Consider the following 136,904-nt stretch of genomic DNA (forward strand, 5'->3'; position numbering starts at 1 on the left):
GTGACTACAGGAGTCAGACTGGGTGCTCAAATGGTTCCTTCTGGCCTTCGAAATCATGAAAGACGAAAGTTGTTGTGATACCCAGATATTGCTGTGACCCCAGGGCTCTTGGATGCACAGAATTAGAGAGAGGTGCTGAGATCCAAAGGAACCTTTCTTGAGATGTGTGTGTGTGTGTGTGTGTGTGTGTGCGTGCGTGTGTGTGCACGCAAGACATTTATCTCCAGGGGAGACCACGTCATACCATCAGAGTCTGTTAGAAATAGAAAACCTGCCTTATAGAGACAGACACAAGGATCTCAACCTCAGTCCCTCTTGGCGGGAAGGACCTGCCGCCGAATTGCTGCCAAAGAAGAAAGCGGTGTGGTGGAGCTGCCACACATCGCGATCGTGGGGGAGGGTTGGTTTTTTTTCGTCGTTTGGGGTGGCAAAAACCCTGGAGCTGGTCCTGCTGATTTGATCACATTGATTTCCAGGAGGCCAATGGAAGACTCAACCCAAGAAGCTCTCGCTCCTGCAGACACTCACATTGTCCATAAAAAACCCAATCTGCACTTTAGGCACTTAAATACCTTTTAATGTCTGGCCCCATGTCCGCTACATCTAGAGGAACTATACACAATTGTGTCTGTTTTCTTTTCAACCTATTGTTGCCCTCAGAAGTAGGAATTGTCTTGGACAGGAAGAAAACTGAATTATTGACAGGCAGAAGCACCCTCGTATGTGTGACTTTGAAACTTTAAAAGAAATTGCTTAAAACAAGGGAGGAACCAGGCCAGGTAAATACAGAAATACTATGTTTGAATGACCAATGCATAAAGCGCCTCCTATCAGCAAAGAACGAAAGAAAATGTTGATGCATGAATGCCATCTACTGGATAGTGATTGATGCAGCAGAGAAAGTAATAGATGGGAAATCTCAGAGCTTGTTGAAAGACTCTGCAAGAAAAGAAGAGGATTTGGGTCCTCCAATGAACCCCGAAACAGGGAATATAAGCTGGGGCCAGCATGGTGGACTTCACAGTTAACCAAAGCCACCTATGAAGCTGGAGAACCCAGGAGTGCAGCCAGACGCACAGACAAGCCATGTGTCCTGGTCTCCCCTTTCACAGGGTTAGGTGAGAAGAAGTGATGAGCATGCATTTTGGGAGACTGCTCTGAGGGAAAATTGGATTTTCTTTTGGCAAAAGGAAAATATTCACAGAAAGTGTTGGCTTCCCTCAACAACGGTCACTGTTTTCTCACAAAATCAGAAAATTTTGGCTAAAAATAAAACATTATTCACTTTTCAGCTAATATATATTTGTTTTGGGTGGCTTTTTACCAAGATTTTTCAGTTTCTGACACGTTTTTGGCCAACATTTTTCAGTTTGCAGCCGTTTTTAGCCCAATTTTGGGATATTTTGGCTATTTGTAGCCATTTGTTTTGGTTTTTCAATAGAAAGTAAATTTTCCATGGAAAAATAAAACACCATTTTCCAATCAGCTGTAATAATAGCAAGGACAGGCCAGCTAATTAAATCATCTACGTTGCCAACAAGGTTTGGGTGAACCTGGGAACAGGAAACAAAAAAGCAGGGGAAGCAGCTGGGATGAGGTGGGATTTGGGGCCAAACCAGACCAGAGAAGCTCACACACATCAACAATGGCATCATGGTGCAGGCGATCTCCATCCCCACAGGTGCTTAGGGGACTGGAGGTAGCAGGATGTGCTCTGGTGGGTATTTTTTCTTTGGTGAACTGCATGTCCCTGAAGAACAAGATGGGCTTGGAGTGACTCCTCTTCTTACTGGGCTTCCTTCCAGTCCTGCTCCATGCAGACGCTTCTCCCACCATACTTGGCCTTGAGGAAGAACTGGAACTGGGTGATGAGCTTGGTGAGCTCTCCGGCCCCAGTGGACATCTCAGTGGAAATGCTCCAGTTGTGCGCGATGCTGGACATCTGCTGCTTGGCATAGCCCACTTTGCGGGTGACCTGGTCAGACCAGCTGATGCGGGAGTTGGAGTCACTATGCAGGGTCTTGATGCACTCCCAGCTGCTCTTGATGAGGGAAGAAGGTCAGCACGTTGGGGTGGATGGAGAAGGAGCGTGGATGGTGGGAGAAAAGCTCATTCTACAGAGAGCACTGAGCCCCCCATTTCTCGTCCAGCATGATCAGGGGTAGGGAAGTTGTTGATGGTGAAGTAATAGAGCCTCTTGGAGCATCCAGGCTGCTGAGGAGTGCGGCCCCCATTGCTAGGTGTGCACAGGGCGCACACATAGCTCAGACCACCCTTCTCTGGAGAGATGATGTGGAACCAGGAACCACAGCTCAGGTACTGGTCCCGGCCACGGCAGTAGGGATGCAGCTCACAGACCTCGGCCTCGGCATCGGTGCTCAAGTCCTTTACCACCTGTTAGGAGTCACCCTTGATGATGAGATGTTGGGGGGGTTCTTGTTGTCTAGTGATCCCTGCCCTGGCACCCAGGGTGCAGTCTCCAGATCTTGATACCATCCCCCTCTTTAGATCCTCTGTCTGCAGGTAGCAGCCCAGGTCGGAGTGGACGATGAAAAATCCCCTTTGATTATGGAAGAGGATGGTACCTGGGGCGTCCTTGTGAGGGACCAATGGTCCATTGTCAGGAGTCCAGTCATGGGGTAGGGACACAAGAGTGCAGAAGGGAGCGGAGGAGCTGGCTAAGGCAGCTGGGGGAAGCATTGATTTCATTCCTGTTCATCTAGAAAGGAAAGGCCCATGTCCCATTCCCACCTCCCTGAGCCACCAATCCTCCCGCCCTGAGGCTGGATGGGAGGCAGCACCCTTGGGTTGGGAAAGGCCCCCTGACACATTCACCGACCATCCCACAAACTGAAGAATCTTCAGCCCCAGTCGGTTACATCCTGCTCCATCTGAACTGGCCCTTGGCAGGTGTGACTGGCCCTTTTTATCCCACCTGCTGGGCCCTGATTGGCTCCTGCTCACTCCAGGCCCTTCTAGCCAATCCAGGACCAATTCTTGGTTCTGCCACGTTGGATCCCAATGGAGGCCACTATAGGGGGTCTGTATTCGCTGCTCTTTCCCTGCAGACAAGAGAGCTTCTCGGGGCCTGGTGTCCCCACATGGCAGAGGCCCCAGCAAATCACTGGTAAACCCTATAGTGGTGGGTGGGGGAGGGGACACACAAACCACGGGTAAGGGGGAGGGGCACAGGCAGGGAACCCACCTAGTCCCCGGTGAACTTCCCCATCCCCCTCTCCCCATATCTGTCCTGACCTCCTGAGCACCCAGCATGTAGCTATAAGGGTGTCATGTCACCCCTGGACAGAGCTGAGGGTGTGTGCTGAAATGGGACCCTGAGAGCCATGGGGAAAGGAACAGCCTGTGGAACTCACGACCACATGAATTTAACAGAGGCTCAAGAGCCAATCAGAGGTTCTTGGATCACTCCCAGCAAGGCAGAGGAGCCACGTGCTGAGGTGGGGAGGCAGGAGGAAAGCCTGCAATTGAGGGCATGGCCCAGCAATAAGTGGGGCAGGAGGGAGTGGCTACCCCATGGCAGGGTATTCCGCAATTGTTCACAAGGGGGCGCCACCCTCAGAGGCCAGGCTAGATGGGCTCCCTGGGCTGATGGATACTAGGGATCCTTCAGCAACAGTGCAGATGTAGGGCATGAATGGCAGAATCTGGACCGGTTACCTCCCAGCTCCGGACGACTCACCAAGGGGGCGGGATCCATATAGAGATGGGCAGAGCTGGGAATGAAACCCCAAAAGCCTTAACTCCCACCCCCCACCCCCGCTCTCACCATTAGACCCCACTCCCCTCCCAGAGCTGCAGAGAACCCAGGAGTCCTGGCTCCCAGCCCCTGCTCTAACCACCACACACACACCCTGGCCCAACTCCAATCAGGGGAAAGATTCCAGGATTCCTGGTCCCAAAGCCCACCCCCCCCTAGACACACACATACTACAACCACAAGACCCCACCCCCGTCCCAGAGCTGGGGAGAGAGAACCCAGGTGTCCTGCCCCCCCTTTAACTACTAAACCCTCCCTCCCGTCTCCGAGCCGCGAAAAGAACCCAAGAATCCTACCACCCGCCTCGTCTGCGAGCAAGAGAGAGAACCCAGGCGTCCTGCCCCGCCCCGACAGAAACCCGGCCCCGCCCTGTGCAGTTGGGAGGAGCCGGCGGCCGATTCCCCTCCCCGTTAGCTACGACATCCCGTTCGGGGGCGGGCCGAGCGGATCTCCGGCCCGGGCAAGGCTCCGGGCTCCCCGCCGGGTGAGGCGCAGCGCCTTGGCGAGGGGCGCAGGGGCCGGGAGCGCAGCGCCTTGGCGAGGGGCGCACGGCCGCGTCCCTACTCCCAGCGCCGGTGAGATCCGCGGACCATCCCCGCCCCCTTGCGGGTTGCCCCATCGCCCCTTGCCGGGGGGCTCTGCAAGTGGGGCCTCTCTCGGGGGGGGTCCCCCCTTCTGGGGTGGGGGGAGCAGAGGCCGCGCTGGGCTGCTGGGTACCCGCGGGGCCCGGTGCAGAGCCAGCTTCCACACCCCCACCCGGGGCCCAGGGCCCCCTCCACCGCACACACACCCAGGGCCTGCCCCCCCTTGGTGTGACTCGCCCACACGCATCCTCCCCCAACCCCCCCTTCTGGGGCCTGGCCGGTCTTGGCATCAGCCCACCCGATTCTCCCCCCACCCTCTGCCCTGGCCAGTGGTGCCCTTCCCCCCGCACAGGATCTGGCTGGACTCGCCTGGCAGGGGCTTCCCCAGGATCCCCCCTTCTCACTCTCCCCCTCTGCTGTCCCGCAGGCTCTCAGCCCCCCATGGCCGGGATCGTCCCACGGGCACATTCCCCTGGCACCGATGTCTTCGCCACCCCTCACAGCTTCTTCGTCGTCCGCTCCGACGTGGGCTGCTTCCTCCAGGCGTCCGAGTGCCACTCCCCTGAGGCCGTGGAGATCCGGGGCCTGCACCCTGCCTGCCGGGGCGGGGAACACTACGTGGGCGACGCTGCCGGCTCCTCCATCTGCATCCTCCGGGGGGACACGTTCCACCGAACCACGGACCTGGGCGCCGCCCCCAGCCCCGATGCCCTCCCCCTGCACCCCACGTGCCGCGGCGGAGACCACTATGCCTCGTGGGGGGGCCGCTTCTCCGTCATCTTCCTGGCCCGCGGCGTGGTTCTGTCTGTGGCTGACCTGACCACGGGGGCCGAAGCAGAGGAGATGCCCCTGGAGCCTGCGTCCTGCCATGGACTCTACTACTACGCTCGTGATGCTACCCACCTGGCTTTCCTGGGTGTGGACGAGCAGCGGGGGCTATACAGCCAGGTCTTCTCTAGCTCGGGCCACCAGGAGGTCCTCCCCGTCCACACGGACGTGGCCAGCTTCCTCCCCGGCGGCCTCTCCCTGGTCCACAGGGGCACCTTTGGGGCATGGGAATGCATCAAGCTGATCCAGAACGAGACGGACGGGCCGCTCCCCGGCAGCCACGAGATAACCCGGAAGGTGGGACGCGTGGAAGAGAAATTGGCCAACTGGACCTTCTCCACGACTGGTTCCCCGGCACCTGCAGACCTTTCAGTGGCCTTGCTCCAGGCCCAGTTCTCCCTGCCCCCCGCCTATGGCGGGCTGGGGCTCAGGACGGAGCAGGAGGAGTGGGAGGCCGTGGCCGAAGAGGGAGAGGAGCTGCGGATCATTCTTCAGCCCCGGCAGAAGCTCTACTGGTGGCAGTATCACCTGGGCTTGGGGAACCAGCCTATACTCTTCTGCCGCTGCCTCAAGGTGACCCGTAGCCCCGCGTCACCTGACAACCTCCCGCTGCCCTGGTCAGACTCAGGGGACGCTGGCGTCTGACTGGGGAAGGGAGGCTGGCAGTAGGGGAAAGGTTAATGTTGTCGCTGAATAAATGATGTTCTATTGCACTAGCGACGGCTGTCTGGGGATGGCTTTGGGATCCCACCCCGCTCCCTCCCAGGGTGGGGAAATTGAGGCATAGAATGTGTCTGGAGAGGACACAGAGTTGTGGCTGCCGGCCCTTTGATCTAACCACTAGACCCCACTCCCATCCCAGATCTGGGGATAGAATCCCAGAGTCCTGACTCCCAGCCCCACCCCCATAACCACTAGACTCGACTCCCCATCCAGAGCCAGGGAGAGAACGCAGGAGTCCTGAAGGCAGCAACACGTTTTTCTTTCTCCGAGCTTCCCTAGTGTCCCAGGCAGGTATTGCACCCACGGGACAGGTTCTACCACTGCGCTATCCAGGTCACAGGGGGTCTGGGAGTACAGGGGAGAAATGGGGTTTGGCCCAACAGGGACCCCCAGGTGACAACTGAGCTGCAGGACCCCATGGAAGGTGTGTGTGTGGGCGGGGATGGCAGCCTGGAGGAGACCAGGGATCAGTTTGGGGGAGGTCATGGCAGTGGGAGCTCAGGGAACTCGGGACGTATGGGATCTGGGGAAGGCCAGGGAAGGGTCTCTAGGGGAAGTAGTGCTGCAGTTCCTGTGACTTTGTTCAGCACCAGAGCCAATCGCAAACCTTCAACACAATTTGGAATGTTCTTCTCTGTGACTCGGTTTCCTTGGACATAAAATGGGGTGAGGATCCCACCTATTGTTTGGTGAGACTAAGATCATTGGGGCAGGGACTGATTCTCCCAAAGGGTCTGTGCAGCACCTGGCACAATGGGGGCCCTGATCTTGGGCGGGGTCTGTGCAGCACCCAGCACGACGGGGCCCTGATCTCACTCTGGGTATTCTAGGAGCTACCCCAACACAAATAATTTGCCTCTCCCTCCCTCTCCATTCTTACCCCTCCATCCATCCCATCACCCGGCCATTTAGCGTCCTTACACCCCACCCTGTGTTCAGGAATCTCCATCTCATCTAAGCAGGGTCCATCCGGAGGGTGTGGGGTGAGTGTGACACTCTGTACCTCGGGGGAACACCCTACACCCCCTCGTTCATATTTATAAAATGATTGTCTGGATCTCTGGAATGACCCTTTCCCCTCCAACCAACCTTCCCAGGTTTGCTCTGCTGGCCTCCTGGGCCTTTCTTCCTCTGCTCGGCTGGATCTCTTCTAAGGTACCCAAAGCAGGAAGTTACTCTGGGCAAACCCAGAGGCAGAACTTCAGAGCCTGGTAAAGTCAAGGTGCGTTTATGCAAATCCTGTAGAGCAATCAGTTTACACCGCGGGTTTCTCTGTCCCCCTGCCCCAGCTCACCTCCGCCTCCTCCCTGGGCTCGCCGCCGTGTCCTGCTTCTCCCCCCTTCCTCCCAGCGTTTGCGCTGCAAAACAGCGGTTTTGCGCGGCAAGCCTGGAAGGGAGGGGGGAGGAGGAGGAATGTGGCGCACTTGGGGAAGAGGCAGGGCCAGGGCAGGGATTTGGGGAAGGGGTTGGAATGGGGGCAGGGAAAGGGTGGAGTCAGGGCGGGGCCAGGGGCGGAGGGCAAAGTTGGCACCTATGTCTTGGAGTCATTGTGGTCTAGTTCTCTGAAAACATCCACTCAATGTGCAGCGGCTGTCAAAAAAGCTAACGGAATGTTGGGAATCGTTAAGAAAAGGATAGATAATGACAGAAAATATCATGTTGCCTCTATATAAATCCATGGCACGTCCACATCTTGAAGACTGCGTGCAGATGTGGTCACCCCGTCTCGAAAAAGATCTATTGGAATTGGAAAAGGTTGAGAAAAGTGCAACAAAAATGATGAGGGGTATGGAAGGGCTTCTGTTCTGTATGAGAGATTAATAAGACTGGGACTTTTCAGCTTGGAAAAGAGATGACTAAGGGGAGATATGATAGAGGTCTATAAAATCATGACTGGTGTGGAGAAAGTAAATAAGGACATGTTATTCACTCCTTCTCCTAACAGAAGAGCTAGGGACCATCACATAAAATTAACAGGCAGCAGGTTTAAAACAAATAAAAGGAAGTATTTCTTCAGACAATGCACAGTCGACCTGGGGAACTCTTTGCCAGAGGATGTTGAGAAGGCCAAGACTATAACAGAGTTAAAAAAAGAACTAGATAAGTTCATGGAGGATAAATCCATCAGTGGCTATTAGCCAGAATGGGCTGGAATAGTGCCCCTAGCCTCTGTTTGCCAGAAGCTGGGAATGAATGACAGGGAATGGATCATTTGATGATTACCTGTTCTGTTCATAAATTCTAGGACCGGAAGGGACCTCGAGAGCTCATCGAGTCCAGTCCCCTGCCCTCATGGCAGGACCAAATACAGTCTAGACCATCCCGGATAGACATTTATCTAACCTACTCGAATATCTCCAGAAATGGAGATTCCACAACCTCCCTAGGCAATTTATGACAGTGTTTAACCACCCTGACAGTTAGGAACTTTTTCCTAATGTCCAACCTAAATCTCCCTTGCTGCAGTTTAAGCCCATTGCTTCTTGTTCTATCCTCAGAGGCTAAGGTGAACAAGTTTTCTCCCTCCTCCTTATGACACCCTTTTAGATACCTGAAAACTGCTATCATGTCCCCTCTCAGTCTTCTCTTTTCCAAACTAAACAAACCCAATTCTTTCAGATTTCATTCCCTCTGGGGCACCTGGCACTGGCCCCTGTCAGAAGACAGGATACAGGGCTAGATGGACCTTTGTTCTGACCCAGAATGGCTGTACTTATGTTCTTACAACATCTCACACTTTTTGTTAATAAGCTGCAATCCTATCCACAAGGGATACTGAGAAAAAGAAAGCCACTTTGGTATGCTGACAGTAGCTGAATTCACCGAGATACCAATGAGTCAAATTTAACACCACAGGAATATGCATAAACCTAACTTGATTAATCAATTCCCCTAGTATGAGCATTGTGGTGAGACCACTAGCAGGTGCTGGGTCCATCATTGGACAAGTTACATCATCGGGTATTGGATTGTCATAGTCATAGTCAATGACTGGATCATAAACCTTAACTTCAAAGGTCACATTTATATGTACATTTTGTTTCCTAATTTCGTCGGAAAGGTACATATAACGCACACTCCATATCATCCTTCATCCTTATATTCAAGTTCATAATAAGATCAAACTCCCCCAAGTCATCAAGTTATCACAAATGGCTTTATTTTTCCAAGTCCCATAAGGTATTCTGTTCATAAGAAATGTTGAATTTGTTAGTGAGGAGGTATAGCTCTTACATCTCCCTCCTTTGAGTCATCATCTAGCGGCCAAATCTTTTTCCAGCCACCGGATGGCAGTGAAACGACTCCATCCAATTTCTATTCAGAGGTGACATCTTCCCCTCTAATTCCCTTAACCTGACAAATAGGACTGTGCATAAGTTCTGGACGGAGTATAATTGGTGCTTTCTGCTTCAGATGGTCAAACAATCGAGTGTGTACGTGTCATCAGGTTTCATGGGTCTGCGTGTTTTGTAACAGTCTAGTCCAGTATTTTTGGTTTTGGCTCAGTCTTACCCTTAGAGCAACAATAAGGGTGTAGTAAATCAGAAATACCAGTGTCCATTTCATGGCAGCGATCTGCTGGAATCCAGCTGTCGTGATTCCACTGGGGGTTGTTCACCTAGCTCCTGAGGAGGAAGTTGCTCCTATGACCTGGATGATCAATACAGCTTTAACTGATTAGCTTGGTAGATTCTACCTCTATTATGCTTGCCTCCTGTTATCATAATTTTACACACTGCTGAATTAAGTTTATCAATGATTCGGAAGGGTCCGATCCATTGATTACACAGCCCACGCTCTGGTTCTTTGTAAGGTAACAGTATTACTTGGTCTCCAACCTCCCAAGTATTCTCCCTCTGGTTTTTGTCAAAGTAGGCCTTTGCCTTGCATCTAGATTTCCCCAATTTAGCAGCTACCTGCAAGTGGACGTGATTTAAATGTTCTTGCAGATTCTGCAAGTAGGTATCATTTTTATTCCTTCTAGTTCAGTGCCACTGGTGTTCCAGATTAAATGTTCTGGTAGTTGCATGGTTCGGCCTGTCATCACCTCGAAGGGTGTTTTATCAGTAGACACAGCTGGTGTTGCTCTAAATGCCATTAGAATCAAAAGCATGAGAGTATCCCAGTTACACCCATTCGCATTAACCACTTTCCTCAACATCACTTTTATAGTCCAATTGGTTCGTTCCACGATCCCAGATGACTGTGGTCTGTATGGGATGTGTAGTCTTCACTGGACTCCCAATAATTTAAGGCAGTCCGTAAAGAACTGTCTGGTAAAATGTGATCCCTGGTCCAAATCCACCTTTGCAGAGATCCCCCATCAAGAGAAGACTGGCTATGGCCTCTGCAGTATTGGCCTTTAGAGGAAATGCCTCTACCCCCTTTGAAAAGGGATCAACAACCACCACCAAGTATTGATTACCTCTCTGAGATCTTGGCAAGGGACCTATGAAGTCAATCTACAAAGCCATCCATGGACCTTCATACACCTGATATTTTAATGGCTCATTTCTTTTGGATGGAGTTGGGTTGGCTTAAGCAAATGCCACACAGTTGTTACACTATTGTTGCACATCCATCCGAAGAAGTGGTCACCATCACACAGATGCAGGAGTCTTGACAGTTTTGTCCACTCCCTGCTGTCCTGTAGGAATGTCATGAACCATGTACATCATTTCCCTCTGTAGGTGAGTTGGAATTCCCTACACAGGAAAAGGACCTCCTGTATACATGAGAACTCCGTCCACCACCTGCAAATGCTGTTCTGTACAGGGGATCTAATGTTTGTGACCATTTTCCTTCTGTCCTGGAAAGCTCTTGGATTACCGTCACTATGTCCTTATCCAATTTCTGCATCTCTTTTAAGTCAGGCCTATCAGTCTGTACAATCTTAGTTGCAGAAATTGATCACCAGGGATTAATGGTAGTAATGGAATATACCTGGTCCCTTTCTTTCCAGGATTCCCCTGATCAAGCTCCTTCTTGGGTCAATTTATCAGCCTTCTCATTTTCTGTAGCATAGCGATCTAACTTGCAATGGGCCTTTATTTATTTTTTTCACTTTGATCAGCCACCCTGGAACAGTGATTTTTACTGCTAACCAATGGATGTATTTCACCAGCGACGCATATTTAATAGGTGAACCTTCAGAAGACGTGAGCCCATTTGTTTCCCAACATGGTAGAAACCCTGTGAAAGAATTGCACACCCATGCTGAGTCTGAAAATAGATAGATGCTTTAGTTTATGGTGGTAGTGGAGACCTGCACACAAGTGCTCCAACACACAGGCTACTGCTGCAAATTCAGCATATTCGGCCAAATGTGGAGTGCATGAAGATGCCTTCTCCCAAGGCTCTCCTTTCCCCTTGGGAGGAGCTGCATAGATTCCAAACCTACTGTATATGGTTTTCCTTGATGGTAAAAACAAGAACTGTCAAAAAAGAAATGGTATCTCTGAAAGGAATCTGTTTCCTGGATCAGTGATTGGAAAAGCTTCTTTTTCACCTCCTCCCTTAGATCGAATTGATCAGGATTGGGACACCACCAACATGACACCATCTTTGTTGCCAACTGCCTTACCGTACCACCAGGTTTTACTGCAATATCTTTTCCTTTCAGTAGCAATGCCCAGCGAGCTAGGCATGCGTTTGAGACTTGCCCATCTTTTACCCTATTGGAGTAAGAACTGAAGAGAGGTGTGCAGTGAGTGTCACATGATTGGGCTGTGGCCAATTAGAAAAGAAAAGTGCTGTAGGGTCCAACTGGTGGCCAGTAAATACTTTTCACAATTGTCGTACTTGAGCTCAATTGATGACATTAAACGGGAGGTATAGGCCACAGGTCTGATTTTCCCATGTCGCTCTTGAGAAGCCACAGCTGCCAATGCATTAACACTCACTGGTTCCTCCCGATGATGATCGGGTATCTCGGGATTTGGGGTGATCAACATTAAAGCCTTGACAATGTCTGGTTTCAGCTGGGATACAGCGCCCGTGTGTTGCTCAGTCCATTCCCACTGGACACTCTTCTTTAACACTTGGTACGAGGGATCTGCAATGGAAGCAGAATTGGGAATGAAATCCCTGTGGTCCACAGTCACACCCAAAAAGGATCTTAAAGCTGTTGGGTCCTGTGGCAGAGGCAACGTTTGGATTGCATCTCCAACTACCTTCTGTTGCGCTGGGGTTCTACCCCATTTTGTCAAGGTGAGACCTAAGAAAGAGACACGGTTGGCCATTAGCTGTGCCTTGGCCAGGTTACATTTCAAGCCTGCTTCCTTTAGGGTCTGCAGGAGCTTGTCAAGCCTTTCCAAATGCTCTTTCTTGGTCTGGGTTGCTAGACAAAGGTCATTTATGTATTGGAACAAAACAGTTGGGTTAGAAAATTGCAACAGTACCTGCCTCATTTGCACATGGAATAAAGCTGGAGAATTTTTATACTCCTGGAGTAAATGAGTCCAGGATTATTGGACCCCCTGGAATCTAAACACAAAATCGTACTGGGAGATTCAGGCCAATGGTAACATCTACAAGCTGTTACTGATGTCAAGGACAGTAAACCACGCAGCCTCTGGATCAAAGGACATGAAGAGATCTGGCATCTTGGCCACTATATGGGCACAAGTGGGTGTAACCTGATTTAGATGCCTGTAATTAATTGTGAGACACCAGGAACCATCTGGTTTCTTCACAGGCTAAATAGGGGAATTGGTGGTGGAAGTACATCTGCGTAGGACTCCCTGTGTCAGTAAAGACTTGATAGTCTTTTCTATGTATGGCTTGGCTTGGTCTGGGTAAGGATATTGTCTTTGGGCTGGTACATCTCCTCCTTCCTCAACAAGAGTGACTGCTATACAACCACAATCCCGTTTGTGTTTAGCAAAGGCATCCGTATGCTTGCAAAGTAAAGCCTGTAACTCAGGTTGGTCTGCATGATTAGCTACAATTTTTTTCAAGTTATACCCTGTGATGGGTTGGATCACAGAAATCTCCTTGAGGCTGCCAACTGATGTGCCAAGACTATTTCTGCCCCTGCTTTCCTGCCTTGGCAGCTTGGGACTTCAGTGCCCTGCCTGGTTCAAGCCAGACCCACTAGCCTGCTGCAAACCCAGACCCAGGTCTGAACCACGGCCCTTAACAGCTGTAGGCTTAATTGAAAGTAGCTTAAGAAGTGTTCCTGTCTTTAACACTCAGATTTAACAAAGCAGGGACAGAAATAGTCTTGGCACATCAGTTGGCAGCCTCCAGGAGATTTCTGTGATCCAACCCATCACAGGGTATAACTTGAAAAAAATTGTAGCTAATCATGCAGACCAACCTGAGTTACAGGCTTTACTTTGCAAGCATACGGATGCCTTTGCTAAACACAAACGGGATTGTGGTTGTATAGCAGTCACTCTTGTTGAGGAAGGAGGAGATGTACCAGCCCAAAGACAATATCCTCAGATGCCCAGCTCCCAGTGGGGTCCAAACCCCAAATAAACCTGTTTTACCCTGTATAAAACTTATGCAGGATAAACTCACAAATTGTTCGCCCTCTATAACACTGATAGAGAGATATGCACAGCTGTCGTTCCCCCCCCCACCCCCGCCAGGATTTAAAACATACTCTGGGTTAATTAATATGTAAAAAGTGATTTTATTAAATACAGAAAGTAGGATTTAAGTGGTTCCAAGTAATAACAGACAGAACAAAGTGAATGACCAAGCAAAATAAAATAAAACACGCAAGTCTAAGCCTAGTACAATAATAAAACTGAATACAGATAAAATCTCACCCTCAGCTGTTTCAAGACGTTTCTATCACAGACTGGAGACTCCTTCCTAGTCTGGGCACAATCCTTTCCCCCGGTACAGCCCTTGTTCCAGCTCAGGGGGTAGCCAGGGGATTTCTCATGATGGCTGCGCCGTTTGTTCTGTTCCACCCACTTATCTATCTTTTGCATAAGGCGGGAATCCTTTGTCCCTCCGGGTCCCCACCCCCCCTTCTCACTGGAAAAGCACCAGCTTAAAGCTGGATTCCAGTTCAGGTGACACGATCACATGTCACTGTAAGACTTCATTGCCCACTTGCCAGCACACACGTATACATGGAGACTTACAGGTAAAACAGAGCCCTCTGCGGACAATTGTCCTGGTTAATAGGAGTCATCAAGATTCCAAACCACCAATAATGGCCCAGACTTTGCATAACTACAATAGGCCCTCAGAGTTGTATTTCATAGATCTAGTTTCAGATACAAGAATGGTACATTCATACAAATAGGATGACCACACTCCGTAGATTATAAGCTTTGTAATGATACCTTACAAGAGACCTTTTGCATGAAGCATATTCCAGTTATATCATATTCACACTCATTAGCATATTTTTATAGCGTGCAATGTCCCATATCACTCCTCAGTTCAGATTCCTCCACTGGAGACACCATGCCACACTCAGGTACGATCACTGGTGGGTCATCCCTTGCCTGCTCTATAGTAAAACACAACAACTGATTAAAACAAGTCATGAGCACATCCCTGCTTGTATAGGAAATCGGGTCCTAGTAGGTTATTTCTTGGGTCTGCCAATTTCATCAGTACAAAAGTATGAACCTTTCTCAGGGGACCTACCTGTACTTCAGTGGGTTTAGACCAGAGGTGGGCAAACTACAGCCCGTGGGCCACATCTGGTCCATGGGACCGTCCCGCCTGAACCCTGAGCTCCTGCCCCGGGAGGCTACCCCCCGACCCCTCCCCTGCTGTCCGCCCTCCCCTGCAGCCTCAGCTCGCTCCGCCGCCAGCGCAATGCTCTGGGTGGTGGGGCTGTGAGCTCCTGGGGCAGCGCAGCTGTAGAGCCGGCCTGACCCTGTCTCTGTGCTGCGCAGTGGTGGTGGCAGCGGCGGGGTGGCCCGGCTGTAGTGCCGCCAGCCACCGGTGCTCCAGGCAGCGCGGTAAGGGAGCAGGAAGCAGGGGGGTTGGATAGAGGGCAGGGGAATTCAGAGTGGTGGTCAAGGGGCAGGGGTGTGGATAGTGGTCAGGTTGGTTGGGGAAGGACAGAGGGTTGAATGGAGGCAGGGGTCCCGGGGGGGCAGTCAGGAGTGGGGGGTTGGATGGGGCACCAGGGGCAGTCAGGGCAGGGGTCCCGGGGGGCCCATCAGGAATGAGAGGAGGGGTTGGATGGGGCGGCAGGGGTCCAGGAGACAGGAAGACAGGTCAGGAAACAGGAAGTGGGGGGTGTGGATGGGGCAGGAGTCACAGAAGGGCCGTCAGGGAACAGGGGAGGTTGGATGGCGCAGGAGTCCAAGGGGGGGGGCAAATAGGAGGTGGGGACCGGGCCACAACCCCCTCCCCTAAACAGCCCTCCATACAATTTATGAAACCCGATGCGGCCCTCACTCCACCCCTGACTGCCCCCCACCACTCCATCCAATCCCTCCTCTAATTCCTGCCAGCCCCCCGGAACCCCTGCCCCATCCAACCACCCCTTCTCCCTGTCCCCTGACTGCCCCTCTGGGACCCCTGGCCCCATTCAAACCCCCCATTCCCGACCTTCTGACCACCCCGATCCCTATCCACACCCCCACCCCCTGACCACCACCCAAACTCTACTGCCCTCTATTCAGCCCCACCTGCTCCCTGCCCCCTAACTGCGCTGCCTGGAGCCGCACCGCCTGGCTGGAGCCAGGCCAGGCTGCCACCACCGCCACCGCGCAGCACAGAGACTGGATCAGGCCCCAGCTCCACAGCTGCACTGCCCCAGGAGCTCCCAGCCCCACTGCCCAGAGCATTGCGCCGGCGTCGGGACGAGCTGAGGCTGCAGGGGAGGGGAAATAGCAGGGGTGGGGCCGGGGGGTAGCCTCCAAGGCCAGGAGCTCAGGGGCCAGGCAGGATGGTCCCACGGGCCAGATATGGCCCACGGGCTGTAGTTTGCCCACCTCTATCGTAGACAGAGCTACTTGTGTCACCTATGACACCGCATCTGCTAGTCCTTGAATGATCACAGTCTCTAGAGGCACTTCCTCGTCACTGTACGGGGCAGACACCAAGAGAGGAGAGGATTTCTCCTCCCCCTTTGCTCCATCCACTTGTCGCATCCTTTGCGTCACCAGTCACCTCCTCTAATGACATTTGACTCCACCAGCAGCTGTACCAGACTGAGAAGTCCCTTTTCTGCAGCACCGCTAACTGCTGACTTCCTCTTCTGACTCTCCCCTGGCTCCTGACACTCAATCTCCGGCTCCGCTCCTGAAGGTACCGTGCCAGCCCGAGCTAACGCTCTCGCCCTGTTTCTAGTAACTGGCCCCTCAGGTTGCTCCGTCTCCATCGGTTCCACCATCCTAATGGGGATGGGGACCGTTACTTCATCCTCTTCTAACTCATCTCCTCGCTCTCTCTCACAATCTGTGCCTCCATGTGCACCTTTGTGCTCGCTCTTTATCTCCAGCAGCTTTCAACAGGGGGCACTCAGTGCTGCTACACGTCTTCTCTCTCTAACCCAGAGGTGGGCAAACTACGGCCCACGGGCCACATCCGGCCCGCGGGACCGTCCTGCCCGGCACCTGAGCTCCCTGCCAGGAAGGCTCACCCCCGGCCCCTCCCCTGCCGTTCCCCCTCCCCTGCAGCCAGGCCACCGCACAGCAGCGCTCTGAGCGGCATGGTAAGGGGGGCCGGGGGGTGGATATAGGGCAGGGGGTCCCGGGGGGCAGTCAGGGGACAGGGAGCAAGGGGCAGTTGGCTAGACCCAAGAAATAACCTACTGGGACCAGACTTCCTATACAAGCAGGGATGTGCTCATGACTTGGTTAATCAGTTGTTGTGTTTTACTATAGAGCAGGTAAGGGATGAACAGGGGGGATTGGATGGGGGGTGGGGTTCCGGGGGCGGTTAGGGGCAGGGGGTCCTGGAAGGGGGCGGTCAGAGGACAAGGAATCCTTGGGTCGGGGGTTCTGAGGGGGGCAGTCTGGGCGGGAAGTCGGAAGGGTCAGATAGGGGGCGGGGGCCAGGCTGTTTGGGGAGACACAGCCTTCCCTACCCAGCCCTCCATACAGTTTTGCACCCCAATGTGGCCCTTGGGCCAAAAAGTTTGCCCAACCCTGCTCTAAGGCGGCACACGAGCTGATTTTCAGTGGCACTCACACTGCCCGGGTCCTGGCCACCGGTCCAGGGGGCTCTTCATTTTAATTTAATTTTAAATGAAGCTTTTAAACATTTTAAAACCCTTATTTACTTTACATACAACAGTAGTTTAGTTCTATATTTTAGACTTATAGAAAGAGACCTTCTAAAAACGTTAAAATGTATGACTGGCACGCGAAGCCTTAAATCAGAGTGACTAAATGAAGACTCGGCACAGCACTTCTGAAAGGTGGCCGACCCCTGGCCTAGCCTATATAATAAACTGTATGATGAACACGCTGCTGCTCTTAACTCTGAAACTGACCCATCCCTTCAGAGAGACAAATAGGAAATAACACCCCAAACAGGTTTTCACACTTATTTCAACAAATCCCAGGGAAACGATACGGGGTGGGGGTGAGTTCCCCTCTCTTCCCTTGATGGCGAATGTGCTCCTAGCTGATTGAGAGGTCTCTTTCCCCTGTCAGGACCTGCCAAACAGCTGGGAGAAACTGAGGCAGATGGATGGGTGTGCAGCCTGGGAGAACTGAGGGGACTAAAGAATTGCAGCAGGCAGCACTTTAAATAATGCTATTACTCTTTATTACTTTTTATCCTGCATGATTAGACTGCAAAACCTCTGGTTAGGAAAGAATAGGAAAAAAACTCTAAGTCAAACCTGTAAGTCAAACGACAGTACAAAACAGGAAATACTGGGACCACGGCTACAAAGCAGTCTCAGAAAATCAGGTTTCCTGTGCTCTGAGACAGTCAGTTAGTTTACTAAGTCAGACTCTAGCTCTCTGTATTTAACTCTTCACTTCTGCCTCAGGTGAGATTCCCAAGGGTCTAAAGATGCCTGGAATTGCTAAAAATTCCTGTCACATGCTCCTCGAGTCTCCTGGCTGGCTCACAAATTCTGTTCTCTGATTTCGGAAGTTAATACTATTAATTTGGATAGGATGGGTTATAGGCCCACCAGTGAATCTGATCAGGAGACAATAAGGTTCTTGTCCCAGAATCAGGCTACTGTGATGGGGCAAGGCCAGATGGCTATAGAATAGTCCTGTTGGGATCCAGAATATATTAGCCCCAGGCTAAACAAATCCCTGTTACCAGGATAAGTAAATGGCAGCTGCTCCAGGTCAGTTAAGCCACCTGGGACCAGTTAAGATCTTTCCAGTAAGCAGGGAAGATAGCTGGGTTGACTGGGACACCTGAAGCCAATTAGGGGCTGGCTGAAACTAGTTAAAAGCCTCCCAGTTATTCAGTTGGGTGTGTGTGTGCCAGGAGCTGTAGGAGGAAGTTGTGCTGGTGGAGGAACTGAGCCTTACAAACCATTTCAGGTGCAAGGAAGGAGGCCCTGAGGTAATGGTGAAGGAGACATTGAGGAAGTGGGGGCTGCTGTGGAAAAGTGGCCCAGGGAATTGTACGTGTCCTATTTCCAAAAAGTCAGCTACCAGAGCTGCTAATTTTAGGGTCCCTGGGCTGGAGCCCAGAGTAGAGGGTGGGCCTGGGCTCCCCCCCGATTAATCACTGAGACTGGGAGACAACAGAGACATGCGAGGGAGGGTTGCTTCTCCTCCCCTCCCTTACTGGCTTATGATGAAAATGCCTCAGTAGCCTGTGACCCTTCCTCTAGAGAGAGAAGGGCTACGTGGAGGGTCACAGTGAGCCTCTGAGGCTAGCGAAATCCGCCAGGAAGCGCGGGACCCACTGAGACAAGGACAGAGCTTTGTCACACTACACAGAGGATGCCAAGGACCCTCAGGGGGTACGACACGATGCTCACACTGAGACAAATATAATCTTAAAGACTTTTATTATGATAAATGGAATAATAATCAAAGTGTAATCAACTGGGAAAATAATCAGAATTAAAAATGTGGTGCTATTATTTTAAAGATACATATGATGTTATATACTATGAAGCTTTTGATTAATATACTCAGACCCTTCCTTGATAACTTGGTGGTAAGAGACAAAGGACCAGTGTCTGGCATGCCAAGAGAGTTCCAGTCCAGGTTCCCCAGTTCTTGAGTGGGAGGTGCAGAGCTTAGGAGAAGCTAAAGCAAAGAGCTATTGAAACTAACTTAGTTTTACTTACCTAACTGACTTAAAACTTACAATTAAAACTAACAGACTCTTAGACTAATGAACTAAGAATAAAGCTTGGACATTTAGAAACTAGCTCTGAAAACAAACTCCTTTGGCAAGGTGGGTCACCCCTTCTTATAGGGCATGGATGCTTGGGCCCTCCATCATGTCCAAACTTATCTTCCTCACCCACAAGAATTGAAGGGTGCGCTTACCCCATAGGCTGGTATGTTTGTATGTATTGATGACATATACATACATATTAATGATATTAGATCATCCTCACCTCCATTATTTTTGTCCTCGTGGTTATTTCAGTTTTTTCTTTGTGGCGTACATGTTAAGTTTGAGGGTATGAACTTGGAAGCCCCCTCTGCCAGTCTGCTTCAACGCATCTTTTCTCTATCCAAGGGTTCCAGCCATAGATGGTGTGATGGGTTGGGCCACAGAAACCCCCTTAGGAACTGCCACCTGGATGTGCCTGGATTACCTCTGAGCCCCATTCCCTGCCGGCTGGGGACCTCAGTACCCTGCCTTGTTGTAGCAGGCTAGCGCGTCTGGCTCAAACACAGACCCAGGTCTGAACCACCTCCCCCAAAAGCTGCAGGCTTAACTGAAAACAGCTTAAGAAGTGCTCCTGTCTCTAGCACCCAGGTCCCAGTGGGATCCAAACCCCAAATAAATCCGTTTTACTCTGTATAAAGCTTATACAGGATTAACTCATAAATTGTTCGCTCTCTATAACACTCACAGAGAGATATGCACAGCTGTTTGCTCCCCCAGGTATTAATACTTGCTCTGGGTTAATCAATAAGCAAAAACGGATTGTATTAAATATAAAAAGTAGGATTTAAGTGGTTCCAAGTCGTAACAGACAGAACAAAGTAAATTACCAAACAAAATAAAACAAAAACACACAAGTCTAAGCCTAATACAGTAAGAAACTAAATGCAGGTAAATCTCACCCTCAGCGATGTTCCCATAAGCTGCTTTGACAGACTAGACTCCTTCCTAGTCTGGGTCCAGCTATCACTTACTCCCCTGTAGTTACTGTCCTTTGTTCAAGTTTCTTTCAGGCATCTCTTTGGGGTGAAGATGGCTTGGCTATCTCTTGAGCCAGCTGAAGACAAAATGGAGGGGTTTCCAAGGCTTTTTATATTCTCTCTTGTGCAACATCACAGCCACAAGAGGGGGTCTCTAGCCACCTGGGCAAGTCACATGTCTATGAATGATTCAGCTTTTTTCAGGCCAACACCATTGTTTACATGTGAGTTTGAACGTTCCCAGGAAAGCTCAGATGTGGATTGGCGTCTCTTAAAGTCCATTGATAGTTAAGTCCTCCCAATTACTTGAATAACCCCTTCACACTATGTTGACTAAATCTGTCTTCTGTGCTTCCTACAGCAAACACTTTAAATACAAGCGTAGAGCCAACACTCATAACTTCAGATACAAAAATGATACATGCATACAAATAGGATGAATATAGTCAGTAGATCATAACCTTTGCAAAGATATGTAACATGGCATATCTAGCATAAAACCTATTCCAGTTATGTCATATTTACACTCATAATCATATTTCTATAAAGCATTATGGGGTGCAATGTCACATATGGACCTTATGCTTCAGCTCATCAGGGTCCCAGACATCTGTATGCTGACTTTGCCTTAGCTCAAAATACAGGATGTGGCCTGTGTGGCCCTTGCATTACAACCAAACTACTTTAATATAATCCTGTAAACCTACCATAACATGTCATGGAGTCCTCGGGGAGAGGCTCTGGAACTGCTCTGCATGAAGCCAGCCAGGATATCACTGTCTCCAGGACAAGAAGCTTACACAGTTACACGGCTTTGACCTTCCTGGGTCTGACCTCAGAGCATTCAGCTTCCCCTTCCACAGTGTGCGCTTCCTGCAGCGAGTCCGCTGGGGCCCTGAGGAAGCCAGGGGGCCCTGCACCCCACCTCCATAATCAGACGTGACTCTCTGCCAGCGCTGTAAAACAGGAGGTTTATTAGTTGACAGGAGCAGAGCGTAGAACAGAGATTGTTACGACAGAAATCAAGGACTTTCAATCAAGTTCACCTTGGGGGCACTCCAGGCCCCGCACCCAGGGCTCCCCCCGTCTCCAGTCCCAAAACACAGGCTGTCTGGGACCCAGATGCCTGGCCTGCTTGTTCCTCCTCTGGCCTTTGTCCTGCTTTTGGGCAAAAGGTGTCACCTGTTTGCATCCCCTCCTGGGGCTCAGGTTACGTAGGGCATTGGCCATCCTCTACGGGAGACAGCTGGGCAGCCTCACCTGTCCAAGGGCCTCAGTAAAAGTTCAGTAGTACCCTGCTGTCCCGATAAAAGCCTGGACCTGTTTCTTAGTACGGGGAGCTGGCCAGTCTCTGATCGCCACCACCTTAACCTGCTCTGACTTTAGGCAGCCGCTCCCCACCTTGCATTTCCCAGCTTTTATAGTCAGTCCTGCATCCCGGAGCCTGTCCAGCACTTGTTTAACCTGGGACACATGCTCCTCCCAGATCTGGCTAAAGACACAGATATAATCCATGTACACCAGGGCAAAGTCCCCCATCCCCCTGAGTAACTGGTCCACCAGGCGCTGGAAGGTTGCAGGTCCCCCCTTGAGGCCGAACGGAACTTGTATAGCCCCAAAGGGGTGATAAAAGCAGATTTCAGCCTGGCATCTGGATCCAATGGCACTTGCCAGTAGCCCTTGGTGAGATCCATACTAGTGAGGTAACGAGCCCCCCGCCCCCACCCCCAGCCCAGCTTCTCTAGGAGCATGTCAGGCCTAGGCATGGGGGTAGGCATCGGACACAGTGATGGCATTTAGCTTCCAGTACTCCACACAGAACCGGATCGACCTGCCTTTTGGGGGGACCAGCACCACGGGAGACACCCAAGGGCTGGAGGATGGCTGGATCACCCCTGGAGACAACATGTCCTTGACCTCTCTCTCCGGGTCTTGGGCAGTTTTCCCCGTGACTATGAAGAGGAAGCATCTTAGAGGAGAGTGGTCTCCTGTCTCCACTCCTCCACAGCCAGGTTAGTGGGCCCAGGCAGGTTGGAAACCAGCTGCAGATAGGAATGCAGCACCTCTCTGATCTCTGCCTGCTCAGTAGAGGTTAGCTGGTCAGAGAGGGGAACTGATTCCAGCGATGGCCCAGCTCCTGTCTCAGGGAAGAGATCCACCAAGGGATCATCCCTCTGTTCCTCCCACTGACCACACACGGCCAGTACCAAATTCTCCCTGTCAAAATATGGCTTCATCGTGTTGACATGGTTGACCTTGTGGCTGTGAGTCTGGTTAGACAGTTCCACCATAGCTCACTTCATTCAGCTGCTTGATGAACTTAATGGACCCATCCCAGGCAGCTTGTAGTTTGTTCTTTCTCACGGGAATGAGAACCATCACCTGGTCGCCAGTGGCATAGGCGCGGACATGCGCTGAGCAGTCATATCAGATCTTCTGCTTCCTTTGGGCCCTGGCTAGATTCTCCCTCACCAAGCCTGTGAGCTCAGTGAGTTTTCCCCAGAAAGTCAGTACATACTCCATCACTGACTCCCCATCGGGAGAGGCCTTCCCCTCCCATTCAACCCCCATTAAGTCCAGGGGGGCCCTCACTCACCTCCCATACAGCAACTCGAAAGGAGAGAACCCTGTAGATTCCTGGGGCACGTCTCTGAACATGGGGTAAATACTCGTCCCAGTCCTGTGGGTGCTGGTTCATAAAGGTCTTCAGCATCATCTCTAGAGTCCCACTGAACCTCTCCACAAGACCATTGGACTGAGGATGATATGCTGAGACCCAGGTGTGCCAGACCCCACACTTCTCCCACAAGCACCTGAGCAGGGCTGACATGAAGTTGGACCCCTGATCTGTAAGGACCTCCTTGGGGAACCCCACTCTTCTGAAAATAGTCAGCAGCGAGTTTGCCACAGTGTCTGCCTCAACAGAGGACAAGGCCACTGCCTCTGGTACCAGATGACAAAATCTACCACCACCAGAATGTATTTCTTCCCTGACTGGGTTGCCTTGCGGAGGCGTCCCACTATGTCCACAGCCACGTTCTGAAAAGGCTCCTCTATGATGGACAGAGGCCTTAAGGCTGCTTTTCCCTTTTCCTGGGCCTTCTCCACGCTCTGGCAGGGCTCGCAGAACCTGCAGTACTGTGGATGTCAAAGGCTCCGAGCCGGCAAAAGTTCTGTAGCAACCTCGCCTGTCGCGCTGGATCCCCTGATGTCCCGAGAGGAGTATCATGGGCCAGGTACAATAGCCTGCGGCGGTTCTTCTGGAGGACCACCAGCTGCCTCCAGATCTCCCACAACTCCAGTGCTCCTTGGGGAACCCATTCACGGTACAGGGATCCCTTCTCCCACAGGGATCTCTCCCAGGGGCTGTGCTGTGGCCAGCAAGGTCCCTCAGCTTCTCCAAGGAGGGATCCTCCCGTACCTTGGCTTGGAGTTCACCGGCTGGGGAAGGGATGGCGACCTGCTCCCTCTCGCTGGCTGGTTCTGGGCCCTGGCCCTGGTGGCTCCCTTCCCACTGGGGTAGGGACCCACACTCCCTGCTGGCTACGGGTAATGACTTGGGCACTGCGGGGCCCACCTGGCCAATCCTCGGTTGGCAGCTGATGGTGCAGCCCATGTCTTGGGGGCCCTCCTTGGCCCCCCATTTCAGACACACCCTCGCTACGGGAACCTTAATTGGGGGCCTGCACATGCCCGTCAGGGTCAGGTAGGTGTTGGGCACCCTCAATCTGGGGCCATCATCTCAGGCCGGGCCATCTGTGGCCCCTCTGCCCACAGGAATTACACCTCATGTACATTGGTCCCCTGGGGCTGATCAGTCAGCCCTGGTATTGGCTGCACCCTTTGGAAGGGGTTTAGCCAAGTCTCCCTTTTGGGGGGTCCCTGAGTGACTCCCCTCCACACCGACGTGGGCCTGTCCCCTTGGGATTCCTTCCAGAGCCCTTCCTGCTGTCTGCAAACTCATCAGCCAGCTGCCCTGTGCTGCACTGCGCAGTCCTTCGGCTTCTTGTCCATTAGCCACATTCTCAGGTCAGGGAGGCAGCTCTCATTCATCTTCTCCAGCCCCACCAGTTCGATCATGTCCTCCTTGGTCTGGGCCCCAGCCCCGTTCTCCCACTTGCGGGTGTATCCCCTCATCCAGATGGCCAGTTCCGGACAGGTCACCCCCGGGGTGTTCTGCAAACTGCAGAACCTTTTCCTGTCGAGCTCGGGGGTCAGCCCACACTTGCGCAGCAGGGCTTAGATGAACAGTTCATAGTCCCCTGCTTCCACACCATCTATCTGCCTGAATAACCCGATGGCTTTGGGACCCAGTCAGGGTCGGGTCAATCCGGTGCGAACTGCAAGGAAGGCGTCCATATCCTCCCCATTCTTAAACTGGGGCAACAATTTTATATCGAAGTTCCCTGCAGGCTTGGCCCCGCCGGGCCCATCCCCACTCACCATGGTAGGGGTCTCTCTGCTTCTCAGCTCCACCAATGCCACCTCTGCCTTTCCTCATGTTTTCTCTGTCTCTCATGACCCTCCCATTCTTTCACACGGTCCTGCCGTTCCTTCTCACAGTTCTCCAGCTCTTTCAGTTTCCGCTCCATTTCCAGTTCCAGCCATCTCAGCTCCACTGATGGGGAACTCAGCCATGAAGATCCCCTGCCGGTCGGGTAGGTCACGGTGGGTCCAGGGATCACCTGGTTGCTTTCAGCTCCTCCTGCAGCCTCAGTTGGGTCAGGGCCCAGGGTGGCCCCTGGAGCTGCCTGGCTGCTCCCAGCCTCTCTCGTGGCCTTAGAGTGATCATTCTCTTCCAACTGAGCAATCAGCTGCACTTCGGTGAACTTTCCAATGCACAGCCCTCTCTCTGCACAGCTGTACAACATCCTTCTTAAGGAGATGGTGATGGGCCATCTCTTCCCTGTTCTCAAGTTGTCCGGACTCACAGGCCTGTGCTCTCTCACATCCCCATGGTCCCTAGGAAGAACCCTGTCAGTGACAGTCCTTCTCAGGCGTCACAATCTCTCTCCTCCTCCTCCTGGAACTGCACCTCTCTGAGCCTTCAGCCTGCCTGGCTCTCACTAATCCCCCTTCGTTTTCCTGCTCCCCCGTCACTTACTGCAGGATGTTCTGTCTCCGGGCAGCAGTTGACCCAACGGTTGTCACGGAGTTGTTGTGGCAGTTCTCTGGAGCTGCTCTGTATGAAGCCAGTCAGGACTCTGGCGTAGCGTGACTCCTCTCTCGGAGCAGACTGTCACTAGGGCAAGAAGCTTACACAGCTTCGACCTTCCTGGTTCTGACCTCGGAGCATTCAGCATCCCCTGCCCAGGCGGGGCGCCTGGCCTGCACCCCAACTCTGCAGTCAGCAGTGATTCCCAGCCAGCATCATAGAGCAGAAGTATTTATTAGTCAACAGGAACACAGCCTAGAACAGAGCTTCTTAGCACAGAAATCAGTGACTTTCAAGCAAGTTCATCTTGGGGAGACTCCAGGCCCAACACCCACCTCCGAATCCCAAAACTCAGACTGACCTGGGACCCCATTGCCTGGCCTCCAACATTCCCACTGCTCCTCCTCCAGCCTTTGTCCTGCCGCCTCGTGCATCTCGCCCCTGGGGCTCAGGTTAGGAAGGGCATCGGCCATCCTCTACATGGAGACAACTGGGCAGCCTCACCTGCCCCGAGGGCATCAGTAAAAATCACGCCCCCCCCCAACTCCCATCACCATGTAGGCATTGGTGCAGCACACAGGGAAACTGAGGTACACAGTGTTAGTACAGAACAGTAAGACTCACATGCAACATAACAAGGTGAATAAAACCCCACTTCATCCCATAACATAATAAAACAAATAATCAAAACCATAAAGAACTAAGAAATCCATAAGAAAAAAATATAGGCAAACAAGCAGGTTAGCTTTATAGGCTACAGTGACTAAGCTCTTGTGGCCACCAGCAGAGAAAAGGAGGCACCCTGGGGCACCAAGGCCCGAGCCCTCTGCAATGGCAAGGGACTGAGTCGCAGCAGATGACCCCAGTAGGTGACACCTGCCCCACACTGAAGAAAAAGATGACCCTCTACCTCAGATCGCTGCCAATCTGACATGAGGCGGATGGGGATGATTCATTCTCCATGTCAATTCTGATGATCAGTCGGATCATGAGCATGCCTGCCCGAGCCATCACCCAGGCACCTCAGAGCATCATCCCACCCCATCCTGTCTCCAGCTGGGGATGATCCCTGATGCTTCTGAGGAAGATGAAAAAACATTCCAGAATGGGGCATTGGGGTAACTCTTCCTGCCTGACCCCTGCAGGGATGCCCTGAAACATGAGACTGGATTATAATATTTGTCTTCATACAGGGCTGCAAGTGTTATGAGCAGGTTGAGCGGCACTGGTTTAGTTCCTTATCTTCCATCCCCCCAGTTCATCTAGAGGGGAAAGGGCCCCGTGTCCCATTCCCAACTCCCTGAGCCAAGAACCCCCCGCTCTGGGGCTGCATCCCAGCCAGCACCCCCTAGAGGGGAAAGGCCCCGTGATACATGTACCAACCTGCTCACAAAGTGGCAAATCTTCAGCCCCAGTCGGTTACGTCCTGCTCCCCACACTGGAAATGCACAAACTGCTGCGGACGTGGGATGGGCCGAAAGGAGCTGGCTGCAATATGGACCATGCAGATAAAAGTCTGGCAGGGATCCCCACCCTCTGGCGAAGCAGCTGTGACCCTGGCAGAGAGCAGGGGAAGGGGATGGACTGAATTGGAGACTGTTTATCTGGGAGAAGGGGCTCGATTGGCCCACAGAGGCAGGGTTACACAGCAGAAGGCAGAGTGGGAGAGGGGAGGTGGGATGGGGAGGAGACACTTTGGAAGAAAAGGGGGCGCATTGTGTGGGGGAGGAAGAAGGAGCCTGAAGGAGAAGGCGGAGTCAGTGGAAAGGGGAAGGAGCCACTGGAGAGGAGATAAACAGTCCTCGGCCGTGTTTACACACGGAATATTTCAGGGCTGGTTTTGCTTTTCTCTAAGGTCCCGTCCATTTCGGTCCGGCCCAGGAGCTCACTCCGTCCCCAAGGGGGGCTGCCATCAGCCGAGAGCTGGAGCTGCAGCTGTGTGGGGTGAGCCCAGGGCTGGGATAGCTGGGGCTACGGGTTGGGATTGAGGGGCACTGGCAGAGGGGGCGGGAGGGCTAAGCCCAGGGCTAGGATACCAGGGGGCTGCAGCTGGTCAGGACTGAGGGAACTTTGGTCCGTTGTTTTCCTGGGAGCTCGATTCACGGACTCCTGGCTGGGCACAGAGTTACAGGTCAGGACACTGTTAACATTTCCTCCCCTCTTTATCTCAACGCAGGGCAGCCCTTCCTACGTACGGGGGGGAGCCGGGAGACATGGCCCAGTCACACAGATCAACAGTGGTAAGTGGGAGCCCGTGTAAGATGGGATCCTCCCCTCCCTCCCTCAGGACCATGCCACCTTCTGGGGATAGGGGTGCAGGGCACATCTAGGAGACTTCATTGCAGGCACCTCCCAGGGCTGCCCAATTCCTGTCCCAGGTGCCTGGTCGCTGTTGGAATCAGGGGATCTTCAAACATCAAAGAATCATATAAGATCAGATGAGCTAGTGTCAAAGGGCCATAGGTCCATTGCTCCATTGGTGTCATTGGGCCAGCCCCCATCTGGCACGAATGGGCCACAGCTCCACTGGTGTCAATGGTCCAGACTCCAGCTGGTGTATATCGGCCGTAGCTCCACTGGGGTGAGTGACGAGGAGTCATCGTTGCCCTGAGGGATTCACTCCTGGCGTCACTGAAAATTTTTTCCATTGATAGAAACAGAGAAGTCCCCTGCTGTGTCCCATGCCAACCCCACGTGCACATGATCTCCTCCAACTGCCTTGGTCCTTCTGTCAACGGCTCCCCTCTCTCCCCCTCCCCTTTGTCCCCATCCCAGGGCTCCAGTCTAGTTCCTAGATCATTGGTCCCTCGGAAGGACTCCCTGGGCACAGACGTCTTTCGCGATGACAATGGGGACTGCATCGTCCGCTCCGACCTGGGCTGCTACCTGCAGACAAAAGATTTCCTTGAGAGGGGGCACGACATCAAGATCCGGAAACTGCACCCTGCATGCCAGGGTGGGGATCACTATGTGGGCAACAGGCAGGAATCCAATATCTACATCATCAAGGGCAGTTCCTACCGGGTGGTGAAGGACCTGAGCACAGATAAGGGAGCTCAGGTCTTTGAGCTACATCCCAGGTGCTGCGGCGGGGACCACTACGGGAGGGCTGGTTGGACCTTCTTCATCATTTTCCAAAACCAGGGTGAAATCCGCTGGGTGACTAATTTGAGGACAGCTGGAGGTGAAAAAACCTTTGTCCTGCACCCTGAATGCTGCAACGGGCTCTACTACTTTGGCATCGATCAGTACCTAGCCCTGATCAAGATGGATGAGAAGTGGGGAGCTCATTTCTACCTGTTCCCAGACCCGAGCAAAGACAAGCTGGATTCCTTCTTCTCCATCCACCCAGACGTGCTGAACTTCTTCCCTGGGGGCTTGACCCTCACCAAGGGCGTCTCAACCAGCGGCTGGGAGTGCATCAAGACCCTGCACAACAACTCCGACTCCCCCATCACCTGGTCCGACAAGGTCACCCGCAAGGTGGGCTACACCAAGCAGAAGATGTCCTCCATTGAGAACAACTGGAGCATCTCCGCTGAGATGTCCCTCGGGGCCGGAGAGCTCACCAAGCTCATCACCCAGCTCCAGTTCTCCCTCAAGGCCGAGTACGGCGGGAGAAGCATACGCACAGAACAGGAGGACTGGAATGAAGCCCGAGAAGAAGAGGAGTCAATCCAGGTGATCCTGGAGCCCCAAAAGAACCTGTATATCTGGCAGTACCAGCTCGGCATAGGCCAGGAGCCCATCTTGTTCTGCAGAGACATTCAATTCACCAAAGAAAACAACCCACCTGACCGCATCCCACTGCCTCCAATCCCCTAAGCTCCCATGAGCAGGGGCAGCTCTACCTATTTGGCCGCCCCAAGCAGTCATGCGCGGGAGGTGCCCCGGAGCCCCGGGAGCAGTGGACCTCCCGCGGCTGCGGACGGTTCGCAGATCCGGTGGCTCCGGTGGAGCTGCCGCAGGCATGCCTGCGGGAGGTCCAGCCGAGCCGCGCGACCAGCGAACCCTCCGCAGTCATGCCTGCGGGAGGTCCACTGGAGCCGCGCGACCAGCGAACCCTCCGCAGTCATGCCTGCGGCAGGTCCACTCGTCCTGGGGCTCCAGTGGACCTCCCGCAGGCATGACTGCGGCAGGTCCGCCGGCCCAGCCTGCCGCCCCCCCGGGAAAGGGCCGCCCCACGCGCGTGCTTGCCACGCTGGGGTCTGGAGCCGGCCCTGCCCATGAGGATGGAGAATGCAGCACCATGATGCTATTCTGGATGCATGCATGTGAGCTGCTTTGCCGTAATATTACCCTTTCCGGTCTTTCCCTGAGCTGGCCAAATTTCACCCACCTCATCCCAGCTGTTCTCTTCCTGGTTTTCCTCCTGTTCCCAGCTTTACCCAACTCTTGTCTGCAACAAAGATGGTTTAATTAAACTTTCTTCCCTTCCTATTTTAGCCAACTGTTTTAGTTGAGTGTTCATTTATTGTGTGATCTTATGATTAACTAACATGTCATGGCATATATAATCATTGTAAGATGAAGAGAGTTAAATTGTAGGATTATAGAAGGGTAAGATTGATGAGCATCGGGGATCATCCATACCTGGAGATGGGAGACGGTGGGCCAGGTCTCTGAGATGCCAGGTTGGTGGGTCAGGCTGCTTCAGAAGAAGGTGAAAAAAAATCCCAATGAGCCAATGGGGCACCAGGGTAACTCTTCCTGCCTGACCCCTACAGCATGAGACTGGATTACAGTAATTGTCTTCATACAGAGCTGCACGTGTTATGAGCATGTTGAGCTGCACTGGTTTAGTTCCTTAATTTCCATCCCCTCAGTTCATCTAGAGGGGAAAGGCCCCGTGTCCCATTCCCACCTCCATGAGCCACCAACCCCCCTTAACATGGAGAAGGCGCTCGATGGGGCAGGGTTAGGGGGTGGAAGTGGAAGGGGAGGGGACACTTGGGGACGGAAGGGGGGCATTGGATGGGGGAGGAAGAAGGAGCCTGTAGGAGAAGATGGAGTCAATGGAAAGGGGGAGGAGCCACTGGAGCACAGTACCAGCAGAGGTGAAAGTAAGCCGGGCCGGGCCGGGCCGGAGTACCGGTAAAAAAGCTGCAGCAGCGTACAGGCAGATACGTGGAGCATTCAGCACTGGCTTTACTTCCACCTCCTCTGGCTGCATAACAAACAGTTCAAACTGGAAGCTAATGAAAGCTTGGAAAGGGAAAACTCAGTGTCACATTAGTTTCTCTCCTCCTTCCTCCTCCAGCCAGGCTGCCCACAGCTAGGGGCCACGTTCCCCCAACCCCCCCCCTCCGCACACAGCAGGGGCTGCAGCGGCCCCCCTCTAGCTTGCAGCAGGGAGCAGGGGGACTGGCTGAGGGAGACGCCTCCCCAGGACGCCTGCTGCCCGCGTAGGAACCGTTTAAACTTAGCTGTTCACTCCGCGGTTCAGACCGGATTAGGGGCCATTGCTGGCATCCTTGTTAATTGCACTCACAGTTTTTTGTTGTTGTTTTTTTGGGGGGGGGGGGGCTGGGCCCAAGGCAGGGGCGGAATACAACAGGCATTTGGCTGCAGAGCTGAAATCCAGAGCTAATAAAAGCCCGTGGAAGGGGAAAACTCACTGTCACACTGGTTTCTCTTCCTCCTCCTCCAGCCCCAACAGCTGTGAGTGAAATGAACAAGGATGCCAGAAATGGCCCCTAAACCCGCGGGTCGAACCAGGGAGTGAACGTTTAACCGGTTCCTACGCAGGCAGCAGGCGTCCTGGGGAGGCTTCTCCCTCAGCCAGTCCCTCTGCTCCTGGCCACGAGCCAGAGGGGAGCCCCTGCAGCCCCCGCTGAGTGCGGGGGTCGGGGGAACGCGGAGCCAAGCCGTGTCGGCAGCCTGGCTGGAGGACACGGAGAAAAATGTGACAGTGAGTTTTCACTTTTTCAGGCTTATTCCAATATTAAAGTTTTCTGACAGACAGTCCTGGCACTAGTAGCTTTATTTTCTATATCGAAGTCGTGCAATGGGAGGTATGAAGCATGTAGGAGAAGTGGGTCGCTTGTCTCTGGACTGTACCAGTAACAAATGTAACTCACGTTCACCCTGGCCCTGCCCCTTCTGCCCGAGGCCCCGCCCCTTCTGAGGCGGGGGGAGCAGAGTGGGCCCGTACCGGTAAGAGCTGTGGGTGAGTGGGGTGAGGGCAGCGGCTGGCCAGAGCAGGCAGTGGCAGTGTGGGGTGTCCGTCTCCGTCTCCCCCCAGTGGCTCATACCATTGAGTATAGCTGGGGGGCGGGGGGGGTGGCGCTCACTGACCCGGGTCAGGGCTCAGCCCCATTGTCTCATCCCCCCCTCAGCAACCCCCTCCACCCCATCCCCCCACCAGCGCCCCTGAGGGAGACCCCAGCACCTCCTGCCCCATCCCCCCCACCAGCACCCCAGGGGGTGACTTGAGCCCTCTGCCCCTCGGAGCGCCCCTGGGCCACCTGTGCTCCTGGCCCGGTGGAGAGGTGCACCTGGCCAAGCTACAGCCAGGTATGGCCTGGCCCAGGTCAATTCTGTTCCGAGGAAAACAGGTAAATCCACAGCAGGGGGTGGGTCTGGAGTTGGGGGCCTGAGAGTGGTCTGGCTGCACATTGTGGTTTGGGAACAGAGGTTTGGGAGGAGCCCTGTTCTGGGAGGCAGTGGGGAGGTTTGGGGCAAGAGGGGTCAGTTCATAGAGGAGTCTGATCTGGAAGGGGGTCTGGTCCTGTTTGGGGTGGGGAGAGATGTGGGTCTGGTTCCATTTGGAGGGTTGGTCCTGATCCTAGTCTCTGTGCCTCCCTGCCTGGGGGAAGGACTAGCAAGACTAGTAGGAATAATGATGCTTTAAATAAAATGTATTAAAGTTTTCCATATTTTTAAAATGTTTTAAACTGTTTTTTTTTAATTCTCCCCAAATTCATACAAAAATCTCATCCAAGTCCCAGTCGCTGATATGAGAAATGGGAGGGGTGAGCTAGTGCGATGGTTCCCTTTCAGTGGGAGCAGCACATGGCTGGGTTCTGACCAGCTTTGACCTTTGTTAGCTGCTTTTACGCACTGTGTTTCCTGTTCAATTTTTTTTCTTTTAGCATGTAGTTGATATGCACTAGTGCCTGCATTCTTCTCGCCCTAGGGCTGCCACTGCCGGTACCCTGCCTCCATCTGCAATTTAAACGTGTAAATACCGTAAATAAAACCTGTGGCGCTGTGTGCTGTGTCAAAGACAACTCCCGTGTCGATCTCCTGGCTTTTACAATCATGCCCCATGGGGGCCCAGATATGTCTGGAGCCGGGCACACAAAACGTTAATCCAGCCCTGCTGGAAAGGTAATGGCCCCCTGAGGTCTCTTCCAACCCTAATCTTCTAGGATTCTATGTCTAGGTTGGATATTAGGAATCCCTCTTTCACTAGGAGGGTGGTGAAGCACTGGAATGGGTTACCTAGGGAGGTGGTGTAGTTGGGGTTGGTCCTGCTTTGAGCAGGGGGTTGGACTAGATACCTCCTGAGGTCCTTTCCAGCCCTGATATTCTATGACTCTAGGTCTGTAGTTCTATGATTCTGGATTCTAATAAACAGCTCCCTGCAGCTTTTACACCCAGAATATTGCAAGGCTGGTTTTGCTCTTCCCTAGGGTCCCTAGGGTCATCTCGGTACGGCCCGGGAGCTCACTCCTGTCCCCAAGCGGGGCTGTCATTGGCCAAGAGCATCTACCAGGTGGGACTGTCAGCTGGAACATGGGGTGGGGGACCCCCAGGGCTGGGTTGGCAGGGGGCTGCGGGTTCGGACTGAGGGGCACCAGCAGAGCTGGGGGAGGGAGAGCTGAGCCTGGGCTGGGATAGCTGGGGGGTTGCAGGTTGGGACTGAGGATACTTTGGTCCGTTGTTTTCCTGGGAGCTCGATTCACGGACTCCTGGCTGGGCACAAAGTTACAGGTCAGGACACTGTTGATATTCCCTCCCCTCTTTATCTCCACACAGGGCAGCCCTTCGTACTATGGGGTGAGACGGAGGAGACAAGGCCCAGTCACACAGATCAACGGTGCTGAGTGGGAGCCCGTGTGCAGTAGGAACCTCCCGGAGCAGGACCCTGGGCTTTCCCCTCCCTTCCACCCTCCCTCAGGACAACGTCACTCCCTGGAGACAGGCCTGCGGGGCACATCGAGGAGACTTCACTGCAGGCATCTCCCAGATCTGCCCAACTCCTGTCCCAGGTGCCTGGTCGCTGTTGGAACCAGCGCTGTTGGAATCTTTAATGCTTGAAGATTCACAAACGATGAGATGAGCTAATGTCCTGCCCTCCCTTCTCCTCCCTCAAGATTTGACTCCTGTCGATGGACCATTGTTTCCCTCACAAGGACGCCCCAGGCACAGACATCTTCCATGGCCAAGGCAGATTCTTCATCGTCCGTGCCAAGCCGGGCTGCTACCTGCGGAGAGAGGATCCAAAAAGCGGGACTGGTATCACGATCTGGAGACTGCCCTCCGCGTGCCAGGGTGGGGGTCACTACCTGGGTGCCCATGAACAATCCAACATCTACATCATCAAGGGCGACTCTGACCGGGTGGTGAAGGACTCGAGCACAGACACTGAGGCCGAGGTCCATGAGCTGCATCCCAACTGCCATGGTGGGGACCACTACACACACGCTGGTTTCTTTGTTTCATCGTCTCCCTAGAGTGGGGGTTATGTGCCAGGTCCTTGACCTGAGCACAGCTGAAAAAGGGGATGACACTCCCCTGCAGCTGGAATGCCACAGGAGACTCTGTTATTTTAGCATCGCTGTCGCCCCACCCCTGATCCATGTGGATGAGAAATGGGGGGCTCAGTGCTACCTGGACATGACATGTGCAGCTCGGCCCCCGCAGTCTACTTCTCCATCCATCCCAACATGCTCAATTTCTTCCCTGGGGGTTGGGCCCTCACCAAGGGTGCCTCAACCGGCGGCTGGGAGTGCACCAAGACCCTGCACAACGACTCCGATTCCTCCATCACCTGGGCTGACAAGGTCACCTGCAAGGTGGGCTACACCAAGCAGCAGATGTCCAGGATCGAGCACAATTGGAGCATCTCCGCTGAGCTGTCCCTTGGGGCCGGAGCCCTCACCAAGCTCATCATCCAGTTCCAGTTCTCCTGCAGGGCCGAGTACGGTGGGAGAAGTGTCCACATGGAGCAGGAGGACTGGAATGAAGCCTGAGAAGAAGATGAGTCAATTCAGGTGAACCTGGAGTGCAAGCAGAACCTGTACATCTGGCAGTATCTCCTCGGCATAGGCCACAAGCCCATCTTGTTCTGCAGGGATATCCACTTCACCAAAGAAAACAACCCACCCGACCGCATCCCACTGCCTCCGGTCCCCTAAGCATTCATAAGGATGGAGAACACCAGCACCAAGATGCTATTGTTGACCTGGGGGGGGGGGCGTTGGCCTCCTGGAAATCAAAGGGATCAAATCAGCCCCTTCAAATCCATACTTAGCACTTCCTGGCGTGCTCCTCCCAGCTCGCAAACCCAGCTCTCCGCTTCCCCACCCCTAGCTTCTCTGCAAATTGCATCACCTGGGACAGGTGATTTCCTGGCATGTTCTCTCTGTCTTCTCTCGCTATAACCCGCAGCCTGAATTCTGCTTTGGGATCGTTCTGGGGTCGGATCTGCTGGTGAAGCACAAAGAATTTGTCGAGCCTGGATAGATCATTGATTTTTTCAGCATTCCCCAGGTTGCTAGGGTGGAATTTCCTTGAGTTTCTCCTTGGTTCAGGGTCTGTAGAAAGATTAAAAAGCGGGAGAGAGCCGGGACGATCATCATTGTCTTTGTACAGGGCTGCAAGTGCTAGCAGCAGGTTGAGCTGCCTTGATTTAATTCTCTAACTTCTGTCCCCCCAGTTCACCTAGAGGGGAAAGGCCCCGTGTCCCATTCCCGCCTCCCTGAGCCACCAATTCCCTCACCCTGGGGCTCGGTGGGAGTCGGTGCCCCCTAGAGGAGAAAGGCCCCATGACACAGCCACTGGCCCTCACAACCTGGAGAATGCTCAGCCCCAGTCGGTTACATCCTGCTCCACCTGAACTGGCCGCTTGGCCCTGATTGGCTTCTGCCCACTCCCGGCCACGGTAGCCACTGCGGGACCAAGTCTGAACTCGCTGCTCTTCCCCGCCAGTCAGGAGCGCTGCTTGGGGCATGGTGCCCCCACATGGCAGAGCTGCCCTATAATGGCGCTTGGGGCAGGAGACACACAAGGTGCAGGTACGGGGGAGGTACCCAGGCAGTAAACCCATCTCATCCCCAGTGAGCCTTCCCCATCCCCCTCCCGGTGTCTGTCCTATCCTCTCCCTCCTGAGCCCCCGGCATGGAGTTATTCGGGTATCACCACAGGACAGAGCTGGGGTCGGGGGGGGGGAGCAGGCAGCAGGAATAGGACCGAGAGCTATGGGGACAGGAATGACCTGTGGAACCCACTGCCACACGAATGTAACAGGCTCAAGGGCCAATGGGAAGTTCGTGGGGATCACTGCCAGCAAGGCAGAGGAGCCGTGTGCCGGGGTGGGGAGCCGGGGGAACGCGGCAGCTCAGGGCATGGCCCAGCAATAAGGAAAGGGGGCAGGAGGTTATTCCACAGTTCACCACCAGGGGGTGCCACTCTCACAGACCAGGCTCGATGGGCCCGCAGATCCAGGGCAAGCCTGGCAGAATCTGGGCCAGTTGCCTCCCAGCTGCATTCCAGCTCCGCATGACTCACTTCCAGAGCCAGGGAGAGACCCCCCCAGGCAGCCTCCCGCCCCCCCCCCAATCACTGGACCCCCCCCCATCGCATAGCAGGGGAAAAAACCCAGGAGTCCTGGTCCCAAAGCCCCCACACACACACGAGACCCCACTCCCGTCCCAGAGCAAGGGAGAGAACCCAGGTGTCCTGGTCCCCAGCCTCCCCTGCTCTAATCACTAGATCACCCCCTGTCCCAGCAAAGGCAGAGAGAGAGAACCCCGGAGTCCTGCCCCGCCCCGACAGAAACCCGGCCCCGCCCTGTGCAGTTGGGAGGAGCCGGCGGCCGATTCCCCTCCCCGTTAGCTACGACATCCCGTTCGGGGGCGGGCCGAGCGGATCTCCGGCCCGGGCAAGGCTCCGGGCTCCCCGCCGGGTGAGGCGCCGCGCCTTGGAGAGGGGCGCAGGGGCCGGGAGCGCAGCGCCTTGGCGAGGGGCGCACGGCCGCGTCTCCACTCCCAGCGCCGGTGAGATCCGCGGACCATCCCCGCCCCCTTGCGGGCTGCCCCATCGCCCCTTGCCGGGGGGCTCTGCAAGTGGGGCCTCTCTCGGGGGGTCCCCCCTTCTGGGGTGGGGGGAGCAGAGGCCGCGCTGGGCTGCTGGGTACCCGCGGGGCCCGGTGCAGAGCCAGCTTCCACACCCCCACCCGGGGCCCAGGGCCCCCTCCACCGCACACACACCCAGGGCCTGCCCCCCCTTGGTGTGACTCCCCCACACGCATCCTCCCCCCAACCCCTCCTTCTGGGGCCTGGCTGGTCTTGGCATCAGCCCACCCGATTCTCCCCCCACCCTGTGCCCTGACCGGTGGTGCCCTTCCCCCCGCACAGGATCTGGCTGGACTCGCCTGGCAGGGGCTTCCCCAGGATCCCCCCTTCTCACTCTCCCCCTCTGCTGTCCCGCAGGCTCTCAGCCCCCCATGGCTGGGATCGTCCCACGGGCACATTCCCCTGGCACCGATGTCTTCGCCACCCCTCACGGCTTCTTCGTCGTCCGCTCCGACGTGGGCTGCTTCCTCCAGGCGTCCGAGTGCCACTCCCCTGAGGCCGTGGAGATCCGGGGCCTGCACCCTGCCTGCCGGGGCGGGGAACACTATGTGGGCGACGCTGCCGGCTCCTCCGTCTGCATCCTCCGGGGGGACGCCTTCCACCGAACCACGGACCTGGGCGCCGCCCCCAGCCCTGATGCCCTCCCCCTGCACCCCACGTGCCGCGGCGGAGACCACTATGCCTCGTGGGGCGGCCACTTCTCCGTCATCTTCCTGGCCCGCGGCGTGGTTCTGTCTGTGGCTGACCTGACCACGGGGGCCGAAGCAGAGGAGATGCCCCTGGAGCCTGCATCCTGCCATGGACTCTACTACTACGCTCGTGATGCTACCCACCTGGCTTTCCTGGGTGTGGACGATCAGCGGGGGCTATACAGCCAGGTCTTCTCTAGCTCGGGCCACCAGGAGGTCCTCCCCGTCCACGCGGACGTGGCCAGCTTCCTCCCCGGCGGCCTCTCCCTGGTCCACAGGGGCACCTTCGGGGCATGGGAATGCATCAAGCTGATCCAGAACGAGACGGACGGGCCTCTCCCCGGCAGCCACGAGATAACCCGGAAGGTGGGACGCATGGAAGAGAAATTGGCCAACTGGACCTTCTCCACGGCCGGTTCCCCGGCACCTGCAGACCTTTCAGTGGCCTTGCTCCAGGCCCAGTTCTCCCTGCCCCCCGCCTATGGCGGGCTGGGGCTCAGGACGGAGCAGGAGGAGTGGGAGGCCGTGGCCGAAGAGGGAGAGGAGCTGCGGATCATTCTTCAGCCCCGGCAGAAGCTCTACTGGTGGCAGTATCACCTGGGCTTGGGGAACCGGCCTATACTCTTCTGCCGCTGCCTCAAGGTGACCCGTAGCCCCGCGTCACCTGACAACCTCCCGCTGCCCTGGTCGGACTCAGGGGACGCTGGCGTCTGACTGGGGAAGGGAGGCTGGCAGTAGGGGAAAGGTTAATGTTGTCGCTGAATAAATGATGTTCTATTGCACTAGCGACGGCTGTCTGGGGATGGCTTTGGATCCCACCCCGCTCCCTCCCAGGGTGGGGAAATTGAGGCATAGAATGTGTCTGGAGAGGACACAGAGTTGTGGCTGCCGGCCCTTTGATCTAACCACTAAACCCCACTCCCATCCCAGATCTGGGGATAGAATCCCAGAGTCCTGACTCCCAGCCCCACCCCCATAACCACTAGACTCGACTCCCCATCCAGAGCCAGGGAGAGAACGCAGGAGTCCTGAAGGGAGCAACACGTTTTTCTTTCTCCGAGCTTCCCTAGTGTCCCAGGCAGGTATTGCACCCACAGGACAGGTTCTACCACTGCGCTATCCAGGTCACAAGGGGTCTGGGAGTACAGGGGAGAAATGGGGTTTGGCCCAGCAGAGACCCCCAGGTGACAACTGAGCTGCAGGACCCCATGGAAGGTGTGTGTGTGGGCGGGGATGGCAGCCTGGAGGAGACCAGGGATCAGTTTGGGGGAGGTCATGGCAGTGGGAGCTCAGGGAACTCGGGACGTATGGGATCTGGGGAAGGCCAGGGAAGGGTCTCTAGGGGAAGTAGTGCTGCAGTTCCTGTGACTTTGTTCAGCACCAGAGTCAATCGCAAACCTTCAACACAATTTGGAATGTTCTTCTCTGTGACTCGGTTTCCCTGGCTGTAAAATGGGGTGAGGATCCCACATATTGTCTGGGGAGACTAAGATCATTGGGGCAGGGACTGATTCTCACGAAGGGTCTGTGCAGTGCCTGGCACAATGGGGACCCTGATCTCAGTTGGGGTCTGTGCAGTGCCCGGCACGGACCCTGATCTCAGTCCGGGTATTCTAGAATCATAGAATCTCAGGGTTGGAAGGGACCTCAGGAGGTATCTAGTCCAACCCCCTGCTCAAAGCAGGACCAATTCCCAACTAAATCATCCCAGCCTGGGCTTTGTCAAGCCTGACCTTAAAAACCTCTAAGGAAGGAGATTCTACCACCTCCCTAGGTAACCCATTCCAGTGCTTCACCACCTGACTAGTGAAAAAGTTTTTCCTAATATCCAACCTAAACCTCCCCCTCTGCAACTTGAGACCATTACTCCTTCTTCTGTCATCTGCTACCACTGAGAACAGTCTAGATCCATCCTCTTTGGAACCCCCTTTCAGGTAGTTGAAAGCAGCTATCAAATCCCCGCTCATTCTTCTCGTCTGCAGACTAAACAATCCCAGTTCCCTCAGCCTCTCCTCATAAGTCATGTGCTCCAGCCCCCTAATCATTTTTGTTGCCCTCTGCTGGACTCTTCAATTTGTTCACATCCTTCTTGTAGTGTGCGGCCCAAAACTGGACACAGTACTCCAGATGAGGCCTCACCAATGTCTAATAGAGCGGAATGATCACATCCCTCGATCTGCTGGCAATGCTCCTACTTATACAGCCCAAAATGCCCTTAGCCTTCTTGGCAACAAGGGCACACTGCTGACTCATATCCAGCTTCTCCTCCACTGTAACCCCTAGGTCCTTTTCTGCAGAACTGCTGCCTAGCCAGTCGGTCCCCAGCCTGTAGCAGTGAATGGGATTCTTCCGTCCTAAGTGCAGGACTCTGCACTTGTCCTTGTTGAACCTCATCAGGTTTCTTTTGGCCCAATCCTCTCATTTGTCTAGGTCCCTCTGTATCCTATCCCTACTCTCCACAGTATCTACCACTCCTCCCAGTTTAGTGTCATCTGCAAACTTGCTGAGGGTGCAGCCCACGCCATCCTCCAGATCATTAATGAAGATATTGAACAAAACCAGCCCCAGGATCGACCCTTGAGGTGCTCCACTTGATACCAGCTGCCAACTAGACATGGAGCCCTTCATCACTACCTGTTGAGACCAACAGTCTAGCCAGCTTTCTATCTACCTTATAGTCCATTCATCCAGCCCATACTTCTTTAACTTGCTGGCAAGAATACTGTGGGAGTCCACATCAAAAGCTTTGCTAAAGTCAAGGAATAACACGTCCACTGCTTTCCCCTCACTGAGCTACCCCAACACACATAATTTGCCTCTCTCCCCCTCCATCCATCCCATCACCCGGCAATTTAGCTGCCTTACCCTCCACCCTGTGTTCAGGCATCTCCATCCCATCTAAACAGGGCCCATCAGGAGGGTGTGGGGTGCGAACCATGTGCCAAGGGGGGCCCTTGCTCTCTGGGGACACAGAGAATATCCTGTCTGCGACTAGGGTACTAGGTTTGTCCTGGGAGCTGGTGCCCTCCCATGTCTCCTGAGGAGGGGAGGGGCTCAAACAGACCCCCTAGGTTCCCCATCCTGGTGTGATTTCAGCTCCCCCTGAGTCAATCCAGAATCACTCCTGACTGCATTGGGATCAGGGCTAGATTCAGATCTCAGCTCCCCCTCCCTCCCCTCCCCCCTGGCATCCATCTGGAATCACCCATTGACTGCAGTGGTGTTGCTCCAGGTTTACACTGAAATAGAAATAGGACTTGCATCCGACGAAGTGGGTATTCACCCATGAAAGCTCATGCTCCTAAACGTCTGTTAGTCTATAAGGTGCCACAGGATTCTTTGCTGCTTTTACTGAAATAGACGTATCCAGGACATGTGGGTGGTCTGACATTTGCGGTGCTAGATTAGGAGTCAGGACTCCTGGGTTCTATCCCCAGCTCTGGGAGGGGAGCAATGAGCAGTGGTTACCCTGAATTGTATCCCACAACCTCAGAGCCTCTGAATTTTGGGGTGACGAAAATGCAGTTTTATCACACAGGGCCCCGCCATTTATTTATCATCGTTATTATCAAAAAAACATATTTACATAAATAGCTGCTGAATGTATAAAGGTCGATAAGGCTGGGTAATGACCCGCCGAGCCCTCAGCTTTGGTGAGATAGAGACAAGATAAGAAAAGTGGAGAACACAAGGCTTAGAGGATGGGAATGCAGGAGACATGGCTAGAAGAACGCCAATGGATTGCAGGAAGACGAAAGATGTGCCAAGTGGGTCAGATCATCTCCAAGCATGGAGCTGAGATGGGGTGAGGCTTAGGGAGAGTGTGGCTGGTGGGGGATGAGATCTTGGAGGACTTTGTAGGGAGTACATGGATAGGATGTTGAAGGAGCTGGGACTCCAGGAAAGATGGGTAGAGCAAAGAAGGGGACTCTCTCCTGAGTGGGATTTTTGGCCTGGCTGAGGGCAAGAGGTAGGAGACAGAGAGAAGAAGACTCGAGCTGACCAAGGTCAGAAAGAGACAGGCTAGCAAGGAGGAAGCATGGTGGCCAAAGCTTGGAGAGAAGCTCTAGCAAGGAGATGTTGAGCCCCCTACAGCCAGGACGTCTTTGAGCTCAGGCCGTAGTGACACATGCTTTAAGGTCCACAATGCACCCGTCGCTGGCTCGGAGGCACCTGGAACAGATTCTGCTTCGTTGACACTAGAGCCAGGCAGAGGTAGATCTAGGGCGTAGGGCATGGACTTGGAGAAGCATCCATGTATCGTGGGCTTACAGCACAGACCAGAGGGGAAGCCAGGAGTTATGGACTTCCTACAGGTCCCTGGAACAGGAAATCTACATGCAGCAGCAGGAGGACATGTTTGCCAGTATCCTATGATGCCTGCAAGGAGCCTTGTAGATCTCCTTGGGCTGGTGCGGTGGAATGGACTCTGGGTGGGGATGTGACAGGCTCACTGGGTCTGAGGGGGCAGAGGCCAAGGTGAGAGGAGGAGAAGTATGGACCCAACCTTGGGCTCCTCCAATCTTTCTTTCCTCATCAACTCCCTCTTCCTCCTCGTCCATCAATTGCAATGAAGGATGAAGAAGACCGTACCCACTTGCATTCTGTCTGCCCGGCTCTGAGTCTCAAGCTTGGCTGAGTCTGGAGGACATTGCCAGGTTGTCTCGTGAACCTCAAGCTGCCACTGCCACCACAAATGGTTGGCTTGGAGAAGGATCAGCCAACGCTTCTCCCATGGGTGGCTTTGGTCATAGCTTCCAGGTATAGCGGTCAGTTTTCCAAAATAAATACCACATGATCTGTCCCTTCTCCATCATGGGTGATGAGACAAGTTCGGGTGGTTTCTCCCACGGCTGCAGCAATCTCTCTCCCCAGGCCAGAGAAGGGCTGCTGGATGTGTCTCTCTGGGAAGGCACCCTAGATGAGCTATAAATGGTCCTTCAGCATTTGGCTAAGTCCTAACTGTGGGGTACCTGGATCAGATGCCAGGCGCAACCTCAGAGGAATGAGTGGAGAGAGATGTGGCGAGTAACCCACCTGCAACGTGTGTGATCGACAGAACAGGATAACTATCTACTACTGCTACCAGACAATGACAGTTGCACCTTTAGCTCCGTCTGTGATGTTGGCACTTAACGTTGTGGCTTCAATCCCGGTTGGTGACCCAGTTACTATATAACATTCTGGTTCACACAGGATAACAACCTGCTACTTCTACCAGCTAATGGGCTTACTCCTGCAGCTCAGATGGCTGTGGTCAATGGTTATTAGCACTGACAGCTGTGAGTTCAAGCCCTCCTGGTGACTTGGTGGGGGGCTTGTCCACATGAGAGGATAACAGCTTTCTGCTGCTACCAGCCAGTGGAGTTATGTGGGGCAAAGGCCATGATTTTGGTCCTGAAGGTCATTAGGTCAGACCTTGTTCATGATGCACCATGGAAGGTTGTCTCGTAAAGAGCTGGTCCAGGTGGGAGGTTAATAGCTTACTGCTGGTAATGAAGTTCAGCTAGGATTTTGGTGGGTGTGATCCCTGCTGGTGGGAGAATGAGGGTAGACCCCAGGGGGTCAACAGTGGCTGATGTGGGCATCTCAGAAGTTGAGGCTCAGAAGGTTTTCAGAGAGCTTGTTCAGGTCCCGGCTACAGGGCTCTCTGTGCAGGACGAAGTCCACCTTCTGGTCCTGACCCATGAAGATTGTCAGGAGCTCCTGCCTCAGCCGCTCAGTCTCCCACGGCTTCCGTACCACCTCCTCCTCCTCTCCCTTTTCCTCCTGCGGCTGTCTCCTCCGCCGCCGGTCCCCAGGGGGCTTTCTGTCCCGCAGCTGCAGCACCTCCGTCTGGGAGGCTGGCCGGCTGGGGGCGGGAAAGGGACCCCCACGCCCCGCAAAGGAGTGACAAGTGGGAGGCTTCGGCCTGCTGTGAGGAGCATTGAGGCAAAGTTAGCATCAGCTCCCAGCCACCCCCTGATCCCCAGATGGTTGGCAGTGGGACAGGCATGCAGTTCCCAAGTCTGACCAGCAGGGGGCAGGCAGGCATTGGTAGTCAAAAATGCCAGCCTTCAAGGGGAGGAATCAGCATCTCCTTAAAGGGATTTTGGCACATGGGGCATTTCTGCCAATCAAACCCCCCCAGCTGAAGGAGGTTTGGCCGGGAGAGGTGGTTCCCCACATGACTAGGTACCTGAGGGGTTTCTGCAGGAATTCATCCAAGGTGGGACCCTCTCGGCCCAGCGGGTCATCTGGAACCATGAAGATGTTCCCCACAAAGGTGAACTGCAGCAATCTGAGAGTGAGGAAGAAGTTCAGAATCCCATTCGGGATCAGACCTGGCACCCCCTAGAGGGGAAAAGGCTCCGTGTTCCCTTCTCTGTCCCCCTGAGCCAGCTGGTTTCCTGCCCTGGGGCCAGGTTGAAGCTGGTGCCTCCCCCTAGAGGGGAAAGGCCCAAGATCCCATTCCCGCCCCGCTGAGCCTGCCAGTTCCGCCACCCTGGGCCTGGATCAGACCCGATGCCCCCAGAAGGGAAAGGACCTGTGTCCCATTCCCCACCCCGTGAGCCAGCCAGTCCCCGCCCGGGGGCTGGGTGGGAACCAGCTCCCCTTAGAGGGGAAGGGCTCCAAGTCCCGTTCCCTGGCCCCCTCACCTCTCTTTGATGATTCTGATCCATTTCTTGGACTCCTGCATGAGGTCCCGGAGCTGGTCGTTGGTGACGATGACCCCGTTGGTCTCCTCTGCCAGCCTGAGCATGAACCTAACCCGAAGGGGGCAGAGTGAGACCCCAGCACCCCAGGCCCTGCTCTGGGCTCCAGGACAAGGCTAAGAGCAGGGTCCCAGATGCCAGCTGTACCCGACACTGACCACAAGGTGGCAGCAGCACAACATGAGTGGAACCATAGTCCCCCATAGGGAAGCAGTGTGGGCATAAGCGGGTCCCTGTCTGCCTGCTCTAAGTGGGTTGCAGGTCTCGAGTGAGAGGCACCACTGGCCTGGGGGGCGGAGGTCAGAGCTGGGATAGCAGGGGTCTGTGGGTAAGGATTGAGGGGCACCACAGCACTGCGGGGGAGGTGGTTTCTTTTTCTATTTCATCCCCACCTCTGGAGCTCAGCTTTCAATTAACCCCCAGCTGCAGCTGCAGGGACTTTCTGCTTCACAGCCACCCCTTCGTTCCTCATGTGACCAGACGGGTGTAGTAGCAACTCGCAGCTTGGAAAGCCCAGTGGGGGTGGGCCTCCGAGGCCTGGCCCCTCGGCTCTTTGCCAGCTGGGCTGAGACAGCACCACATTGGTGGCCCCTCCGGCAGGGGCAGCGTAGGGTGTGGGGGGGCTCCCCTGATTGGGAGGGGGGCAGGGAGGGAGCCCCAGGTTTACCTGTCATCATAGGATGTGATGCGCTTCCCGGCCACTTGACGTGAAGGCGTCAGAGACAGCAGACTCAGGTCCTGCAGCTGGGTCAGGAAATGTTTCTCTGGGGGAGGAGGGGAAATGGGGTGAGGCTGGGGGGCAGGGCGAGGCTTTAGGAGGTGGGTCTGTGTGGGTGAGCACCAAGCCCTAGGGAGCAGGGTGGTGTGGGGTAACGAGGGGCCCGGGGGGGGAGCTCATGGCAGGGTAGCAAGGGGCCCCAGGGGGCCAGCCTGGTGGGGTAGTGGGCCCTAGGGGGCAGGCCCGGACAGTGTCACACAGGGCTGTAAAGGTCCATCATCACCCCACCTCCCTTCTTACCTTCCACCCTGGCCACCTTCTCCATTCGCCACTGCGGCACAAAGACCGTCACCTCCCGGTGCCCACGGTCCCAGAAATACTGCACAGCCAGAGCAATGCCCCGGCAGGAGAAGAACTGGTGTAAGCCGTGCCTACAGGAGGGACGGAAGGCGATGTTGAGACACAGAGGCACCGGCACTGGGTTCCCCTGGTACAGGATTAGGCACAGGGGAAGACGGGCCAATGCAATAGGGCAGCCCTAGAGTTCTGAGCTCTACGCCAGGTGCGGGAGAGGAATTGGGGCTGGTTTGGTCTTGAAGTCAACTGATGCCTACGGACTAGTCAAGCATAGGGCCTTAGGAGAGCTCAAATCCAGATGAAGCCCCAAGATCAAAGGCTTGACGTTCCCATAGGCTCCAAGATTAGACCAGGCTCCAGAACCTGAGACTGGATTGTGCATAGGCCTCAAAACTAAACTATCCCTCAGGACTCTAAGCTCAACATTCCTGTGGTGACCTCAAGAGCAAACTAGGCCCTGAGGCCTACAGACAAGTCAAGCCTATGGTCTTGGGGCCTAGATTGGTCTTAAGGGCAGGAAAATCTAACACAGAAACCTGCAGCCTAGGTTGATTTTGAGGTCTATGGTCAAGTCAAGCCTAGAGTCTTGAGGCCTACAGGAATGCCAAATCTAGGGTCTTAGTCTGTTCTTGGGACCTATGGCCAGATCAAACATAGAGATTTAGGGCCTGATCTGATCTTGAGGCCTGTAGGAAAGTGAAGCCTAGAGTCTTGGGGCCTGTTTGGGTCTTGAGGCCTACAGGAAAGTCAAGCCTACAATCTTAAGAGCTTAGCTGCTCCTAAGGCATATTGAGCCCTAAAGGCACATCAAGCCTAGATTCTCCAGGCCTACTCTGGTCCTGAGGTCTATGGACAAGTCAACCATAAAATGCTGGGGCCCAGTCTGGTTTTGAGGCCTACAAAAAGAAAAGTTACTATCTTGAGGTCTAGTTGAGGTGTACTGAGACCTGCGGACAAGTTGCAAGACCTAAATCAATGGGATTAACAGGTATTCAGCTGACCAAGCATCCTGGTTTCTTAGCTGAGCTCACCACCCACCATGCCCTAGGTGTCAGAGCAAGACGCAGCAACACAGGCTACTTACACCATGGCTACATTGCTGCCATCGATAATGACCCTCCTTAGGTTCTTTTTCCCTGGCGTGTTGGCCAAAATGAGCTTGAAGGGTGTCTGGATGGCTTCCTTGAACCGCTGGGCTCCAGTCACCGTCGGCACTGGGCCCACTGGCACTGGGTACACGTCCTCAGCTGGCTGGCTCTCCTCGGAAGCCCATGCAGGGGAAGCTACGGAGGTCACATCCATGGGGAAATCGGAGCCTTCTGGGAGGGGAGGTGGGCCACGGACTCCCCTGTGGATAGGAGACCCGCCTTTCCTCCCTGGTTCGCAGTGATGTTGACCCTGGGGAGACTCCTTGCCATTTGAGAGGGCCAGCTCTCCATCTCTGCAGCTGCCTCTGTGCTCCAGCCTAGTTTTAACCCTGGCCTCCTGTTGGTGGCTGGCTTTCTCATTGAGCCTTCTCAGCAGGCCGGCCAAGGGGACCCCTGTCCAGATCTCAGCTGGGATCTCGCTGGGCGAGTGGCCACAGTTGGCTGCTGCTGACTTGATGACCTCCAGCAGGTATTCGTGTTCATCTTGGGTCGTCTCTGGTGGCGGAGGAGGAGGAGGAGGAGGAGGAGAAGACATCCCGCTTGCCCCGGGCTCCTGGAAGGGTGCAGGGCCATGCTCCTGCTGGGAGAAGGAGGCCTGCTCCATCTGGACCCTGTCCAAGATTTTTGAGGGGGCTTCCTGCACCCCACATTCCAGCAGCACCTTCTTCACCACCTGCTCCTCGTAGCCCATAGTCTTGAAGAAGTTCAGCCTCATCTTGAACTCCTTCTCTGTCCACGATGATGACAGGGCCCCAGCCGACAGTTCCTCCTCCTCCTCCTGGCTGCTCTCCTCTGGCCCCCTTTCCTCCTCTTCTCTCACCCTGTCCTGGGTGGCAGGAAACATCAAGTCTTGAGCCTGCTGGCTGGCGTCCAAACCTGGGATGGGCTTCGACGACCGTTTGTAAAGCACTGGCCTCTCGGAGGCCTCCTCCCCCAGCTTTGCCTGGTCCTGAGAAATGCCTGGGTTGCCAGACCTGGAGTCCTGATGCCTGGTCTGATCTGGAGGTCTACTGAGGTCAAAGAAGTCCTGGGGCCATCCCTGAGACCTAGCCCCACCTGTCGCTTTGGCTTCCCACCACGGCGGCTGGTCTTGACTGATGACCGGTGGCACCCACAGTACATTCCTCGGTTCCCATTCCCCAGCTTCTTGCTGGATGTCCCGCACTAGGCTGAGCAGCTCCTCCTTGAGCGGGGTGGGCAGGATAAGAAGGTCTATGGCATGCTTGTCGTCATGGGACTCCACCAGCTCCCGGAAGGCCTTCTTCACCAGGGCCTCCTGCTCCTCCGGTAGCCGGGGCGTCTTCTGGTACTTCTCCACGAACTCCTGGATGCGGCTCTGGGCCATCACGAAGGCCTCGGCTAGGCCTGAGACCAGCAGGGAGCCTGGGCTGAGCAGGACCAGGTTGGCAGAGGTCCCCTTAGTGAGACAGTCCAGGAAGAGACCTTGAGCTCCCACAAAGACGCACTGCATGTCCTTAGGGTAGCAGACTTCCTGGCTCAACTCCGGGCTGCAGAGCCCCTTGATGTACTCCTGGAGGACACAACACAGGGACAGGGTTAGGACACTGGCTGCCAAGAATGTGCCCTCTGCTGGCTGGAATCAGAACTTCTCACTGTGTGTCATGAGCCCTGTACTGCTCAGCGCTGGTCTGGAGCTTTCTTTGAGGCAAAGACTGTCTGTGCAACAACTTGCACAACAGGGCCCTGATCTCAGTCAGGGTCTGTGCAACACGTGGCATAACGGGGCCCTGATCTCAGTCAGGGTCTGTGCAGCACCTGGCACAATGGGGCCCTGATCTTGGTCAGGGTCTGTGCAGCATCCAGAACAATGGGGCCCTGATACATAATTATATGTTTGTATACAAACAAAATCTGCATTTAAATGAATTTTTTTTAAGATGCAAACCCAGCACTCAAAAGTTAGGAAATGCCAGAATTGCAGAGGTCTGGGTAATCTTAACTCTGCCTCCTCCCACGCATACATCACCACACAGGTTTTAATTATATGATCACATGTATCTACCTATCCTCATGCAAACCCCCACTCGCTCTCTATCACTGTATCCGTACAAATCTCTAACATCTATCCATCCTTGCGCCATGCTAGTGTGACCAGACAGCAAATGTGAAAAATCGGGATGGGGGTGGGGGGTAATAGGAGCCTATATAAGAAAAAGACCCAAAAATCGGGACTGTCCCTATAAAATCGGGACATCTGGTCACCCTAATCCATGCACTCCCTAACTATCTATCTATCTATCCCCATCCACCCTCTCTATCTAATCTATCTACGTATTCCCATCCACCCCCTCTATCTATCTATCTACCTACCTATCTATCCATCCATCCCCAACCACCCCCTCTATCTATCTATCTATCTATCCCCAACCACCCCCTCTATCTATCTGTCTACCTACCTACCTATCTGTTCCCATCCACCCCCTCTATCTATCTGTCTACCTACCTACCTATCTGTTCCCATCCACCCCCTCTATCTATCTATCTATCTATCTGTCTATCTCCATACACCCCACTAGTTGCCCTTATCAGAATTAATAATGGCTACAAAGGGTGTGTGATGATGCCCCTCAATCCTGACCCACAGCCCCCTGCTGTCCCAGCCCCCACCCCCAGCTCTGCAGGTGCCCCTCACTCCTGACTCGCAGTCCCCTGCTAGCCCAGCCCTGGGCTTCTGCAGCTGCATGTACTTCCTAAACCACCGTGTGCAAAGCTGATCAGCGCGTGGGCGTGACTGGGCGGGGGGGGCGGGGTGAGGAGATGGTTATTTTGGTTGCAATTTCCCCCCTGTCGGTTTCACGCCCACAGCAGAAGAAAAATTCCCTGCCGCTTGGGGTGGAATCGAAAGCAAAATCAGCCAGGGGCGTGTCCTGAAATCCAATCACTTCCTAGGGTGCTGGAGCGTTATGGCAGGTCAGCTCCCTGTAGGGCCTCTCGCCTTCCAGAATAAACCAGAGGGAGTGATACTGGCAGACCAGGTGCCAGCTCATGCCAAGGGCCCCAGGCCTCAACTGAACACTGACAAATAGGGGGTGGGCACCCATCTGGCTCCCCTGTGCGTTAGTGTTGGGGATAAGTTTGCCAGCCCTCCGGGATTGTCCTGGAGTTTCCAGGAATTAAAGATTAGTCTTTGATGAAATATTATGTGATGTGATGAAACCTCCAGGAATACGTCCAACCCAAATTGGCAACCCTACCTGGTGAAATCATTAAACCTGCGTTAATCTCGCCGGTATCCCTGCTCGGGGGGTCATATCTGCCCTGTGAATCACCAGGACAGGGACATGAACGGGTGTCAAATGAAGAGGGCAGGGGCAAGACATGAACATGGGCAAAATGCTGGGCACCAATAGCAACCTCCTGTCCCAGCAACGCCAGACAATCGCGGGACATTAAAGAGGCTGCGAGACTTTGTCCTTTGCTCCCCCACCCCCCATGGAGCAACCCGGTGCCTCCTGTCGGCTGAGTTTCTAGCTCAGAGCAGAAGAGGGGGAAAGGAGGAAAAGGCCCTAACGAGGAGGAGCTGTGTCTTTATGCTGCTTAGACGTGGCGGGGTGAGGACTAAGCACAAGCAAAAGATCTCCCGTGCTTGGCCTGGGCTAGCCCTGGAGGACATATACAGCTGGTGTATTATAGAAATGTGTTCCTTTTTATACCTCAGCTTGGAACTCACTGGTGTGTATGTGTTACCCGCTTTACCCTTGTTTCCTTTTCCTGTGTAACAGAACTGGATATAGCCTATTACAGGACTGACTACAAGGGCTGTCTTCGGCATTAGGTCGAAGGTGTCACTGAGCTAGGTAAGCGACCGGTTCTTTGTGGCGGGGAAGAAGCTGAATATTGCTGTGATTCCTGGGATGAGGGACCATCTGGCACAACGGTAGGCTCCCCTGGTGTTGAGACAGATTGGGGTACCCGAGGGGGACTGTCTGGGACTCCATGCTAAGGCTGTGATAGTGCCTAAGGAGTTCACACTTGAGAATCGATTAGTGACATCTCAGCACAGAACTCCCAGCCAGTTTGGGCTGCGTGCCTGATTCCTAAGTTTGCTCTGAGGTTGGTACCACGCTCTTGAGCCACTGAAGGACAATGGGATATAAACACAGGGCCAGATCCTCAATGGGCTGTGAATCAGTGTCACTGGACTGGGGAGCTGTTCTCATCAACTTCAAAGGAGCGACGGCTAATTGATCACCAGCTGGGATCTGCCCCCATTGACTCCAGTGGAGCTACGGCCCATTGACCCCAGCTGGGATCTGGCCCCATTGACCCTAGTTGGGATCTGGCCTCATTGACCCCAGCTGGGATCTGGCCCCATTGACTCCAGTGGAGCTACGGCCCATTGACCCCAGCTGGCATCTAGCCGAATTGACTCCAATGGAGCTACAGCCCATTGACCCCAGCTGGGGTATGACTCATTCAGTCCAATGGTGCTACGGCCCATTGACCCTAGCTGGGATCTGGCCCCACTGACCCCAGCTGGGATCTGGCCCCATTGACTCCAATAGAGCTACAGCCCATTGACCCCAGCTGGGATCTGGCCCCATTGACTCCAGGGGAGCTACGGCCCATTGACCCCAGCTGGGATCTGGCCCATTGACTCCAATGGAGCTACGGCCCATTGACCCCAGCTGGGATCTGGCCCCACTGACTGTGGTGGGGTCCAGGCTGCATAAATACTGGTTAAAAATTCATCAATCGATTTCAGAGGCAAGGAATGGTGTGAAGACGCAGAGACTCAATGTTAGAACAACTGGGGCAGAACCCGGGAGTGAGCGACAATCTAGAGGTCGCAGGGTATATCGAAATTCACCCAGGGCGGAGAGAGGTGTGGGGAGGTTTAGGCGATATGAGTTAACTACCAAATGTAAACACAGAGAGAAGCAGAGTCATGAGGTTGAACTGTACACGGGGTGTTGGCGGAGCTACACCCGGAGGTGTCACACACAAGATGGTGTGAAACCTACTCACAAGGTGTTGGGACACACACACACACACACTGGGGAGGGGGGTGTTAAATTCCTTAGGGACTGAATCCCTTTGGAATTGTGACACCCGCATGCAGGGTTGTGATAGAAACACATACAAGGGAGGTGGGGGCTGTGTGTGTATTAGACCCCTTTAGTGTTATCTCACACTCACGGTTGTGATACACACACACACACATATATCGTGCTGAGCTCTGCACTCCTGCTGGTTTGTGATCAGTATCGATGGCCATGGTTGTCAGTATCCACACGTGATATATTTACACAGGCGGGGCTGGGACACATGCACACGCCAGGTGAGTGTGTTATGGTTATACGCACACTCACCATTGCTGCTGTACAGTCTGAGGGTGGATTTATATTTCTGCACAAAAGCTGGAAAAAGTTACCCATTTTACAAAGAGCTTAGAAATGGTGGAGAGGACTTTTTGGCTGGACAGTCGGATGGATGGACAGGGTGTGTGGAAGGGTGGGTGGATGGATAGATGGATGGACAGGGTGGGTGAATGGATGGGTAGAGGGCTGTGGATGGAAGGATGGATGGATGGACAGGGTGAAGGGCCATGGATGGATGGATGGATGGATAGATAGATGGATGGACAGGGTGGGTGGAAGGGTGGAGGGATGGAAGGGGTGTATGGGGGATCGAAGAATACATGTCTAGCTAGAAGTGTGTGTATGGTGACAGATAATTAAAGGGGGGATGAAGGGCATGAGTTAATGGGGGTGTGGGAGGATGGGTGTGTGTGTTGGGGGCATGGGGAAGTGTCTGAGGATGGGGGTGTGTTTATGGGGATGGGGGTGTATGTCTGGGGTTGGGGGAATGAATGGGGGTGTCAGGGGATGGGTAGGTGTTTCGGGGGATGTGGGACAGAAGCATGGGGGGATGGGGGTGAGGGGAGATGGATGGAGGTCTGCGGGGGTAGGAAAGTGTCAGGGGATGGGGTGTGAGGGAATGGGGAGGTGTCAGGTGATGGGGTGTGTGTCAGAGGTTGGGATGGGAGCTCAGGGGTGTGTGAGGTGATAGGAGGTGTGAGGGGGTGGATTGGGGGTGAGGGACAGGGTGTGTATCAGAGGATGGGAGACGGGATTGTGGGGATGGCAGACATGGGAAGAGATGGGGGAACTGGGAATGGGAGTGTGGGGGATGGTGGGCATGGAGAGAGATGGGGGAGTAGGGGACGGGAGTATGGGGATGGCAGGTGTGGGGGGAGATACGGATGTGTATGGGGATGGGGAGGTGTCGGGGGATGGGGGTGTGAGGGGATGGATGGGGTGTTGGGGGATGGGGTAAAGGAGTGTGGCGGGGGAGATGGGGATATGTATGGGGACGGGTGTGTCTGTTGGGGGATGGGGTGTTGGGGGATGGAAGACAGGAGTGTGGGGGTGGCGGGCGTCGGGGGAGATGGGGATGGTTGTGTCGGGGGTTCGGGGGAGGGATGTGGTGATGGGGGTGGGGGACGGGGAGTGGCTGGCGTGGGGGGAGATGGAGGTATGTCGGGGGAGGGGGACGTGGGGGGAGATGGGGGTGTGTATGGGGATGGGCGTGTCGGGGGTTGGGGACAGGGATGGGGGGACGGGGGACGGGGAGTGTCTGGCGTGGGGGGAGATGGAGGTATCTCGGGGGAGGGGGACGTGGGGGGAGGTGGGGGTGTTCGGGGAGAACCCAGCAGCCCCCCCATTACCTTTGCTCTCTGCAGGTCGTGCTGAGGGCCCTGCAGCTGCAGCCAGATCTGCCCGGCGCCCCCTGGGGCGCGGGACGGGCCCTGCCCGGCGCCCAGCACCCCCAGCACGTTGAGCCCCACGCCGAAGAGCCGCTCGATGCGCGGCCGCTGCTCCATGACGGCTGCCCGGGCCTCCGCGGGGACTGCAAACTCGTCCAGCGCCCCCGTCGCCACGGCGCCCGTCTCCATGGCACCACCTGGCGCCACGGTGCCCACCTCGGCCTGCCTGGACAGCCACGGGGGGAGGGGTTAATTCTTGGTCATCGTTAATTCACAGGTGAGGGTGGTGGGCAATGCGGGCGCTGGGCGGGCAGGCGACGGGGGAGAGGCGGGTGAGGTGACCTGGCTGGCGGGTGGGGAGGGGGGCCTAGATTTTGCATTGGCAACGCAGGCTACCCCCTAGTCTTGCAGTGCCGTCCCATAACTCCCCAAGAGGGCTCCCACAATGCACTGGGAGCAGCTTGGTGCAGCACAAAGGATCATGGGGAACGCCCCCAGAAGTCCCAGGGACACAGACTCTGGCTCCCACAATGCGCTGGGCTGAGGCAAGTGCCGACCCCCGGGCTATCTCCGCCACGAAGATGTGCCCCCGCTGATCTGCCGCCTGCGTAGTCTGAATGCCCGACCCGAGCAGCAAACCAACTATTCCCAGACAGGAAGGGGAATAAACATTGGTGGAAGCACATTTCTACTGGTATAAGCGCATCCACACTAGAGATTGCACTGGGGTATTGGTAAATATTCCCCCCACCCCGCCCCAGCTGATTACATCTGGACACAAGCTACATCGGGATCAAGCTTTAATCCAGCCCAGCGACTCCAGTGTAAATGCTCTGATCTTCGTTTAATGCTCCAGATGGTTCCCAGCTGACCAAAATCAGCCATTCTGGGAACCAACTAAAAGTGTGGGTTTAACCCGGGTCAGAATCACCACGCAGACGTCTTCCTACCTGAGTTTCAAACGTTTCTGTAGTGCTGGCTTGGGTCTTTGACCACTGCTAACAAAAAATAGATAATAATTAATATATGAGATATTATAAGTTAATACTGCAAGATAATACTAAATTATGTATTCCAAATTATATATAATTGATCATAAATATACAATAATAATTAGCATACAATATGTAAAGATAAATTATAGTATACTATAACTAATAGTACTAATACTAACAGTAACTAATGAACTGTAAATAATCTACAATCAACCAAAGTCAATCAATGATAATCACAATAATTAATCTACAGTACATAATACCAATGAATTACAAATAATGTATAATCAATCTAAAATAAATAATCATATTAATATACAAATCATAAAAATGTATTATATATAGTAATTAATGAACTATAAAATATATGCTCATTCATAATGAATAATAAATATACAATACACAATAACAATGAATAGTAATTCATGTCATAAGTAATTGCTCATAATAAACATCTTATAATATTCACAATAAATATACAGTTCATAATAACGTTGAATTATAAATGGTAACTCATTAATTATACATATATAACCAATCTGACTAAATAAATGGAATAATCACAATGTTTGATTTAATATACAATGCATAATAACAATTATAAATAGTAACTAGTGAATTATAAATAATATATAATGGCTCATAATAAATGATACCAGAGTACATCAAGGGGATACAAGTTTGGTGGGTGACCAGTAATCCCTGGCTCTTCCACAGCACCTCACGAAGAGGGTCAGGATCGTCTTCCCCATTGTACAGATGGGAAAATTGAGTCATCCAAAGGGGAAGGGATTTGCCCAAGGTGAGCCAGCAGGCCTGCAGGAGAACCAGGGATAGAACCCAGGAGTCCTGGCTCCCAGCACTCTATCCCCTAGACTAGTGGTTCTTAACCTGGGGTGCATGCACCCCCTGGGGGTGTGAGAGGCCCTTTCTGGGGGTGCCGGACAGGCCAGATTTTCTTAGAAAGTAAATCATCCAAAACACAAATTAAGCACAGGCATGTAAGTACAACTACTTTGTTTCATCAAACCCATGTAGTTATTAACATTACACATTTTTAAGGATTACTGTAATATACAAACAAAAATAGACCTAGATTGAAGGGGGCGAGAACATAGTTTGAGACCCAAAGAGGTGCAGGCGGCAGTAAAGGTTAAGAACCACCGCCCTAGAGCCCACTCCCCTCCCGAGGCTGGGGATAGAGCCCAGGAGTCCTGACTCCCAGCCCCCTCCCTGCCCCCTGGATGCCACTTCCCTCCCAGAGCCGGGGCTAGAACCCAGGCGTCCTGACTCCCTCCCAGCCCCCCCCGAGCCGCGCACAGACCCCCGAGTCCTGGCTCCCAGACACCCGCCCCCCACCAGGCTCCACTCACCATAGCCCGGGTCCGGGCTGCCCCTGCCAGGCTGCGGGCGACGCAGCGAGGCGGAAGCGCTGACGGCGGCTCCGCTCCGCCCCGCGGGGCCCCGAGCAGCCCGGGGAGGCTCCAGCTGCTGCGCAGTTTCACTTCCCCCGGCCCTTGTGTCTGCCGCCCTCCGCCCCCCCCCACCCGTGCCAGGCGCCCCCCCCCCCGCCGGCCTCCGCCCCTCCCACCCGTGCCAGGTGGCCCCCCCCCGCCGGCCTCCGCCCCCGCCCGGTGCCAGGCGCCCCCCCCGCCGGCCTCCGCCCCCCCCACCCGTGCCAGGCGCCCCCCCCCGCCGGCCTCCGCCCCCGCCCGGTGCCAGGCGCCCCCCCCCCGCCGGCCTCCGCCCCCGCCCGGTGCCAGGCGCCCCCCCCCCGGCCTCCGCCCCCGCCCGGTGCCAGGCGCCCCCCCCGTGCCAGGCGCCCCTCCCCCCCCCGCCGGCCTCCGCCCCCGCCCGGTGCCAGGCGCCCCCCCGCCGGCCTCCGCCCCCGCCCGGTGCCAGGCGCCCCCCGTGCCAGGCGCCCCCCCCCCCGGCCTCCGGTCCCGCCCGGTGCCAGGCGCCCCCTGTGCCAGGCGCCCCCCCTCGCCAGCCTCCTCTTCCGTCCAGTACCAGTTGCCTCCCCATGCCAGGCGAGCCCCCCCGCCCGCCTCCGTCCCCCGCCTGGTGCCAGGCGACACCCCCCCACCTCCGCCCCCCACCCGGGGCCAGATGCCCCCTTCTCTGGCCTCTACCCCACCCGGTGCCAGGCGCCCCCCCTGCCAGCCTCAGCCCCTGAGTGGCCACCCGGGGGGGCAAGTGGGGCAATTTGCCCCAGGCCCCCACGGGAATACAGTATTCTATAGTATTGCAACTTTTTTTTATGGAAGGGCCCCCGAAATTGCTTTGCCCCAGGCCCCCTGAATCCTCTGGGTGGCCTCTGCCCCTGCCTGGTGCCAGGCGCTCTCCCTGCCGGCCTCTTTCCGGCCTGGTGCCAGGCGCCCCCCCCTGCCAGCCTCTGCCCCCCCCAGTGCCAGGGCCCCCCCCCGCTGGCCTCTGCCCCACCTGGTGCCAGGCGCTCTCCCTGCCGGCCTCTTTCCGGCCTGGTGCCAGGCGCCCCCCCCGCCAGCCTCTGCCCCCCCCCCCAGTGCCAGGGGCCCCCCCTGCTGGCCTCTGCCCCTGCCTGGTGCCAAGCACCCCCCCTCCTCTGGCCTCTACCCCACCCGGTTCCAGGCGCCCCCTCTGCCAGTCTCTGCCCTGCCTGGTGCCCTGTGCCCCCTCCACTGGCCTCTGCACACTTTCCCCATGGCTGGCTGTGCCTCTGCCTGCCTGTTCATCCATCCCCAAACCCTTCTGTCTGTCCGTCCATCCCCCTGTCTATCCATCCGTATGCTTCTTTATCCTTCCATCCATCCTTTATGTCATTGGTCCCCAACCTTTTCGTCTGGCGCCCGCCAGATGAAGGACCGTGGCGGCGATCGAGCATCCGCCAAAATGCCACCAAACTCGATGGCGTCGCTTGTCGGCGGCAAGTGGCATCATCCAGAGGTGTCGCCGCTGAAATGCCGCCGAATTTCGGCAGATGCTCGACCACCAGCCAGGACGTTGGGGACCCCTGCTTTATGTATCTATCCATCTCCCCATCTATCCATCCATCCGCCCCTCCGTCTATCCATCCCCAAGCCCTCTATCTCTCCAGCCATCCATCCATTCTATCTGGCCCCATACACCCTCTCTGGCTGTCACTGCTCTCCTCACCCCCTTAGAGGTCCCCTTCCACCACTGCCCGGCCCAGCTGGGAAATTCCAGGTTGTGACACAGGGCGAGGCAGGGGCGGGGGCGCCCTGGCCGGGGAAGTGGGTTTGTGCAGCTGACTCTTTGTATGAATGGGAGGAAAGTCTGAGGCTTCCAGCCCCCCCGCCAGGTGTGGCTGACTCATATTTTCTGAGCCCCTGCACGGAGATCAGGCCCCCGTTGTGCCGGGTGCTGCACAGACAGTCGTGGCCTCTGAAGAGCTCACAGTCTGAACAGACACAGGGTGAGGGGGAAACTGAGGCACAGAGGCAAAGGGACTTACCCAAGGTCCTATAGCAACTCAGTGGCAGAGCTGTGTCCTGAGTCCCAAACACCTGTCCTATGCACCTGATACAGCCAGTGGCTTCCAGCTTCCTGGGGGCGGGGTCATCTATAAACCTCCATTCATCCCTCCCCCAGCCCTGCCCTGCCCTGCCTTCTCTTAACCCTTTGTGAACTGCCCCAAAGGGGTCTCAGTGAGATGGACACGTTTCTACTGCCAAGCTTTGTAGACTATCAGCAGGGAAGTGTTCACCCACCCACTGAAATGCAGCCAGCTCTGGGGTGGGGCAGCTGGGGAACAATTCACTAGATCTCACTCCCCTCCCAGAGCTGGAATGGAACCCAGGAGTCCTGGCTCCTAACCCTGCTGCTCTAACCACTAGACTCCACTCCTCTCCCAGAGCTGGGGATAGAACCAGGAGTCGGGACCCTCACTCCAGTCCTCTACACCTCACTGCCAATCCCTTTTGTTTCCTCTTTCATTCCCAGTTCTTACCTTTAAAAAAAAGTCCACACAAAAAACTTAAACAAGGGGGTGGTGGCAAAACCAAACAACACTTTGTTAATGTGCAAAGTTCCTTTATGTTTATTTTAATTCACGGCTGACAAATTGCTGACATTTCTCCCATGAATTTGGACATTAAAGGCCCATATGCAGGTTTCAGGTAGCGGGAAATAGTCCATAGTGGTGCTCATATTCAGGGATTTAAAGGGACCATTAAAGCAGCTAGTGCAGACCTCAGATAAGCCAGTTATCCAGTACTGAGCCAGTCACTTGTATGACCCACATTAGGATCTGAAGGTCTCACAGTTTGGGTTACCATCCTGTTAGAAATATGCCTAGAATATGTGACTAATAATAATTAGTTCTTCTCAGTCCTCAAAGGGCAGAAAAGCTATTCCCCTCCGATCCCTCCAAAATAGGCTAGTTCTGAACTCCAGCTGGAAACTAGCGACCATAAGAAAACTACCATTAACTTTGTGACACCTCGGCTCAGCTAAAGTTGGAAGACTGTCCTGGAAGAGCAGGATGGCTGAATCTAGGGAAAATATCCCATGGATAATCTGTTTTGCTCCTCCGTTATCTTCCACCCCCCAATTAGGAGCTGTGCGTTGGTCTGCATCAGATCATCCACCTCCACGTGAATGTTGCTGGTTTAAGGGCACGAAAGCAAAGCTAATAGAACTAGCCAAAAGCCCACTATGTTTAGGGGAACTATAATGGATTGTGTTTGCTTTCAGAAGGACTGTTGCACCCTAGAGTTTAGCGGGTTCGTTGGGTGCGAGAAGGAAAAAGAATTGAAATCAGCGAAGCATCAGACAGTGCTTAAAATCCTGGAGAGGATCCCAACTCATAGCTGGAGTGAATAAAGAGAAATACCGTCCCTGAAATCAATACAGCTTAAAAACCCTCCGAGGAAAGAATCAAAGATATCTGTTGGACACCATCACCATCTACTGGACGTAGATGGAAGCAGCAGAGGAAATCAGCTAAAGGCTGGGAGAGGGAGAGACACAGTGGGTGAGTTGATACCTTTTTTTGGACCAGCTTCTGTCCATGAGAGAGACAAGCTTTCGAGCTCCACAGAGCTGGGGCAGAACTTGGTCCTTTCATCAAAAGACGCTGGTCCAATAAAAGTCGTTACCTGACCCGCCTCGTCTTTCTCATGTCCTGGGACCAAACATTCCCTGTTCTGTTCATTCCCTCTGAAGCACCTGGCATTGGCCACTGTTGGAAGACAGGATCCTGGGCTAGATAGACCATTGGTCTGACCCAGCATGGCCGTTCTTATGTTCTCATCTACACTGCAAACAAGCAAAGTCTGATGGTCATGAAGCAAGTGTCCAGTAGAAATCAGAAGCCGAGTGGTTTCCAATGGCCCTTAAATCAGGATGTATAAAACCAAGGATGCCCTGTGGGATCCCAGAGATAGCTCACCCCCAATTGTCCTACTCGCCCTTCCTCCAAGGTGATAGGGCTTCAGCAGAAGAATCCACAAAAGAGCTGCAGAAGTGCTACCAACACAGACCAGCCGTGTGGAATGACGTCCTCTACTGGAGAGTTCCCAGGGCTGAGAAGGCGCAATGAGATTTCATTTCAGAGACTGGGTCTCTTGTGGCCTTTAAAAACTGGGACCTGCAAATTCCCTGATGAGCCCAGCCTCTTCCTGGTGACAGACCCAAGAACTGGTAGTTTAGATTTTTACCAGTATGTGGATAAACCTTTATAAACACAAGTCAATTGGCCAGAAGGAAACTTAATATCAGGCAATTGCTTTTGATCATTTAAATTAGTCCCTTTCCCACCAAGGCATTCCCAGAGCAGGGTTTCCAAGCCAGATGGGACCATGGTGATCACATGGCCTGAACACAGGCCAAAACCTGACCCCCAAAACACCCATTCTGAACTAGAGCAGAGCTTTGAAAAATTCCTCAAAGCCCCTTAAGACAAGAGTTGCTGGACTCCTGGGAGGGTGATAAACGTAGCAGAAATACTACAAAACTGGTGACTGATGATTAGAAGTAAAGAAATGTCGAAAGAAATCTTATGGATCAGTCTATAACAGCTGGGCCCAATGCTAGTCTGTTTCATTTGACTGCACGTGTATTTTGGGTTCAGTCCATACCGGGTATCTGACCGTGATTTCTAAATCTAGTGATTTACCATGACCTGTGTGGCCCTTGGTGAATTAATAAACATGTTGATTAGTTAAGGATAAGCAAGTGCCCCGATCTGGGAAATAGCAGAACCTAGCATTCGAATAAGTAAGCTGCCTGGACTCAACAAACCAGTCTTTATCCTCATTCAATTCCAGTTCACTATGGAATATATTTATCCAACCCGCAAATCTACTTTGCTAGATTTAAACTCTAACAGGCGCCTCGGCCAATGCAGAAAATGGACACCCAATCGTGCCTACAATTCTCACCACGCCCTGTGCCGTACAGAAATGCTACTGTCCCCATTGCCCAGAGGGGCAAAGTGAGGGGCAAATTTTTCAAAGTGATTCAGGGGCCAAACCCCATTTTAGCAGTGACTTGGTCACATGGAAGCTTTTAGTGGGACTGAGGTGCCTAAATCACTTTCACCCTTCAATCGCTTGATACGTCAGTTTCCCTAATTTGACCCACCCAAAGACTCATGGAAGACAGTTGCTCCCAGCCAGGGACTGAATCCAGGACTCCTCAGCCCCACAACAGCTTTCCTATTACTAGCTAATACCATTGGACTCTCCAGCCACATCCTGATTTCCAGACATTAACACAAGAGCACGTCAAAGAAGCTCAAGCCGTGTAACCACTGTGCCCCTTGGTGAGTTACCAGCATCAGGGATTGAAGCTTGTGATCTTAGTATGAGCTAAAAGACCCACCTTGGGTAGCTGACCCACCTTGGGTAGCTGAGCCTAGCTGTGACCCAACAACTGCTAGAGGATGATGATGTACCACGTGGATGCACAAGAAGGTCCTGGCCAATGCTGGTTGGGCCACCTCAAGATAGTCTTAAAACTGGGGCAGCGGGATGGTGGCAGGCGGGGTGGGATCTTTGGTGAACTTGATGTCCCGACAGAACAAGATGGGCTCCTGGCCCAGGCCGAGACGGTACTGCCACACGTAGAGGCTCTGTTTGGGCTCCAGGGTAGCCTGGAAGGTCTCCTCTTCCTCCCGGGCTTCAGTCCAGTCCTCCTTCTCCGTCTTGACACTGCTCCCGCCGTACTGGGCCGAGAGGGAGAACTGGGCCTTGACGACAGCCGCCGTCAGCTCCCCGGCCCCGAGTGAGGCAGAAGCCTCCACGTTCCAGTTGCGCCCGACGCTGGCCACCTTCTCCTTGGCAAAACCCACCTTCCGGGCCACGACATGAGTCCAGGTGATGGGGGTGTCCGAGTCATTGGAGAGAGTTTTGATGCACTCCCACCCGCTGAAGGAGGGGCCCCTGGTTAGGGCCAGCCCCCCAGGAAGGAAACTCACCAAGTCAGGGTGGATGGAGTAGACTGCAGCCAAGTTGGCGTTGATAAAACTCTTGTAGAGGTGGAACTGAGCTCCCCATCTTTGGTCCACCGTGACCAATGCCCAGTAGCTCCCAATGCCAAAGTAATATAGCCCCAGGCAGCACTGGGGATGGAGCGGGATGTCTTCACCCCCGGAGTCTGTGCTTAAATCGCACACACTACGCACAACCCCCTGGCCAAAGAAGAGGATGAAGAAGAGGTCAGCGCGTTTCATGTAGTGGTCCCCGCCACGGCAATTGGGATGCAGCTCGTAGACCCGAGCTCCTTCATCTGTGCTCAGGTCCTGTACCACCCGGTAGGAGTCACCCTTGATGATGTAGATATTGGGGTCCCTCTCAGAGCCCAGGTAGTGATCCCCACCCTGGCACGAGGGGTGCAGGCCCCGGATCTCGATGCAGCGTCCAGTCTCCAGACGCTCTGTCCGCAAGTAGCAGCCCAGGTCAGAGCGGACCACGAAGTCTCCATGCCTCTTCCGGAAGATGCCAGTGCCGGGAGCGTCTTTCCGTGGGACGATCCTGGCCATTGAGCCTCAGACCCTGAGGGAGACAGCAAGGAGAGGACAGGGGTCGGGGAGGGGAAGGATTATAGGACAATGGCCAGGCACTGCCCTGACTGGCTGGTCCCTGTGTGAGACAGCTTAGCTCTGGCGAGATGCTCCTTTCCTGCTCTCCTGTCGTACGTCAGGGAGAATTTACAACCAGAAACTCGTGGATCTGCCAGGAAACATCGGGGGTTGCAGAGAGTGAAAGACCCAGAAGCCCTCCGGGGTTCAGAGACATGGCCGCTGCTCCAGCAGGCGTCCCTAGCGTCACCCTTCCCGAGCCGGGAAGTGGCGTAGGTGACGCAACAGATGTTGCAAGACCGGCAGGGAAGAAGAAAGAAATTGTGTAAACACAGTGTCCTGGGGCCGGGCTTGGAGATTGGAGTGGAAGGGGTGTGAGAAAGGCAGAGTTTGTAAGATACGGGCCCCCGCGTAGGACTGACGAGAGGGGGACAAAGGGGAAGCAATTGTACCAGGGCCCCAAGCTCAGAGGGTCCCCAAAAGATCTGTAACTGGGGCAAAATGGGGGAGGGTGGGATCCCAGCAAACATAATGAACCATGGCCCCCAGTTTCTCTCAAGGGGCCTGCAGTGAGTAGAGCTCTGGGCTGGCAATCAGGACACCAGGCTTCTCGACCTGGCTCTGCTGCCAGGCAAGACCTTGGGCAAGTCACTTCCCCTGTGTGTGTGACTCAGTTTCCCCTCTGGCTGGCCTACGTAGACTGTAAGCTCTTCGGGACAGGGCCTGTCTCTCACAATGTGTATGTACAGCACCTAGCGCAGCAGGGCAGTGATCTTACCTGGGGACTCCTGCAGTAGACATAATTAACCGCTACCACTTTATTCTCTCCAGGCCGTCGAGACGAGGCCAAAATAGCTCCGTCGCCAGAGACCCTGACCCTTCTCTCCCGCATGGTTGGGCAACCCAGCTCATGATACCTCCCAACTCTTGGGCCAGAAAGCCCATGCACATGCCCTCGGCCCTGTGCCCCGTTTCTTCCCTCCCCGTCCCCACTGGGGCTACTCCCTCCAAAACAGACATTTTCCTCTGAAAACATGACGAACCGAGGGGTCCACAGGACTATCAATGGCCTTGAGGCAGAGGTGAAAGTAAGCCGGTTCGCCCTGTTACGGTGTACCAGCAAGAGCCGGTGCTCCGGACAGGGGCGGATCAGCTTCCCCGGCGGCAATTTAAAGGGCCTGGGGCTTCCAGCAGTGGCTGGAGCCCCGGGCTCTTCAAATTGCTGCCGCAGCCCTGGGGAAGGGATGGCGGGGCTCGGGTGGCGATTTAAAGGGGCCAGGGCTCCCACTGCCGCTACCCTCTGGGGCCCTTTAAATCGCCACCTGAGCCCCGCTGCGGGAGCCCGGGGGTAGCGGCGGCAGGGCTCTGGCAGTGATTTAAAGGGCCAGGGGCTCCCAGCTGCTGCTACCACAGACCCGGGCCCTTTAAAGCTCCGCCAGAGGCCGGGGCCCAGGGTAGTGGCAGCAGCCAGAAGTCCCCTCCGCTGGTGATTTAAAGGCCCACGCCTCTTCCGGTTGACCCCGCGCCCCCAATCACCAACGGTAGCTCTTCGGGACGCTGAGATTTCAGGGGTCTCTGAGACCCATGACCACCCTCGGATGCCCTAGTTCATTTCTCAGGGTTCCTTGGTCTTGTTTTGTGCCTCACTAGGATGGCCTGGCCGCCTTCGTCCCATGGCAGGAGCGTCACTATTTGACCAGCTCTGCCCCACTACCCCTATTTCCCCCTCTAGGGAGAACCCTGATGCATTGTGGGTTCCTTCTGCTCTCCTTTCGGCAGCTGCTGGGGTTGGGGAGCTCAGAGCAACTTTTGATCTGGCCTTTGTCCACAGCCCAGGGGGAGTCGCTCCGGAGTCCCCTCTGGGGCCACTGAGCCGTCCCTAGGCCAGGGGGCCCACCCCCATCTCCATGGGGCCATCCTCCCCTTGCTGGCTCTGCCTCCCCACACCTCTGTGTCTGCCCCAGGCCCAGCACCCCAAGGCCAGGCTGGTCCCTAAGGACCACCTCAGCTGCTACCTCACCACCAACTGCCTCAGCGAAGGGCAGTAGGTCCAGCTTCACAGCCTGGACCCCTTGCACGGGCTCAGCGAGCACTACCTGGGCTATCAGACAGACTCCAAGGTCTACAGCATCTGGGGCAACTCCTTCCGGGTGGTGGAGGACCTGAGCACAGACCAGGGCGCCTCTGTCGGGCCGCTGCTCTGCTAGGCAGACCACTTCGTACACTACCACGCCACACCTTCTATGTCTACAGCCTGGAGCAGGGTGTCATCCTGTCCACGAAGGACCTGAGCCAGCCCCACCAGCTCCCCCCCAACCCCATTCACCCTAAGCGCTGCCAGGGCCTTTGCTAACTCTGTACTGACTCCCACAAGACACTGGTCATGGTGGATGAGAAGTGGAGAGCCAATGTGAGGACCCACCCAAGCCTTACAAGGGGAATCTTCTCCACAGGGGCGGCTCCAGGCCCCAGCACACCAAGCGCGTGCTTGGGGCGGCATGCCGCGGGGGGCGCTCTGTGGGTCACCGGGAGGGCGGCAGGCAGGCAGCCTTCAGCGGCTTGCCTGTGGAGGGTCCGCTGGTCCCGCGGCTCCAGTGGACCTCCCACAGGCGTGCCTGCGGGAGGACCACCGGAGCCGCGGGACCGGCGACCGGCAGAGCACCCCCCACGGCGTGCCGCCCTGCTTGGAGTGGCGAAATGTCTAGAGCTGCCCCTGCTTCTCCTCCCACCCCAACCTGCTCAGCTTCCTGCCCAAGGGGCTCCTGACCCTCACCAGGGGCATCTCCATCCACAGCTGCGACTGCATCAAGGCAACACATCTGACGTATCCATCACCCAGACTGAGAAGGTGGCTTCCACCAAGCAAGAGATGTCCAGCATCAGGCGCAGCTGGGATGTGGCCACCATCAGCTCTTTCAAAACCATCACCATCAATGGCCTCATCGCCCCGGGCCCAGTTCTCCCTGGCGGCCCAGCCCAGACAAAGCAGGAGGAGGACTGGACTGAAGCCCTGGAGAATGAAGAGACGCTGCAGGTGACTGTGAGACCCAAGCAGAGCTTCTCTGTATGGCAGTACCTCCTCAGCCTGGGCCAGGAGCCTGTCCTCTTGTGCCACGACCCCACCTGACCCTCCTCTCTCCCTCTGCCTTCATCCTCCTGAGCCTCTTGGAGACAAAGCCGCAGACGATGCCGTGACCATCCCATGGGTGTCTGCCTAGCCAGAGCCTCTTGGGTTGAGTGTTGCGTTGGCCTCCTAGAAATTTGTGGGATGAAATCAGTCCCTCGAAATCCGTGCTCACAGTTTCCCCGTGCCTTCCTCCCTGCCTGCCCACCTGGCTCATCTGCCTCTCCTGAGCGGTTTTCCCAATGCAGATGATTTAATTAATTCTCCTCTCAGTCTCTTATGATTATGGCTAGGTGTGGCAGAATTCGATTTTTACACATTTTTCAAATTTCGACAGATACGATCGATGTTTGTTTTTAAGCATTTTCTTCCATTTTGATAAATTTCAATTTTCACAGTTATGCAAAATTATGGCCTTTAACCTTTTTTATTTTTTAAATATCTATTTACATTTTCACAGTTGTGGGAAATTGAGTGGGATCAGACAATGGAGGAGGACAGACAATAATTATTTAATGATAGTGGACATTGAGATTCAAAAAGTTAAAGATTTATGGCCAGTAAAACACAAATTGTCAACAGCACATGGCCAAATATACGGTGTAAATGGCCTTAAATCAAATTCTAGTAATTACTCAAACAGCATTTTCCTTACCTTGCCTAGCTGTTGATTTTGATTATTATTGTGAAATCAATGTTTACTGACATTTAACGATAAAAATCAAATCCTCCTGCAGCCTGAATTCTGCTTTGGGATCATTTTGGGGTGGAACCTGTGGCAGAAACACAATGCATTTGTCAATCCTGAATAAAGCATTGATTTAATTCAGTGTTCACCAAGTTCTTGGCATTGAATTTCCTTGCTTTTCTCCTTTCTTTCACTTTGGGGGCTATAGAAGGGGGGGGAAATGGAGGAGGAAGAAGGAAAGCGGCAGGGACCTATGAAAGGCCCTTGAGTTGGTATCTCTGTGAGACGGCCGGGGAGCAGAGCGGGTTGAAACCAAATATGTGGGAAATTTAGTGTGCTGGGCCCAAGAACCCACACAGACCCATAGAGGCCTCCAAGACGCTTCGGCACTGGCAATCCCCATCTCTCCATGGCTCCTGGCAGTGGACCAACTGAGCCAGGCAGGTATTTCTGGTGACCACATGCAGCCTTTTCCCAGCCCACGGCATTGGCAAGTGCTTGGGCTAGGAAAGAGAGACAGAGGTTGAGACATGGTCCATCCCTGGTTGAGCCTGTTCAATGAGCCAAACCAGTGGCCATGGACTCCCCCGCTAGGTCCGTCTCTTTGTCTCTTCACCCTTAGACCCAGCTCAGACCCTCCCACCCCGGCCGCCTGGCACCTTTTCCCCTTTGGTCCCCAGCTCAGTCCCCACATCCCGCCTTCTGGGAGATCCCACTACCAGACGTCAATCGTTCAGTCCTTGGGGAATCTTGCTCCCTCTCTGGAAGCTGGGTTGGTTCCAAGCTGTTCTTTGCTGAACCCCAGACAACGAGGGGACACCCCCACTTCCTGTGCCAGGAGCAGCATTAACCGGTGTACACCCACCGGCCAGCAAGGCAATGTGCAGAGAGAAACTGAGGCACGCACTGGCTCAATACAAATGGTACAGAAAATGGCCACTTCGTCCCACCCCACCACACTGCCCTGAGTCTATATATACCTGCTCCCCACACCACCCTCCACCCCAAGCCCTACTTACCTCCCCACTCCAGGGCTGCCTGGGGGCAAGTGGGGCAATTTGCGCCCGGGCCCCACAGGGGCCCCCATGAGAATATAGTATTCTACAGTGTTGCAACTTTTTTTTATGGAAGAGGCCCCCGAAATTGCTTTGCCCCAGGCCCCCTGAATCCTCTGGAGGGCCCTGCCCCACTCTGGGCTCTCCTGATCCCTCCCCAGCTGCAGCAGCCCTTTGCTCTCCCCAACCCCTCCCCCAGCTCCTGCCCCCCCATCCCATCTGCTCCCCACTGCTCCTGCAAGTCTTCTCGGGGTGGGAAGGACGGATGGTTACACAGTCCCCTCCCCTCCGCAGCCTTCTGGGGGTGATCGGCTGGCCCGCGCTCCATCTTTCCCCTGGGTGGGGCCACTGCTCCCCTCCAATCCGATGAGGTGCCACTAGCACCTTCCTCACATATTGGCCTGGCACAGCCAGGTCCCACCCTTGCCAGCCAGAGGGATCCCCAGAAGGATTTCCTGGGGGCTCGGCTCTAGGAGAGCAGCAGGCTCAGGGGTGAGGTTCTGCAGGGGTGGCCGACACCACCAGGCCACGGGCACCCTCCCCGGGAAGATCACCACCACAGGAAGTACCGCCTTGGAAAGCCGGACCGAGTGACAGCTTCCTCCTGGTCCCTGATTGGCCCAGATGCTCTATTTGAACCCAGGAGGCGTTCCAGAAAGTGGCTGTGCAAGGAAGCCAGCCAGAGATGGGCCCATCTTTCGGTTCAGTCTGCTGACCCCAGTCCCAACCCCTAGCATCGGTACTTGGGCTTTGCCACCAGCTTTTGCCCCTGATCCTGGTCCCCAGCTCAGGATATCGCTCTTAGACCCCAACCTAAGGTCTGGGATCTCTCTGGCACCAGCCCTGACCACCCAAACCCTGGGCATGACACAGAGGCAGCAGCAGGCCCACACAAAGTGAGGGTCTTTTGAGGGGTGGCAGGAGCAATCTGGCAGGGGATAATGAAACTTCCTGACGCTCCTTGAGACCTTCCTCATCACTAAGGGCCAGGGAAGCTAGTAGCTCAGGGGCGTGGGGGGGTGAATCGCAATCCACTCTGGGAACACAATCGGCACAAAGTCAGGTCGCTCTTCGGGTTTGTCTACCCAGAGCCGGAGTTTAATCCCCCACTTCTCCAATTAGTGCCCAATGCCCACGCCCACCTCATGGAATCCTGCTAATCTTGGCAAGTGACCCGCACCCACATGGTGCAGAGGAAGACAGACCTCCCCCAGGTCCCTGCCAAGCTCCGCTGAGGGAAAATTGCTTCCCTGGACCACATACGGCAACCAGCGAGACTCCAGGCCTATGAGCAAGAACCAGCCAGACGAGCACCTGAGAGAGAGGATACTCAGAGCCACCTCAGACCTCTGCCCTCCCTGTCCAATGGCCCCTCTCCAGAAGGGGCCATCCCTGGGGCTTCCGAGGAAGGTGATTCAAAAATAACTTCCCAGCATACACTGGGTGGGAAATCCCTTCCTGACCCCTACCGGTGGCTGGCTGGAACCCTGAAGCATGACCATTATGAACAGAGGACAATTGGCTCCAAGGCTCCTTCCCCGTCACACAATCGCGCTCATGCATTTGCCTAGCTCAGCCTTAAATCTACTTACTTGCCCCCACACCTCCTATTGGAGGCCATTCCAGCACCTCACCCTTCTGGTGGTGAGAACCCTCCTCCTACTTTCCAGCTGGAGTTGGTTAATGGCCCGTTTGCAGCCATTTGTTCTCATGCCAACATTGTCCTTGAGCTTCAATAGCTCTTCACCCTCCCTGGTATTTAGACCGCCCCCGGCCTGATGTATTTATAGACGGCAGACAGATCCCCTCTCGGCCGGCTCTTCGCTAGACTAAACAAGCCCAGCTCTTTCACTCCCCTCCCGTCAGCCCGACTCTCTGTTCCCCTGGTCGTCCCTTCTCGGCACCTGCTCCACTTTAAATCCCTCCTTTTGGAACGGCTGGGGCCCAGAATTGCACCCCGGATTCCAGCCAAGCTCTGGCCTTGTCCAGGGATGTCCACGCAGCCCCCCATCTCTCCTGGAAGCCCTCCAGGATGTCTCCAGCGGCTGCTCGGTGCAGCAAGCCTCTACAGCAAAGTGGCACTGGAGCCCAGCTACTGAGATAAAGACCGGGGAGGTCCGGTTCTCCTTGGCGCCATGATACCATAAGTCACCAGTTTACTCAGGCAGGTTTGCAAAGGATGAGTCTTAAATCTGGTTTGGTTGAGGCCCACGGCAGTGGGATTTTTCAGTCCTGTCCGCTTTTAATGGCAGTGTCACAAAGGGGCCATCACCACCTACTGGCCATGGGAGGCGGGGGGAATGGGCGGGGGGAAGCAGCAGAAGAAGTGGGGCTGAGGGACAGCCCCGAAGACCCGTGAGTTCAGGCCCTCTTATGATGCCCCCCAGCAGGGTGTAGAAAAGCTCAGAGCTCGTGTGCTTGCTCTCGACCACCTGCATGTAGGTCGGTGAATAGGTCACAGGTCCTTTCTCGTCTCGTGGCGCCAGCTCCCATCTGGCCCCAGGATGGGGGACCGGCTGGCTCAGGGGGTGGGGAATGGGACATGGGGCCTTTCCCCTCTAGGGGGCGCCACCTCCGATCCGGCCCCAGGATGTGGGACTGGCCGGCTCAAAGGGAGGGGAATGGGACACAGGAGGCACCAGCTCTGATCCAGCCCTTTTAGGGGGCATAAGGATACCAAGGTTGAGCTATAGGTCCAAGTAGTTTCCAGCCGCTTCTTAAAGGCACAGGTGCATTCATGGTGCAAATAAAGTCCCCTCATTGGGCAGCAGCCCCGTTGCCCTCTCCTCAGTTGCCGTATCCCTCCACCCCAGGGGAGAGACTATTTGTAGAGCCCCAGGGTGGGGCTGTGGTAGAGGCACATGTAGGCATCGCAGAGCAGGCGTCGGGCACAGGGGGGCAGGGACTTGGGGTCCAGCACCTGGAGCTCCTCCGGGCTCATCTCCAGGTAGTCAGCCACCTCCGGGCAAGGTGTGACCCGCGGGATGTTGAAGCCATTCTGGCCACCTGGAAAGGAAGGAGGGGGAAGGATGGGGTTAAAAAGGAGAGAGGGAAAGAGAGAAGGAGGAAAAGGAGAGAAAAAGAATAAATAAAATAGTGGAGGGAGGGAAGGTATGGAAAGGGGGAGAAGATGGGAACAAGAAAATAGAGAGAGGAAGAAGGGAGTGAGAAAATTAACAGAGAAAGAAGGGAGAGGAGAAATGGATAAAGAAAATGGGAATGGAAAATGGGAAGAGGAGAACGGAGAAATGGAGAGAGAAGATGAGAAAAAGGAGAGAGAGGAAAACGACTGGGAACAAAAGAGGGAGAAATAAGGAGTGACCGAAGCTAGAAAGAGAGGGAAGGAAAAAGTGACGAGAAGAATGGACACAAAGGAGGAGAAATTGGGCAAAAAGAAAAAGGAGAGAGAGAAGGGGAAAGTGAAGGGGAAAGACAAGTGTAAAACAGAAAAAGGAGAGAGTGGAGAGAAGACAGAAAAGGGAAGAGCGGGAAGGAGAAATGGAGAGAAGACTATAAAGGGGAGAGAGGGGGAATGGGAAAGAGAAAAGGAAGAGGGGCTCATAAGGAGAGAGGGGGAAGAAATGAGACAGAAGAGAACATGAAAAGGAGAAAATGGAGAGAGAGGAGGAAAGGGAAGTGGGAGAAAGAAAAGGAAGAAGTTGAAAAGAGAAGCAGCAAATGGAGAGAAAGAGGGAAGGAGAAGAGGGCAAAGAAGGAGGTGGAGGAAAGCAGGAAGGAGAAACAGAGGGAAAGAGGGAAGGAAAAGGGGAGACTGGTGAGAATGGAAGAAAAGGAGGAAGGAGAAAGTGGAGAGAAGGAAAAGAGGGAAGAGCTGGAGGAAAATGGAGACAGGGACGGAAAGGGGAGAGAAGAAAGAAAAGAGGGAAGGAGAAAACAGAGAGAGAGAAAATAGCTGGAAAGGGGGAAGGAAGACGGGAGTCTCCCTGCTGCAATTTCTGGGGTGCCCACCAGGGGCAGCCCCCAGCCACGTCCCCTGCAGACACCTCCCTCCTGCCCCCCTTAAAGGGCCGGCGCGCAGCTCACCCTGGCGGTCGGCCATGCTGTCAAAGAAGAGCCATTGGCCACGGCGTGGCCCGTGGCGGGCGAAGGCCACGTAGTGGCTGGTGTGGATGCAGAGGGCGGCGTAGAGCTGCATAGTCTGGCGGGGCGGGGGGCCTGGTGGGGGCGGCAGGTGCTCCAGCTCTGGGGGTAGGCGCAGGGCGCGGGGGCGGTGGGCGCGCCGGGCACGGTGACGGTGAACCTGAGTGGGGAGAGGGGGTGATTACGGGGAACAGCATGTCTCAGAACCCCCCCCCACACACCTCCCTCTACCTCCCCCACTCCCAATACTCCCTGCCTCCTCCATCCCCCTCTCCCTCCCCCCATCCCCATCTCCGTGTCTCCCCCTGGTGGCCGGCGGGCGGTACCTGCTGGCAGCAGATAGCGCAGTACTGACGGGTGCTCCCTGCCCCGACGCTGGGGTCCCCGAAGCACTGGGGGCATTCGCTCAGCGCCAGAGCCTGGCAGATGCAGCACTCCCGGGGGGCTGCCAAAACAGAGGGGGAGGGTCAGTCACAGCGCTGGCACCCCACGGCCAACCCCCCTCCGCACTGCTTCCCCTCCCCCACCACGTCCCTGCCCCCTGCCCCCTCCCACTACCCTCTCCCCAACACCCCCATCTGCCGCCTGCCCCTCCTCCGCCACCTCCCTGTGCCATCCCCCACCACTGCCTTCTGCCCCCTCCCCCCCAACCTCTTTCTGCCTCTCCCCTCCCTGCCACTGTCCCTCCGTCCATCTTTCTGTGCCCCTCCTTCTGCCTCCCCCTCCGCCTACCTCCCCCCCACCTCTTCCTGCCCCTGCCCCTCCCCACACCTCTCCATGCTCCTCCCACACCCCCTCCTTCTGACCCCCCAGCTGCCCCCCCACCTCCTTCTGCCCCCAACCCTCTCATGCCCCTGCCCCCTCCTCCTTGCTGACCCCTCCCCTTCCCCGCAGCCTCCCCCCTCCTCACTGGCCCCCACCTCCTTCTGTCCACCACTCACCCCAATCTTGCCACCTTCCTCACATCTCCTGCCCCCCCGCCCAGCTCCTGGCTGTCCCATCCCCCCCAGCCCTCCCCCTGACCCCCCCTTACTGTCCTCCAGCAGGTCAGTAAGGTCCAGCTCCAGGCTAGGCAGGATGGTGGCGAAGGCCTTGTAGTCTTTGCCATTACGAGGCATCTGCAGGATGAGGCAGGAGGGGGCCTGGCGGGGGGTAGGGGCAAGAGGGGGTTAGTGGGGGGGGCAGGGAGGGGGGATCGGGGCTCCAGCCTCCACCCAGCACCCAGCTCCCCCCCCCGTCCCCCGCCTCTCACCTCAGTGAACTTGAGGTCACCAGCAGCCAGTGACCCCTCCAGCAGCTGCTGCACTGTGGGGACCCCCCGCCCCGCCCCCCCTGCACTCCCCTCCATGAAGATCTGGTAAAAGATGCAGCCCTGGGGGTCCTTGTCCGCCGACCTGGGCGGGGGGAGAGAGAGATGGGGTTAGTGGAGGGCAGAGAGCGGGGGAGTGGAGGGGAAAGGGGGGAGCTGGGGGTGTCGGGAGGGGGCAGAGGAGGAGCAGCAGGGGAATGTGTAGCGGGGAGATGGAGAGGGTGTGGGGAAGGGGGGTTGGGAGGGGGACTTTGGGGGGAATTGTAGGAGGATAAGTTGGGGAGTAGGGGGGCAGGCATGTGAGGAAAAGGGGGTAGCGGGGTGGGGGGTGTTTGGCGGACAGTGGTGGAGGAGGTGGAAGCTTGGCGGGGGGGGCAGCAGAAGGGGGAGGGGTGGAGGGAGGGGAGACCCTTCCAGGCAGGCAGATGGGGAGCGGGAGGAGCTGGCCAGACAGAGGAACGGGGGTGCTGGGGGGTCTTACCGGATCTTAAAGAGGGGCTCCACCTTCAGCACCCGGAACAGCAGGGTGAGGAACTCCTCGGGGTCTGGGGGTGGGAGGGGGGGACGCATGGGTGAGAGCGGGGACCCCCCTGCACCCCAGCCCCTTCCCCCAGCCCCTCCATCCCTTCCCCCTGCACGCCCCACATCCCCTCCCTCTGCACCCCAACCTCTTGTCCCATCTCCCCTGCCCCTCCCCTTGCCTCCCCCCTGCCCCCTTCCCTGCACCCCTGCTCCGCCTCCCCCATTCCTCTCCCCCATCCCCCCCCACCTTTCTCCTCGCTGGTGAAGCCCGGGGAGTGTCCAGCCGCCTCCAGCACCCGCCGCAGGGACATCACCTTGGTGGCGCAGACGTAGCCATGTCTGGGGGGAGGGGGGTGGGGGGTTACCCCGCTGGCAATCCGCCCACATACCCCCCTCAGTCCCCTCCCCCTGAGACTCCCTCTCCCTGGACAAGCCTCTCCCAGAGACACCCCCTCCCTTCCTCCCACCCCCAAACACCTCCTCACCCACAGAGACCCCCTTACCCCCTGGAGACACCCCCCCATCCCCCAGAGACCCCCCTCACCCATTCATAGACCCCCACCCCCAGAGAGCCACTGCCCCCGGAGAGACCCTCCCTTCATCCCTAGAGACCCCCCTCACCCCTCCATAGACCCCTCACCCCCAAAGACCCCCCTGCACCCCTCTATAGACCCATCATCCCCAGAGACCCCCCCTGCCACCTGGATAGACCCCCTTTTATCCCCAAAGACCCCCCCATGCCTCCATAGACCCCCCCCACCCACAGAGACCCCCCTTCCCCTGCAGAGGACCCCCCCCCGTGCCCGCACTTGCGCAGGGGGTTAACGATCTCGGTTCTCAGCAGGTCCCGGGTCTCCTCGTAAGATGCCCCGTCGTTCTTGTCCGCGGGGCGCAGCAGCAGCGAGTCCAGCACAGAGCTGAAGGCAAACATGCTGTGGGGGCGGGAAAGGTCAGAACTCCTGGGTTCTATCCCTGGCTCTGGGAGGGGAGTGGGGGCTAGTGGTTAGAGCAGGGGGGCTGGGAGCCAGGACTCCTGGGTTCTCTCCCCAGCTGTGGGAGAGGAGGGGGGCTAGTGGTTAGAGCAGCCGGCCGGTCGGTTGGCTGGTGGGCAGGCAGTGGGGACTGGGAACCAGGACTCCTGGGTTCTTCTCCCCGGCTCTGGGAGGGGAGTGGGGGGGAGTCACTCACCAGAAGAGGGTGGCGTCGAGGTAGCAGGAGTTGCAATGGCCCTGGATCCCCTTCTTCCAACCTATCAGGCGCTGAGCCCCCTCTTCACCCAGCCCCGGGGGGGTGTCCTCTGGCACCCGCTCGCTGGCATAGACCCTGAAAGCTGTGGGAGGGGAGGCAGACCTGGAGTGGGATCTCTATCCCTATCCCGCCCCTCCCCTCCCATCCCTACAGGAAGACACACACCCCCAGCTCTGTCCCAATCCCCCTGGAGCATGGTCCCCCATCCCCCTCAAATGCCCCCCACCCTTCCCCCTCGGCTACCGTCTCTCCCCTCACAGGCCCCAAGGGTCCTACCCAGTGAGTTGCAGCGCAGCACGGGGTTCTCGGGGGGCTGGGGCACCCCAAAGCGGGCATCGGGCCGACAGTGGCGTAGCTTGACGAAGAGAGCCTTGCCAGGTGGGCACTGGAAGTATCGCATCCCTCGGTAGATCCCGTCCGTGCAGCCCGAGGGCAGCGGCTCCTCCTGGAGAGAGGGGCAGGGACTGTGTCAAGAGGGCCGGGGTCCCATAGCCCCCGCATGGGATGATCCCAGGAGGGAGGCAGCTGGGGGGCCCTATAGCCCTCCCATGGATTGACCCCACTAAAGATGGGCTGGGAGTCCCATACCCTGCCCCATGGGGGTGACCCCACTCAGGACAGGGTTGGGGTCCCTTAAACCCCCATGTCTGTCCCCCGAGATGTCTGCCATTGTCTCACCAGCTCCAGCCCTGCAATGGTCTCCCTCACATCTGGCAGCTTCCCAGTCCAGCGGATCACCCCGTAGATTGGGGGGTCGTGCACCTCCACCATAGAGTTGATTTCCAGCGGGGGCGAAGCCAGCTCCTCCTCCTCTCCTTCCTCCTCCTCCCCTTCACCCCGCTCCTCGGTGCCCCCCGTCAACAGGGAGGAGGGGGAGCCATGAAGGGACTCCCATTCCGGTCTGGGGGGGTATCGAATAGAGGAGGGGGACGGGAGGTCATTGAGGAGCCCTAGAGAGGAGTCATCACTCAAGGTCTTGGGGCCTTCATCAGCCTTTTCTGTAGGGAAAGGAACCAAAACAACATGGCAGACATTAAGCAGATGGGGCCTGTTCGGTGGCCATCTTGGCCATCAGGTATTGACCACCACTGGGTTGGCCATCTTGGCTGTCAGGCACTGACCACCACTGGGGAGGCCAACTTGGCCAGTGAGCACTGACTGGCACTGCAGTGAGCATCTTGGCCAACAGGCATTGACGCTGCTAGGGGTGGCCATTTTGGCTGGCAGAAAGTGACTGCCATTGGGGTGGCCATCTTAGACAGTTAGTCGGAGGGTCTGGAAGGGATGTCATTATATCCCATTGCATCGCTGGGAGAAAGGCCATGAGGGCAGCCATCTTGTTGGCTGAGAAAGGCTGTTATATCAGTGACCGCATGGCATGGGCAGGGCCAATGCCCTGTGCAATGAAGCTGAGCCAAGAGGGCCTCCCGCCCCTGCTGTTTACTGTAGGTCCTACCTTTATGTACTTTGGCGATTGGCAGGAGGATCCCATACTCTGGAGAGGGGAGGTGGCAGAGTGATTGGTCTTTGAATTTGCCATCCCATGAGCCAACGGGCTGATCCTGGAAAATAAAAGGGTTCAGGAAAGGGCCCCCCAATTATGATCCTCTCAATAAGGTTCTTGCTGTCTGGCCCCGACCCTGAAAGTTGGGGGTCAACGCCCTCTCACCAGGAAGATCCCCACAAAGACCCCAGTCATCTCCTTCTTTGGCAGATAGTCGCAGAAAACCACAGTGCCCGTCGGGGCACTGTCACCCATCTTGAAGAAGACCCGATCGCCGAGCTCCAGGGGTGGAGATTTGAGGGGGTCCTCTGCAGCCAGCTGGAGCCTGGTGCATGCCCGGCGGCTGCCCCGGGGAGCCATCAGGGGGCTGCACTCGGACCCCTCCTCTGGCTCAATCCGGCTCACAGGCACAAAAACCCCGCAGTTCTCCCGGCATGAGAAGAACTTCTGGCCTCTGAAGGAGCCGTCGGTGAAACCCTTCCCAGCCGCTGATCCCTGGAGAGGAACAGAATAGAGGGTTGACATGGATGCCTGATACTGTCGCCCTCCATGAGGCCAGATCAGATTTGGTGCCCCCTAGAAGGGAAAGGCCCCATGTCCTCACCCCTGCCCCCTTTAGCCCACCAGGCCCGGATCGGAGCTGACGCCCCCTAGAGGGGTAACACCTCATGTTCCATCCCCCCCGTCTAGCCAGTCCTTGACTGGAGCTGGCGCCCCCTAGAGGCTCCCCCCTCACTCACCACCAGTTCCACCCCGAAGATGACTCCAGCCTGCTCCTTGCTGTCTCCCATGGGTCCTCGGTAGCGCAGGACACCCCGGACCTTCTCCCCAGAGGCCGAGGTGATCTGGACCCGGACCCGGTCCCCCAGGCGTAGGGCCCCCCGCCTGCCCAGCAGCCCCTCCTGCCTGAAGAGCTCCAGTCGCTCATCCCCGTTGGTCACGGCCTGCAGCATCCCGGCTTGCTCTTTGCTCAGCTCCCACGCAGCCCGGGCCGGCACCTGCACCATGGCCTCTGTGTCCAGCAGCTTGGCCCAGAAGGGGCAGTCCGGGGAGGGGGGCTCGCCCGCCTGGCTCAGGAGGGTGCCCCGGGGCACCTGCCCCCCACCTCCTCCAGAGAAATCCTGCACCAAGATGAAGAACCGGCGCGGCCGCATGGTGATGGGGGGGTGAGACCTGGAGCGGGGAGACAGGAGATCAGAGAGGGGCTGACTGGGGGATGAGGATGGCGGGGGACACTGGGCTGGGGGGCACATCCAGGAGGGAGGGCTAGAAGGCTGGGGGGGTCATTAGGAGGGGAGGGGGGAGACCAGTATCCTGGAGGGGAGGGGGGAGACCAAGTGGGCGGGGGGTATCGGTGGGGGAGACCAGGTTTAGGGGATAACTGGGGGCAGCCAGGGCTGAGGGCTCAATCCCATCTGGGAGAACAGGCTGTGGCGGGAGGGAGAGACCGGGCTGAGCAGCCTGTCAGTGGGAACAGGAGTGGGGGAACCAGGCAGGGAGGGGGGCTGATCTAGGGGATGGGGAGTGGGAGAGACCAGGCAGGCTGGAGGAAACATTGGGATGCTGGGAACTCAGGACCCCCAACACCAAGGGACTCTGTGATCCTACTAGGGGGACGGGCTGTGGGGGCCCATCCTGCCCGGGGAGGACAAGTTGTCCCTGGGTACCCGACGGAGAAGATCATCTCCAAAACTCGCCTGTCGCCCGTCATCCCCGTCCGGATGTCATCTGCCGTGGTGGGTTTTCCCCAACGAGCTGGAGCACAAGGGAGGGAGGGAGGGAGAGAGAGAGAGAAAGTTCAGAAAGAAAGGGAAGGAGACAGAGCCAGCCGGGTGGGAAGGTCCTCAAGCCAGCAACTGCCCACCCCGTCCCTCATCCTCCAGGAAGTCTCCTTCCTTCCCCCACTCCCTGCCTTGCCAGGGCCCGTGGGGCCAGGGAGAGTGGGCGAGGAGGGTCCCAGCTCTCCCCCACCCCCTGGGGGACTCGCCTGGGAACCCTGAAAACAACAAATGAGGAAGTGGCAGAGGCTGGGGGTGGGGCTGGAGAACAAGGGGGTGTGAATCAAGGGGGTGTGATGAAGGGGAGAGGAGCCAATGAGGGTGGAGGGGTGGAGAAAGAAAGAGCAGGCTGGATTTATAGGAGTGAGCACTAGTGTCTGAGGGGGTTTCTGTCTGTGTCACCCACGTCTGGAGGGCAGCAGCCCTGCTCAGTGTATGACAGAAGGCAGGGGGTGGGTCTGGCTCAAGTGGGTGGACCGTGCACAGTCTCTGACCCACATGCCTGTGCCCCACTGACATGCAGCTGCCCTGGGGGATTCGGGGGGGGGGGGGACGGGACACACAGACTATCCCATGGCAGCCACAACTCCCGTTCCCAACCCCAGTATCACCCTCGCCCCTGTTGCACAGCCACAGGGCTGCACTGGGCCCTGCCAGGCACTGGTCTCCTGGGAGTAACCCCTTCACTGGGCTGGGGCCCCTGCAGGCCCCACGTGGCTCTGCAGAGGCAGCCCCATGCCCCCCCCCCCCAACTCTGAGACAGGGCCTTTAGCACCAGCCACCCCTGTCCTCTCCGGGGCTTCGCGCAGCTGATCCAGCCCAGACGAACCCCGGATGGGCTCCTTGTGGGCCCAGGACACGCGGGGGGTATCGGCAGTGACGGCAGACGCACTCCCTGCTGCGTGCGGCGCCCTGTCGCCTGGACCTTGGGTCCCCCACAGAGGCCAGGGTTGGGATAAAGGCTCCCGGGAATCACGCAGACCCTGATGCTGTCGTGGCTGGGCCTAGCTCTGTCCCTCTCCCCTTAGTGCCAGTGGTCCAGGTCTCCAAATGCCCCGGTCTTCACCCCTCCACACAACCCTTTGGTCTCCAGCTGGGAGCTTTCCCCTGGGGAAGCAGAAGGTGGGGTGGGGAAGGGGCGGCTGTACTGTATAATGGGCACTAGGGGGCAGCAGAGGGTGGGGGTGGGGAAGGGGCGGCTGTGCTGTATAATGGGCACTAGAGGGTAGCAGAGGGTGGGGGCGGGGAAGGGGCGGCTGTACTGTATAATGGGCACTAGGGGGCAGCAGAGGGTGGGGGCGGGGAAGGGGCGGCTGTACACTATAATGGGCACTAGGGGGCAGCAGAGGGTGGGGGCGGGGAAGGGGCGGCTATACTGTATAATGGGCACTAGGGGCAGCAGAAGGTGGGGTGGGGAAGGGGCGGCTGTACTGTATAATGGGCACTAGGGGGCAGCAGAGGGTGGGGGTGGGGAAGGGGCGGCTGTGCTGTATAATGGGCACTAGAGGGTAGCAGAGGGTGGGGGCGGGGAAGGGGCGGCTGTACTGTATAATGGGCACTAGGGGGCAGCAGAGGGTGGGGGCGGGGAAGGGGCGGCTGTACTGTATAATGGGCACCAGGGGGCAGCAGAGGGTGGGGGTGGGGAAGGGGCGGCTATACTGTATAATGGGCACTAGGGGCAGCAGAGGGTGGGGGTGGGGGCGGGGCGGCTGTACTGTGTAATGGGCACTAGGGGGCAGCAGAGGGTGGGGGCGGGGCGGCTGTGCTGTATATTGGGCACCAGGGGGCAGCAGAGGGTGGGGGGGGCGGGGCGGCTGTGCTGTATAATGGGCACCAGGGGGCAGCAGAGGGTGAGGGTGGGGGTGGGGGCGGGGCGGCTGTGCTGTATATTGGGCACTGTGGAGGGGCAGGTGCTGATAACTCCATACAGGGCTGGGGGGGGGGAGAGTTTGTCACTCTGCCCCCTGCTGGCCGCGGGGGACCTACGTTGGGAGGTGACATTCTGAGGCTGAGATTTGGCCTTTCGGTTCCTTTCCCCTTTTCTTTCTTTCTCTAACACCCTGGGGAGGCGGACGGGCCGGTGCGGGGGGGCTGGGAACCCGGCCCGGTGGGGGCGGGCGGTCTCCGCAGTCTCGGGTCAGAGTCCAGCTCTCAGGGGCGTGATTTCTATTGGAGGGCGGAGCCAGACCCACGTCAATGGGACACACAGACATGGGGGAAGGGCTGGGGGAGTGCGATCAGCTGGGGCGGGTGGCGGTAAAGGAACTGGGGGAGGGGAGGGTTCGGGGGGGCTGCAGGGAAATGGGGGGGGGGCTTGGGGCCACTGGATTAGAGAGGGTTAGTCAGGGGAGAGAGGCTGGGGGCGGCTAGAGGGGAAGTGGGGCAGGAAGGGAGCCTGGGAGGGGAAGTGAGGGACCTGGTGGGGGGCTGGAGAGTAGGGAGTTGGGGGGAGGGGTCTGAAAGGAAACGGGGGGTCGAGGGGCCTGGACTAGACGGGGTTGGTGAGATGGGGAGTGGGGCTCAGCGGGGGCTATGGGGAGGGAGGCTGGGGGACAGAGCTGGTTGGGAAAGGGGGCGTGGGTGGGGGCAGAGGCGGGAGAAGGGGATTGAGGCTCAGGTCGGGTTCTGGAAGGAACTTGGGGGGCAGAAGGGCCAGGGTTTGGCGAGACGGGGGCGGGCAGCTGTGGAGTTGGGAGCAGAGCGGGCAGGGGAGGGGGGTGGGGATCTCTGGCCCAGCCCAGGTGGGGTTCAAGGGCAGCACTGCCCCCCCCAGCCGGGGGCGAGGCCTTTGAGACCCCCAGGGGCCCCGGCCGGCCCAGACACTGGGATAGTGATTCCGGCTGGGTCCGGGCCCCGACATTTGGCTCCGACCCCAGCCCCGCCCCCCCGCTTGGCCTGGTTTCCATTAGTTTAATGAGAACAAGGGAGACCAGGGCTGCTCTGGATTTTCTTAACCACGTCACTTACTCGCTGGGCATGAAATAGGGAACCTGGAAACATTAACCCCTGCAGGGGCTGCGGGTCACTGGCAGGGCTGGGCTAGCAGGGGCTGCGGGTCGGGAGTGAGGGGCACTGGCACGGCTGGGCTAGCAGGTGCTGTGGGTCAGGAGTGAGGGGCACTGGCAGGGTTGGGCTAGCAGGGGGCTGCGGGTCGGGAGTGAGGGGCACTGGCAGGGCTGGGCTAGCAGGGGGCTGCGGGTCGGGAGTGAGGGGCACTGGCAGGGCTGGGCTAGCAGGGGGCTGCGGGTCAGGAGTGAGGGGCACTGGCAGGGCTGGGCTAGCAGGTGCTGCGGGTCAGGAGTGAGGGGCACTGGCAGGGCTGGGCTAGCAGGTGCTGCGGGTCAGGAGTGAGGGGCACTGGCAGGGCTGGGCTAGCAGGGGGCTGTGGGTCGGGAGTGAGGGGCACTGGCAGGGCTGGGCTAGCAGGGGCTCCGGGTCGGGAGTGAGGGGCACTGGCAGTGTTGGGCTAGCAGGGGGCTGCGGGTCGGGAGTGAGGGGCACTGGCAGGGTTGGGCTAGCAGGGGGCTGCGGGTCGGGAGTGAGGGGCACTGGCAGGGCTGGGCTAGCAGGGGCTGCGGGTCGGGAGTGAGGGGCACTGGCAGGGCTGGGCTAGCAGGGGCTGCGGGTCAGGAGTGAGGGGCACCAGTAGAGCTGGGTGGGGAGGGGACCCTCCTAGGGCAGAGGTCCTTCCATAGCGCCCGCTGTTTCTAGGTGCAGCGAGCCCAGTCCAGTTGCAATGGGGAAGCCACTCCCAGTTTTCCAAGCAGCCCGCCCCGAGGGCTGCACAGGCTACGGTGACTTGGCCACCGCACCTCTTTGAACTGCTTCACCCAGCCACAGGTCAGAGCAGAAACCAGGCCCGGATTCCTGCACTGAACAGGAATGGATTGCAGAGACGGGCCAGAAATCAGCCAGTTGCTGACCCTGGGGCTGGATCGCAGATGGCGCCGCTAGAGGGGAAAGGACCCATTCCCCACCCCCCTGAGCCAGCCAGTCACCAGCGCCCCCTAGAGGGGAAATGCCCCATTCCCCACCCCCCTGAGCCAGCCAGTCACCAGCGCTCCCTAGAGGGGAAATGCCCCATTCCCCACCCCCCTGAGCCAGCCAGTCCCTGCCCTGGGGCAGGCTCGGAGCTGGCGCCCCCCAGAGGGGAAATGCCCCATTCCCCACCCTCTTGAACCAGAGGGGAAATGTTTCCATCGCATTTGGCTTCTCCTTCCCTTTTCAAAATCAGACGCTGTCTCTTTAAACCTCCATCTGGGGGAGACCCGACCCAATGCATTCTACCGGGGGAGGGCGGGGCTCCGCGGGCAGCCATCCAATCGGCACGGGGCGGGTTGTTCCATCCGGAGGGAGACGGGGAAGTGGGATGGAGGGACGACAGGAATGGATCTATTATTTTTCCAGCTTTAATAGGTTTGTGGGCGGGGCCTTAAACATGACAGGCTGAGAGGGCGGGGCTGGGACCAATCACAGAAGGGCGGGAGTGGGGGCGGGGCTTGGAGGGGGAATGTGGGCGGAGCTTGGGAAAAAGTTTGGGACAACTTTTTTTTTGTGGACGTTATAATAAAGGTCGAAAAATTGAGGCGAGGGAAGGAGGGAGAGGAGGAGAGGGAGGAAGATCTTGCCCCCACCGGTGGAATAAGGGGGTGAAGGTTTATTGGGGTGCCCCCTAGGACCCCTCATATATCCCACCCAATTGGGGGACGCCCCCCCCGCAGCCCATCCAGCCTCTCCCATGGGGGCGGCCAGCTGCGAAGACGAGGATCTGGAATTCAAGCTGATATTTGGAGAAGAGGAGAAGGACCCTCCGGGAATGGGGGTGTCGCTGGAAGGTGAGGGTTGGGGGGGGGCTGCTCTTAAAGGGCCAGCGTGGGCTGGGAGGGAGCATTAAAGGGCCAGCGGGATTTCTGCTCTTCCCTGGCTGGAGGAGGATGGAAAGTTTTGCCCTATTAAGGATGAGGGGGAAGGGAGGGGGGATCAGTTTCCACACACACACCCTTCTGGTTGCTCACGTTATGGGAAGAGCAGCTCCCTGGTATGGATGCTGAGGGCCTGGCAAGTGGCATGGGGTGGCCTCTCTGCCGGTCCCAGCCCCGGGGCCATTCTGCCAGGGCACTGCTATAGGGAAGTTCACAGCACACAGAGTACCCCCTATTCCCCCTCCAGCTGGGGCACTGCTCTGGGAAAGCTCGCAGCCCCAGAGTACCCCCCATGACCCCTCCAGCTGGGGCACTGCTCTTGGGAAGCTCCCAGCCCCAGAGTACCCCCCATGCACTCTCCAGCTGGGGCACTGCTCTGGGGACGCTCACAGCCCTGAAACAGCCCAGCCATGGGGGGTGGGAAGAGAATTCCCTCCGGGTGTCTATCCATCAGGTTCCCATGCTCTCCAACCCCCTCCTCCCACATACACATAGAGATCCCCCCAGGCTGTGGGGAACATGGCGGTCTGTCCCCCACCCCCTCCGTCTGTCTGTCCGGCGCACAGTTTTAACTAGCACCTTCAGACTCGTACTCTCCCCCCCCCCATTCCTGGCACTGTGCCCCACGTTCCCATGGCGACCCAGGCCCTGCCAGCGGAGGCGAGTGCGCCTTTAATTGGGTTCATGTGTCTGCCCCTTCCCATCCCAGGCCAGGCTGCCCCACTCCACAGGGTGGGGGCGAGGCTCAGGCCCCAGAGCTGGTGCCCAGTTTATGAGGTTTCCAGATCCTGATCATTGGAGGGGGGGATCTGCAGCCCCCTGACCCCAGCCCCTCCCAGCAGGGGGCGGTGGGAGGTCTCCCAGCTACTCCAGTCCCAGCAGGGGGCGCTGTGGGGAGTGGAGCAGGAGGGCTGGCTTTGAGGGGAGCTCCTAGCTACTCCAGTCCCAGCAGGGGGCGCTGTGGGGAGTGGAGCAGGAGGGCTGGCTTTGAGGGGAGCTCCTAGCTACTCCAGTCCCAGCAGGGGGCGCTGTGGGGAGTGGAGCAGGAGGGCTGGCTTTGGGGGGAGCTCCTAGCTACTCCAGTCCCAGCAGGGGGCGCTGTGGGGAGTGGAGCAGGAGGGCTGGCTTTGAGGGGAGCTCCTAGCTACTCCAGTCCCAGCAGGGGGCGCTGTGGGGAGTGGAGCAGGAGGGCTGGCTTTGGGGGGAGCTCCTAGCTACTCCAGTCCCAGCAGGGGGCGCTGTGGGGAGTGGAGCAGGAGGGCTGGTTTTGAGGGGAGCTCCTAGCTACTCCAGTCCCAGCAGGGGGCGCTGTGGGGAGTGGGATGGGGATAGGGTGACCTGACAGCAAGTGTCTGGTCAAAATCAGGACAGGGGGTGGGGAGTAATAGGAGCCTATATAAGAAAAAGATCCAAAAATTGGGACTGTGCCTATAAAATTGGGACATCTGGTCACCCTAGATGTGGGGAGCTCCAGCGACTCTAGCCCCAGCAGGGGGCGCTGTGGGGAGTGGGATGCGGGAAGCTCCAGTGGCTCCAGCCCCAGCAGGGGGCACTGTGGGGAGTGGGATGCGGGGAGCTCCAGCCCCAGCAGGGGGCGCTGTGGGGAGTGGGATGCGGGGAGCTCCAGCGGCTCCAGCCCCAGCAGGGGGCACTGTGGGGAGTGGGATGCGGGGAGCTCCAGCGGCTCCAGCCCCAGCAGGGGGCGCTGTGGGATGCGGGGAACTCTAGAGGCTCCAGCCCCAGCAGGCGACGCTGTGGGGAGTGGGATGCGGGGAGCTCCAGCAGCTCCAGCCCCAGCAGGGGGTGCTGTGGGGAGAGGGATGCGGGGAGCTCCAGCCCCAGCAGGGGGTGCTGTGGGGACTGGGATGCGGGGAGCTCCAGCCCCAGCAGGGGGCGCTGTGGGGAGTGGGATGCGGGGAGCTCCAGCCCCAGCAGGGGGTGCTGTGGGGAGAGGGATGCGGGGAGCTCCAGCCCCAGCAGGGGGTGCTGTGGGGACTGGGATGCGGGGAGCTCCAGCCCCAGCAGGGGGCGCTGTGGGGAGTGGGATGCGGGGAGCTCCAGCCCCAGCAGGGGGTGCTGTGGGGACTGGGATGCGGGGAGCTCCAGCCCCAGCAGGGGGCGCTGTGGGGAGTGGGATGCGGGGAGCTCCAGCCCCAGCAGGGGGTGCTGTGGGGTGCAAGGGGAGCTCTCAGGCAGCCCAGCCTCACAGCTGTTGGGGTTCTAGCGTTGCTGTACACATGGCCGGGGGCCGGGGCGAAGGGCTCTGACATCACAGCACCGGAACCCCTCCCCCGGCCAAGGGCCCACCCGAGGAAAGGGGCAGAGACGGGGCCTTAAATGAGAAGCAGGTGTGTTTCGGAGCTGGAAGTTGGGTTGAGATCACGTTGCTTTGTCTCTCTCCAAATATTTGTGTTTTCGTGGGAAGGCAGCTTTCCTGCCGGTGGTTTTCAGCACAGACGTTTCTACCCGCAAGATTCCTGGCCCTCTTATCCAGGCCCCATGGAAATGCCACAGCCCCAGGCAGGACGGGAACCTGGCGTCCTCCGGGATGCAGCCTCCTGCCCTTCGTGCTATGGCAAAAGCGGGGGAACAGGGGTCACTGCCGCTGGGATAGGGCTTTGTGGTGTGATAAACTGTGTTGCTGCTGCCCCCTACTGGAGAGAGACAGACAGACCCAGGGCCACCCAGAGGATTGAGGGGGCCTGTCGCAAAGCGGGGGAGATGCGGCGCTTGTACTCACCCCGGCGGCGGTCCGGGTCTTCGGCAGCACTGAAGGGCCCCCCACTGCCAAAATGCCACCAAAGACCCGGAGCGACTGAAGGGCCCCCCGCCGCTGAAATGCTACCGAAGACCCAGACCACTGCCGGGCCAGGGCTCGCGGGGCCCCTGAGGGGCCCAGGGCCTGTGGCAAATTGCCCCACTTGCCCCCCCCCCCCCCGGGTGGCTCTCAACACCGCAACATACTACTGCTGGTTTGCGAGGGTGTGTCAGAGAGATATAACAATCTACTACTGCTGTGTGGGTGTCCCTGCTGCCCCCTGGTGGAGAGGATGAGCCCTGCTGTGTGTGTCTGCTTCCCCCTGGTGGATAGGAGGAGCCCTTCCACCATCCCATGTCCATCTCTCCTCCTCTCTCCCCCCACAGACCTCGACGCTGAAGACCTCCCTCCGTGTTGCATCCTGGCCCTGGATGACCCACCAGCCTATGCCTCCCCCCTAGGCATCCCCTGCCCACCCCGCCTGGGCGGGGGCCCCCGGGCTGGCATGCACTCCCCCCCACCCCGCCCAGCACGGGATGACACCTTCGAGAGCCAGCCGGCGCGGTGGGTGCGCCTGGGGGCCGATGCCCGCGTCCTGGAGTGCCCCAGCATCCAGATCACCACCATCTCGCCTGGCGCCGACTGGGATTGCTCCCCACGTGACTACCTGCCCCTGGAAGCCTACGGAGGCTACCGGGAGGCCCCTCCGGCCTCTGGCTTCTTCACCCCCAGCCCCGCCAGCAGTGGCAGTGCCTCCCCCTGGAGCTTCTTCTCGGACGATGACGGGGCGGGCGGTGACGATGTGGAGCGGGAGCTGAACGAAGCTGCCGCCCGCTTCGCCCTCAGTTCCCCCTGCGGCTCGCCCAAGCCCTGGGCCGGGCTGGAGGAGCCCTGGGGGCTGTACCCTGCTGGGCGGGGGGCCGAGGACGGCTGGGTGGCCCTGGCACCCCGTCCGGCCTCACCCTGCGGCAAGCGGCGCTACTCCAGCTCGGAGACCCACTCCTCGGCCTCGCCCTGCCTCTCCCGCCGCGGCAGCCTGGGCGAGGAGGGGGGCGGGGAGGGGGCGGAGGGGGTGGGCGGGGAGGGGCCGCCCTATGAGGCTGCTGGGCAGCGGCCCCCAGCTGAGAGCATCCCGCAGAAGGCCCGCAAGACCTCCACCGAGCAGACAGTGGCGCTGACGCGGAAGGAGGAGGGGTGCTGCAATGGTGACGATGGGGGGTTTGGGGCGGCCCGCAAGGACGGGATGGACTATCTGGCTGTGCCCTCCCCGCTGGGCTGGTCCAAGGCCAGGATCGGTGGCCACAGCCCCATCTTCAGGTACCAGCTACTAATGGACCCCTGCCCCCAGCAGTGGGGCCAGCGCCCCCTAGAGGGGAAAGGCCCCATTTCCCACCGCCACCCCCCTGCGCCAGCCAGTCCCTGCCCTGGAGCTGGATCAGAACTGGCACCCCCCAGAGGGGAAAGGCCCCATCCCCCACTCCCCACCCTGGGCCGGGATCACAGCCAGCGCCCCCTAGAGGGGAAAGGCCCCGTGCCCCATTCCCCACCCCCCTGCGCCAGCCAGGCCCATATTGCCAGCTGCTCCCCGGGCTGCAGCTGCGGCTGGCAGCGGTTCCACTGTATAATAACAAGCTGTCAAGCCGGCCCTGCGGCGGACGGGCCAGTGTCTCCTGTTACAGATCCCAGGCCCCTGCTCAGCACGCACGGTGGCAGCTGCCGTAAACACGGCTCCTGGCGGCACCGCACCTTCCCTCTTAAGGTAAACCCCAGGCTGCTGCAGCCTGGGCTGCGTAGGGAGCGCCCCCTAGGGAGGCCCTGTGGCACAGCACCCCCTAGCACTGGGGGCGGGGAGAGCACCCACTACTGAGCCCCCAGCCCCATTCCCTGCAGCAGAGTGTCCCCTGCTGCGCCACCCTAGACCTACCCCCTGCCCCTACAACACAGCCTGCCCCCAGCACTGACAGTGAGGGGAGGATGCCCCCTACTGAGCCCCCAATCTTATTCTTTGCAGTACAATGTCCCCTGCCCCCCCCCCAGCAACACGGCACCCCATAGCGCTGCATTGGGGCCAGCATTGACAGTGAGGGGAGAGCACCCCCTTACTGAGCCCCTGCAGCACTGGGGACAGCACTTACGGGGGAGGGGGAGCCCCAAACCCTATTCCCTGCAGCACAGCGCCCCCTAGTGCTGCACTGGGGCATTGGGGCCAGCACTAACTGCAGAGCAAGAGTGCTTGCTACTGAGCCCTGGCCCTATTCCCTATGGTGTGGCGCCCCCTAGTGCTGCATGGGGGTGAGCACTGATTGTGGGAAGAGAGCGCCCCCTATTGAGACCCCAGCCCTATTCCCTGCAGCATGGCGCCCCCTAGTGCCAGCACTGATGGTTAGGGCAGAGCACCCCCTGCCGACACCCCCCCACACCCACTTCCTGCAGCACGGCGCCTCCTAGAGGCCAAGGTGCCACCCGGGACACCTGTCTTCTTCTCTGCCCTAGGTCGTCCGCTCTGCCTCCCTTAGACTGGCCCTTGCCCAGCCAGTATGAACAATACGAGCTGAAGATCGAAGTCCAGCCCCGGACCCACCACCGGGCCCATTACGAGACCGAGGGCAGCCGGGGGGCCGTGAAGGCCACCCCAGGGGGTCACCCCGTGGTGAAGGTACCTGAGCTGCCTTGGAGGCATCCCTGGATTTTCCCCTGGTTAGCCCCATCTCCAGGCGTCCCCAGTGCCCCCCATGCTTGGGGGAGACAGGGCTTGGATCCCCCAACCTGTGACCACAAGTTTCTCATGAATATGGATGGGGGCGTGGGTGGTTACGGAGCATCGGGTGACACGGCAGGTGGGTCCCAGAGATGGGGGGAGCAGGATGGGGGCAAAAGAGACAGGAGGGGTGGGGACAGTGGCTTCCTCGGCCTTCCTTTGCTATCCCCCTTCTCCGCTCACTCTGCCGCCTTCGCCTTTTCGTTTGCTTCTGCTCCGCTCCTGGCACTGCTCCGGCTGGGTCCCACCGGGCCAGCCTGCCTGGGGCTCTGTGTCACAGTGGCTCTGCGGGGGGAGGGCTGGAGGGGGTCACATCCCCCTCTCATTGCACGCCCCCCCTCCCCTGTGCCGGCTGGAGCTGCGAGGAGGGGGGGGTGGGAGTGCACATGCTAGGGTGCCCTTTCCCACGCTCCAGACCAGGGACAGGCCGCGCATGCGTGTGTGTGCACAGCCACACACTTACACACAGCAGGCCTCAGCCCTTCCAGCAGGGGGCAGCAGGAACACACACACAAACACACACACACGCTTAATTTGTGAAAGGCGAATATGCAAAAGAGAAACAGCGTGTGGGGGAGGATGGAGGGTTGAGGGGATGGGGCGTGGGGTGGGGCTCGGGGTGGAAGGAAGGGGTTGTTAGAGGAGGAGCTCTGGGGACTGAAGGAGTTGGAGGGGAGTGGTTTGGGGGGGCTTCAGGGGTGGAGGGTTGGAGGAGGAAGGGTTTAGGGGGAGTGGAGGGAGTTTTGGGGGGCTGGAGGGGGAGGGAGACCCCCCATTATCCTGGAACCCCACCCCAGTCAGCACCTCTCATCTCAGACTCAGGGGGGAGGTTGCCCCATGATCCCCCCCCCCCACAGAACATTCCATTTCACCCAGGTCTGGGGGCGGGGGAAAGGATTTTTCCCCTTGTTTCTGTTCCAACCCAAATCGAGTCCAGCTGTGCATCCCGCCCGCTGATTGGAAACAGCTGGGCGCGCCCTGGGGGAGACCACCAAACCGCTGGCGTCGCCCCACCCTGGCTGGGCTGGCGTCCAGACTCCGAGGGCTGCAGGGGGGACGAGGCACGCGATGGGGCTCTGAGAGAACCCAAGCTCCCTTAGGGGTGGGAAACTGAGTCATGGGGGGAGGCTTTGCCTGGGATCTAGTCCAGGCATGGTCCTAGCCAGGAAAGCCAAATCCATTTCTGGACAGCAAAAGGAATCCGGTCCAGGTTCTCCCAGCCCCCTTCGCTATTCCCTATGGAGGGGGCACCTGGGTGTGTGTTCCCCGGCCCTCTTTCCCCATTCCCTGGGGGTTAATCCAGTCCAGGTTTCCCCAGCCCCCCTCCCTATTCCGCATGGGGAATCCAGGCCAGGATTTTCATGTCACCCTCCCATTCTTCTCCTTGGGAAATCCTGGCTGGTGGATCATGGGCTGAGCAGATCGGGGCCCTGATTCCTGACTGTCCTCCCCCTTCTTCCCCTATCCCCTCCCCCCCTCGCAAGCTCCTAGGTTACGATGAGAAGCCTCTGACCCTGCAGATGTTCATCGGCACGGCTGACGAGCGCAACCTGCGGCCTCATGCCTTCTACCAGGTGCACCGCATCACCGGCAAGATGGTGGCCACTGCCAGCTACGAGACCATCATTAGCAGCACCAAGGTGCTGGAGATGTCCCTGCTGCCCGAGAACAACATGGCGGCCAAGTGAGTTCCCTGGGGAGCCGCTTCAAGGTTTTCTCCCCATCCCAGGGCAGCGCCACCCAGAGTCCAATCCAGCGGGAGCAGGGATCCATTTACACGTTTTCTTCCCATCCCAGGGCAGCGCCACCCAGAGTCCAATCCAGCGGGAGCAGGGATCCATTTACAGGTTTTCTCCCCATCCCAGGGCAGCGCCACCCAGAGTCCAATCCAGCGGGAGCAGGGATCCATTTACAGGTTTTCTCCCCATCCCAGGGCAGTGCCACCCAGAGTCCAATCCAGGAGGAGCAGGGATCCATTTACACGTTTTCTTCCCATCCCAGGGCAGTGCCACCCAGAGTCCAATCCAGCGGGAGCAGGGATCCATTTACAGGTTTTCTCCCCATCCCAGGGCAGTGCCACCCAGAGTCCAATCCAGGAGGAGCAGGGATCCGCTTCTGAATTTTTTCCCCATCCCAGGGCAGTGCCACCCTGTGTCCGTTCCAGGGGGTGCAGGGATCTGCTTCTAGACACCATCCAGAATCCACGCCCATGGCAAAGGAATCCAATTCTGGTCTCCCCCACCCTATCCAGCGGCGTATTATCGCCTAGGCCAACAAGGCCTAGGCCTAGGGCAGCAAATTTGCAGGGGTGGAAAATTTGCTCATGACTCCTCCCCAACTCCGCCCCTTCCCCAAATCCCCTGCCCACCTCCTCCCCCAGGCGTGCCGCACTTCCCTTCTCCCCCCTCCCTCCCAGGCTTACCGTGGGGAAGCAGAGGTGAGCTGGGGGGGGGGATTTTTTTGAGGGCCTAGAGTTGCCAAATTTGTTAATCCGCCACTGACCCTATCCCGTGAAGATTGGACCAAGAGTCCATTGCAGGGACACAGGGGATCTGGTTCTGGGTCTTCGCCCCATTCCCAGGGGAGGCAGCATCCCGAAGTCTAATCCAGGGGACACAGAGATCCAGGCCCAGGTCTTCTTGTCCTCCAGAGAGTGGGAGGTGCCTCTAGAGATCCGTTCCAGGGGACAAAGGAATCCTACTCCCCATCTTCCTATCTCCGCAGGGGCTGCACAACCGAACCCATTCCAATGGGCACAGAGATCCACTGCCAGGCCTTTCCCTTCCCCCAAGGCTGTAACCCAGAGTCCAGTCCTGGGAGTCAAGGGGTGGGCTGGCCCAGAGTACAATCCAGGGAGCTCTGGGACCCAGCTCTGGGGTTTCTCCCCTTCCTCGTGGACCTGCACCCCACAGTCCAATCCAAACAACACAGAGACCCGGTTCTGGGCTTTCCAGGCCCAGGGGCAGGGGATGAGGTGGTACCAAGGGCCCCATTCCAGGCTATGTCCTGCCCCCCCAGGGGCCCCCTAACCCTGCCCCCCTTCCCCAGCATTGACTGTGCGGGGATCCTGAAGCTACGGAACTCGGACATCGAGCTGCGGAAGGGCGAGACCGACATCGGGCGCAAGAACACCCGGGTCCGGCTGGTGTTCAGGGTCCACGTTCCCCAGGGCAATGGGAAAGTCGTCTCCATCCAAGCCGCCTCCGTGCCCATCGAGTGCTGTGAGTGCCCAGTCACCAGGGGGTGCTGTGGGCTAGCCCAGGGCTATGGGGTGGGCGCCACCTACAAGCCCCGCTGGGGGCTGTGGTGGGTCAGCCCAGGGCTATGGGGTTGGTGTGACCTATGGGCCCCACTGGGGGGCACAGTGGGTCTAACTAGGACTATGTGCTCCATGCCCACTACAGGCCCCACTAGAGGTCACGGGGGGGGAGGGGAGGCATCTGTCCGTGGGTCTGGGCGCTCACTGCTCTCTCCTGCCCCCAGCCCAGCGCTCGGCACAGGAGCTCCCCCAGGTGGAGAGGTGCAGCCTCAGCGCAGGGTCGGGGCGCGGGGGCGAGGAGATGGTGCTGTCGGGCGCCAACTTCCTGCCTGACTCCAAGGTTGTCTTCATTGAGAGGGGTCCCGGTAAGTGTGAGCCCCACCATCTCCTCCCTGCCCACTACACTTGGGGAGCCCCCTGGGATCCACAGTCCCTCCCCACACCCCACTGGGACCCTCCCACTCCCATCTTCTCCACCATCCCTTCTGTGCCCCCTTGTGCCCAGGAGACTCCAGGCCCTACAATGCCCCCACTCCCTGCACGTGGAGAGATCCCTCCAGGATCCTCCCTTCCCCCTTGCTCCACCCCTCCATGGCCTCTCAGCCAATAGCCTCTCTCCTTTCAGATGGGAAGCTCCAATGGGAGGAGGAGGCCTGTATCAACCGGCTCAAGAGCAATGAGGTGAGAAAATCCCAGAGTGGATCAGCCCTGGGGGAGCGGGGTGGGGGACGGGGGAAGTCCCGGGGTGGATCAGCCCTGGGGGAGCGGGGTGGGGGACGGGGGAAGTCCCGGGGTGGATCAGCCCTGGGGGAGCGGGGTGGGGGACGGGGGAAGTCCCAGAGTGGATCAGCCCTGGGGGAGCGGGGTGGGGGACGGGGGAAGTCCCGGGGTGGATCAGCCCTGGGGGAGCGGGGTGGGGGACGGGGGAAGTCCCAGAGTGGATCAGCCCTGGGGGAGCGGGGTGGGGGACGGGGGAAGTCCCAGAGTGGATCAGCCCTGGGGGAGCTGGGTGGGGGACGGGGGAAGTCCCGGAGTGGATCAGCCCTGGGGGAGCGGGGTGGGGGATGGGGGAAGTCCTGGAGTGGATCAGCCCTGGGGGAATGGGGTGGGGTTGTTGTAAATCCTGGAGTAGATCCACCCTGGATCTGGATTCCTGGAACAGATTCCAAATTCCAGCCCCACCCAGGATGGGGGAATTTTGCTGCCCCCTCTCACCCGAATTCCCTCCCCCCCTCCAGACCACGCTGACCCTCACAGTCCCAGAATACAGCAACCCGCAGGTGGCCCGGCCTGTCCAGGTCTATTTCTACGTCTCCAATGGGCGGCGGAAACGGAGCCCAACGCAGGCCTTTAAATACCTGCCCGGTGAGTGCGGGGGGGGGGGGGGGAAGGGGAGGAGTTGTACAAGTGGGGAGAGCGGAACGAGCTGGGGGGAGGAGGAAGGAGAAGCGGTTGGGGGGGCAGCGATTGGAGGGGTGATTCCCACGTGACCTGCTGGTTAGCTGGGGGGAGGGGACAAAGGTGGGAAATAGAGAAGGTGGGGGGGGAGGGAGCGCGAGAAGAGGGACGGGGGACAAACAGTGCTGTCTCCCAGGGGGCGCTGCTGGATGGGAAGGATTTGGGGCAGTTCCCTTCCCCTCCCCCTCCTCTGACTCTCTCCCCTCCCTCTCCCCACAGTGATCTTCAAGGAGGAGCCACCCTCCTCCTCCCCACTCCGTGGCTTCCCCCCCGGCCCCTCCTCCCCAGTGCCCCCTTGTGGTCCCCCTTACCCCCCCGAGGGCCCCGGGGACATGGACATTTCCCCCAGTCGCCCCCACTTCCCCTGCTACCCTGATGACTCCCCCTACAGGGCTGGCTACTCCCCCTCCCCCACGGCCTTCGGGAGCCCCTCCCCATACCCTGATGGGCCTCCACTGCTCCCTTTGACACCCCCTTATCACCGCTGCCTGGCCACCGAGCCCCCCCGCCGCTACCCCCACACGGAGCAGTACGGCGGGGCTGGGCTGACAGTGCCCCCCAACTTCCATCCGCTGGGCTACCAGTCCCCCCACTTCCAGGCCCCTGCCCAGCTCACCCCACCACCACTGTCGGACGGAGCCGGGCCCCACAACTGGGGGGATCCGGAGTCGGGGGAGACTGAGGAGGTGGAGAAACCCAGAGGCAGCGGATACCGGGTGGCTTTCCGTGACAGCCTGCCTGTCCAGGGGATCACGCTGGAGGAAGGTAATGGGACTTTTCCCTTCTAGGGGGCACCAGCTCCCAGACGGCTCTAGGGCAGGGGACTGGCTTGATCACAGGGTGTAGAATGGGATGCAGGGTCTTTCCCCTGTAGGGGGCGCTGGCCCTGATCCAGCCCCAGGGTGGGGGACAGCCTGGCTCAGGGGGCAGGGAATGGGACATGGGGCCTTTCCCCTCTAGGGGGGCTGGCTCTGATCCAGCCCCAGGGTGGGGGACAGCCTGGCTCAGGGGGCAGGGAATGGGACATGGGGCCTTTCCCCTCTAGGGGCGCTGGCTCTGATCCAGCCCCAGGGCGGGTGTCTGTCTGGCTCAGGCGGTTCCCCTCACTCTGTTTTCCCCTCTCTTTTTCTCCTAGTAACCGAGATCATCGGCCGGGACTTGAGTGACTTCCCGGAGCCGCTCTGTGAAGGCAGGGGGAGCTGAGACCCTGGCTGCTCCCGGGTCCTTCCTGGCCTACCCAAGCTCTGTCCATCTCATTTCTGTTCATCCGTCTGTCCAAGCTCTCAGTCTGTCGATCACAGCTCCATCTGTCCGTCCGTCCGTACTAGCTCTCTGTCCGTCTGTCCGTCCAAGCTCTCTGTCCATCAACCACACCTCCAGTCATCCATCTGTCCAAACTCTCTGTCCATCGACCACACCTCCATCCATTCATCTGTCCAAGCTCTCTGTCCATCGACCACAGCTCCATCTGTCCCTCCGTCCTAGCTCTCTGTCTGTCCAAGTTCTCTGTCCATCTGTCTGTCCAAACTCTCTGTCCATCGACCACAGCTCCATCCATTCATCTGTCCAAGCTCTCTGTCCATCGACCACAGCTCCATCTGTCCCTCCGTCCTAGCTCTCTGTCTGTCCAAGTTCTCTGTCCATCTGTCTGTCCAAGCTCTCTGTCCCTCGATCACACCTCCAGTCATCCATCCATCCTAGTTCTCCATCCATCTGTCCATCTCTCTCTTTCTTTCTACATCAGGGAAGGATGACTCTGAAGTCCCCATCCCCCCCCTTGTCTCCTCCCCCAAGCGCCCCTACCATCACAGCATATGCCAGCTGCGGGGTGAGGGGAGGCCCCAAGACTATATCACCCCCGTTCTCCACCTCCCCCCTGGAGCCATTTTCCTATGGGGCAAAAATAACCAGCCAGGGGGAGGGGGATATTTCTATCCCCTCTGCGTGAGCCCACCCCCCCATCAACTCAGCAATGGGGGAGGGGTGCAGATGTGGCTAACGGTGGGGAAGAGGAGGAGTTCGAGCCATCAGATTTTGCAGGGTATAGGAAACATCTCCCCCCCAGGGGTAAAATAATTCTCCGCTAGAGTGGGGGAGGAGGTGCCTTCCCTAGATCTCCCCCCCACGCCATAGGGACAAGAAGGAGTTAATGACTACAATGGTATTGCTGTGGGGCCCGGCCAGAGGGGTAGCCCTGATTATATCCACTTTTATATTGTTTATTTTTCCCTGACTTCTCCTTTTCTTTGAATCCTGGTTTGTTTTGTAATGAAATGATTTTAAAAAACAGCTAAATACAATAAAAGCGTGTCTGATTCGGGGGGGAGGGAGCGAAGGTGCAGAGTGGGCAAGTGGGGATGGGAGGGGGAGGGGAAAGGGAAGTCGGGGGGTGGGTGGGAAGTGGAGGGGGGGAAGGGGAGGGGACAGTACTGCCCCTAGTGCCCATTATACAGTACAGCCGCCCCTCCCCCACCCCCGCCCTCTGCTGCCCCCTAGTGCCCATTATACAGCACAGCCGCCCCTCCCCCGCCCCCACCCTCTGCTGCCCCCTAGTGCCCATTATACAGTACAGCCGCCCCTCCCCCACCCCCGCCCTCTGCTGCCCCCTAGTGCCCATTATACAGTACAGCCGCCCCTCCCCCACCCCCGCCCTCTGCTGCCCCCTAGTGCCCATTATACAGTACAGCCGCCCCTCCCCCACCCCCGCCCTCTGCTGCCCCCTAGTGCCCATTATACAGTACAGCCGCCCCTTCCCCACCCCCACCCTCTGCTGCCCCCTAGTGCCCATTATACAGTACAGCCGCCCCTTCCCCACCCCCACCCTCTGCTGCCCCCTAGTGCCCATTATACAGTACAGCCGCCCCTCCCCCGCGCCCACCCTCTGCTTCCCCCTAGTGCCCATTATACAGTACAGCTGCCCCTCCCCCGCCCCCACCCTCTGCTGCCCTCTAGTGCCCATTATACAGCACAGCCGCCCCTTCCCTGCCCCCACCCTCTGCTGCCCCCTAGTGTCCATTATACAGCACAGCCGCCCCTTCCCCGCCCTCACCCTCTGCTGCCCCCTAGTGCCCATTATACAGTACAGCCGCCCCTTCCCCACCCCCACCCTCTGCTGCCCCCTAGTGCCCATTATACAGTACAGCCGCCCCTTCCCCGCCCCCACCCTCTGCTACCCCTAGTGCCCATTATACAGTACAGCCGCCCCTTCCCCGCCCCCACCCTCTGCTGCCCCTAGTGGTCATTATATGGCATAGCAGTCGGGGTAATTCCTGCCGGCCGGTTTGGGGTGAGCTGCTGTGTGTTGACAGGCCCCGCCCTGGCTCTGGGGGCGGGGTGGTGCGACACAGGAGCAGCGAGACCCTCCTGGCGCCCGATGGGAGAAGTAATTTACACCGACACACAACGCGTGTGGACGGGTGACGGGGACTCGGGGTCTGAGCAAGGCTAGTGGCTGATCTGTCTGGGTGGGTGACTAACGTGTGATCCTAGGCTGGAAACAGAGGGGGGGGGGGAGGTAGATGGATTGTGGGGGGAGTTAGAAGGGAGAAAGGGGGGAGGAGAGAATGTCCATTGATTGATCAGATTCGTCCCTCTGCGCCCATGCGCTGCACATCTGCCCGCCTGCGCGTCCCTCTCCCGCCCTGCTCCGCCAGCCCAGCCCAGCCGGGCGGGGACGGGCTGCGGGAAGTCCGGGGGCGGGGGGGGGGGAGTCGGCCAAGGGCCACCCTGGGACGCCAAAGGGGGAAGTGACGAGCTCGCAGGCGAAGAGAAACGAGCCGCGGCTGCAGGGGAGGCGGAAGTCGGAGCGCCGAGCGGTGCGAGTCTGAGGTCAGGTGCGCGAGTCCCCCTGTCCTGGCACCCAGAAAGAACGGGATGGGAGCCGTCCGGGGGCTGGGGTCCGGGGGCTGCGGGTCGGGAGTGAGGGGCACCGGCAGGGCTGGGCTAGCAGGGGCTGCGGGTCGGGAGTGAGGGGCACCGGCAGGGGCTGCGGGTCGGGAGTGAGGGGCACCGGCAGGGCTGGGGGGAGCAGGGCTGGGCTAGCAGGGGGCTGCGGGTCCGGAGTGAGGGGCACCAGCAGGGGCTGCGGGTCCGGAGTGAGGGGCACCGGCAGGGCTGGGGGGAGCAGGGCTGGGCTATCAGGGGGCTGCGGGTCGGGAGTGAGGGGCACCGGCAGGAGGGTTGGGGCAGGGCTGGGCTATCAGGGGGCTGCGGGTCGGGAGTGAGGGGCACTGGAAGGAGGGTTGGGGCAGGGCTGGGCTATCAGGGGGCTGCGGGTCGGGAGTGAGGGGCACCGGCAGGGGCTGCGGGTCGGGAGTGAGGGGCACCGGCAGGGGCTGCGGGTCCGGAGTGAGGGGCTCCGGCAGGGCTGGGGGGTGGCAGGGCTGGGCTAGCAGGGGGCTGCGGGTCGGGAGTGAGGGGCACCGGCAGGGGCTGCGGGTCGGGAGTGAGGGGCACCCTCTCACTCTGTCCCAGTGCAGGGATGGCCGAGTGGATGGAGTTCCGGGAGCGGATCCCCCGGGAGTGCCTGGAGCAGATGCAGTTCATCGCCTCCGGGGGGTTCGGCACCATCTATCGGGCTCAGCACCGTGACTGGCGCATCCCCATCGCCGTGAAGAAACTGAGCCGGTAAGAGGGGTGGGCGGGTGGGTGTCTCGCTCTCTCTTTCCAGCCTTGTTTTCTTCACCCACTTTCTCTTTTTTTCTCTTCCTTCCTCCGCTTCTTCTTACTTTTCCCATCCCTCTCTCCCCTTCATTCCCCTTCTCCCCTGTTCCTTTCACCATGTTCCTTCGCCCTCCTCCTTCTCCTTTTGTCCATTCCTCTCTTCTATCCTTCCATCCTCCTTGTTCTCTTTCTCTTCTTCCATCCCTGCATTTCCTCCTTCCCTTTCCTTTCTCCTTCGTTCCTTCCATTCCTTCTTTCTATCCTTCCATCCCTCCGTCCGTTTTCCTCTTCCCTGCATGGCCCCAGTTTCTCTTCCTATCCTTCCATCTCTATTTTCGCCTTCTCTCCACTCTCTCTCCTTCCATACCTCCATGTCCCCTGCCCTCTGTAGTCTCTGTCCCTCCACCCTCCCGTTCCCTCCTCCCATCTCGCCAGTCTCCTGCCTTTTCTTTCTCCTTCCTTCTTTTTGCCTCCTCCCTCCACTCTCAACTTTCCCCATCCTTTGTTCATCTCTCACCCCCTGCCTGCAGCGATACCTGCCGCCGGGAAGAGCTCCTGGCGGAAGCCCGGGCCATGGACAAAGCTCGCTTCATCTACATCCTGCGGCTCTTCGGCCTCTATGAGGAGGAAGAGGAGGGCTGGGACTCCGGCCCCCGGTTGGGCATCGTCATGGAGTACATGGAGAATGGCAGCCTGGCCACCTTGCTGGAGAGAGTCCGGCCAGTCCCCTGGCCGCTGCGCTTCCGCCTCCTGCACCAGGTGGCGCTGGGCATGAATTACCTGCATGGGCTTCACCCACCGTTACTGCACCTGGACCTCAAACCCAGCAACGTCCTGCTGAATTTGGAGCTGCATGTCCGGGTGAGAAGACTCCTCCCCTCCTAGTCAGCCAAGCCTGGGTCAGAGCCGGCACCCGGTACAGGGGAACGGCCCCGTGTCCCACTGATCCAGCCACTCCCCGGCCCTAGGGCTGCATTGCAGCCAACACCCCCTAGAGGAGAAAGGTCCCATTCCCCACCCCACTGATCCAGCCACTCCCCGGCCCTAGGGCTGCATTGCAGCCAACGCCCCCTAGAGGAGAAAGGTCCCATTCCCCACCCCACTGATCCAGCCACTCCCCTGCCCTAGGGCTGCATTGCAGCCAACGCCCCCTAGAGGAGAAAGGTCCCATTCCCCACCCCACTGATCCAGCCACTCCCCGGCCCTAGGGCTGCATTGCAGCCAACACCCCCTAGAGGAGAAAGGCCGTGTGTCCCATTCCCTGCCTCCCAGCTGTGCTTTTCTCTCTTCCCCACCAGCTGGCAGACTTTGGGCTATCGAAATTCAAGCGAGTGACTACCAAGCAGGGAGCAGAAAGATCCGGGGATGAGGATGACTACGGGGGTACCCTGGAGTACATGCCCCCCGAATCCCTCGTAGACATCAACTACAAGCCAACGCCAGCCACAGACGTATACAGGTAAAGGAACCCCAATGTCCCCGTGAGGCACTAGGGGGTGCTGTGCTGCAGGGAGTAGGGCAGGAGGTTCAGTAGGGGGCGCTCTCCCCTTTCAGTCTGTCCTGACCACAATGACCCATAGCGACATTAGGGGGCGCTGTGCTGCAGGGAGCTGCGTAGGGGGTGCTCTCCCATCCCATGATCCCAACCTGCCTCCTCTTTTGCCTCTGCAGTTATGCCATCCTCACCTGGTCCGTGTTAACTGGTGAACAGCCTTACCCAAGTGAGTCCTATTCCTGTCTTTTAACTATGCCTCTCTTTTGAACCAAGCTTGTCCTGCAATTCAGGGGCTACTCAGGGTGTCCTGGGAATAGAAACAAAACAAACACCACCTCTGAGCTGAAGGGGAATCCCTTCTATCCCAGCAGTATAGGATTTACGGCTCATACAGGCGCAGTTTTCAATCTGTCCACTAGAGGTCAGTGAGCTGTGACAGCCATAAACCCTGTGTCTGTATAAACCATAAGCCAGGGGTAGGCAATCTATGGCACGCGTACCAAAGGCAGCACATGAGCTGATTTTCAGTGGCACTCACATGCCCGGGTCCTGGCCACCGGTCCGGGGGGGCTCTGCATTTTAATTTAATTTTAAATGGAGCTTCTTAAACATTTTAAAAACCTTCTTTACTTTACTTACAACAATAGTTTAGTTATATATTATAGACTTCTAGAAAGAGACTGGCACGCGGAACCTTAAATCAGAGTGAATAAATGAAGACGCGGCACAGCACTTCTGAAAGGTTGCCGACCCCTGCCATAAACCCTGTATTGGTGGGATAAAAAAGAGGAGGTGTGTGGAAAAAGGAAGGGCAGTTGGCTGGAAGGATAGCTTATTAGAGAGGAAGGGATTGGGTGGGGGGGGGAGTATGGGGTGGATAGATAGGACTGAAGTTGGATGGGTAGGTGGATAATAGAGTTAGTGGGAAAATGATATTTTCCATCGGAGAAATTCAAAAGAAATTCCCATGAAAGTGGGGGGCACTCCCCATGCAGGCAGTGCTGGCCCCACATCCCCTGTGTGCCACCTGGGGAATCCGTGTTACAGGGCGTAGGGCAGGAGGCTCAGTAGTGGGTGCTGTTCCCTCAGAGTCAGGTGTTGAATTGTTTTCTATCCTGAGTTCTGGGAGGGCAGTGGGGTCCAGTGGGGGGCTGGGAGCCAGGACTCCTGGATTCTATCCCCAGCTCTGGGAGAGGAGTGGAGCAAGGGGGGATGGGACCCAGGACTCCTGGGTTCTATCCACAGCTAAGCTATGCAGCCTGGGGCAACTTACTTCAGCTGTCTGTTGCCTCAGTTTCCCCAGCCATGAAACAGAATTTCATCGGTCTCTCTTGACTGTAAAGTCTTTGTGGCAGGGGCGGCCTCTTACAGGCTCCTTATAAAAAGTGGGGGAAGAGGCCCAGTTATGCCCATTTGAAAATCTCTGCCCACCTCTGGGAGTTCAAATCCCAGCGGCTCTGAAGTGGCGTGACTAGGGGCCTCAGCAGCGACATGCTTTATGAAACAGGGATGGGGCAGGGATAGCTCAGTGGTCGAGCATTGGCCTGCTAAACCCAGGGCTGTGAGTTCAATCCTTGAGGGGGCCATTTGGGGAAAAAAATCTGTCTGGGGATTGGTCCTGCTTTGAGCAGGGGGTTGGATTAGATACCTCCTGAGGTCCCTTTCAACTCTGATATTCTATGGCTGGGAGCTCAATGACATTTAGGCACCTGAAATCAAATGCAATTCACCGTAATTCCCTTAAGCTCATGGTAAAGTCCAGACGACCTCCCCCACTCCTGACCCCTGTAGTAAATAATCATTAGGGCTAAGCTTTTGTCACGGATATTTTTAGTAAAAGTCAAGGACAGGTCACGGGATGGGCTGCCATGAATTTCTGTTTATTTCCCATGACCTGTCCCTGACTTTCACTAAAAATATCCCTGACAAAAAGGGCAGGTGGGTTCAGCACCCACAGCTGCTGGGGCTCCCGGGTCCCCCAGCGACGTGGTGCCTGGGAGCGTCGGTGTCCCTGCGCCTGGGGGGTCCCCTCTCCCCGGGCAGCTGGGTAGCTGCAGTTCCACCAGCTCCTCACCGCGGCTGGGCAGCTGCGGGGTCTCCCCACCAGGTTGGGGCCTGGGAGCTGCGAGAGCAGGGCTGGCTGGGAGCTCCAGCCCCAGGGCAGAAAATGTTACTGAGGTCAAGGGAAGTCTCAGAGTCCGTGACATTATCTTAGCCTTAATAATCATATCTCTGACTCACCACAGGGGGGCAGTGTCTGGGCAAAGCTGTTATGTGTCTGACTACCCACAGGGGGGCAGTGTTTATGTATGACCCTTATGTTCCCCATGTCATCTTGGTCCAGATCTCCTCCCAAAATGCATGAGCTCCCTGCTCCGAATGCACATCCCCCGGGGTCAGAGACCCAACATGGAGGAACTGGAGGAGGTCACAGGAGTGGAGGGACTGGAGGACATGAAAGAGTTAATGAAGAGATGTTGGCACAATGACAGCTGGGAAAGACCCACTTTTAAAGGTGAAGTCCATTCCCGTGCAGTCAGTGCTGACGGGGGCACTGTGCTGCAGGGAGTGGGTCAGGGGCTCAGTAGGGGGCGCTCTCCCCTGGCAGTCTGTGCTGGTCCCAGTGCCCCGGCACTAGGTGGCATCGTACTGCAGTGTATCAGAGGGGGAGCCGTGTTAGTCTGGATCTGTAAAAGCAGCAAAGAGTCTTGTGGCACCTTATAGACTAACAGACGTTTTGGAGCACGAGCTTTCGTGGGTGCATCGAGGTTCCAACGCATCATCAGGGATCTACAGCCCATCCTGGACAATGATCCCACACCTTCACAGGCCTTGGGGGGCAGGCCAGTCCTCGTCCACAGACAACCCGCCAACCTGAAGCATATTCTCACCAGTAACTGCACACCGCACCATAGTAACTCTAGCTCAGGAACCAACCCATGCAACAAACCTCGATGCCAACTCTGCCCACATATCTACACCAGCGACACCATCACAGGACCTAACCAGCTCAGCCACACCATCACCGGTTCATTCACCTGCACGTCCACCAATGTAATATACGCCATCATATGCCAGCAATGCCCCTCTGCTATGTACATCGGCTAAACTGGACAGTCTCTACGGAAAAGGATAAATGGACACAAATCAGATATTAGGAATGGCAATATACAAAAACCTGTAGGAGAACACTTCAACCTCCCTGGCCACACAATAGCAGATCTTAAGGTGGCCATCCTGCAGCAAAAAAACTTCAGGACCAGACTTCAGAGAGAAACTGCTGAGCTTCAGTTCATCTGCAAATTTGACACCATCAGCTCAGGATTAAACAAAGACTCTGAATGGCTTGCCAACTACAGAACCAGTTTCTCCTCCCTTGGTTTTCACACCTCAACTGCTAGAACAGGGCCTCATCCTCCCTGATTGAACTAACCTCGTTATCTCTAGCCTGCTTCTTGCTTCAATGTATATACCTGCCCCTGGAAATTTCCACTACTTGCGTCCGACAAAGTGGGTATTCACCCATGAAAGCTCATGCTCCAAAACGTCTGTTAGTCTGTAAGGTGCCACAAGACTCTGTACTGCAGTGGAATCCCTCACCCCTCCTGTCTTTCTCCTGCAGACTGCAGCAACAAGACAGAGAAGATTTTTTCTTGCCACAAGTCCCAGATCGTGCCGGCTGTGCGTCAGGTGCAGGATGTGCTGGTAAGGCACAGCAGGCTGTGGTTCTGATTTCATCCTCTGCATCGCCACAGCTGGCCAGTAGGTGGAAGCACCATCCTAGCTGAAATAGCCCCAATTCCAAGCCAGACCCAGGGGCCGAGGATAAATCTCCCATCTCCCAGCACAGGATTTAAGCAATTCAATCCCTGCTATTCTCACTAGCTGCCATAAGGAGATGGTGCTGCACCATAAGAGAAATCAGACTATCTCACTATCTCCATACACATCTGTCTGTCTGTCTAATCTAGCTATCCCCAATACACCCCATCCATCCATCCATCTATATAGATGGATAGATAGATAGATGAGTGTGTATGGGGATAGATGGATAAATAGATGGGTGTGTATGGGGATGGATAGATATCCCCATACACACCCATCTATCTCTGTCTGTCTATCCAGACCTGACCCCCAAATTGTCACTCCAGATGATGATGGCCAGTTCTCCCAGCGATGAATCCAGACCATCAGTCAGTGTCCCTACACCTGCTGCAGCTGAGAGCTCCCATCTCCACACCTTTCCTCCACCTTCCCTCGGGGTCTCAGAGCAGTTCCAGACACTTCGCTATGAGGATCGTCCAAGCAGAGAAAACGGTGAGTTGGGTTCCCGTCCCCGAGCCAAGCCATCTGCATCAGGCACCAGCTGGTGAAATTCTGGATATCGAGGGAGTCTACTCTGGTGTCATGACAGGAATCCCAACTCCAAGATAAAAGGGCAGGAATTCCTGCATCCAGCAGGTCCATAAATGGACTTCCACTTTGGCTGTGACTGTGAGAATTCCCATCTCTGATGTAACAGAGCAGGAAGTCCCACCTCAAGAGTGGCAACCCTAGAAATCCTGTCCCTGATGTGGCACGAGGCGACATAGGAAGTCCCACCCGAAAAGGTGGCTGGGGGGGGGGAAGATTTGCCTCCAGTGTGGCAAGGCAGGAAGTGCTGCTTCCAGTGTCATAGGACAGGAAGATCCACCCAAAATGGTGGCATTAGGGGAAGTCCTGCCTCCCGACTTACTGGGCAGGAAGTTGTGTTTCCAGTGTAGCAGGATAGGCTAAATGGTGACCATGGAGGAAGTCCCACTTCCAGAGTGACATGACAGAAAATCCTGCCCCCAGTGTAGCGGGACAGGAAATGTCAACACAGGAAGTCCTGCCTCTACAGTGTCAATACGGGAAGTCCCACCAAAAACAGGTGGCAGTAGAGGAAATTCCATTCCCAGCATGCCAATACAGGAAGTCCTGCTTCCAGAGTGGTGGGACTTCCTGAGCTGGCTGTTGTGGCTAATTTCCCTGCCTGAGGGGTTCTGGGATGTTCAGAGAAAAGGGGGTAGAAGGGAAGAGGGGCACATGGGCTCCCCATAAGCTGGCAGTGACCCAGTGGGGGTGTCTTTATGTCCCTCAGAAGCTGTGCTCCAGAGAAACATGAGGCAGACGGAGGATCAGCAAGGACCTGGTACCCCTCAGCCCTGCAGTGTCAGCCTGGGTCCCAGGCAGGTAAATGTCTGCCATCACTCCCTCCCTGGGGTGGGCTCAGCATTTGCCTGCTAAGCGGGGTTACCTCTGGGTTGGGGCTTGGATGGGAGACCCAGGGGGCAGCAAGGGGTGCACATGTTCTCCTTTAGCAGTCAGCACTGGCACCAGCGCCCAAGTATGGCATCGGGGGCGCAGTGCCGCAGGGAGCCGGGTGGGGCACCACCCCTTGCAGTCAGTGCCAGCTCTAATGCCCAGGGCTAGCTACACGTCAGCACTGGGTGAGCAATCCCCAGGCAGTACTGCTTTGTGGCTGTTACGCAGCTTGTGAGCTCCACCCCAGAGAGGCCGCATCTCAGTGCCGCGTGAAGGGTTCATAATGATAATGGTCCCTTCTGACCTTAAAGTCTATGAGTCTATGAGTACCAGCCTCTGTACCCCTCGCCACAGGGGCTCCGTCTCTGCACTGGGAGAGGGGTTCCCATATGAACAGCTCCCATGCCTCACCGGGCAAAGGGTCCCTGTAAACTATATCTGTAGGGATCTAGTGATACGGGGCATCCAGGATCCATGTGATTCTCTCCTCTCTTTCAAGGGAGGACCCAATAAAGAAGGAGAAGGACCCAATAAAGGAGAATTTGGCTCCCCCAAGACAACCCCATCACAGTTGAGACCCCCAGGTACCATGGGGCAGATCCAGGGGGAGGGGAGGCCAGGTTGGAGGACTGAGGGGGCAATCTAGGAGGAGGGGGTCAGACCCTAGATGGGATGTTATCCCCCCCTTGTGGTACCCATTTTTCACCACAAGGTGGCAGTTTTTCACTACCATTAATACAGGATGAGGGACAGAGACCAATACTAACAAACTCCCCTTTAAGAGTCACTTGAAGGAAAAGTGTGGCTGACATTTTGCATCAGGGAGTGAGAAACTTCACCCTTAAAGGGGAAGGTCCACGGTGCAGAATGGGTCCCTGTGTTTGATGCTGAGACACTCCCCTTTAAGAGAAAGTGAAAGGAAAAGTGTTCATGAGGACCAAAGTCTGGCAGTGAAGAACTCTGCTCTTAAAGGGGAAGTTTCCATGAGGAATCAACTCCAGCAGAGAGACACTCCGCCCTTAAAGAGAAAGCGTTCACAAGGGCAGTGAGCAGGGAGTGCATCAGGGATGGCGAAGAGGATGCAGCTTGGTGGGAATAGAGTCTGGCAGTGAAAAATCCCAGCCTCAAAGGGGAAGTGTTCATGAACCCTAACTTTTCTTTCCCACCAGCCAATCAGCCGAGGCCCTTCTTCCCCACCCAGTCCCACCCACACCTCCCCACCCAGGGGCCGGATCAACCCATGCGCCCATTCTGGCAACAGGTGGGGGGTGCCCCCACCCTGGGAAGGGGGAGGGGTTGGGTATGCAGGGAAATAGGGGGATGGGGATATAGGGGCTCATGGGATCAGGATGGGGGGATGGGTGCTGGAAGGGAAGGAGGGAGGGGTCGGGAGGGGGATCTACAGGTGGGGAAAGCAGGGGAGGGGGATCTACAGGTGGGGAAAGCAGGGGAGGGGGATCTACAGGTGGGGAAAGCAGGGGAGGGGGATGTAAGAGGATGGCGTTGGGGTGAGGGAGCTATGGGCAGAGGAAAGGGAGGAGGAGGGGTATAAGGGATGGGAACTGTGGAATGGAGAGGATGGATCATGGGGATAATGGCACAGAGGGAAAGGGTCTCTAAAGACCAGGGTCTCCATTCCCATCCCAGCTGATTAACCCATTCCCTTCCCCCATCTGTCTTTCAGCCTCAGCAACCTCTCCGTGGGTTCGCAGGTGAGCCTCCCCGCACACGGGACAGCTGCAACGTTCCTGGCTAGCCTCTAGGTGGCGCCTGCTCACTCATAAATGAGCACTAAGATTCAGGTGGCCCCAGATATTTGGGATGGGGGAGGGGGGTCTCTTCTGTTTGTTGCCCCCAGAACAATTCTGTGGTTTTAAACATCTGAGAGAGAAAAAGAGAAAATACATCCATCCATCCATGCTTCCCCATACACACACATTGATCTGTCTCATCTGTCTATCCATCCATCCATCCTTCCTTCCCCATACACACCCATCCATCCACCCGTCCGTCCCCATACACACCCACCCATCCATCCATCCACTCATCCGTCCCCATACACACACATCCATCTCATCTCATCTATCCATCCCATCTGTCCATCCATTCATCCATCTGTCCCCATACACACCCATCCATCCACCCATCCATCCCCATACACACCCATCCATCTAATCTATCCATCCATCCTTCTCCATACACTTCCATCTCATCTGTCCATCCATTCATCCATCTGTCCCCATACACACCCATCCATCCATCCATCCATCCATCCTTTTCCATACACATCTATCCATCTCATCTGTCTGTCCATCGAGCCATCCATCCCCATACACACCCATCCATCTCATGTGCATCTTTTGTCTCTACATATCCATCCCCATACACCCCCCTCTTCTCTCTCCACACAAGTGCTCTTTCTTTCTTTCTTTCTTTCTTTCTTTCTTTCTTTCTTTCTTTCTTTCTTTCTTTCCCTTCGCTTTATTGTGTCTCCCTGTCACCTGCAGGTGGCAGCATAAATATCGTTGGTTCTTGCTCGGCAATACAGATTGGCCACAACAACAGCATGAAAGTGACCAAGGTGCGAGTAGAGAAGAAGAAGAAGAAGAAATAATAATGGCTCCTTTACCTCTGATCTCTAGATGTGTGTGTGTGGAGCATCCCAGCCCTCCCTGCCCCCAGCAGAGACCCCCCCCTTCTCTGGTACGCACCACTTCCCTCTGCGGGGGCACTATGGACCTCAGCCCCCCACCGTCCTGTCTCAATTCCCAGCTCCCCACTCTCCCGCTGCAGTGGAGGGCAGGGGGGATTCCAGCCCTGGGAGCTGGCATCTCTGGCCACGGAGGACTTTTGTAGCTGCAGCATTAAAGCAACAGTGAGACTAACTCAAGCCTGGCTTTGGGACGAGGAGTCTGGTTTTGCAGAGTTGTGAGTGGAGGAAAGAAAGCTGCTGGCTGCTGGATGGTTCAGAGTCAAGGCAGCCCCAACAGCAACCCCTGCCGAGGTGCCTGCCGGCCCTGGGGCACCCCCTCGAGGTGCCAGCTTGGGGTCCTAGTTCTCGTGTGCTGCTGCTGGCCAGGGGGCCGGCAGTGGCCGGTTGGAGAGTGTCCCTCCAGGGCAGAGGCACATTGGTAGGGGCCTGTGTGGGAGGGCAGGGGACTCTTGCCAAGGGCTGTGTGTGTGGTGGGGGGGGGCTGTGGGAGCTCAGCTTAGCCCTGCCTGGGTCACCCCCGCTGGACTCATGGGCAGGCTGAGGTGTCTGTGTCCCCTATGGACAATGAGGCGTGGGGCTGGCTGGGAGCTGCAACAGGAGGGGAAAATGGCCCTGACCAGCAGGGAAGAGCACCCCCTATTGACTCCCTGCAGCACAGCACCCCCTAGCACCAGGGCCAGCACTGACTCTGAGGGGAGAGTGCCCCCTAGGGAGCCCCCCTGCCCTGCTCCCCGCAGCACAGTGCCCCCTAGCTCCAGCACTGACTGTGAGGGGAGAGTGCCCCCCCTGCCCTGCTCCCCACAGCACAGTGCACCCTAGCACCAGCACTGACTCTGAGGGGAGAGTGCCCCCCCTGCCCTGCTCCCCACAGCACAGTGCCCCCTAGCTCCAGCACTGACTCTGAGGGGAGAGTGCCCCCCCTGCCCTGCTCCCCGCAGCACAGTGCCCCCTAGCTCCAGCACTGACTCTGAGGGGAGAGTGCCCCCCCTGCCCTGCTCCCCACAGCACAGGGCCCCCTAGCACCAGGGCCAGCACTGACTCTGAGGGGAGAGTGCCCCCTAGGGAGCCCCCCTGCCCTGCTCCCCGCAGCACAGCGCCCCCTAGCACCAGGGCCAGCACTGACTCTGAGGGGAGAGTGCCCCCTAGAGAGCCCCCCTGCCCTGCTCCCCGCAGCACAGTGCCCCCTAGCTCCAGCACTGACTGTGAGGGGAGAGTGCCCCCCCTGCCCTGCTCCCCACAGCACAGTGCACCCTAGCACCAGCACTGACTCTGAGGGAGCCGCTCTGCCCTGCTCCCTGCAGCACAGCGTCCCCTAACACCAGCCCTATGAGGGGAGAGCGCGCCGTAGGGAGCCCCCCTGCCCCACTCCCCACAGCACAGCGCCCCCTAGCACCAGCACTGACTGTGAGGGGAGAGTGCCCCCTAGGGAGCCCCCCCACCCTGCTCCCCACAGCACAGCACCCCCTAGCACCGGCACTGACTATGATGGGAGAGTGCCCCCTAGGGAGCCCCCCCTGCCCCACAGCACAGTGCCCCCTAGTGCTGTGGTTCAGGGGAAGGGCAGGGTTACACTGAGCTGCTATTGCTAGCCTTTTGCTTAAGCAAAGTTGGGAAAATAATTCATCCAGAGCATCTGCCGTGTGAAATATCGCCTGAGGCGGCGCCCAGCTCTCTCCTCTAATGCTGCAATTCCTCCAGCGTCACCTCTGTCCCAGGCAAGAAGCTGGAAATTCTGGTGAATACCCGAGGGGGCCGCACTTTGCCATTTCCATAGGCGATGATGCCCTGGGCCTTCCCCTTGTAAACAGGGGGCTCCAGAATCGTCCTGAAAAATCAGAGTGGAGGAGGGATAATGGAGGGTTTCAGACACTTGTAGTCCATCCAGCGGGGTGCCGGAAGGACTGCAGAAGTGCCGGGGCCAAGTACCAGGTCCCCATGCCACGCACTCAGGTTTGGCCCACCCACCCTCCTGTCAGGACGGCGGGGCAGCCAGGCCGCATTTGAATAGGTGCCCTTCTGGGGTGGGTGGTGTTGCTACGTGGCACACGGGGTGGCCATGCCGTTCAAGTTTGGCCCATGTGTTCCTGTCCCTGCTAGCACAGCGCCCCCTAGCACCGGCACTGACTAGCAGGGACGGCACCAGTGTTACAACACCCAGCACCAGTTGGGGATAAAGCGGGGGGGCTCGTTGAGCCCCTGCCAAGTTCAGGGTCTCAAAGAGGGGAGACAACGTCCCTCTGGCCCCCATCTCTGGCACCTATGCTATCTATCCATCCATCCACCCCATACTCACGGTTCAATCCATCTCCCATTCCTCCATCCTTACACACACCCCTCCGTCCATCCCTCCATCCTTCTACACACCCCTTCATCTATCCATCCATCCCTGTACATATCCTTCCATCCATCTCCATACACACCCCTCCATCCATCCATGTATGCATCAATCCATCTACCCATCCCTCACCCTACCCACCCATCCAGCTCCATATGCACTCCATCCATCCCCCCGTCCCTATACACACCTCTCCATTCATCCAGCCGTCTCTCTCCACAGAGAAACCAGGGGCCCACCGGAATCGCCCTGCCAATAAGGAGAATAACATCACTGACTGACATTACCGAGCCTGGCCTGTCCTCAGGAGATCTCAGCTTGCATGTGGGACAGGTGTTCTCTGCAGCTGAAGGCCCAGCCCTTGCTGCTAAACAGAACCAGCCTGAAAATGGGTCGGCAGAGAGTGAAATCTAGAGCTGGGCAAAACGATGTACCAGTGGAAAGGGCAGTTTATACAAAATTGAAATTTTCCGCAGAAAAAAAATGATTTTTCCATGAATTTTTAATTTTCCATCGGGAAAATTGAAATGAAATATTTAATCTCGGGTTCGTTCCACCCAAATCAGAATATTTCATTTTTTTAAAATGATCTGTAACATTTAGTTTGGAATCAGTTCAGCAATATGTTAAACTGATTTTTGCTACCCGTGCGTTGGCTTATGGGAGTTGTACTTCAGGTCTCAGGTCTCTCATAAGGACTTGGCTCCCTGGAGGGCTACATCTCCCAGAATGCAGCTCAGATTTGCTTCTGATTGAGCTGTTTAGAGCATCATGGGAATCATGAAACTCTGCATTGTGGGAGATGTAGTCCAGGCAGGGACTACATAAGGGAAAATAGAGGCCTGAACTACAGCTCCCAGAAGGCAGGGGTGTGCACAAGGGGGGTAGCAGGGGCACCCCACACATAATCATCGGAGGCACAGAGCTCTTCCAGGCCCAGGCCGCAGAGGCGGGGAGAGCAAGATCCTCCCAGCCCTGGGGTTGCAGGGAGGACAGTGAGCTCCTGCCGGAGCGGGGGGAGCAGATCCAGAACATGCCCAAGCAAAAGGGGTCAAAGTTTGAGTTTCTGTGCATGCCCCCGCCTGAAGGCAAAGCACTGATAAGGAACTGCAGCTTAATGTTGAACTCACTCGAAATGAAGCATTTGGGGTAAGCTCAACAAACCAAAATCTTAGAATCATAGAAAAGTCGGGCTGGAAGGGATCTTGAGAGGTCATCTAGTCTAACCCTCTGCACTGAGGCTGGACCAAATAAACCTAGACTGTCCCTGACAGGTGTATGTCCAACCTGGACTTGAACACCTCCAACGACTGGGATTCCACAGCCTCCCTAGTTAACCTGTTCCAGAGCTTCACTAGCCTTCGAGTTGGATAGTTTTTCATAATATACAACCTTAATCTTCCTTGCTGCAGATTATGCCCATTATTTCTTGTTCTGTCTTCAATAGACATGAAGAACATTTGATCACTGTCCTCTTTATAACAGCCCTTAATATATCTGAAGACAGTTATCATGTCCCCTCTCCAGCCTCGTCTTTTCTAGCCCAAACATGCCCAGTTCGTTCAGCCTTCCCTCCCAAGGTCAGCTGGTCTAAACCTCTGATCTTTTTTGTTGTTGTTTCTCTCCTCTGGACTCTGTCCAATTTGTTCACATGGAAGGAAATGTTTCAATCTGTTCCCATCTCAGCATGTTTCATTTTGACTGAAAATGTTGCAATGAAACATTTCGACATTTCTGAGTCAAACCTGCCTTCGGAATTTCCATTCCACCAAAAATGTTGACATCTCAACTTTTCTTCGAAAACAAAGATTGAAATGTTGCCGTTTCCTGCGGGACGGGAACGCTGACTCTCCCTCATTTCCAGTGAGACCCTGCCCCTATCGACATCAACAGCAAAGCTCCCATCCACGTCTCTGGGTCTAGGATTTCACCCAGGGTCCTGTCTGTTGGGTAGCCTTGGGGTTGAGTTCACTTGAAGACCCTCCAGGGAAGGCGAACAATACAGATGCTCATAAAATGTGGGTGTGGGGCATTTCTCCATTTTCAACATTTTCCCTGAAACATGTTGTTAAAAATCAAAGCCTAAACATTTCTGGTCATGGTGCATCATGGGAGTGGTAGTTTGGGTGCCTCATGCCCCTATTCCTTCTTGTGGGAACACAGGACTGGAAGGCTCCTACTGGGTCATGGGATCCAGTTCCTCTTGTCTCAGGCAGCCCTGTCATATCATCCCATCCATAAACATAGCAAGCTTTGTCTGCATCCTTGTTAGGCTGTTCCCTTCTCTCCCCCCAACTGCTCCCATTGGAGGTTGTTCCAGAACCTTCCCCCTCTGATGGTTAGAAACCTTCTTCTCATCTCCAGCCTCCATTGATCCCAGCCACATTTATCCCCATTTGATTTGTCCTTTAGTTTCAACAGCTCGTCTCCTTCCCTGGTGTTCCCCCCGCTCCTGCTGTATTTATAGAGCAATCAGACCCCGCTCAGCCTGTGTTTCAGGCTAACCTACCCAAGTGTTTTATTCCCCTCTCATGAAACCGACTCTCCATTTCCCTGATTGTCCCACCAGCCATTCTCGGCATCTGCTACAGCCAGGATCCCTCTTTCTGGGACAGGGCTGCCCAGAACTCTGCACCGGATTCCAGCTGAGCTCTGCCCAGTGCCTTCTATGCTGGCATTCAAATGTCCCTCTACTGGAGACGCCTGGGCTGCTCCATCCCAGGACCATATTGACCTTTCTCCCGGACACATCCCGTTTGTGGCCCATGGTCATCCTGCAATCCACTGACACACCCAAGTCTCCCTCCTGCTCTATCGCTTCCAGCTCATGAGCCCCCAGCTCAGAGCAGGAATTTTCTTCTTACTTGTCCCTATTTGCATGAGCCCATGTTAAATTTCATCCCGTTTCCACCAGCGCCTTGCAGAAGGGCACTAACACTGGAGAGACCCCTCCAGAGATGTCCTAGATGTTGGGCTCCCTGGCTAGGCTGCATCTCCCATGATGCACCAGGGGCTCCCCTCTTGGGGCAACGCAGCATGGGAGAGGCATGGCCATGGTGGTTTCCATCAGCTCCTTGCCCTGGAGCAGGTTGCTGCAGGCTGGCCGCTCTGGGCAGGGGGAGATTTACCTGGAACACTGATTTCTTGGCATGGGGGTTGCCAGCCCACAGCATGGTGGTGGGGTCGTAATTAGGGTTGCCAGCCCTCCACGATTGTCCTGAAGTCTCCAGGAATTAAAGATGAATCTTGAATTAAAGATTATGTCAGAAGATGAAACCTCCAGAAATATGTCCAACCAAAATTGGCAACCCTAGTTGTAATGCCGGCACTGTTCTGTGCATGTGCCATCCCTCACCACCTCCTGCAGCCTGTCAGTGGTGGTGTTCGCTCCGGTCCGACCCCACCCAGCCTCGCTGCACTCGGAGCCTGGGCTGACGTGATGGTCGGCCCCCAGCAGGCGGGTGCAGGGGGCCACAGCTGCCATGGGTGAGAGAGAGAGAATGGACCTGGATCAGCGCAGGGGTCGGAGCTGGTGTGAGGCAGCCCCACCCGGCCGGAGCATGGACATGAGTCCATTAAGGATAACTAGGTCGATAGAGGCCTACACAGGTCACATCCAATATGTCTAAGCCCCCCAGTCCTTGCCCTCTTGTTCAGGAAACCCACTAACCCATTGCATGTTCTCTCTGTCCCCTCTCCCATGTTGGACACATCCCCATGCATCTTCCAAGACCTCCCTCTGCCCCCATTTTGAGGCACAGATCAGCTCCTTTGGAAGGAGTCCCTGCAAGGCCTGGTGAGAGGCCTTGGTTTCTGTTGTCTCTTGGAGACTTAGAGTGGATAAAGCTGGAGGAATGAGGTTGCTGCCAGGGGACTGGGGAAAGCTGGCACTAGGGGAAGAGGGAAGGAATCCCAGGGTCCAGGGTCAGGGAAAGAAGTGGATGGCAGTAGGTAACCCGTTACTATTGTTAAAGCCGAGTGGATTGTCTGAGCTGGTTTCCTTTGGGATTTTCTACTGTTCAGGCTTTCAGCTTCCCCAGCAGAAATTGTCTGACCTCCAACTCCTGCATACTGCGTCCAACATGCAGAAATACTCGGCAGCATCTTCAGGTCTAAGGTTAGTCATGTGCAAAAACAACAGGTTGTTGGGACTGTCCCTGGCGATGATGAATTGGCCTTTCACTGAAGCCGTGTAATTTTTTGTACCGCTGGCCCAATGACTAATGGTTGAGAGCCACTCCAGTCCCTTTCCAGGTGTGTTTCTGTACCAGGTCATCCCATAATCACCAACACTGAATCCAGAGGTTTTGCAGGAGATCCAGAGAGAGTCCCCGAGCATTTTAACTTCTCCACCAGATGCCACAAATTCTAATTGTGTCTGGATCCATGGATAGTAAAAAAGAGACATGGAGACTTCTCTAATAATACTTGGGCATCTCTCATGTCTGCAGGAATTAAATTATATGTGAGACCCACTAGAAAGGATGCAGTATCAAGCCATAATAGCATCCTTCCGATTCTGAGGAGAGCTCTCATGGGAATTTGCTGTTAATTGCACAGACACAGGGGGACGCAGATTGTCTCGATTTTCTCTTCAAGAGCTGCAGCATCAAGAGAATCTCCGGCTTTAAACAGGAAATTCAGTTATGCATTTTGCACACATCCTGTTTTAGAAGAGTCAGGTGAACTCCAGCCCAGAATAAGCTGCATGTTAAATACCATGGTGTTGCTTGACTGAGGGCAAATAATAAGAACATGAATGGAGTTAACAGGTGGGCTCATCTTCACATGGGGTCACTACTTTGCCTTATGTTGAACCCTGCTACCATTCTCTTTTTTTGGTCTGTTCAACATGTAAGCTGCTTGGGACAAGGACTGTCTCTTACTATGAGTCACACGGTGATCCTTTTACATTTGGTAGCGCTTTATCCCAAAAGTTTATCAGCAGAAATGATGAGGGGTATGGAACAGCTGCCATAGGAGGAGAGATTAATAAGACTGGGACTTTTCATGATGAAGGGGGGATATGATAGCAGTCTATAAAATCATGACTGGTGTGGAGAAAGTAAAGAAGGACGTGTTATTTACTCCTCCTCATAACACAAGAACTAGGTGTAACCGGGCCTTAGTGGGTCACAACTGAGGATGCCAAATTCAGGATGAACTGCTGAGAAATAGGGCAAACACAACCGAAAACTGGTGGTTCTTCTTTTATAAGATATACCAAACCAGCCACAAAAGTAAACTCCTGGCTCACCACACTGGCTAACAAGAAAATATAAAGGCAGTTTCCTCAGGCATCCCAGTTCTTATATCACCACCCAAAACACTGGATTCAGAGATGAGTGGTTCTTTACAACCAGTCTAATCAAATAATAGGTTCTTCTGATCCCAAAGGACCAGCCATACACCCAGGTCAATATACAACTTAGATCTTACCCAAAAATCATGCTGGTGCCAATCCTTTAGTATCTAAAATCTAAAGGTTTATTCATAGAAAGAAAGAAAGAAAGAAAGAAAGAAAGAAAGAAAGAAAGCTGAGAGTTACAATTGGTTAAATGGAATCAATCACATACAGCAATGGCAAAGTTCTTGGTTCAGACTTGTAGCAGTGATGGAATAAACTGCTGGCTCAAGTCAAGTCTCTGGAACATCCCCAGCTGGGATGGGTCATTCAGTCCATTGTTCAGAGCTTCAGATTGTAGCAAGGACCCTCCGGAGGTAAGAAGCAGGATTGAGGACAAACTGGAGGTGTTTCCAAGGCCTTTTATAGCTTTTGCCTTGTGGAGGGCACCCCATTGTTCTTACTGTGGAAAATTACAGCAACAAGATGGAGTTTGGAGTCACATGGGCAAGTCACAAGCCCAATTTCCCTCAGTCATTGCAGGAAGCCGTTACCTATACTCCAGATAGAACGTTTACATGACAGCCCACTCAGTGTAGATGGGCATCTCCCATAGTCCATTGTCAACCAAGTGTTTCTTGATGAACCACTTAGCTTGAATAGTCCCTCCAAGATGTGCTGGGCACTACCTTGTGGGCATTACCCCAGGAGCTAACATTTGAAATCCAGGTATAGAGCCAATACTTATGTAAGCAGAGTCAGGATGAGCTCTACCCTGACATCTGGTGGTGAATTATGGTGAGTGTGGAAAAGAATTTCAGGGGCTGATCTTGTTTGCATAGGCACACCCACCCCGCCTGGCATAGCCCACAGCAGCCTAAAATGGTCACTTTGACAGCTGTGGGATCCTCATTTTCTCTGTTATTGGGGCAGGAGGAATAAAGTGTTGTTACCCTGATTATGTGAATGAAGGACTATGAAACTGTTTTATGACAGAGGGTCTCACCATCAACTCAGTAGCACTCGCTAGACAAGGGACATGGGTTCCAAAACACAGTGAATTGAGAAAGGTTGGGGATTAGTATGTGTATCTGATAGTATAGGTTCCCCCTTTGAGGTCCTGGAACACCAATTGCATCTCCTTCTCTCTCTACTGTTGAATAGCAGAAATAATTTTGATTCTATTAGGAGTCTAGTTAGAGGCTGCTGAGCTGAATTCACTTTAGGCCAATGGTGCATCAGCACCGGGGCTCCCCTACTACAAGCTGAAATCACTAAAAAAGCTAAACTTACTGAGCTGAGATTACTGAGTGCTGTGTTAACTAGTGGGGGAGCCTGAAGATCTATCACTAAGTGGCTGGCAGAGCGGAACAGTTTGCAGGATGGTTGCTGCAGCCCACGGAACGCAGAGCAGAGCAGTTTTTGGGATGGCTGGAGCGGCCCACGGAACAGCGAGCAAGCGGAGCGGTTTGCGGGGACGGCTGGAGCACTTGCAGGTTGTCTTGAGTGCCGGGGCTGGTGGAGTGGAGCTGGTTGTGGTGAAGGCTGCAGCAGAACTCCATGGAGAGGCGGGGCAGTCAGCCTCAGACCACGTAAGGTGCCCCTTAACACCCTGCATGCCCCCGCCCCATTTCCACCCAGGCTGGGGGGGGGGGTAAAACCCTGCTGATAAACTTTTGAACTCTGGGGCAGCACTGACCAGGGACAGAGACTTTTGGGTTTTTGGACTTTGGTAGGATTGGACTTAAGACCCTGAGGGGAAAAGGACACTGCCAAAACTTACTTGGTGGATTTTTGCTCATGGTTTGTGTTATGAATCCTGTTTGTGGTGTTTCCCCAGTGTAATGCCGCATTGTTTCCCTCCTTTATTAAAAGGATTTTGCTACACTCGGACTCCGTGCTTGCGAGAGGGGAAGTACTGCCTCCTAGTGGTGCCTGGGGGGTGGTATGTAATTGTTCCAGGTCACTCGAGCCGGTTTTGCATTGCGTTATTGAAATGGAACCCCTAGATACTGAATCTGGCCCTTGTTGCTGCCAACTCAGAGGGGCACTTATAACTTCAAATACAAAAATGATACATGCATCCAGATAGCATAATCATAACCAGCAAATCATAACCTTTTCAAAGACATCTCACTTGACAACCTTTGTACAAGATTTGGAGCAAATGTAGAACGGTGGTTGCAACAATGATCTATAGTTATATTTTAATCAGATAGTGTCACTAGGGGTCACCAGATGAAATTAATAGGCAGTGTAGTAAGATGAGGTCCTGAGACATAAGTCCTTGTATCTTGAGAAAGGAGGGAGACCTAATTCTGGCAAAACCAGAAAATAAATGGGTTCTAGAAATCCCTCAGCAGATGCAGTGCCTCCTTTTAGGATGGATCCATGGTTCAACTGTGATCATCCAAAACAGGAAGAGGCATTAGAAAAACTAAAAACCACGGGGATGGTGGCCTGGAGTGAAAGAGGATTTAAATCTGCATATTCACAGCTGTTTAACAAGTGCTTGGGGCAGCAAGCCGCGGGGGGCGGCTTGATGCGGAGAGTCCACTGGTCCTGCGGCCTGCCTGCCGTGCTTGGGGCGGCAAAATGCCTAGAGCTGCCCCTGCGTCTGCTAAGCAAGACCCTCCCATCCTGTAGCCCTTTTAGCTCCTTGTCAAGCCGGCCTGGGCCCTGCTGTGAGCCATGCAAACCCCTGAGCTCTGTTCCTTTGGCCTTAGCGTAACCAATCTGGATCATCCCAGCTCTTCATGTCCAGCTTTGCCTGACTTTCCTTAGTGTCAGGATATAGATCTGCAGGGCTGCCTGCGAAGGCCTGGACTTTAAGAACTTAGGTGTATTTTTATCACTTAGCTAGTTACAAAGAACTAAGAATTAAAATCACAGTCTGCCTGTGTCTGGGCCTTCGCTCACTAGGACAGTCTGAGGCCTGGTTCTTAGGCTAAGCAGCAGGGGCAGCCATAAGCTGGGAAGTGAACAGTCCCATCCTCCCATCCCAAACCAGCCACACTGAAATACGGTGGGATTGGGCTGTTAGGAAGACGATCCTGTTCTGATAGGGCCCATCACCACCAGATAAACATCTTAAGATGGTTAAAGAGAACTTAGTTTGACAGCATCCGGTCTGGCAAGAAATCACTTACCAGCGGTTGTGGTTGTGAAACCCTCATTTCTCTGTTTTATCTTTATGGCCCCCACTTTTCTATTGTTAAGCTGTCTGGGTCCCTAATTGTTTCTGTCTGCTGTGTAATTAATTTCACTGGGTGTAAGTTAATTAGGGTAGGGGGATATAATGGGTTAGAGAATTATCTCACAATGTGTTAGGATTGGTTAGTTACATTTCAGTATAATGATGGGTTACGGTCTAGCTGAGACTATTACTATATAAACTGGGCTTGTTAAGGGTGGAGAACAGGGAACAGGGACACAGGCAGGGCTGTACAGCATCACTGGGAAGGGGGACACGGGGTAAATGCTCTGCGGCGTCGGAGCTGGATAGAGGGACGTGGGGTAAACGCTCTGCAGTGTCACAGCTGGGAAGGGAACACTGGGGAACAGACTCTATCTGCGTATAGAGATAAGCCCGGCTGGTGGGAAGGGCTTCGGAATAGGCTTGCTTGGAAACTAACCCCAATAAACATGGCAGTGTCTGCGCTTGGGACTTCTGGTCCTTTGCTGCTTGCTGTCTGCGTGCCAAGAACCAGGGAAGTGGGAGGGTGAAGGGAAAGCCCTCTAACACTTAGCAGTTCAGTATTGCCTACCCCAAAGGTTAACAAATTGTGAGATTATGTGAAAATAATAGATCTGGGGTTCTTTTTCTTTGCCTTCCGCTTTTTGAGCCTTTAGGGTGCACATTCTGAAGCTTTCTCCACAGCCACAAGGGCTAGAAACTTACTTTTCCTTTAAGAATGAAGGCTGAAATCATCACAGATCCACTTGACTCCAGGAGCTGGGACTTTAAGGAAAACACTAATTATCATGAAACTCATGACAACATCATGAGAGTTGGCAATGCTGCTTGGATGAGCCAGGCTGAGTTGGGACCCTTGTTCCCCAGGCCAGTGTAGACCAGTGGTTCTCCACCTGTGGTCTGCATTGGCCTGGGGCTCCACAAACTATGTTGACAGGGGTCCACGCAGGGGCGTCTCTATAAATTTGGCCACCCCAAGCAGTCATTCCCGGGAGGCGCCCCCGAGCCGCAGGAGCAGCGGACCTCCCGCGGGCATGACTGCGGAGGGTCCGCTGGTCACGCGGCTCGGCTGGACCTCCCGCAGCTGCGGGCGGTTCGCGGGTCCGGCAGCTCCGGTTGAGCCGAGCCGCGGGACCAGCGAACCGTCCGCAGTCATGCCTGTGGGAGGTCCACTGGAGCCGCGGGACGAGCGCCCCCTCCGCAGTCATGCCTGCGGCAGGTCCGCTGTTCCCGGGGATCCAGTGGACCTCCCGCAGGCATGACTGCGGCAGGTCCACCGGCCCAGCCTGCCGCCCCCCCGGGAAAGGGCCGCCCCGGGCAGGTGCTTGCCCCGCTGGGCTCTGGAGCCGGCCCTGGGTCCACGGAAGGTTTAGACTGAAAACTGACTGAATAGAATTCCACTGTATATACAGACACAGGGTCCACAAATGAAAAAAGGTTGAGAACCACTGATATAGCCCAGTGGTTCTCAGCCAGGGGGAAGTGTACCTAGGGGTATGCAGGGGTCTTCCAGGGGGTACAGCAACTCATCTAGATATTTGCCTAGTTTTCAGGCTACATAAAAAAGCACTAGCAAAGTCAGTACAAACTAAAATTTCATTCAGACAATGACTTGTTTGTATTGCTCTACATACGGACTGTACAACAGGCTGTATGTAAAAGGCACTCTGGTAAAAACGAGAAAGGAAGCCAGTTTTCAGTAGTCATGGGCTGCGTCACTTGTGTATGTTGATGTCTGATTTTGTAAGCAAGTAGCTTTTAAGTGAGGTATAACTTGGGGGGATGTAAGACAAATCAAACTCCTGAAAGGGGGACAGTCGGGGAAGGTTGAGAGCCACTGATGCAGAGCACAAGCCTCAGGACAATCCAGGTGCAGGTGGCTCACTAAACACTAAACAAACGTCTGTTAGTCTATAAGGTGCCACAGGATTCTTTGCTGCTTTCACTAAACACTGTGTCCCAGCCGCAGAGAGGCCATCTGGTTCTGGGCTCCCTGCAGGCCGCGGGGGAGGGGGAATTGCATTCCGGGAGCCAGGGAAGTGCAGGGTGTGTTGGTGAGGGCCAGAGAGGCAGATCAGGGGAAGGCGGAGGGAACGCCCAGCTCTGCCTGTTATAACCTGGTTCCTCTGAGAGCGTCTCATGTGGAGGATCCTCAACAGAAATCCCCAGCTCCATCCACCCCAGCGGGAGACACCCAGACAGGGGCAGTGACTGCAAACACAACTCCTAGCAGTGAGTATCTTCCTCATGGCCAGCCAGCCTAGGGCTGGGCTAGCAGGGGGCGGCGGGTGAGGACTGAGGGGCACTGGCAGAGCTTGGGGGGTGGGCTTGGCTAGCAGGGGGCTGCAGGTCAAGACTGAGGGGCACCAGCAGAGCTGTCGGGAAACCCAGGGCTGGGCTAGCAGGGGGCGGCGGGTGAGGACTGAGGGGCACTGGCAGAGCTTGGGGGGCGGCTTGGCTAGCAGGGGGCTGCGGGTCGGGACTGAGGGGCAGAGCTCGGGGGGCGGGCGGGCTTGGCTAGTGGGGGCTGCAGGTCTGGAATGAGGGGCAGAGCTGGGGGGCGCGGGCTGGGCTAGTGGGGGCTGCAGGTCTGGAATGAGGGGCACCGTCAGAGGAGGGAGGGAGGGGTGAGCCCAGGCCTTGTACTGAGGGGGCTGCGGGTCAGATTGTGGGAACTTAGGTGCATTGTTTTCTTTTCAGCTTCAGCTTCATTTGTGGAGCCCTTGCTGGGCACAGAGTTATTCATCAGGATAACCACTGATATCTCCTCACCTCCTTCTCCGCACGCAGGGCGGCCCTTCCCTTCGGCCTTACGGGGTGAGGCGGAGGAGCCATGCTGAGCTCAGACATACCAACGCTGGTAATTAGGATCCTGTGTGAGGCAGGATCCTCCCGAGGCAGGATCTGGGCTTTCCCCGTCCGCCCCCCCTCCGGCCAATGCCGGCCCGCGGAGCTCTCTCTGCAGACCCTTCCCAGGGCTGCCCCAGTCCTGTCCCAGGCAGCAGCGTAGCTAGCGGGGGAGCAGGTCCGGGGCCGGATTTTGCATGCGGCTGCCGGCTGCCTCTCGGTTCCCCCCGGTCCCGACTCGTTCCGGGGCTGCAGGCGGCGGCGGCTGGTTGCCCGGCTCCCCGGCGAGGAGGAGGCTCCCGCCCGCCTGCAGCTGCCCGGCAGGGGTGGGCTCTGCCGGGAGGGGAAGGGGCGGCGGCGCGGCGGGGGCTAAGGAGCAGCAGGCTCGTGGAGGCAGCTCAGCGCCGCTGCAGGGTCCCCCCTGGCCGCCCCGCTCCTCCCCGCCCTGCAGCCTCTGCCTGGCGGGGGCTTCGGACGCTGCAGCCCCCGCACACGCCGCACTAGCTCTGGCTTTTCCCCGCAGCTTGTATCGTGGCTTCCTGCGCCACTGCAGGCTTGTGTTTCCAGCGCTGGCCCGGGCGATGTAAGTCAGCGCCAGCTTTTATCACATAAACAAACATAACAGGCAGATCGCGCAGGACGTCAGCGACCCGATCCCCCCCCCTCCTCGTTATTAAGCGGGTCGCGTTTTGGCGTTTGTCTGCTGCAGGATAATTAAAATAAAAGACTTTCAATGTGATTCAATATTGAACCATTTCTGCTTTGCCAAAGCAGAGTCTTCTTGTTATTCATGTATTATTATTATTATTGGGAATCACTTCAGAACAGGAGAAAATACAAATAGGGGAAGCTTTCAACATGGCACAGAACAAATAGATTTAACACTCTCCAGACAGTAATAGGGGACTTGCAGGTTTAAGGCCCAGAGATGCCGGGTTTGGTTGCATATATTCCTGCAGGCTTTATCACATGACATAATCTTTAATTAAAGATTAATATTTAATTCCTGGAAATGCCAGGACAATCCTTGGCAACCCTAAAGCTACTGGGCATAAATCTGCCTCGTTTTTCAAAGGCTTTTAGGTGACTGATCACCTTCCAGTGTCAGAGACATGATTGATTCACTTCTGGTCCCAGGTTTTTTAATTCTCCTTGTTAATTATGCCTGGTGGGAGAAGGGAATTGATGCCAATTTTTTGCCCCTAACTCACATCCTCACAACTCCGCTGTACAGACTGTCTGAATTAGTGCTGCTCAATAAGGTCCTATCTTGTGACTCCTTGACTGTCCTGCTGATACAAAATCAGTGACATGCAGGGCCATAACTGCCAAGTGCAGCAGCACAAAAGAGGTGCTGCCACGTATACCTAGGGCATTCATTTATCAGCAGTCAAGTGGTAAAATTAGACTACGGTTTCCTAAACAGAGACTTCCTTTAAATTGCACTCCCAAGCAGGCGGTGAGACCGTTTGCAGGGACTGAAAGTGCAGGGATTCTGTACCCGGCAACGTGAGACTGACAGAGAACCAACGAGCACCTCATTGTTATCGCTGCTCAAGGCAAATTGTTTAGTGGAATTTCTCGGGTGGGCAGTGTGGGGAAAAAAATTGGAAGACAATCTTTTCAAATGGGAAGTGGCCTGCCTATAACAATACTGCCTTTGGCTGGCATCCTGTCAGCTCTCACAGCTTTAGCATGGTTTGGCCAGGTTTAGGACTTACAGGGGAGACCTCCAACAAATGCCTAGCTTACAGTAGGTGCTGCTGGATATGTGCTGGTTATTCCGTAGGTAAGTTCTCTTCCATCTGAATAGGTATTGACCCAATGTCCCACGCAGCAGCCTCCTTCCTGCCCCCGCCCGAGCACGTTCCCCCGGCCTGTCTCCACTGGAAATAGCTCCCGCGGCACTCGGGTCTGATCCACACGGGGCTGACGGGGCCGTGCGAAGGGTCAGCGGGGAGCGGAGCTGGGCTGACTCCGTCCCCAGGACACCTGGCCTGTATTAAGGGGCGCCTTTGGGGGCCCAAAGTCCTGCACCAAGGTGGTGCGTTAGGACCCTGCTGCCCATCAAGCATTGGACCAGCTCCAGCGCTTGGGGGGAGCCTGCCTCTGTCTGTGCTGATCAATGTGGGGTTTGCCCTTGACTTCAATAGGGGAAGGGGCAGGATTTCACCTTTCCTGGTTTCCGAGCAGTGCCTGTGACCCACCACACAACGTCTTATGGTGCCAGGTCTCCCAACGATAACCTTTGTTCTCAATTTTTCATAGGGATATATCCTGGATGGCTTTGAAAAGCATGTGATTCCCTTACTAGTGATAATGCCAAGCACTCAAACAATCATGAGGCAAGCCCCCAAATATCCCAAGATTGGCTTAAAAATCATGAGATTTTAAAATATAATACAATTGGGGTTCTTTTTATTTGCCTTCTGGTTTTTGAGCTTATAGGGTTCCTGTTTTCCAGCTTTGCTCCTCTCCTATGAGGGCTAGTATCTTGTATTTGTTGTTGTTAATGATAGCTGAGATTCTCACATACTCACAGTCCTCTACGAGGTGAGGCTCTAAAAAGAATAATAAATGTCGCTAGCTCAGTGCTTAATTCGTAATGAAAGGTGCCAGGGCTCAAGCAATTTTTTTGCTTTCATAGCTGACGCAGCCAGCCCAAAAGTACCAGGGCTATGAGTTGCCAAGCCTACAGGTGCTGGACTCAGCCTTGGCAAACCCTTGCACAAATTAAGCAGTGTGTGTACAGCTTAAATTGGTTAAAAGCCCCTAACTTTCAGTACTCAGTGTTCCAAAAATGTTAGACTGCCAGCCTGTGTCAGAGATGTCTTCTGTTTAAAAAAAAAAATGAATAAAGCTACTTTAAGGGAAATTACTGCTTTGTCCAACCCCGAAGATCTATGAGATCTTTGCTCACCAATTCTCATAAAACTTGTATTTGTCATGCCTTTTTGGTGGCTTTAGTATCACGATCTATTATAAATAAAGTGCATTTCATTGATTAATTTTAAAATGAAATTAGTAACTGGAAAAAATGGCCAGTATTTTTTTTAAACCTGTGACAATTATAAACTACTATATTCTGTCATTTACTTTCTAGAATCTAAAGCAGGGGTCGGCAACCTATGGCACACGTGCCAAAGATGGCATGCAAGCCGATTTTTAATGGCACGCTGCTGCCTGCCGGAGCAGTGTGCCATTAAAAATCCGGCCCGGCCCGCTCTTCTCCACCCCCCCCCCGCAGGGACAGGGGGCAGAAGCATAGGTGTGCGCACGGGGTGTACCCAGGCACACCCTAATGCAGGGGTGGGCAAATGGCCCCACTCTTCTGGCGCGGCAAGCCGCAGGGTCCGCACTTCCAGGCCGGAGGGCCCGGCTGAGCACAGCAAGCCGCCGGCCCCTCCCCCGCCTTCCCCCCTCCCCTGGAGCCCTGCCACCGCGCACGCAGCGCTCTGGGGGCCGGGGCTGTGCGCTCCCATGGGGCAGCGTGTCTGGCTCTGCGCGGAGCAGAACATGCTGCTAGGAGCCTCATGGTAAGGGGGCCGGGGCCGGGGCCGGGGGGGGTTGGATAAGGGATGGGGCAGTTAGGGGACAGGGAGCAGGGTGGGATCCCGGGCAGGGTGGTTAGGGGCGGAGGGTCTCTGGAGGGGGCAGTCAGGGAGCAGGGGGGTTGGATGGGGCATGGGAGTCCTGGGGTCTGCAGAGAAGGAGCGGGGACAGGGCCTTGGGGAAAGAGGGGTGGAATAGGGGCACACGCCTCCATCTCCCTGCCCTGACCCCCCCCACACAACCCCCAGCCCTCTGCCCTGAGCCCTGACCCCCCTCACATGCCCCCAGCCCTCTGCCCTGACTCTTGCACCCCCCCATATACCCAGCCCCCCCACACCCCATGCATCCCCCCATCCTGACTCTTGCACCCCCCACATCCCCACCCCCACCCTGGGATCCCAGGTGCTGGCCCCGCACAGCCCACTGCTGGTCTGGGGTTCCGGCTGCTGGACCCTTGCCAGCCGGGGTCCCGGCCGCAGGCCCCGCTCAGCCTGCTGCCAGCCTAGGTGAACAGAACCCCAGACCAGCAGTGGGCTGAGCGGGCCGGCAGCGTAAGATCAACATTTTAATTTAATTTTAAATGAAGCTTCTTAAATGTTTTGAAAACCTTGTTTATTTTGCAATACAACACTAGTTTAGTTATATATTATAGACTTATAGAGAGAGACCTTCTAAAAACATTAAAATGTATGACTGGCACACGAAACCTTAAATTAGAGTGAATAAATGAAGACTCGGCACAGCACTTCCAAAAGGTTGCCGACCCCTGATCTAAAGTATATCTAAGTATAATCTAAAGTTCTCCTGTGAAATGCTGGCTCTGCAAATCCTTCCGTGGCTGGATCATTCTTGTGTTTTTATTTTAAGTACAAAATAAATATGTATAACGAATTTTAAAGTATGTAATTAGTAATTTGATATGTCGGGTGGCGCCTTTTTAATGTGTTCACTCCCCCTGATGTTAGAACCTGGCTACGTCACTGGTCCCAGGTGCCTGGTCACTGTTGGAACCAGGGGGTCTTCAAGCATGAAAGATTCACAAAAGATCAGATGAGTTAATATCAAATGTCCCTAGCTCCATTGGTGTCATTGGACCAGTCTCCTCCAGCCGCTGTATATCGTCCGAAGCTCCACTGGGGTGAGTGAAGGGGGGTCGTGGTTGCCCTGAGGGATTCACTCCTGGTGTCACTGAAAAGTTTTTCCCTTAATAGAAACAGAGAAGTTCCCTGATGTCTCCTAGTCCAACCCCACGTGCACATGATCGTCTCAAACTGCCTTGATCCTTCTGCCAACTGCTTCCTTCTCTTCCCTCCACTTTCTCCCCACCCCAGGGCTCCATTGGATCATTGGTCCCTCGGAAGGACTCCCCTGGCACAGACATCTTCCGCAATGACAGTGGAGACTGCATCGTCCGCTCCGACCTGGGCTGCTACCTGCAGACAGAGCTCCTTGAGAACGGGCGCAACATCAAGATCCAGAGACTGCACCCTGCATGCCAGGGTGGGGATCACTACTTGGGCTGCGTGGGGAAGCCCAATATCTACATCCTCAAAGGCGGCTACTTCCGGGTGGTGAAGGACCTGAGCATGGATGACAAGCCCCAGGTCTTTGACTTGCATCCCAGGTGCCGCAGCGGGGACCACTATGGGATGACTAGTTATGGATTCTTCATCATTTTCCAAAACCAGGGCGAAATGCGGTGGGTGACTGATTTGAGAACAGCTAACGGTGAAAGAAACGTCATCCTGCACCCCAAATGCACAAAGGGGCTCTACTACTTTGGGATCGGTTGCCTCCTTACCCTGATCCAGGTGGACGAGAAGTGGGGGGCTCAGTTCTACTTGTACAATGAGATGAGATCTGCCAACCTGAATTCCTTCTACTCCATCCACCCTGACGTGCTGAATTTCTTCCCCGGGGGGATGGCCCTCACCAAGGGCATCTCCTCTGCGGGTTGGGAGTGCATAAAGACCCTGCACAATGACTCCGACTCCCCCATCAGCTGGTCCGACAAGATCACCCGCAAGGTGGGCTATGCCAAGCAGTACATGTCCAGCATCGAGCGCAACTGGAGCATCTCTGCTGAGTTGTCCTGCAGAGCTGGAGAGCTCACCAAGCTCATCACCCAGCTCCAGTTCTCCCTTGAGTTCGAGTACGGTGGGAGAAACGTCCATACGTGGCAGGAGGACTGGACCGAAGCCCGAGAAGAAGAGGAGTCAATTCAGGTGACCCTGGAGCCCAAAAAGAACCTGTACATCTGGCAGTACCGCCTCGGCATAGGCCAGGAGCCCATCTTGTTCTGCAGGAACATCCAGTTCACCAAAGAAAATAACCCACCCGACCACGTCCCTCTGTCTCGGGTCTGAGCATCTGTGAGGATGGAGGATGCCAGCACCATGATGATAGTCTGGATGTGTCTTTGGCCTAGTACTGCCCCTTCAGATCTTTCCCCAAGCTGCCCAACATTTCTCCAGAATCCCCAACATTCCCCCTCCTGTTTTTCCTACTGTTCCCAGCATTACCCAAATCTTGTTTGCAATGTAGAGGGTTTCATTAAATGTCCTTTCCTTCCTATTATTATTATTATTATTATTATTACAGCTGGTCTGAAAATGGGATTTGAGTTTCCTGTGCAAAATTTGGATTCTCTGTTGAAAAACCAAAGCAACAACAAAAAAATTGACTAAAAGCTGCTGAAACCTCAGAAAATTGGACAGAAAAGAGCTGAAACCTGAAAAAATTGACAAAAACATGCCCCAAACAGAAAAATTCTTGGCAAAACACTGCCAAAGGAAACAAAAATATATTTGCTGAAAACTGGACAATGTTTTATTTGTAGCCAAGCATCTTCAGTTCTTCTGACCAAAAAAATGACCCTGTTTTCGAGGGAAGCTGACACTTGCTGGGAATATTTTCCTTTTGCAAAACAATCCAATTTTCCCTCAAAACCAATATCTCAACGAGCTTTAATGATGAGGACACACGGCCGGCCCAAACTTCTCCCCCTGCCACGTCTCCATTCTCATTCATCCACCTCCTTCACAGCCTTCCCCAAACCCCCTGCCAAATAAAGGCCGTGATTGAATGACATGTTCCCTCTCCAATTGTCACTGTTAGTCACAGCCCAGAATTTGCTTTGGGCTCCTTCAGAGTCGAGTGTCCAGTGGAAACCAGAGGAATCCCTGAAGTGTTGTAAGTGAGAACGAGGATCAATACCGTGGATTTGCCAAGGTGCCAGAGTAGCTTTGAAATCTGAAATCTAGCAAACTGCATTTGCAGTCCATGTCTGAATGAAATTTAATTAGGGTTACCCTGTTATTGAGTCCTGGGAGCGTTAGTGTTCTCAATTTAATGCTTAACTTTTCTCAAGTCTATTTTCACCCTGGAAAGTACTTCTAAACTCAACAAGGTATATAATCATCAGCTTTACAGATCAAAGATTAGATACACCAAATATCCTAGGGATGTACTGAACACATGCGGTCTGGCACTCAACGGTCATAGATAGACCAGGGTTGGGGCCCAGGACTTATACTATAGACCAACCACTTAGCTGGCTTAATGACATAGTTACACTAAAGTAAATATGTAGTGTCGACCAAGCCTTATTTATAATCATCAGTTCTTCAGTCTCTCCAATACATTTGTCACACTTTAAGTAATTCTCTGAAGCACTTTGGTTGAAGGCATCCTACTAACCTGGTCCCTGCTTGTTCTAGTGCGGGGTTTGAAAGGGACTAGTTCAAACTAGCAAAAGCAGTTGTTTAAAGTTATTGTGGGAGGTTCTCTGCAGCCATTGACTTGGGCTGAGGATGGAGAAACATGCTAATGGCAATGTGTAGTTAAAATCCAAGATACAGTTCCTCAGTGATGTGCTACGAAGAGAGCAGACACAGCAGGGGAACTTTCAGATACTGAGATTAAAGAAACATCAAGCGATACAACCTCCAAAAGGAAGTCTCGCCACTTCTTCTCAGCCTGGTAAGCCTGGCACAGGAGAATGCGGGACACATGGTCTGTCCAAGTATCTGGCAGCACTTCTAGGTTCACCAGCTTCATTGGTGGGCTCAGCAAAACTCTGAGGTCCACCATGATGACCCCACTTTATACACCCTGTGTTGGGGTTCACTGGAGGATGACAATCTTCTTATTTTCTACTGGACACTTGCTGCAGCTCTCAGATTTCTGGTCTGTTACTTTCTCTGCTGCTTCCATCATTATTCAGTAGATGCTCATCCACATTTTCTGTCATTCTTTGCTTATCTGAGGCTCTTTGTTTTATTAATTTTTAACACTGCATTCCTGTATGAAAACAGGCTATTAATTGGGTTTCCCCCCTTTTTAAAACAATTTATTTTAATGTTTCAAAGTCACACGTACGTTGGATGCTTCTGCCTTTCAATATTCATTTTCCGTCCTGTGCCAGACAGTCCCTATCAATTCCATGAGGCAACAATCAGTCTGAAAGAAAACAGACAAAATCTTGTATAATTCTTCTAAACATAGCAGACAAGGGGCCAGCTTTGAAAAGGCATTTAGGTGCCTGAAGGAGTAGGGTGGTGCCTAGTGTGGATTTTATGGGTGTCTGCAGGAGCGAGAGATTCTTGGGTTGAGTCTTGCATTGACCTCCTGGAAATCGATAGGATCAAATCAGTCCCTTCAAATGCATGCTCACCACTTCTCAGTGCCCTCCTCCCAGCTCGCAAACCTAGCTCTTTCGCTTCCCGTTGCCCAGCTTCTCTCCAAATCTAGTTAGCAATGCAGCTGATTTCATTTCATCTTCTTCTTCATCTGTCTTTTCTCATTATAATCCGCAGCCTGAATTCTTCTTTGGGATCACTGAGGGGTTGAATCTGCTGCCGAAATGCAACGCATTTGTCAAGCTTAAATAAAGAACTGATTTTTCAGCATTCACCAAGTTGTTGGCTTTGAATTTCTTTTGTTTTCTCCTTGATCTGGGGTCTATAGAAAGGTAAAAAATGGAGGCAAAAGAAGGAAAGCAGGAGGGAGCGAGGAAGGACCTGTCAGTTGGGGTCTCTGTGGAGACAATGGTGGGTTGTTTCCCTTTGGGGACAATGTTTTCATTGGAAATGTTCAACCGGCTCCAGTGGGGAGAGATTTAGCTCCTGGGTTGAGGCTGGAACCCCGGGCGGGGATTCGCCGGCCTGTGTTAAGCAGGGCTCAGACTGGTCATAATGGTTCCTTCTGGCCTCATCAGGCACAGATGTTAAGATGCGATGGTTCTCAGGGTGCTCAGGCCTGTGTGTCACCTGGTTACCACCCCCTGTCTCTGGAGAGAGGGAGCCTTGCCTGTACCAGCTGACTGTTGGCTCCCTACCAACACCAACCCCTGATGACGGGATCCCCATGGAAATGCCAGTCTTAAATATCTCTGGGGTTCCGTCACTTCCTTGTTGACACAGACCAACTGCTCGTATGCCCAGCTAAGTGCGGCATCTTCCTGCTGAGCCTGGCTGAAGTCAGTTCCCACAGCTGGGGCCTCTTCGCAAGCCGGTGATGTGGGGGTTGGCAGGTCGTTCAGGTCAGAGCCTTTGGGTGGCTTGTCCACTCTGTGGAGGGGATCTCCCTTGAAGACCATCCCAGCAGGGGGGGGCCCAATGTTTGAAGCACTCAGGACTTGTGCGAACTCCCTCCAGTCCCGCCCTAGGATGATGGAGTATACCAGCCTTGGCACCAAGCCCATCAGCATGGCCTGGGTCACCCCATTCATTGTCATAGTGGCCAGGGTGCTGGAATAGGGCTTCACTTCCCCATGAATGCACTGGAGCCGAATAACCTCAAGTGCCAGGTCAGATGTGATGAGCCGTTGATGGACGAGAGTCTGCCCACAGCCAGAGTTGACAAGGGCGGCATCCTGTATTCCACCTACATCCATGGGGTTTGTCACCTTACCGGTGGGTTGTTTTGGGGCATGAGATTCCCCAGTCCAGACCTCTCCAAAGCTGCAGTCCATCATGGGACAGTCACATTGCAAGTGTCTGAAACGGCGACAGGTGAAACAGGGACCAAGTTCCAAGCATCCAGGCCAATTTTCAGAGTTTGACAAGTGCATTGGCTGGCCCAGGTTTGGGGACCTCTTAGCCAGGTCAAGGCCTCTGAGTGCTCCTCGAAAGGCTGGTGCTGCATGACAAGGGTTGATAATATCTCACCCTTTGGGGTGTCACGGGCCGGGAGATGTTCTTTTGCAGGGGCAGCTCTAGGCACCAGCAAAGCAAGCAGGTGCTTGGGGCAGCCCATTTGCAGGAGCGGCAGCCGGCAGGGATCCAGCCTGGGAGCTGAGAACCAACAGGGGGTCCTGGGAGCTGTAGTTCCTTGGTTAGCTCCCTGCCTATAGAACCAGCCCTGGAGCAGGGAAAGAACCACATTTCCCAGCATTCCCTTGGCCACTACCTACTGGAAAGGAAGGAGGGAGACCTCATGCAGCAGCCTGCTGTGAGTGCTGTGAGTGGAGAGTTGCACTGTGGATGATAGGGAACCATATTTTAACATTCAAAAAACAGGACACTCCACGGGGAGGGAAGCCCCACCCTGCCACCATCCACTCCCTCCGACTGCACCCCACAGAAACCCCAACCATCCAACCCCCCCACTCCCTGTCCCCTGATTGCCCCCTCCTGGGATCCCTGCCCCTACTGCCCCTTGGGACCCCACCTCCTATCTAAGCATCGCTGCTCCTTGTCCCCAACTGCCCCCTCCTCAGACCCCCCCAACTTCCCCCCTAGGACCCCACCCCCTACCTGTCCCCTGACAAACCCCTGGGACTCCCATGCCTATCCAACCGCTGCCTGTCCCCTGACTACCCCCCCAAACCTCCATCCCATCCAACCCCCCCTGCTCCCTGTCCCTTGACTGCCCCCCGAAACCTCCCACCCCTTCTCCAACCCCCCAGTCCCCTTACCATGCCTCTCAGACCAGCATGTCTGGCTCCGCGCAGCGCCAGACACGCTGCTGCATACATGCTGCCGTGCTCCCCCGCGGAGCCCACAGCACCCCCCCCCCACACACACACACCCAGCACCTGCCTTCCAGATTCGAACACCTCAAAATTCAGGAGTGCTCAAGCTCAGTTTGGGCAGCTGTTACTTCATTTCTCACAAATCAAATATACTGATCCACTGTAACTTGCAGTAGAAAAAGTAGGATAAAATTGAGCAAGAAATGCTTCCCAGTGGTTACTAGGACTGGGATTGCTATTTTCAACAGCCATTGCCTTTTGTTTGTTTGAAAGGAAGACAGTGAAACTGCATTGGCAAATTCCCCATAGAAACAAAGAGTGGAACAAAAGAATAATAAAGGCACCTCAACTTTTCCTCATTTATGTAGGACAGTCTTATAATATGCATCCAGATATCCTCCAATCACACAAGCTGAAAATTGTTCCACTTTACTGCAGTTCTGTAACCACATGGGAACCAATCCTGACTGTGTTTTGTGAATCAAGAATCACCCCTTGCACCTGCCCGTAGTGTTGGGTCCTCTCAACCCGGATCCCACAGTATGCCGCTTGGGCTGACCCCATCAGATAGGGGGCCAGGAGGGTGGCCCACTGTTCAAGCTCCCAGTTGGCCAACAGTAGCTCCAGCAATTCCTCATGGCTCCCAGCTGCCTCCAGTGGCAGGGCGCTGTGCAGTTCGGCGTCTGGTCCAGGATCCTGTAGAGGGCTTGAGACGTCCACCTCCTTCCTTAGCCCAGCATCGCCTGAGCTGGTGGCCCTCTCTTTATACTTCCTGTCCTGCCCCTTTGCTTCCGGAGCACGGGTTGGGGGGAGCTTGGCTCCACCCACTAAGGGACGTGTAATGGTCCCACTCTCTCAGGCTTGGAGGGAAGCCATTGCCTCACTGCAGCCTACTGAAATCTCAGGAGATCGCTCTCCCACCAGGCAGGGTCTCCAGATTTCAGCTCATTCTTGTAGCTCTTTCCAATGTGCCAACATCCTGTTGGAGATGTGGACATTAGAGCTGGACGCAGTCTCCAGTCATAGTTCAACCAAGACAATATTCCAAGATGACCCCACCTCCCTGTTCCCACTTGATATCCACTGGCTTATACACCCAAGGATCGTGTCTGCCCACCTAGCTCCAGCATGGTGCAGGGAGCGCTTGTATTAATTTAAATGGACTATATGGGCCAAAGGTTTTAACATAACCCAGCCACTGTCCAACATTAAACAGTGTTTGAAAGGTCCAGAGTTTGGTGTACAGAGACCTCAGCCTGCTTAGGACCATGGCAAACACACCATTAAAGGTCCTTTTAACCTTTTATTAAATATAAAGAAACAAGGAAAAACACGTAAAGCCTTTGAAATGTAAAGTATTAAGTGAGGCTCTCATTATAACAACATCCCTTGTTCCCTGTCCCTGTAGCTGGAGAGAGTTTCCAGGAGGAAAAACCCCTTTGTCCAACAGACTCTTAGGCAACATCAAAGATGTCTGTAACTGTTCTTTGGGGGAAAGAGAAGTTAGCTGACACTGGCTTGAGCTGTTGTTGTTAAAGTCTGATCCTGTTTGATCCCAGGTGGAGTTTGGGATTCAGCTGGAGCTTGGAGGGGTGATGATATGATCTGGGTACCTCTCTCTGGCCAATCTGGTCTCAGGATGTCTCTCAAGATAATGAAGATCCAGGGTCCCAGAAGATGGGTGTGTGTGGGGGGGTGGGGATGGTGGTGGCAGCCATAATGGTAAAGCTCACTCCAGTAACCTCCGTTTGTTCTTTCCTTCTGATCTTTCTTTTATTCTTTCCTTTCCTGCTCCCTCCCCAAAATCTGTTTCTTTAAGGACCCAAAAAGGGCACTGATGGGTGGAATGGCTCATCCCCTTATTATTTTGTCCACCAATTAGATCTAAATTCCAACACACCAATTTTGGGTCATTAACTTCTGGCTCCACGTCATCTGGTTTTAACAAGCATGATTTCAGCACGGTCCTGGGGTTATATCAAAGTGGCCTTTCTAGTTTAGACTGATCCAGTTTCTCTATCTGGTTTCCTTGCGCCTTCCCCATCAACATTTGCTATTATTGGTTATTGCGACGTAGGGTGACCAGACAGCAAATGTGAAAAACTGGGACAGGGGGTCGGGGGTTATAGGAGCCTATATAAGTGTAATCAGAGTCAGGATGAGCTCTACCCTGACATCTGGTGGTGAATTATGGCGAGTGTGGAAAAGAATTTCAGGGGCTGATCTTGTTTGCATAGGCACACCCACCCCGCCTAGCATAGCCCACGGCAGCCTAAAATGGTCACTTTGACAGCTGTGGGATCCTCAATTTCTCTGTTAATGAGGCAGGAGGAATAAAGTGTTGTTACCCTGATTATGTGAATGAGGGACTATGAACTGGTTTTATGACAGAGGGTCTCACCATCAACTCAGTAGCACTTGCTAGACAAGGGACATGGGTTCCAAAATCCAGTGAATTAAAAGAGGTGCTGGGGATTGGTATGTGTATCTGATGGTCTGGGCCTCTTTTGAGGGCCTGGAATACTAACTATAGATTTTCTTCTCTTCTTTCCACTGTTGAATAGCAGAGCTAATTTTGATTTTATTAGAAATCTATCTAGAAGCTGCTGAGTTGAATTCACTTTGGGCCAATGGTGTGGGGCTCCCCTACTACAAGCTAAAATTACTGAGCAGAGATCACTGAGTGCTGTGTTAACTAGTGGAGGAGCCTGGAGATCTATTGCTAAGCAGCTGGCAGAGCGGATCAGTTTGCAGGATGGTTGGAGCAGCCCATGGAATGCAGAGCAGAACAGAGCTGAGCAGTTTGCCGGGCGGTTGGACTGGCCCATGCAATGTCTTATGAGCTTCACTCACTCCTCCCAATTCAGCTCCCAATTTGGGTAACTTTGTAGGCCCAGTTAGCACAATACAGCCCCTCTCATTTATGAAGCAGTTCCACCTGGGATCGGACATTTCTTCATAAAACCACAATTACCAGAGCCAAAATCTGATTTCAGTTTAAGTATTTAGAAGAAGGGGAGAAAAATATTTGATTATATTTTAAGGGTGGCAAATTCCTTATCCTAAAATTGAGATTTACACATCTTAACTTGATCCAATGTTACAAAAAATGACTGTTCGACCTTTCAGATATTAACAAAGCTTTCAAACTTACAACTCACTTCCTTTGTAACTAAAACGAAACGGAAAACTGCTGCTGTTATATGGTTGTAAGATACTTAAGAACAAACCAGCTGTTATCCCTGCCTTGGCTGTATGCCCAGAATGGGCAAAGCTGGAAAAACTTCCCCCCTCTTTACCGTTTACACAGTTAAAGTGGGGCATTTGCACAAAGGATGAAAACTGAGCGCACTAGTGGGTAAGCTTGCTGACATGGAGAAAAACGTCAGCCCCGGGCGCATTCTTCCTCAAGCGTGTTGCCGCTTTTAAAAAGGAGCAACAAAATGATGATCTTTTGGAACCACTTTTGCTGTCATGAACCCGTTGCAACACCCAAAGATGGTAAAAAATCCCAGGCATTTTTAGTCTATGGTAGACCTCTTTTACCACCACCAGTTATGAAGACAACTTGGCCTGTCATGGGATCTCATCTGTGTCCCTAGCACTGTTAGAGTTGCCAACTTTCTAATTGCACAAAACCGAATACCATTGCCCCTTCCCTGAGGCCCTGCCCCTGCCACGCCCCTTTTCTGAGGCCCCGCCCCACACTCCAGCCCCCCATCTTTCCGTCACTCACTCTCCCCCACCCTCACTTACTTTCACTGGGCTGGGGCAGGGGGTTGGGATGTGGGAGGGGGGATGAGGACTCCAGATGGGGGTCCAGGCTCTAGAGTGAGGTAAAAAATGAGGGGTTCAGGGTGCAGGAGGGGGCTCCGGGCTGGGGCAGGGGGTCGGGATGTGGGAGGGGGTGGGTGCAGGCTCCAGGAGGGAGTTTGGATGTGGGAGGGGGCTCAGGGATGGGGCAGGGGGTGCAGGGTGTGAGCTCTGGGAGAGTGTTTGGCTGAGGGAGGGGGTACTGACCTGGGGCGGGGGGTTGGGGTGCAGGCTCTGGGAGGGAGTTAGGGTGCAGGAGGGGGTACGGACCTGGGGCAGGGGGTTCGGAGAGCTGGCTCCAGCCAGGTGGTGCTTACCTCTGGTGGTTCCCGGGTGGTGGCGCAGCGGGGCTAAGGCAGGTTCCTCCCAGAAGTGGTCAGCATGTCTGGCCAATGGGAGCTGTGGAGGTTGTACTTGGGGCAGGGGCAGTGCGCAGAGCTTCCCTTATCGCACATGCGTCTAGGGTCCGGGAGATACACAGAGCCAGGGCAGGTAGGGAGTCTGCCTTAACCCTGCTGCGCCACCAACCGGACTTTTAATGGCCTGGTCAGCGGTGCTGACGAGAGCTACCGGGGTCCCTTTTCTACCGGGCGTTCCAGTCAAAAGCCAGGAACCCTAAGCACTGTGCCGTCCTACATGCAGAGAACAACTACACAAACTATTGGACACTATCACAGAAAGTCAGGGGTTGCAACAGCCCCTGGTTCTGTTGATTTGAGATTAAATTCACAGTCAATGCAGTTGCAGGCCTGAATTCAACCGATATTCTATTAACAAGCGAGGATTACCCAAGATGTCATTTCAGTGAAAGTCTGTTTTAGCCACGTAACCTTTAACAATTCAAAACACTTGGTTTTTACAATTTTTTCCCCTTAAAAATACCCTGTCATTAAACCTCCAAAACTATTACCAATCACAGAAACCACCTGTTATATGTTATTGTGACATCTTATGAACTCCCACTGACTTTTCACAGTTAAACTCACAGTTAGGATAAATGTGTAGGCCCTGTTATCACAACGTATCCTGTGAATATGCGTAAGGGAGTTGTAAATTGCTGTGACATGGTTCTTCAATTGTCCACCTGTGGTGTTCGTTCTGCAGAGTTGGCTAAATGTGTGACTGTAAGCCAGGATCTCCAGCCTCAAGGATCTTCTAGCTCCAAGGGCCAGTGTTTGTGTGTACTGAGGCACTGCTTGAAGAGGGTAGAGGGATGGTGGCGCGCAGGGCCAGCATTAGGGCGATTCAGACGATTCCCCGGAATCGGGCCCTACGCCCCTAAGAGGGCCCCGCAACGTCCTGAAGGAGCTGCTGCTGAAGTCCTGCCACTGTCTTTGGCGGCAGCTCAGTCGTTGCCGCGGAGGGAGGCATTTCGGCAGAGAGACCTTCCTCCATGGCAGCGATTGAGCTGCTGCCGAAGACAGTGCCAGGACTTTGGCGATATTTCGGCGGAGAGACCTTCCTCTGCGGCAGCGATTGAGCTGCTGCCGAAGACAGTGGTGGGACTTCGGCAGCAGGTCCTTCGAATCGGGCCCCATGGTGCCTAAAGCCAGCCCTGGTGGTGTGGATCAACCTTACCTGGGCCTTTCCTGGTTTCCTGAAGTTTGAGTTTTGCTCAACGCACTGTTCTGCCATGGGGCGACAATACCACCAAGCAACCTTCACGCTGCATTAACCCTTTTTTGAACAGAAGAAGAGATGTGGTTGGTAGGAGTTAGTGGTCAACTAGTCATTGTATAGCACGTCCTGCAATTTGCATATCGAGCCAGCCAGCCCCCAACACACATCAGCTGGGCCGTACCAGCCCTGCTTCAGCACGTCTCCCCAGCCAGGTCCCTGACCCTTTCACTGCGTCTCCTCCTTCAACCTGGCCCCCACCCTACTACTATACCCAGCTCCCCATCACCATAACCAGGGAATGCGTCTCCCTGAAGTCTTCCCCATTCCTGTAACCTGATTCCCATGCATTGTGTGGCGTGAAAAACAACTGTGTGAGCGTGGCCTGCTGTTCCTGGTCGTGTCACAATGGGCAGGGGCTTTGTGGCAGGGCCGTTGAGAGAAATCAGAGACCAGGTTTGTTCTAAAACATGGACAGTTTATGTTTGAATGATCCTCTGACCCCGGCCCAATAGACGTACCCCGTCTCCGAGCAACAGGCAGGTGCTAGAGCTTGTGTTAGTTCCATGCAGCACATGGTCAGTTGTGAAGCTTCCGATTTCTCGACTAACCTTC

General features: G+C 55.8%; 9 protein-coding genes and 1 long non-coding RNA gene across 23 annotated transcripts; 6 read left to right on the top strand and 4 right to left on the bottom strand.

Annotated features, from left to right (window-relative positions):
• Positions 1-4,201: 4,201 nt before the first annotated feature.
• Positions 4,202-5,908, top strand: LOC123347166. Its single transcript, XM_044984542.1, has 2 exons — positions 4,202-4,262; positions 4,790-5,908. The coding sequence occupies exon 2, from the start codon at positions 4,804-4,806 to the stop codon at positions 5,833-5,835; it is 1,032 nt and encodes a 343-aa protein (XP_044840477.1). The 5' UTR covers positions 4,202-4,262; positions 4,790-4,803; the 3' UTR covers positions 5,836-5,908.
• Positions 5,909-9,012: 3,104 nt separating this feature from the next.
• Positions 9,013-26,900, bottom strand: LOC123347167. 2 transcript variants are annotated; one of them, XR_006573065.1, is made up of 4 exons: positions 26,695-26,900; positions 25,673-25,815; positions 20,864-21,112; positions 9,013-11,968 (listed from the first exon to the last, which is right to left on the bottom strand). It is a non-coding gene; the product is annotated as an uncharacterized LOC123347167 (long non-coding RNA). The 2 variants fall into 2 exon arrangements; XR_006573064.1 differs by lacking the exon at positions 25,673-25,815.
• Positions 16,048-29,755, top strand: LOC123347163. 3 transcript variants are annotated; one of them, XM_044984540.1, is made up of 5 exons: positions 16,066-16,152; positions 27,167-27,255; positions 27,488-27,551; positions 28,087-29,139; positions 29,535-29,755. In XM_044984540.1, exons 3-4 carry the CDS (start codon positions 27,525-27,527, stop codon positions 29,134-29,136), a joined length of 1,077 nt encoding a protein of 358 aa, XP_044840475.1. In that variant the 5' UTR covers positions 16,066-16,152; positions 27,167-27,255; positions 27,488-27,524; the 3' UTR covers positions 29,137-29,139; positions 29,535-29,755. The 3 variants fall into 3 exon arrangements, with proteins under 3 accessions (XP_044840474.1, XP_044840475.1, XP_044840473.1); XM_044984538.1 differs by lacking the exon at positions 16,066-16,152 and adding an exon at positions 23,382-23,392; XM_044984539.1 differs by lacking the exon at positions 27,167-27,255 and having other exon boundaries at positions 16,048-16,152.
• Positions 29,756-36,273: 6,518 nt separating this feature from the next.
• Positions 36,274-38,102, top strand: LOC123347165. Its single transcript, XM_044984541.1, has 2 exons — positions 36,274-36,536; positions 36,972-38,102. Exon 2 carries the CDS (start codon positions 36,986-36,988, stop codon positions 38,015-38,017), a length of 1,032 nt encoding a protein of 343 aa, XP_044840476.1. The 5' UTR covers positions 36,274-36,536; positions 36,972-36,985; the 3' UTR covers positions 38,018-38,102.
• A 1,769-nt stretch (positions 38,103-39,871) lies between these two features.
• KHNYN (KH and NYN domain containing) lies at positions 39,872-55,451 on the bottom strand. 3 transcript variants are annotated; one of them, XM_044984535.1, is made up of 9 exons: positions 55,320-55,451; positions 53,902-53,949; positions 52,913-53,173; positions 46,158-47,752; positions 45,017-45,147; positions 44,666-44,762; positions 43,942-44,049; positions 43,482-43,583; positions 39,872-43,217 (listed from the first exon to the last, which is right to left on the bottom strand). In XM_044984535.1, the coding sequence occupies exons 1-9, from the start codon at positions 55,320-55,322 to the stop codon at positions 42,893-42,895; spliced, it is 2,670 nt and encodes an 889-aa protein (XP_044840470.1). In that variant the 5' UTR covers positions 55,323-55,451; the 3' UTR covers positions 39,872-42,892. The 3 variants fall into 3 exon arrangements, with proteins under 3 accessions (XP_044840470.1, XP_044840472.1, XP_044840471.1); XM_044984537.1 differs by lacking the exon at positions 55,320-55,451 and adding an exon at positions 51,555-51,602 and having other exon boundaries at positions 39,873-43,217; positions 53,902-53,954; XM_044984536.1 differs by lacking the exons at positions 53,902-53,949; positions 55,320-55,451 and adding an exon at positions 51,555-51,602 and having other exon boundaries at positions 39,873-43,217; positions 52,913-53,449.
• Positions 55,452-60,802: 5,351 nt separating this feature from the next.
• Positions 60,803-64,882, bottom strand: LOC123347299. The gene is made up of 2 exons (XM_044984721.1): positions 64,743-64,882; positions 60,803-61,943 (listed from the first exon to the last, which is right to left on the bottom strand). Exon 2 carries the CDS (start codon positions 61,928-61,930, stop codon positions 60,902-60,904), a length of 1,029 nt encoding a protein of 342 aa, XP_044840656.1. The 5' UTR covers positions 61,931-61,943; positions 64,743-64,882; the 3' UTR covers positions 60,803-60,901.
• A 2,184-nt stretch (positions 64,883-67,066) lies between these two features.
• LOC123347953 (ubiquitin carboxyl-terminal hydrolase CYLD-like) lies at positions 67,067-81,650 on the bottom strand. Its single transcript, XM_044985141.1, has 16 exons — positions 81,586-81,650; positions 77,218-77,275; positions 76,261-76,693; positions 75,686-76,015; positions 75,473-75,578; positions 74,695-75,014; positions 74,293-74,461; positions 73,957-74,098; positions 73,578-73,700; positions 73,016-73,107; positions 72,728-72,791; positions 72,190-72,331; positions 71,971-72,079; positions 71,264-71,382; positions 70,881-71,097; positions 67,067-69,842 (listed from the first exon to the last, which is right to left on the bottom strand). The coding sequence occupies exons 1-16, from the start codon at positions 81,614-81,616 to the stop codon at positions 69,658-69,660; spliced, it is 2,640 nt and encodes an 879-aa protein (XP_044841076.1). The 5' UTR covers positions 81,617-81,650; the 3' UTR covers positions 67,067-69,657.
• On the top strand, positions 80,928-94,753 carry NFATC4 (nuclear factor of activated T cells 4). Of its 2 annotated transcripts, XM_044985142.1 has the most exons (11): positions 80,928-81,138; positions 81,871-82,133; positions 85,365-86,295; positions 87,472-87,634; positions 89,221-89,420; positions 90,785-90,957; positions 91,220-91,360; positions 91,621-91,676; positions 92,234-92,360; positions 92,673-93,218; positions 93,589-94,753. In XM_044985142.1, the coding sequence occupies exons 2-11, from the start codon at positions 82,037-82,039 to the stop codon at positions 93,654-93,656; spliced, it is 2,502 nt and encodes an 833-aa protein (XP_044841077.1). In that variant the 5' UTR covers positions 80,928-81,138; positions 81,871-82,036; the 3' UTR covers positions 93,657-94,753. The 2 variants fall into 2 exon arrangements, with proteins under 2 accessions (XP_044841077.1, XP_044841078.1); XM_044985143.1 differs by lacking the exon at positions 80,928-81,138 and having other exon boundaries at positions 81,825-82,133.
• Positions 94,754-96,164: 1,411 nt separating this feature from the next.
• RIPK3 (receptor interacting serine/threonine kinase 3) lies at positions 96,165-106,786 on the top strand. Of its 8 annotated transcripts, none has more exons than XM_044985146.1 (13): positions 96,165-96,281; positions 96,932-97,079; positions 97,646-97,976; positions 98,414-98,574; positions 98,787-98,836; positions 100,955-101,125; positions 102,233-102,315; positions 102,762-102,927; positions 103,733-103,824; positions 104,396-104,480; positions 105,066-105,157; positions 105,581-105,608; positions 106,404-106,786. In XM_044985146.1, the coding sequence occupies exons 2-13, from the start codon at positions 96,934-96,936 to the stop codon at positions 106,508-106,510; spliced, it is 1,512 nt and encodes a 503-aa protein (XP_044841081.1). In that variant the 5' UTR covers positions 96,165-96,281; positions 96,932-96,933; the 3' UTR covers positions 106,511-106,786. The 8 variants fall into 8 exon arrangements, with proteins under 8 accessions (XP_044841081.1, XP_044841082.1, XP_044841080.1 ...); XM_044985147.1 differs by having other exon boundaries at positions 96,174-96,286; XM_044985145.1 differs by having other exon boundaries at positions 96,174-96,281; positions 96,927-97,079.
• Positions 106,787-119,502: 12,716 nt separating this feature from the next.
• On the top strand, positions 119,503-128,797 carry LOC123348726. The gene is made up of 3 exons (XM_044986340.1): positions 119,503-119,716; positions 120,185-120,344; positions 125,215-128,797. Exons 2-3 carry the CDS (start codon positions 120,318-120,320, stop codon positions 126,247-126,249), a joined length of 1,062 nt encoding a protein of 353 aa, XP_044842275.1. The 5' UTR covers positions 119,503-119,716; positions 120,185-120,317; the 3' UTR covers positions 126,250-128,797.
• Positions 128,798-136,904: the final 8,107 nt, after the last annotated feature.

The sequence above is a fragment of the Mauremys mutica genome, chromosome 13, assembly GCF_020497125.1.
Source record: "Mauremys mutica isolate MM-2020 ecotype Southern chromosome 13, ASM2049712v1, whole genome shotgun sequence".
In the NCBI taxonomy this organism is placed as follows: domain Eukaryota; kingdom Metazoa; phylum Chordata; order Testudines; family Geoemydidae; genus Mauremys; species Mauremys mutica.

Bases quoted from the DNA above. Each gene is read 5' to 3' on its own strand.
- LOC123347166 (XM_044984542.1), top strand. From the start codon at position 4,804: ATGGCCGGGATCGTCCCACGGGCACATTCCCCTGGCACCGATGTCTTC.
- LOC123347163 (XM_044984538.1), top strand. The intron at 27,256-27,487 runs GTGAGCCCAGGG...ATCTCAACGCAG, and splicing joins TGGAGCTGCAGCTGTGTGGG to GGCAGCCCTTCCTACGTACG. The intron at 27,552-28,086 runs GTAAGTGGGAGC...TCCCCATCCCAG, and splicing joins AGTCACACAGATCAACAGTG to GGCTCCAGTCTAGTTCCTAG.
- LOC123347165 (XM_044984541.1), top strand. From the start codon at position 36,986: ATGGCTGGGATCGTCCCACGGGCACATTCCCCTGGCACCGATGTCTTC.
- KHNYN (XM_044984535.1), bottom strand. The intron at 44,763-45,016 runs GTAAGAAGGGAG...CTCCTCCCCCAG, and splicing joins GAAGGTGGCCAGGGTGGAAG to AGAAACATTTCCTGACCCAG. The intron at 43,584-43,941 runs GTGAGGGGGCCA...CCTCACTCTCAG, and splicing joins ATCAGAATCATCAAAGAGAG to ATTGCTGCAGTTCACCTTTG.
- LOC123347299 (XM_044984721.1), bottom strand. From the start codon at position 61,930: ATGGCCAGGATCGTCCCACGGAAAGACGCTCCCGGCACTGGCATCTTC.
- LOC123347953 (XM_044985141.1), bottom strand. From the start codon at position 81,616: ATGGCTGCCCGCGGAGCCCCGCCCTCCCCCG. The intron at 71,383-71,970 runs GTAAGGGGGGGT...CTGTTTTGGCAG, and splicing joins TACTGACCTGCTGGAGGACA to CCCCCCGGGAGTGCTGCATC. The intron at 69,843-70,880 runs GTGAGCTGCGCG...CTTCCTTTCCAG, and splicing joins CAGCATGGCCGACCGCCAGG to GTGGCCAGAATGGCTTCAAC.
- NFATC4 (XM_044985142.1), top strand. From the start codon at position 82,037: ATGGGGGCGGCCAGCTGCGAAGACGAGGATCTGGAATTCAAGCTGATA. The intron at 87,635-89,220 runs GTACCTGAGCTG...CCCCCTCGCAAG, and splicing joins GGGGTCACCCCGTGGTGAAG to CTCCTAGGTTACGATGAGAA. The intron at 90,958-91,219 runs GTGAGTGCCCAG...TCCTGCCCCCAG, and splicing joins CTCCGTGCCCATCGAGTGCT to CCCAGCGCTCGGCACAGGAG.
- RIPK3 (XM_044985146.1), top strand. From the start codon at position 96,934: ATGGCCGAGTGGATGGAGTTCCGGGAGCGGATCCCCCGGGAGTGCCTG. The intron at 97,977-98,413 runs GTGAGAAGACTC...CTTCCCCACCAG, and splicing joins ATTTGGAGCTGCATGTCCGG to CTGGCAGACTTTGGGCTATC. The intron at 102,928-103,732 runs GTGAGTTGGGTT...TATGTCCCTCAG, and splicing joins TCGTCCAAGCAGAGAAAACG to AAGCTGTGCTCCAGAGAAAC.
- LOC123348726 (XM_044986340.1), top strand. From the start codon at position 120,318: ATGCTGAGCTCAGACATACCAACGCTG. The intron at 120,345-125,214 runs GTAATTAGGATC...TCCCCACCCCAG, and splicing joins GCTCAGACATACCAACGCTG to GGCTCCATTGGATCATTGGT.